This window comes from Peromyscus maniculatus, chromosome 5 (assembly GCF_049852395.1).
Source record: "Peromyscus maniculatus bairdii isolate BWxNUB_F1_BW_parent chromosome 5, HU_Pman_BW_mat_3.1, whole genome shotgun sequence".
In the NCBI taxonomy this organism is placed as follows: domain Eukaryota; kingdom Metazoa; phylum Chordata; class Mammalia; order Rodentia; family Cricetidae; genus Peromyscus; species Peromyscus maniculatus.
In genome coordinates this window covers 134,719,361-134,863,539 of record NC_134856.1, presented here as the reverse complement: position 1 = coordinate 134,863,539, position 144,179 = coordinate 134,719,361, and the positions used below count along the sequence as shown (strand labels likewise).

At 43.2% G+C, this 144,179-nt stretch overlaps 1 protein-coding gene across 1 annotated transcript; it reads left to right on the top strand.

The window, feature by feature from the left end:
- The first annotated feature begins 1,671 nt into the window (after positions 1-1,671).
- On the top strand, positions 1,672-6,348 carry Drd1 (dopamine receptor D1). Its single transcript, XM_015995756.3, has 2 exons — positions 1,672-1,846; positions 2,769-6,348. Exon 2 carries the CDS (start codon positions 3,178-3,180, stop codon positions 4,513-4,515), a length of 1,338 nt encoding a protein of 445 aa, XP_015851242.1. The 5' UTR covers positions 1,672-1,846; positions 2,769-3,177; the 3' UTR covers positions 4,516-6,348.
- The last annotated feature ends 137,831 nt before the right edge of the window (positions 6,349-144,179 follow it).

The window sequence follows — 144,179 nt, the reverse complement described above, 5'->3', positions numbered from 1 at the left end:
TGTTGCTACACTCCTGAGTGTTACTGTAGACCCCCTCCCCGCCAAATGTTACTATGCTGTCACCTGGTCCTCAAGTGCTAGCTAGAGGAGCACTTTCCCTCCCTAAGGGAGTCCTTCCTCTTCCACGGTGCCCAATCCTGCCCCAGAGGAGCCCAAGGCTTCCCGTGCTTTCAAAGGTTCCGATCGTCCTCATCTTGCTTATTTCAGATGCTTGAGGAGTCACACAATTCCAGACTCACACGGCCATCTTGGACTAGAAACAATCCTTAGTTTGTGTGTACTGGTAAGAAGGGGAGAAAGCATGGTGAAATAAAGTTCCAGTTGCTGAAAGAATGACTGCCATAGGGATAAAACTTGGGGGTGCTGCCCTGGGCTGGCTTAAGGCTCGAAAGCAAGTGGTTCTCAATCTTCCTAACACTGTGGTCTTTTAATACAGTTCCTCATGTAGTGGTGACCCCCAACTATAAAACTACTTCATTGCTACATCATAACTAATTTTGCTACTGTTATAAATTGAAATGTAAATATCTGATATGCAACACCTGTGGGGGTCACGACCTGTAGGCTGAAAACTGCTGCTCTGAAGGCATGCGGTTCTCGGGGCATGTGTCTGATTGCTAGTCGTACTAGGTTGTCGGTGGGAGGGTAGAACTGTGAGCCCAAGTGGAGGAGCATCTGTGTCAATCATATGAGTACTGCACCTAAATCCAAAATCAGATTTCTGCTGGCTAATTAAGATTGCTATTTAGGTTATTTAGAGAAAACGTTGGCATTCACTGTGGTGTGTGGTTCTCATGGAGACAAGACTACTCTTTAAAAAAAAAATCATCTCTGAAGAATTTCTGCCCATGAAGGGCTGACTGAGTCCGTATCTGGTGTCCCGAGCCTAATGAAATAAGCATCTCATTTAATCCTTACAGCAGTCCTCATCAGTAAGCATGAGAGTCCAGGCAGAGTGATTTCCGGGTTTCATGGTTAATCTCTTTTCACAGAGATAGGAAGGCACTCTAATGGTGCATCTATGTACTGTCACATTTCCCGGGGCCAGCCGTTCCCGTTTCCACTTTACCCCTGTGGTAATTGTTCAGGTCATGGACTACATACTAGACGTGGTCATGCTGAAGAACATGCAAGCAGCAGCCAGGCAGACAGGTCACCATCCTCATTAGCTGATATGTCGACTTCGAGCAAGCCGCACACTTTTCTGAGCATCATTTTCCACACAGTTGAGCTAGAGCTGTGCAAGCCTGTGAGGAAGGAGTTTTGCAAGATGTTGAACATCATAAGGTGTGTGTGTATGTTTGATGGGGGTGGGGGGCGCAGAAGCTTTTGAGTTCGTGCCCGGTCTCTGCTCACTTACAAAGTAAGCTGGCACATTGTTCTCATTGCTGTTCCAGCCCTGGCATACAGTGGGCACTAAGGGGGAAATTCTGGCTCAGTGAATAATGTTAGCCAAAGGGACTTCCTACTCTTGTAAGTTTTAGGGGTATTTAAAGTGAGGGAGCTCAGAGAGTGGAAGACCGTGCCTCTAATCTTCCAGATTCTGGCAGTCGGGGACAGGGAAAAGCAGGGTCTAGGCCCTGAATTTTGGGGATACATAGCTGATGTTTCTGTGATCTGCTCCTGTTAGGGCGCAGGAGGGGGTGCAGGAAACCATAGGCGCCGGCAGGGGGCGCCAGGTGCCCGCTGAGCATGTGGCACGGTGTCTGGGGTGCTTGCGGGGCGCAGGTCACGGGCTGCACTCGTGAGTTGACCGCAGAAGCGCTTTGGCGGGCGGAAAGCGGAGCGAGCGACCCGGGAGCTGGTGCAGGCTTGGCAGAGTCGCGGAGCGTGGCCTCCCGGAGCGGTGAGCACCCCTGTCCCGGGGCTCCTCGGACCCCAGTTACGGAGCACTCAGAGAAAAGGCAGTGACGCGCAGCGGGCAGCTATCCAGGGCTTGTGGGGGCGTGGGTGTGGGCAGGGTCGGCTCTGACACCGAGCTTTGGGTGGAACTTGGGGTTGACCCGAAGAGGTGCTGAGTGCAGAACCCAAGTTTGGTTTACTTAAGATTTGAACGCCAGAATTTGTCTCTTGGGCGCTGTCTTGTGTCAGGGTCCCCCGGCGGACGAGGTAGCCAGAGGGGGCAAGGCGATCACGTAGGCGTCCCACAACCCTGATCCCGCTGCGCCATCGGGGAACCACGTGTGGCTGTCGCCCGCCACTCTGCCTGTCAAGCTCAGCCCATCCCCAGGGCCGGGAGGGGACGCGGAGGCGGGGTGGGCTGTGCCCCGCTGGAACCCAGCCGGCCGGTGTCCTCGCTGGAGCGGCTGTGCCTGCCTGCTGCTCCTGCTGCTGCTGACAGGAGCGGGTGGCGCAAGGGGTCCTGCCCTAAGATCGAGGAGCCAAAGGGGAGCCTTGCGCTGGGTTCCGGCAGACAGGTCAGAAAGCTGCCCCAGTGACTGGTCCTGGTGGTGCCTCTCCCAAGGACACTCCGAGAGTCCCGGGGTCAGCAATCTGTAGGTGGCCAAGATAGCAGAGGACCACCGCTTCCCTGGGTACCTGGTCTGGAATTCCTTTCCCAAATCTGGCCCAGAGATTTTTGTGCATCAGTTGGGGAACACTTGCTAGGGCGGCCCGAGTCACTGTGAGAGCTCCAGGGGTTTGGGGAGAGGCGACCCCAAAGCAAGGTAGGTGGTCTTGAGAGACTTGCCCAGGAGATGATGAGCTGGGATTGAACGTTGGTAAACATAGTCTTGGCGAACGACTTCGTGTTTTCCTTTGCTTTTTAGGGCTTCTGGAGAGATGTGGCGCCAGGGACTTGGAGGAGAAATACATGTATTTTAGGCTGTGTCTCAGAGGAAGAGGCAGCAGCCCTGAAAAGTGACTGTAATTGCCCAGGACTTAGAATGTGCTGAAAAGCCGGTGCTATCCTTGGGGAATCTAGGGACCAGCTGGTGCCCAGGAGAGTGACCTGGAGCACGGAACCCAGAAGACAGATGGGAAACAGAAGGGTCCTTTAACCGGCATGGCTTGGATGGCTACAGAGAAGCTCCTCATGGAACACCTCTGTCCTTTATTCCGGGCAGCAACCGGGGCTGGGCAAGGCGCTGCTGGCTGGTGACTGACCAGGGGAAGTCTGGCTAAGCCTGCGGGAGAACAGGAGGGCCAAGCCACCTGGAAGTGCTTTCTGTCTGGAAGATGGCTCCAAACACTTCTACCATGGATGGGGCCGGGCTGGCAGTGGAGAGGGATTTCTCCTTTCGCATCCTCACGGCCTGTTTCCTGTCGCTGCTCATCCTGTCCACTCTCCTGGGGAACACCCTGGTCTGCGCCGCTGTCATCAGGTTCCGACACCTGCGGTCCAAGGTGACCAACTTCTTTGTCATCTCCTTAGCTGTGTCGGATCTCTTGGTGGCTGTCTTGGTCATGCCCTGGAAAGCTGTGGCTGAGATTGCCGGCTTTTGGCCCTTCGGGTCTTTTTGCAACATTTGGGTAGCCTTTGACATCATGTGCTCCACTGCATCCATCCTTAACCTCTGTGTGATCAGCGTGGACAGGTACTGGGCTATTTCCAGCCCTTTCCAATATGAGAGGAAGATGACCCCCAAGGCAGCCTTCATCCTGATTAGTGTAGCATGGACTTTATCTGTTCTTATCTCCTTTATCCCAGTGCAGCTAAGCTGGCACAAGGCAAAGCCCACGTGGCCCTTGGATGACAATTCCACTTTCCTGGAAGACATTGAGGACGAAAATTGTGACACCAGGTTGAGCAGGACGTATGCCATTTCATCCTCCCTCATAAGCTTTTACATCCCCGTAGCCATTATGATTGTTACCTACACCAGTATCTACAGGATTGCCCAGAAACAAATTCGGCGCATCTCAGCCTTGGAGAGGGCAGCAGTCCATGCCAAGAATTGCCAGACCACGGGTAATGGAAACCCTGTTGAATGTTCTCAATCAGAAAGTTCCTTTAAGATGTCCTTCAAGAGAGAGACTAAAGTACTGAAGACCCTGTCTGTGATCATGGGGGTGTTCGTGTGCTGCTGGCTCCCTTTCTTCATCTCAAACTGCATGGTACCCTTCTGTGGGTCTGAGGAGACCCAGCCATTTTGCATTGATTCCATCACCTTTGATGTATTTGTGTGGTTTGGGTGGGCAAATTCCTCCTTGAACCCCATTATTTATGCCTTTAACGCTGATTTCCAAAAGGCATTCTCAACCCTCTTAGGATGCTATAGACTTTGTCCTACAACGAATAATGCCATAGAGACAGTGAGCATCAACAACAATGGGGCTGTGGCGTTTTCCAGCCACCACGAGCCTCGTGGTTCCATCTCCAAGGACTGCAATCTGGTTTACCTGATCCCCCATGCTGTGGGCTCCTCCGAGGACCTGAAAAAGGAGGAGGCAGGTGGAATAGCTAAACCACTGGAGAAGCTGTCCCCGGCCTTATCGGTCATATTGGACTATGACACTGATGTCTCTCTAGAGAAGATCCAACCTGTCACACACAGTGGACAGCACCCAACCTGAGTCTTGGGTCCTCATCTCCGAAGCTAGGACATCCCTAGAGCTGGCTGTTAAGGAATTAAGGTCTGGTGGAACTGTGATCCACCATGAGATCCCTCTGCCGCTTCTGAACAATTACAAAGCTTTTCAAATGCATTAATTACAGTGTGTTTTCTAGGGATACGTGAAGAGCCACAGGGGAAACGACCTTGGCTCTGAAATCATTTTTGAAACCTATTATCTTAGGACGTGATAAAAAAAACAGGGCAAAGAGTCAACAGTAAACAGCTTCACTTAGAAATGGAAACTTTCTAGGAAGGAAGTGAGAGAGTTGAGTTTGCTGTGTCCAAACAGGTGCTAAAACTGTCCAAGCAGTTTTCAGATTGTAAAGGTAGGTGCATGCCTTCATTAATTACTTCTACAATAATAATTGAGCCTTACAGCAAGAGTGGAATTTCTCTTTTCAGAATTGACAGATGTTCTGTTGATAATGGTTATTTATTTATTTATTTATTGTATTATATGGATATTTTAATTTATCATAGTGAATCTATATTTATCATATTTAATAGAACAAACCAGTGTTTTCTGAGACTGCACAGTCCATTGTACTAGCACTTTATGAGCCTGTGAAACAAACACAGACTCCGGGATTCTGAATTGTGAATTATTTCCCGAAACACAGCAAAGACTGATGTGGTGGCTCCTTAGCTCAACACGGACACAAATAAACACAAGACGAGAAGTGACTAATGCCACCAATGCTTCCCACCTGAAAAATAACTTGAACAGAATTTTTTAAAGACACTATTATTGTGTTCTGAATGTTTAAAAGGTAAAGGCTTTCCCGGGGTGAATTTGCACTTCTGTAAATATCTATGTAAAATCCAGCTCAAGAAGAATACAACTTAAATTTCTGTTTTTGGATGGTGAGGAAGAGCATATGCCACTTTGTATTTATGTAAAATAACTGGCCCACCCTGTCATTTCTCATTTCATGCTTGAATAGCTTTCTGAAACAAACAAATGGCTGTCCAGGGTTAAGATCTGCAGCAGGAATGAGCTGTAAATTCATGGGTCACAGCCACCCCTCCGATGGGCAGAGTTCGGCACTGGTTCCTCAGCTGCCCACATCCAACCAAACCGGCTGCTCAAGAGGCTCCTTTTGTAGAGCTTTAATCTGAATTTAGCACCCCCTTTTCAAAAAAAGCTCTTTAACGTTAGTGGTACACTAGCTAAGGAATGGTGCCTCATGGTCACATAAGATACTTCTGTTGGTGGGAGGACCGGAACGGGCCCTTTCCCTGTGTGTCTTGAGCACCTCAAAGCCATTGGTATCACTAGTCACAAACGCTATTTTTTTTCCTCTGTGGTTTTGAAACTAGTTTCCACGTCATTCATAGCCTGGAATGCAAAAAGTCCCATCAAGTCCCCTCATGAGGGGATGCTGACTCACATGGGGAACTGCAACTGTTTTTTTTTTTTTGTTTTTTTTTTTTTTTAAATGTTTACAAGGTGTTCTTGGTAAGCAGTTAGTAACATGTGGAATGAACTGATGAAAAGGGAACAGCCTGCCGACAGTAGCTCCTGCATTGGGTCTGTGTTATTATGAACTTTGAATGTTTTCTCAGCTCGACTGCTTGTGTGCTTTCTTACATACAATAAAATTATTTTGTGAAATCAAGTCAACCCCGATGGAGCTGTGTTGCATTGGTTAAACACATTTTAAAAAGCTAGACTGTTGCAGGTTGACAGCTAGGAAAGCAAGGACATCTCACACATGCCTTCCTTGCTTAAGACGGGGATTTCTCTTGCATATGCCCTAAGCCGCTTCTGATTATTTTAGTGGAAAATGTTGCTTCATACTTTCTTTGTATTTTAACTGTGTTCTGAAAAAAAAAAAAAAAAACAATGCCTTTGTTCACTTGAAGAATTATTCTGCTTCTCATTTTTGGCTCTTTCTTTTTAAGAGATTGTTTGTAAATGGGGTGAAAATTTTAGAAAAGGCTGGCTTGCTCTGGGTGGCTGTGGCCTCGTGGCTGACAGCAACCACGATGCATGCAGGCGGTGCTTACTTCAAAACGTAACTAGAAATGACCTGTTCTAAAGAATACATGGGTTGTGATGCTGGGGTCGCCACAATGCTTAACAGGCACACCCTTGGATTCTGCCAATGCTCTTCCCCCACAGCCCACAGAAGGAAAAGGGCCCAGCAGCTGGGACGTAGACGTTAAGGGTTAAGTTTATCATCTGGAATACCACACAGCAGATGGCATCTCTCTAGAGTGCCCGCTTACCTCTCCCAGGCCCTGGCATGCAGTGAACACATCTGGCAGGAGCACCAGGAAAGCCCCGTGCCTTTTCTTCATACCTCATGACTTCTGGATATCTTTGCTCCTGGAGGCTCATCTGCATGTTCAAGGCAGGAGCTCTTCCACAGCTACAGTGCTTCAGCAAGGCTGTCACTGTGGAGCCATCGAAACCTGACATAAGAGCCTCCTTTTAATAGTGTATTTAGAAGTGATTTTAAATCATTATAAAATTCACACCTTGCTCACCTTCAAGAAGATGTACTTTGTGTTTCTCAGATACTGGGATTGATCAAGACCACCTAAAGAGTGTTAGTTCTGAAAAACCTATAAAAGCAAAACTGTAGTAAGACTCATATTTAATTTTTACCTCTAGTGACGGGTTATGATAATGTTCAATATATGTGAAATGCTTAACTGTGACGGAGACAATTTCAGAGTTTCTCCTTTTTCTTCATGGAAAGAGCTGCCTTCATTAAATGCACACATGGCAACAAACAAGAGAAGAAGAAGGCCCGAGCTTAGGCTGTGACCAGACCAGAAGATCACTCAGGCCAGCTACTGGCTTCTTCTGGATCTAAGCAAGTGGTACCGTGAGTCCCACTTGAGCATGCCCATCATCGGGAAGGGAGGAGCTTCTGCTTAGGTTTCCACAGTGAAGGCTCAGCCTAGCCCCAGTTCTTCATTCTCTCTGGGGACCCTTGTGTGACCTTGGCCCAGGCATGCACTGGCATTTCCCCCCATTTCCACTTTCTATCCTAACCCCTCCCTCCGCCTTGAGCCAGCCCACAGTTAGAGTCTGGGAATGCAGAAAGTTCAGGGTCTCCTTTCAGTAAGGGTGAGCGTGAACGGGCATATTTGCCTCTCTAAGCCCTCATGCCCTTTCGTGAGATGAGAATAAGTGTGTAAGCCAGACTGACTGAGGGTTCAAATGAAGCAGTGTGTGGAAGCCTGGGGTACTGTAGGTCAGTTTTGTAACATTGCCCTTTAGTATTAATGGTTCTGTATGTATCTGAACTGTTTTATGGAATAGAATTAATTCTCAGCATACACATGGCCTGGGATTCTCCCAGACACTACTGCTTTTTGCTGTAGCTATTTGCCCTTTCAGAAACAAGTGACATTTTATGTCTTCCTGGTAAAGAAAATTGACTTACACTGTCACTACATGATGATCAAATCTGCCCGCAACATTTTAATCCACCAAAGCTCCTTATCTTAGAGAATTTATTTCAGGAATCATAAGCCAATGGCTTGCTTGGTCTGGGCTAGGGAACGTACAGCTTGCCTGTCTGTATGGCTGGCTTACAGAGGTCATATGAAGGAATTAGCATGGTGGGTCACAGGATTGTGATGCTCTGTAGATGTGATGTAGCTCTACAGATTTGTTTGATGTTGCTGAATAGGAAACATGACCTGTTTATTTGCCAGAGGATTGAGAGCACCAAGTGTTACCGTACAAACACACAGCCAAGGTTTCTGCCTGCCCTCCTGTCACATTAATGTTCACGGGATGCATAGATTTAAAGCAGTAGCATTTGGACTGTAGGCTGTTCAAGATTTGCGAGTTGTAATTTAAATAGTATTAGACACTCAGGATTAATCTCTGATTTCAAAAAGGTTTAAGCTTCTGTTCGCTATGAGAAAATATATGGGACCGGTTAGAATGTTCCTTGTGACTGCAGAGCAGACTCTATTAGCTCTTGAAATTTGCAGATGTCTTCAGCCATTGAGAAGGATCTGCTCTGAGACTACCTTGCACATCCTGGGGAACAGAGATACTAGTCCAGTGGCAGATGACAGTGAGACCCAGGAAGACTGGGTCGCAGGGCAGGATGTTTCATTTCATTTAAACAAGTGGATCCATTATGACATTCTCTCTAAATGGTTTTCATCTCTACAACAAGGAAGTGGATGGAGCAACGAGAGGGAGTGACTTCTCAGATACACTCTGGCTGGAAATGATGAGGGGTCAGCTCCACTATGGGCAAACTTGGACTGTGACAGGTTCCCTGAGGTGGATTCTCTTTGCTATTAGGAAACTCGACAGAAGCACATTTTCAATAGCTTTCGTAAACATAGTCATGGATTTCATTATGGCATCCTACACGTTTTTTTTCTTTTTGGCTGATTCTTGGCTCCCAGTCCTCTCCCTTCCCCTCTTCTCCGGCTTTCCCCTTCCTTTCCTCTATCAGGCCCCTTCTGCTTTCCTGGCACACATGTTCTGTGTATTCCCCAGACTTCTTTCCCCCTTCTCTCGGTCCTCTTTGTAGTTTCATGTCCTATACCCCTGTTCCCACCAAAATACACTCACATATATAAAAATTCAAATCTCGGATTTGTATATGAGAGAATATGGGGTGCTTGTCTTCTGGGTCTGGATTTCTTAGCTTAACACGATAGTTTGCAGTTACATCTATTTTCCTGCAAATGTCATGATTTCATTTTTTCTTTAAGACTGAGTCAGATTTCATTGTGTATGTACAGCACATTTTCTTTACCCATTTGTCTGTTGACAGATGTCTAGGCTGGGTCCGTTTTCTACCTATTACAAGCAGTGCAGCAGCAAACATGGATGTGTAAATATCTCTGTTGTTCTTTGGGCATATGCCCAGGAGTGGTGTGATTGGGTTACACAGTAGCCCCACTTTTAGTTTTCTGAGGAACCTCCATGCTGGTTTCCATAGTGCTATACCAGTATACACTCTGACCTGTGGTGAATAAGGGTACACGGTTCCCTGGCCTCACCCCCCCCCCCCAGCATCACCAGGATAGTCAACAGACTGGGGTGAGACTGAATCTCAAAGCAGTTTTAATTTGCATTTCAGAAAGATCGATTTTTAAAGTGCAAGTAGAGCTGTTTTGTACCTACACACAGCATTCTTTAATGGCTCCTAATTATTTTTTAGAAAAAAAAAATCAAGCTCATTCAAGGACCTTAATGATCTAGCCTAAGGTGGCCTGGTGGCCTCGGCCACCTCATCTCTTGTCCTTACCCCACTAGCACCGACCCACAGGCACTTCCAACTGTGTGCAATGGAGTCCTGGAGTCCTTTCTTGCTTTTCTACCTCTGCACACCCTGTTCATTCTGCTGGAACACCGTTCCCTGCTGCCTGTGTTTGTCCACCACTATGTGCCCTTTAAGATTATGTTAGGTGAACTTACCAGAGGCTTCCCTTAACCTTCTCTTCCATTCCTCTATCACACTGCTGTGGAACAGTGTCTTTCATTACTATCACACTGCCTGGGACAATCTCCTTCATACTGTCACACTGCTGTGGGACAGTCTTCTTCATTATTGTTCTGAGGTCATGGGCCTTGGACAACAGAAGCTGTTTTCTTCCATGCTTCTTCTATATTCTTTTTAAAAACCTTGAAATTGAAATTTATTTTGTATACATATGGGTATTTTGTCTGCCTCTAGGTCTGTGTACCACTTTTGTGCCTGGCTTGTCACAGAGAGGGCACTGGACTCCCTGGAACTGGACTTAACAGATGGTCGTGAGCTGCCATGTGGGTGCTGGGAATGGAATCTGGATCCTCTGGAAGAGCAGCCAATGCTCCCAACCACCGAGCTATTCTCCAGCCTTCTGTGTATATTCAGGATGTGTGGCTTACAGAAGTTGCTCATCAGATATCTACTGAATGAATGCATGAGTTGTAACAGTTGGAGCCACAAATATATTTATTTGTGTGCACGCAGGCATGTGCATGCAGTGTATATGTGTCTACATATGCACGTGCATGGAGGCCATAGGCTGATGTCAGGTTTCTCCCTCAGTTCTCTCCCCTGAACTGTCTAGACTGGCTTCTCCATGCCAACTGTTCTAGGGTTATAGGTGTGCAACTTCACTTGAAGTTTTTAACGGAGGTTCTGGAGATCTGGTCTCAGTTAATTACACTTATGGAGCAGTCACTCACTAACTGAACCATCTTCACAGCCCCTACAGTTTTATTATTCAAATGAATGTATTTATTTGTATGTGTTTATTTGCATGCATGTGGGTATATGTATGTGTGTATATGAGGGGTGTATATGCACATAGATGCTCATGCGTGCAGAGGCCAGAGGTCAACCTTGGGCTTGTTTCTCGGGAGATGTCTACACTTTTTTTTTTTTTAATTTTTAGATAAAGGCTTTCTGTGGTGTCTAGGCTAGCCGGCTAGTGAGCCCCAAGGATTGTTCTGACTCTGCCTCCCCAGTAATGAATTACAAACCATGTGCCTGGCTTTTTATGTGGTTAGTTGGGTTGAAACTCAGGCTCCTTTATTTTCATGGCAAATGCCTTACTGACTGAGTTTTCTCTCTCTGTCCCAGAGATGTCTTTGATATATCTGCCTAAGTCTTCTAGGCTCTATTGTGTTTGAGTGCATTCTTCACTCAGTGCCCTGAAGTTTTTCATGGCTGTACAGAGGTAATAATACACATATATTACAGGAAAAATTTCTGTATATGTCCACACATATACATCCATTTAGCTAGACTTCATATACATATGGATGTTTATGTAATATGCATTTTTAGTAAACATGCAATTTTTTTTTAAAGATTTATTTGTTTATTTTGTATACAGTGTTCTGCTTGCAGGTATGCCTGCATGCCATAAGAGGGTACCAGATCTCTTTATAGATGGTTGTGAGCCACCATGTGGGTGCTGGGAATTGAACTCAGGACCCCTGGAAGAACAGCCAGTGCTCTTAACCTCTGAGCCATCTCTACAGCCCCCGTAAACATGCAATTTAATATAGTTTCAGTGAGTACCTTTTTAAGAACATAGTGTATGAGCAGATCCCGTGTGGGATGCCAGGGGCTTGGAAATGAGTCAGATTTATCCCAGCCTCTGAGGAGCTTTACGATGGGCAAAAGGGAGACGATGGGCAAGTAAGCCAGTGTTGAACGTGATGGCGGCAGAAAGATGTTTTCTTCCAGGTAAAGTCAGTAGCGCCACCGTGTTGAGCCTCAGTAACGGTGACTCCAGCCCCACATCTGTCCTTTAGGGTCTCATCCATTCTCACATCCATCCTACAGAGGGCGCTGTTATCTCCATCTCCATCTCATAATCAGTACTCAGAGAGAGGGTGTATGATGAATTCAACGTCACATGGTTGGAAAATGGTTCTTTTTAACCATCAACCTGTTCTCTTTACCAGAAAATAGTCCTAATTGATTAAGTAACTTCTTAAAAAGGGTTCTGAATCACTTCAAGTGGGTGTATTTAAAAGGCTTTTTATTCTGGACACTTCCCCAGCTATATACAGAATGAAATAATGCCATTACTAAAAACTAGATGGAATAGCGACTTCACCCAACTCCAGGCTAGTAGAGCTCAGGGGATGGATGAAAGGGTTGGGTGAATAATGAATGACAACAGGAAGTGTGTGTCTTTGAGTTTAAGACAAGCAGATCTTTAAGTCATTGAAATTTCAAAATCATGACCTGGTGCATTTCAAGGAAATTCAGAGATGACTTATTCACAACTAAGATCTGCCTTTGTTCGCACACCAGCTCAATGAGACATATTTACTCAACCTCAGTAAGCCTTTATTTACTCCCCGCTCATGCTCAGGGCTGCTTTATAATGGGGATAGGAGAATGGGGAGGAGAGGAGAGGGGGACGTGGGATGGAGGGGGCAGTGCTAACAGAGAGCATGAGGTCTGGGTCTAGGGCTGGGAAGTGAACAGCACTGGAAGTGGGTCACAGAATGGCAGGAATTTGACAGGTAGAAATGGACAGGGAGAGGGAAGGCACAGAATGGCATCTAGGGGCTGGGGAAAGGGTGCTGAGCCAGTGCTCTAGATACAGGACATGATGCAGAGATGGAGATTTGGTCCACAGACTGTCAAGCGTATCACTTTGACATGGTCTCACCTTCTACAAAGCTCCATGTTAGTGCACCAGGAGGATGAGCCAGAGGGTCACGTGCATGGTGGCTGTGTGTAGGACCCTTCCTCACTCCTGCCATATCCACCTGGATGTTGCTCTCAGGTGACAGCCCTTTGCTTTTCTTCATTATTGCCATTCTCATCCACACAAGACTCGCCATGGTCTGAGCCTCCCTGTGCTTCCCCTCAGGGCTCTGAAGCCTGCAGCTCCTTGTAGGTCAGACTTTGTGCTGTCTGCTTTCTGTTTCTTCTCTGAACTTGGGAGTCCCTGGAGGGCGCCATGTATCCTTAAAACAAAATACTCTTAGTGACCAGCACGGCTGGTCACACAGTAGGTGACAAATGAATTTTGGATGCATCAATGGGTTAATAGCTTTGTAAAAAGTGTAGGTGCTCATATCTGCAACTTGGTTTTCACTGTGGGGTTGTCTCTGCTGAGATGATATGGGTTGTTCTCAGCAAAGGTTTCTCTATTGCTGACACAATTGAAGGAAGCATTTGAATCGGTATTGAAGTGGTAAATGATAACTCTCATACTTGAGTGCCTGGATAACAGTTTAGGCTTTTACCCAGGAGAGGGAGGAAATGTCAACCAAACACCACACGAGCATTCCTGGATGGTCTACCCACACGCATGTAGTGTGGAGTCTGAGTTTTTAGGTCAAATGTATTTAGTATTATAAACAGGTTGACTGTAATTAAGATAATGGTCAGTCCTATTTCTAAGATGATTTTTCAGTGCATACTGCTGTTAGCTATTAAACCAGGGATATGGGGGTACTCACCCATAATTGTGTGAAACATCTGTGGATTTTACTGACCTCATGTAAACTATCTATAAACAGACTGTTTCTGACTGACATAAGAAGATTAAAGAGGACCTACTTTTAGAGTGGACCAGGGGCAGTAAAGTGATGGCTTTGGATTGTTTAAAAAGCTTGGTTTCAATACTGTCAAGGCAAAAGCAAAATGCCAATTTTAGAAAGCATCCATTGCCATCAATATTGAAGCAAAAGCCCATTTGCTCGCCCTTGGTACCATGCAATTTATAACATCTCATTTGGATGAAGCTCCGTCCAGTAGTGGAATCTCCAGCTGGGGACACAGACATTTTCCTTCCCTGGTCATAGCAATGTAAACTGATATGGCTGATAAAGGGAGGGGCTTGGCAGGATTAACCAAACTCTAAAATACACACAGGGTTTGACTCAGTGATTTCACTCCCCGAGTCTGTTGTAACCAAGCTCTCCCCTGTGTGCAGACACATCCTGCGGGCTTTCTCATGAGTCAGTGAGAGAAAATGAGGCCCCGTGATACAGGAATGAATGAATGAACTGCAGGATGCTGTAGAAGTCTAAGGAAATGTCTCCTCTGCTCTGTAAAGGTTCACTGGAATAAACACAGACAGACAGATTCACCAAAGGAAAATGCACACAAATTTATTAATATCAATCCGTAGGAATGTAGTCACACTGTGTGACTACCCTGTAGCTCATCATTTTTTTCAGAAACATATATACCACCTTTTGTGTGGAAGAGAGGCAAGTAGGGATATTATTAATCACTGTGACAAAATATCTCACAAGAAGCCAGAAGAAAAGGGTTTAATTTAGCTTACAGTTTGTGGGGTACACTCCACCATGACAGGGGAGTCTGATCCCATGGTAGCCATACTCAGGAAGCAGAGAGTGAACAGGAGGCAGGGCTGAGCTGTAAACCTCAAGCCAGACCTTGGTGACCCACTTCTTCCAGAAAGTTCTACCTTTTAAAGAAATTTTAGTTTCTGAGATTATGTTATAATTACATCAATTTACCTTTTGTCTCTTCAAACTCTCACATACACCCCTCCTTGCTCTCTTACAAATCCATGACCTCTTTCCTCATTGATTGTTGTTACATACACATACATTTGTGTGTGTATAGTCTGCTGGGGACCACGTGTTCACACAGGAGCCTAGGAGGGACATTATACATTTAAATCACAACTGAAAAGGATTTTTAGGCGGACAGCAAATGTTTTGGAGACTGCAACCCAGTGGGTTTGGAGAACACATCTGCCCCACAGAACAGACAGTGGTCTGCCGATGGTCCTCTGTGATGTGGAAATGAAGGATAATGGTGTGTGTGGGAAAGCTGGATGTGCTAACACAACGACATCTTCCTGTGAGAGGAGTTTAACGGATGAAAGCCGGGGATCCAGGCTCCAGGCAGAAAGGGTAAGTCTGTAGAAGAGTCACCCTGCTCTAGGAGATGGAGTGGAGAAGGAATATTGGAAGGTCAGAGTAACCTTGACCGTGGAGTAGTTTCTAAGGCCTCTGAGCCATTAGAGCCCAGGAGCACTGTCTTCTGATTCTCCACACATGGTGTGTGGCAGCAATGAAGGAAGGTGGGGCCAGGTGCACTGTTGAAGAGGTTCTCATGACTGAAATGGAGTGAAAAGGCATATTCCAAGATGATAGAGATGTATTATTTTACTTAGAAAGTATAAGAAGCATATCTTTTTTTTTGTTTTTTGTTTTTTGTTTTGTTTTTCGAGACAGGGTTTCTCTGTGTAGCTTTGCGCCTTTCCTGGAACTCACTTGGTAATCCAGGCTGGCCTTGAACTCACAGAGATCCGCCTGGCTCTGCCTCCCGAGTGCTGGGATTAAAGGCGTGCGCCACCACCGCCCCGCAAAGCATATCTTTTTAAAAACAAACAAACATTTATTTGTGCATATGTATCTGTTAGCTGCACAATGTTCATGCAGTACCCAAGAAGGCCAGAAGAGGGCAATGGATACACTGAAACTGAAGCTACAGATGCTTGTGAGCTGCCTTTGGGTTCTGGGAACTGAATGCAGGTCCTCTGGAAGAGCAGTCAGTGCTCTTAACCACAGTGGGAGTCTTGGTAGCCTTTGCTAGGGGGACATCAGTGACTGCTGATCTGAAGCCCCTGGCTCTCCATGTTCCTTTAAAATTTATGTATATATGCATGCACATATATATCTGCAAAAAAGACTTTTAAGTATTGCTTGTAGAAGGGTTCTTTATTTCAAATTTGTAGTTCTTTTGTCTTATTTTGGTGTTCTTACATCTCCCCCATCAGGGCTGAAGCATTTGTGTACTTTTTAAAGCTTGAGTCCCTGGGGATTTCCAGGACCTTGGCCTTGAATAAGTTACAGCAAAAGTTCTCTCCCAGTTTGAGAGCTCCAATGTTATTGTGCACTACAGGGTCACCCCACTGCTTCCCCTGGTGGCTCTCTCTGGGGTTCTCATTAGGCTGCAGTCCTTCAAATGTTCTGTTCTAAAACTCAGGGTGCAATGGTGACTCTCTTTGTTTCTTTTCTTGTCACTGGAACAAACTCTCAGACCAGAGTATTTTATGGGAGAAAGGTCTATTCTGGCTTGTGGTTCCACTATGACGGGGAAGGAGTGGTATCAGGCACACAAGGCTGGCTGGTCACACTGGACCTCGATCAGGAAACGGCTATGTCACATCCATAGGTAAGAGCACGGGGACAACGGATGCATGCGAGCACATACTCAGCGTGTTCTCTCCATTGTTAAGGTCAGGGCCCAGCCCGTGATATGGTGCTGCCATCACTCAGGATGGGACTTCCCACTTCCATTAACCCAATTAGGAAAATCCCCCATAGACATATACACCCACAGGCCGACTAGATCTAGACAATTTCTCAGTGATACTTGTCTTCCCAGGTGGTTCCAGATTCTATCAAGTGGACAGTGAAGCTGGCCACCACAGGACACAAACAGATTCCAATTAATCTGAAACCAGTAAACTCCCCAGTGTTAGCGTCTAGATTTAACATCTGGGGATACTTCCAGATTTAATTTTTCTTATCACTGATACAAATAGCAAATGTTTCAGCAATGTGTTTCTGTTAAGTGTTCCCATAGGCTCATTTTAGATATATCTAGAGAACAATAAGGAAAGCTTTCAAATAAAACGTCCCAGGATGGGAGATAAAAAACAGTTAAGGTAACAGGAAAGAAATGTCAGGTACATCCTTGGCTTTGGTCTTTTGTTTGAAGAGGAAAAGATTTAAGGGTGAAGAACCCGATTTCATAGCCTAGAAGACCCTAGACGGAGACAAATGTAGCGACTCACCAGGTCAGAAATGAACTGGGGAGAAAATGGGTTAGATATGATTTGAATGAAATGGTCCTCAGTGTAGCAGTTGAGAGATGGTGAACCCCTAAGGAAGGGCTGGTGGGAAGTGCTTGACCTTGAGGGTGTGACCTTGAGGGTGTGCTCTCAGCAGGGATTAATGTGGTTCTGGTGTGACCTCAGTTAGTTCCCACCACAGTGCATTTTCAAAAAACAAGAGCTGTCAATCTGATCTCTGAATTTCTTTGACTTCCTGTGTGCCATGTGACTCTGCCTGCATGTGACACCCTCTGCCACAAAGTCCCCAACAGAGACCAAGCATCTGGTCTTGGATTTTCAAAATAGCGAAATAAACTTACTTTTTTTTTTTTCTTTTTTAAAGTACCCAACCTCAGATATTTTGTTGTAGCATCAGGAAACAGTCTAGTACAGTGGTTAACAGTCGGTTGTAGGGAGAGGTGGTTAATTATTTTAGGTACCTATTTGTACGAGAGAAGGTCTTTGGAGTCCTTTTCTCTCAGATCAGTTCATATGAAGTTACATGGTTCGGAGGGACTAAGGAAGCATGCTCCTCGTCTCGACCCAGACTTTCTCCAGCGCCACCCTCAAGGGGTACAAAGTGCGAGCAGTCAGCTTGACTTTTCTTGGCTTACTTTAGTGGTTATTAAACCACAGATGTTCAGTTGACAGAGGCTCTAATTCGGCAGAGAGCTCAGGGATGGAGAGAGGGAGAGGAGAATGGAAGAGAGGGCTGGAAGGCAGAGGACCTCAAAGTTTGCTAAGAATTAAGGACTGATCTCTTACTTTCTATGACAAAACCTTATTTTTGTCATAAATTGGCAGAAAAATGAAGATAATATAAAAACCCACATCCCATTTCCCCTACTGCCAATACTTGTCAGAAGTATTGAATATGAACAAAATGCATTACACGAAATTCTCAAAAATTAATAACAATATTATATTAAAAAAGCTAAGTATGGCTACAATTCATGAACAATATTAGCATGCTATTATTAACGAAAACCCACGATTTATTCAGGCTTCCTTCGTTTTCTCTTAGGTTCTGCTTATCACAGGATTCCACCCAGGATACTACATCAGATCTGGCCGTCTGCCGTCCTTAGGCGTGACAGCTTCTCACAACTTTCAGTGACCTGTCAGTTTTGACGAATAATGGTCAGATGCGGCATATTTCCTCTTAGCTGGGATTTGTCAGGTTTGAATAATCAGACTGTGGCTGGGTTTTGAGGAGAAAGGTTGCAGAGGTCAAGGGCCACTTTTATCTGTCACACCCCGAGTAAACACTGCCATCATTACTTATCACCTGGGTCACACAGCTGAGACAGTGTTTGTCGGGTTTCCCACTGAGCAATTACTGGCTCTTTGCTTGAGTTCTTTGTGGGAGACGTGTGTATGCTCCCACGTCTGTTTATCCAGTTACTTACAGCATGGATACTCTGAACTAGAGTCCTGCTGACTTTTCTTGTTCAGTGTCAGCGTCGGCCCTTGGGAGTTCTGTCATCTGCTCCAGTGCCCTTTCACGCGCTGCTGTCATTGAGGGTCCCCTGCATGTCCATCCCTGCTTCCAGGCACTGTAAGGTGCTTTTAGGCTGGACTTAAGTATTTCCTGACCTAGCGCTAGAATCAGGTCTTTCCCCAGGGAACACTAGGAACTGAGCTCTGCCCACTGAGGGAGCTGATTGTTGAGCGGGACTGGCGGCCCTCTTGGCTGAAGCCAAGGGGATCCACGTGTATATTAACCTGTAAATCCACATATTGTTACATATTTTACATGCCACCATTGTTGGGTATTTTCAGTTAATGTACATCCATCTCCAGCTGGAACCCAACACCACACAGGCCACTCTACTCCTCCCTTTGCCTTTCTGTTCCTACCCTTTCCACAGGGAAGAGCCTGGTCCCTACCACCTCCCATCCATTCACAGAATGTTCACTGCCCAATCTCAGCACTGAGTCAGTTGTTAGCTGATACCGTGGTGGGAACCCACTTTTTCAAGTGTTATGTCCTGCACTTATGGAAAGGTCCATTTGCTTTTAGTTTTACAGATTGCATCGTTTACAGAGTTAAGTTAGATTTCCTCTTCATAAAGTTGTTTCAGATGTTTGTAGTGCACCTAAATTCCACACTGGGCTCCTGACATTTAAAAGGACAACTTATTAAGGAACTCCATGCATTAAGGCACACTCTGCTCAGTGACATTCAGAAGAACTGCATCGCGTTGTGTGTCTAGCACATCATGCAGAAGGCTTCACAGTCCTAACATCCAGACTGTGGGCCTGGGGAGATGGCTGTGTGGTTAGGCACACTCTTTCATCTTCCAGAGGACCCAGGTAGGATTCCCGTTACCCACATGGCACTCCCAAACATCTGTAACCCCAGTTCCAGGGGATCCAATGTCCAGCAAGCAACTGATGCATAGACATACATGCAAGAAAAACATCTGTACTTTGCCTATTCAACCTTTCCCTCTGTCCAGCCCCTAGAACTGAGGCCAGAGGAGGGCGTCTGATCCCTTAGAACGAGAGTTACGGAGGGTTGTAAGCCACCATGTGGGTGCTGGGAACTAAAACTAGGTTCCTCTGCAAGATCAAGAAGGCTTGTAACTGCTGGACTATCTCTCCTGCCCCCATTTGCCTTTAACAAGGTGGATTATTTTCTTCTTTCCAAGTTCTGTGTGTTCCTTGTGTAGTTTGGACACAGCATTAGGTGACTGTTGCACATACATCCTCTCAGGCTGCAGCTCATCTTATCCTCTTGCCAGTGTCTTGCACTGAGATGAATTTTCAAAACTTTGGTAAAATCCAATTCATCATTTCTTCTCTCTGTGTGTCCACATTTGTGTGTTGTGTGTGGGCACACGTGCATGTGTGCTCACATGGAGGCCAGAGGTGGATGCCAGGTGTCTTTTTCAGGCATTTGGCACCTTGCTTTTTGGATACAGTATCTCTCATTGATCAGGAATTTGCCGATTTGGCTAAAGTGGCTGGCCAGCAAACCCCAAGATTCTCCTGTCTGCACCTCACGAGTACTGGGATGACAGACATGAGCTGCCATGCCCAGATTTCTGTGTAAGTGCTGGAGATTTGAACTCAGGTTCTTATACGTGCATGGCAAGCACTTTAGTGACTAAATTAGCTGTACAGCAAGCTCACTGATGTTTGCCTTCATGGGTTTTTATTTGGCACTACATTTAAAACTCACCACCAAAGCCGGTGGTGTATACACACCCTCCATACTTTGTTCTACATGTTTTATAGCTTTATGGTCCACACATAGGTATACATATGTTGATATATATATATCAACAAATAGTTGGAAAAAATGGCTCAGTGGTCAAGAGCCCTGGCTGCTTTTCCAGAGGACCAGGGTCCAATTCCCAGCACCCTCAAGGTGGTTCATCAGCATCAGTAACTCCAGTCCTAAGGATCAAATGTGTCTTCTGGCTTCTGTGGGCACTGCAGGTACATTGTGCACAGATTTAGGCAAACCATTCATATACATAAAATACAAATAAAATTTCAAAAATTAAACTAAAACAAAACAAACACAAACCAAACTGAAGCAAATTGCCTTTGCGCCCATGTCACAGATCACCTGACTACTGTGATGGTTGATGGGGGTCTGTCTGTGCCTTTCCTCCTGTCCCCTGACTGTGGGGGTCTCTGTGTTCTTCCTCCTCTTCCGATTTGTGTTTATTTCTCATGGGTGCCATGCTGTCCTGTCACACGGTCTTTAGAGTGAGTCTGGAAATTGGGTCAGTGGGTCCTTCAGCTTTGCTTTTTCAAATTGTTTTTGTTCTTCTAGGTTTCTTTTGTTCCCATGTAGACAACAGAATATCTTCATTGGCGTCTACATTTTTTTTTTTTGCTGTGTCTTTGATTTTGATTACATTAAATGCACAGATCAAGTTCAGAAAATTGGCATCTTAAAAAATTTGAGTGTTTAAATTATTTTTTTACTTCCCTTTGAATGTATATGTATTTATGTTTATTTATTTGTGTACAAGTGGTGTGTGTGCACATGTATATGTTGATACATGCTTATATGTAGAGGCCAGAGGAGGACAAGAGGTATCCTGCCCTATCTCTGTTTATCTTAGTTCCTTGAGGTTCAGTCTTTCTCTGAACCTGGAGCTGGGATTGTGCCCTGGCCATTCTCCTGTCTCTGTCTTCCACAGCCCTGGGGTTACAGATGCAAGGGATCAGAACCACACCCAGATTTATGTGGATGTTGGGAATCTGAGCTCAGGTTCTGAGCCACCTGCCGAGCTGTCCCTTCAGCCCACGTGTTTAAATTCTTGAACATAGACTATGACGTCATGTGTGAAAAAAGACAATTTCACTTTTTGCTTTCCAATTGTGTGCCTTGCATTTGTTGCTCTGGACTTACTGAATTAGATAGTATTTCTAAGATAATGTTGAACCTGAGTGCTGAAAAGAATTCCTATCTGTGGGGAAACCATCTGCTCAGGAACCGTCAAGGTGGTGATCCGACAATTCTTGTTCAGAGTCTTTCTTTTACCAAGTTAAGAAGTTCTCAAACTATTCCTAGCTCACTAAGAGTTCTTCACATCAAAAATACTTGGTAGATTTTATATAAAATGCCTCTAGCACATCACTTGCTATTATTGTCAATTCTTCTTTTGCTGTTGGTGTGGTGTCTTACAGTTGGGTGATTTTTGAATGAGGAATCCTGTGCAGCTGTCATATAAAATTTTTCTGTCATATTGGATTTGATTTGTTAATAGTCTGAGGATTTTTGTGCCTATGTTCATGAGGGGTTGGCATCTGAGTTTCCTTTCTTGGAGATATTCTTTCAGTCCCTTTATCTTTAGGATGTCCTTTTCTGGTTTTGACATTAGAATCAGGCTAGCTTTATTGTAATAAATACCCCTCCTCAGCTTCTGTTTTCTGAACTGGCACTATTTCTTCCGAAATGTTTGCTAATCCATCCATGGAACATTTTGGACCCAGTACTTTCTTTTTCAGAAGACTTTTGTTTGTTTATTTGCAAACAAATTTAATGGGGATTTATTGCAGGGCCTCCCACACAGTAGGCTTGCACCTACACGGAGCTACCTCCCCAGCCCATCAATTAGTCATTTATATTTTAAAACAGATGCAACAATATGCAGGTTTTGTCCTTGAGTTCATGTGACCTTGGTAGTTCATGTCTTTCTTTATACATACATACATACATACATACATACATACATACATATAATTTTTTATTTAAAAAAAGATTTTCTTTCCTTTTACATACCAACCCCTGTTCCCCCTCCCTCCTCTTCTCCCACTCCCCCCACCTACCCCCATCCCACCCCCATCCCTTCCTCATAGAGAGTAAGGCCTCCCTTAGGTAGTCAACACAGGCTATAATACCATGTTGGGGCCAGACCTAGCCCCTCCCTCCTGCATCAAGGCTGAGTAAAGGAATGGGGTCTAAAATGGCAGTTTGTGTATCTGGGCTAAGTCCTGGTCCCATTGCCAGGGGACCCACAAACACATCGAGTCATGCAACTTTCACCCCATTCAGAGGGCCTAGTTCGGTCCCATGCAGGCTCCTCAGCTGTCAGTTGAGATCCATGAGCTCCCATTAGCTTGGCTCAGCTATTTCTGTGTTTTTTCCCATCATGATTCTGACCCCCCCCCCTTGCTCTTATAATCCTTCCTCCCTCTCTTCAGCTAAACTCCAGGATCTTGGCCAAATGCTTGGCTGTGGGTCTCTGTATCTGCTTCCATCAGCCACTGGATATAGGTTCTATGATGACAATTAGGGTAGACACCAATCTGAGTGCAGGGGAGGGCTAGTTCTAGAACTCTCTCCACCATTGCCATGAGTCTTAGCTGAGGACAATCTTGTGGAGTTCCTGGGGTTTTCCCTAGCTGCAGATTTCTCCCCATCGCCTTAATGGTACATTCTGTCAAGATATCTCTTTCAATTGACTTTGTTTTTATATAGGCCAACTTTTTGGACACTGAGCTGTCAAAGCATGTGCTATCCTTTTAATTTTCATGAAGCCAGTTATAAAATCATATTTACACTTCAGATATTATAATTTGGGTCTTCTTCCCTTTTCCCTTGATTTATCAGTTTTGTTGATTCTTTCAAAGAACGGGCTGCTGATTTTTTTTTGCTTTCAATTTCACTGATTTATGATTCAATGCTTTCTTCTTGCTTTATTTCCCAAGGTGGAAGCCTAAGTTATTGATTTTAGGTCCTTTTTCAATTACATTTACAAATTTCTCCTGAACTACTGTGTTTTCTGTAACCTAAATTTTTTCTTTTATTGAAAATGGATTTTTTTCATACAATATATTCTGCTTATGGTTTCCCCCTCTCCTCCCAGATCTTCCCCACCTCCCCTCCCATACAAATTCCCACCCTCTATTTCTCTCCATTATTGCAAAACAGACATTTAAAAAATAATAGAATAAGATAACACTAAACAAAGTGGAATAGGACAGAAGTAACAAATAGAAGAAAAAGAATAAAAACAACAACATGAGAAACACATGCAGATGCAGAGACATCTTCGCACACAGAAATCCTGTGAAAACACAGAACTGGAAACCATGACATAGGCACAAAAGATCTGTAGGAAAAAAAATCCCTGACAAAACATTACGTGACAAAGAACCTCCAAAAATACCATTGAGTTTGCTTTGTCCTGGCTGAACACTGCAAGTCATGGGGCCTGCTGTAAGAGCGGGTTGGATGCCCAGTGAGACTCCGTTGGAGAAAGCTAACTGGAGATCACTGCTGGGTTAGGAATGGGAGTTTGTGTCTGCTTGTCCTCTCAGTGCTGGGACCCCATCTGCATAGAGCCATGCAGGCCCTGTGCATGCTGCCTTCGTCTCTGTGAGTTCGTATGTGCTAATGTCCGGCTGTGGGTCTCTGTGTGTGTTCCCATCTGCTGCAGGAGGAAGCTTCTCTGATGGTGCCTGAGTAAGGCACTGATCTATGAGCATAACAGAAAGCCACTAGCAGTCATTTGATTGCTACATTCCTTTCCAGAATAGTTCAGCGGAATAGAGTAGTGGAACAGTAGTATTTATGTGACCTACATACTTTAATAATCACGTTTTCCCTTTAGCTTAAAGAGTGTTTAATTTTGATTGAGACTTACTCTTTGTAATATTTAGGAATGTGCTCTTTAAAAATATTTGGGGGATTATATTTGTTTTTTAAATTTCAATTTAATTTCATCATGATCTTAGATCATTTTCTTTTCTAATATAACAGCAACTTATCCAAGACACCAAATATGATGTGTTGATTTTCTCTTGAAACAAGTGAGCTGCCACATCCAAGCTGATTCTTTTCTCTTTTCTTTCAAGAACATGAGGGATGAGTGGGAATGGGAGACTGAGGACAGAAGGGGGGTTGATGGTGCTTGACAGAATCACATTTGTCTGTATGTCTGACGCAGACAATAAAACCACACAAGCCAGGATTGAAAACTTCAGTGAGTTGAGGGAGAGACGTTTCTGCATCTGACAAGAAACAGAATAAAAAGCTAGAAGGAAGGGTTTGAAGAGGGAAAAGTAACTAGGAACAAATCTGTTCCTTACATGTAACGAAGTGCACTCTACCTGGTTCCCTGATCTGCATTTTAGTCAGACGGAACAAAAATCCAAGTTCTACAGTGTTGAAGGGGGTCAGAGAGTTGGATCCTGCAATGTCCATCTGGCTTTTCGGTTCCCTCTAGGCAACATTCTGGATGTTCTGGGAATGGTGTGTGTTTGTCAAACTCAAGGGAAAAAATCAGGAAAGGTTGCTTGTGACCACACTGCTCTCAAGGCTGAATTTGGTCCCAAGACTCAAGGATTCCTCACAGTGTTTTAGGAATTGTGAACAATGCTATAACGTGACATTACACATGAGCCATACTTTGACCAACAAGACGATGGACCTGCCGTGTGACAGTGATGCTGTGCAAATGCTGCCAGCTCCAGAAACGCTGCAGATTGAGCTGTTTAATGGGGATGGACTTCAGGACTGTGGTCTACAATCTTCTGCTTGGGCCCCTCGTGGCCAGCACTGAATTCCTCCCATGGCTGCCTGGAAGGCCAGGGAAGCGAATGGCTTTGTCATTCTTTGTATGTGTCTGTTTACATTTGTTATGATGTGCACTGTGTTGACTAAGTGTGTATTATTTTCTTGTTTTACTATTGTTGTGCGTATTTGGAGTCTATATGCTAGCTGGTGTGAACAGACCTGGAACCTGGCCTGTATGTACAGGCGCCCTTAATTTATATCAGTATTCCCCTGGGCATCAGGCTTTGCCCTGGGGACATCCCCGGGGCGATTTCCGTTCTCATCAGCCTTAAGAACTGTGGTACAATGAATGAGCAAACTGAGGCAAGAAGAGGTAAAATTACTTTCCTTAGGCCTTTCTGTTCTTAATGTCACATCCTAGAGCTGACGCCACGGAGCTACTCTTCCCACTAAATACCATCACACCAAATTGCTCTATCTTGGATGATTGATTAATTGGGGCTTTATGGAGGAAGAGCCCTCTTTTTCAGTCTAGCTGAATTCATCAGTGTAGGAGGCAGCAAGACTTGAGCAGGGGAAGAAAAGTCATCTTTGGTGCGTTTAACAAAAGGAATGTAGGAGGAACCAGGCGGGGAGGGGCGAGTAATGGGTTATGGGCTAGAGCCTGTGACATTGGAAGCCAAGGGCAATTAGAAGAGAAGTTTTAGTTTCAAAGAAAATGAAGTCATGAGAAGTACAGGGAAGAGAGCTGGCACTCAATGGCGCTTTTATTTTAGCTAGGCATGGTGTTGGCCTCTTAGGAAATCATTTTCTTACACAGTGCCCAGAATAAGTCTTTGAAATGTCCTAACATCTCATGGATCCCCTCTCATAACCTCTGTCTCACATCATAATGATTCAGAGTCCCAGAAAATAACGTTGTATAAAATTAGGACATGATGATACACCACGGTGTGTCCCATAGAGCAGGAAATTAGCCGTCATCAGTCTCTAGGTAGATACAGACCAAGAGTGTGGGCACTGTGACTATAAATAATCCAGGGATCAGGAAGTAGGTGCAACTGAGGCCTGGGGAAGGGCAGAATTTCCTGTGGACCAGCTAAAGATGAGGAAAGAGGGCAAACGGTGGTTCTCTAGGTGGGATGATCCTACTGGTCTGTGAGGCGCCATTGGACCTGATGCTATGACCCACCCCCTCCTTTGTAAGACCTATCTAGGTAGGATCTGTGGACTGTTAGTTGAATCCTTCCTAACACAGATTCAGATCAAAGCTGACTAATGGATGTGTGGTGGTGGATGTTGAAAGAATTGAGTCCCCAGGGAGCTTCATGACAGAAGGCAGAGGCTTGATGCAGCTTTCTCAACTGAGAAAAACACACAAGAAGAGTTTTCCCCTGTTCTTGTCTTTATCCTGCACACAGAGAAACTATTACAGGTCCAGCAATGGAGATGCATGTATCACGTAGATACAGTCTTAATACAATGACCCTTGGAGACACAGCAGTGTGGCCTCATTTGCCAAGAAAGATAGACACCTGGTCACCTATGCTGATTAGTTGGGTTAACCAGAACTATTTGTGTTTTGAATCTTTTGATGGTGCTTACCTCATTTGCCTCCTTCGACCGGACAGACATCCTACGGGTACTTAGATTACTCTAGGATGGAAGAAAGACATTCTCTTGATAGGTAATATGTCAGTCCATTTGGGCTACTATAATAAAATATCTATGAGATGACTTATGAACGACAGGAATGTATTTCTCACAACCTGGAGTCGGGGAAGTCTGAGAAAGGGTCAGGAGAGGTGGGGTTTGATGGGGGCTTATTTTCTGGTTCACAGTACTTTCTTGTTGTGTGCTCATGGGGCAGAAGAGGGGAAGGGACTTCTTTTACAAGGACATTAATTTCATGAGCCCTAATCATGCAATCACCTTCCAGTTAGGAGTCTTGGGGAAGAATACCAACACTTAGACCATAGGAAATTGGACTGGAGGGAACTGTTGCATTTAAATTCCAAGAAAAATATATGAATGTTGAACTAGTGAAGTTGGATACATCAGCTACACATACAGAAAGTCCTTTGCTTTAGAAATTAAGAAATAATTCATGATTAATTATTTTCCTTTGGGGAGGGCTGGGCACAGGAAGTAAATGGTAAATGTGTTCTTTTGCAAAGCTAAAGGATGCACATCTGTGGGAAGCCCTGCCATCCAGTCATCTATGGCCTTCTGCAACCAAGGTGTCATCATTATAAAGACTGTGACATTTTATTTCAAAAGGTAAATATTTGTTAGTGAGTGAGTGGATAAGAGAATAAGCGGACAGACAAATAGACAGGTGGGTAGCTGGACGGGCAGATGGAACTCTGTCAAAAGCAAAACTGGACCGGACTAGGTGGTTCTGTGTTTCTGGTTGTCAGTCACCTGACTTTCTTGGCCTATGATGATGGAACTTTTGATTTTCTTCTTGTATTATTCACCTGAATATGGATCTTGAAAGTAGGCACCACACCTGTGTGTTGGAGGTGAGGGAGGAGAGTAGAGAGAACACTAGCCTGCTGTCAGCCAGACTGACTTTGTCCAGCTCTCCCAGCCACTTCCCCGGTAGGAGTCATCTTACTGCTCTGAGTCCTAGTGCCCGACCCCCCAACCCAACCAGAAGATGTGAATTCTTATTTCACATGGGTCATGAGGGGATTTTTAAAAAAGATAACAACTGTAATTAAGTCTTAAAGGGAAAGAAAACCCAGTATGCTAGGAGTTGTATTAAGCTATTTACCCACACTACCTTACAACACTCCGGTGAGGGAGATGCTGTTAAAGTCAGTTACAGAAGAGAAACAGACACCGAGAGTCCAAGTGCCTTGATGAAGACCTCCAACAAGGACGGCAGGCTTGCGGTTCACGTTCAGTTGGCTGATTCCAGAGCACATGGTCTTATTAGTTATGCATCCTTTCAAATATACAAAACCCACAGCACAGCCCTGATAGATATGTGGTGGACTTTCAGGAAAGGGACATTTCCTGTCCTGTTGACTCAGTAGATACTTTGCAATGACAATGGTGGCCTTTCCCCTGTGCCAGAGATGATAGGATGCTGGAGGCACAGCTGGTGAGGTCAGCCTTGGCTAGCGGGGCAAAGGTGCTGGACGTCCTGCAGTCTTGCCTCACCTCTGTGTTCACTCACTAGCCCATAGGCAGCTCAGGAGCGGCTGCTGTCTGAGTCCCCTGAGCCTCTCGGGACCGGCACGTAGATGATGCTCAGCAAATGTATTTTCAAGACAGTTCTGCCTAGTGTTTAGTATTCCACTTTGGAGTCAGGGGAATATAGGTTTGACTTTTGGATTCACCACGCTGTTCATCCACAACTAAATAGCTCAAATGGCTGTTTCAGTTTCACTCTATGTTTAAAGAGGCAATGGTGCTTACTTCATATGGGTACTCAGAGGATTAGGTGAAGGTGTGGAGCAAGGGGCTGGGCAGATGTTGCAGTGCGCGCACGCGCGCGCGCGCGTGTGTGTGTGTGTGTGTGTGTGTGTGTGTGTGTGTGTGTGTGTGTGTGTGTGTGTTTACATGAGTGAACATGTGTGGAGGCCAGAGGATGACGCTGGGTGCTGTTCTTCCATGCCATCTACTTTCACTGGTGGTAGGGAACAAAGTCTCTCACAGGCCTGGACCTAGCCACGTAGGCTAGACTGGCTGGTCAGGGGCCCTGGGGTGTGCCTGTTTTCACCCTTCGGTGCTGGGTTACAGCTGTGCATCACCACACTGGACCTTTACCTGGATGCTGGGGATCCAAACTCAGGTCCTCAGGGCTGTGCAGCAAACGCTCCACCCCTTGAGCCATTTCCCCAGCCTCGGAATGAGCATCTTTTATTTGTAAAAGCATCCGGTTTCAGGGAGTTTACTAAGTAACAATAAGGAATGGTCTAATATAAAAGCTTTGACATTAGGTAATGTGGCGGGATCCATTGAGTTGCAGGTAACAACAACAAGAATGGGCTGAAGCGACTTAAACAACAGGTTAACTGGCTTACATAACTGCACATAACCAGGCTGGAGGACCTCAGTGCTGGTGGGACAGAGCTGCTCAGTGGTCATCAAGCATCCAGGGTAGTTTTCTCTCTGCGTTTCTTCTCTGCTCTGCCAGCTCCATCCTAGGACCATTTCCATTTCTTGTTAGCTGTGAGATAACTGCAGGAACCTTCTGTGGGGGGTGATGTGGATGGCTGCTCTTATACATCCCAGAAGATGCAGTTCTTGCTTTCCTGAAGCTGCCTGTGAGCATCTACACTCACTGGTGCTAAGTGGGCCATGTCCTCGTCAGGGAACCAGGGGACAGTGGTCAGATAAGGGAGGGCTGGCTTGACTTGGACCACCTGCTCCATCCCTAGAATCAAGGCTGTGAAGCAAGAAAATCCAAACATGGAGAAGAGGGACAGAGTGTTAGAAATGAAGCCGCCTTCTGGGATTTGGAAAGAATCAGTGACTCACTGCTCTGTGCAGACTTCAGACTGAGAGACACACTCCGTGTTTCTCTCCCTCCTCACCCTCATGCTTCAACCTCCCTTCCTAGACATTTTGTTCCCTGACCATCACCAATAGCACAATGAAACACTATTACATGACATTTTTTTCATTATTTACACTGTTGGAAGCCGTCCACATTTTCACACCAATTTTCTTAAGATGCCCTTCCTATAATTCTTTGAGACAAATGTTGCTAGATCTTTACAAATTGAGAGAACACACTGAAGCCCAGAGAGATCAAAGCAAGTCTTTCAAATTCACACAACCTGGTGCTAGACCAGGATTTGTTCCAAGTCTGTCTGATTTCAAAGCCCATGCTGTTCTGAGTCTCTCTACTACCTTTTTATTCTAGAAGGAAGATGAATATCCATTTGGAAATAGATGATTTTCAGCCCTTCTGTTTGAAAGCCACTTAGAGCAATAAAGAGAGCAGGAAGTAAAAATTCAAACTTCTTCAGTGAAGCTAGGAGACATATGGAAGGGTGTTTTGTAAAGACCTCCAAAGCATACAGGAGCTGTGTGAAAGGAAGTAACCAGAAGCAGAGAGAACTCAGTAAGAAATAGGGTATGCAGAAAGGTAGGTAAAGTCTCCCACCCTAGACTTGGTTGGCTTGAGAAGTGAAGGCTCTGAATGCATCTGTCAGCTCTTGTTACATAACAAACATCAGCAAACTCAACCAACTCAATACAGTTTCTTGCTTCTGTACCTTCCGGGTGGCTGGAGTTGACCTGTCTGGGCTGTTCTAAGTTTAATTAGACTCCAGATTGAGGGGTTGGGTGCTGGTTAGCTCCATGTGGATCCAAACTTCCTTAAAGCAATGGCTGTTCAAGACATGTTCTTCTTATGGTGATGATTACCAAGAACCAAGAGGGTAAGCTGAACAACCCAAGGGCAGCTCATGCCCGAGTCGTGGTGTGGCCACAGAGAGCTCATTGGCTGAAGTAAGCTGCATGGTTGAATCCAACATCAAGGAGTAGGGCGCTACAAACATGTCACCCATTCTATCACAGTAAAGGTATGGATGTGTGACACTGTAGCAGAAGAATGGTACAGATAGAAACTGCCACTCACGCCAGGTCCCATGTGGAAGCATGCCAAGACTATCTGCCAACAGAAGCAGTGGTCTAATTTTGTAGCAAATGAAGAGACAGCCTCAGAGTCAAATTAATTATAACCTGACCCTGGCCTCTCGACCTACAGTGGTTTTATAAAACACTTGACTCAGAGAACTACTGCGTATGGGCTATGACAAAAATGGAAGGTATTACGTAATAGACAGTGGGGGGGGGGAACCTAGTACTAGAGTTTTGCAAAGGAACCACAGGGATAAAAAAGGGGAAAGAAGCAGCGGATTTTATAATAAGGAACACAATATTAAAATAGATGTGGAGAAAATTAAAATGACAAACTTTCTATCACAAACTAAAAGCCAAGGAAGCAGCAACATCTCTGAAGAACCAGTGTGAAGCCACTCAGAAGTGCAGTACAAGGTAGAGGACAGAGTGGGGTGTGCTAAAGCCAGAGGGGGAAATTAAAGTACCCTACATATGAAAGTTAAAAGAGAATAAATGTTAGTAAATACCACAAAACATCCTGAGAAGTACATGGAGTACATGCTGGGATGGGAAGACTGAAAGAATAAAATGTAAATACAGGGAGTGTCAGATCAAACATAAGACAGTGATTGATCTAGAAACAGGCCAAATATACATATGCTGGGATAGAGAGTGGTTCAGTGGTAAAGCAGTGTCCTGGCATGTATAAGGCCATGGGTTAGATAACACACATAATTGGAGGCCCCAAAGAATACATCAAACAAACAAATAAAAAGAAGCAAAAAGCAAGTGCCAAGTCAAGAACACCTTCTTGAAGTAACATGCTGCTCCACATACTGCTCCAAACACATCGTATGTGTAAGAAAGGGAACCCCGAAGGCCACTGCTGACAAGCCACCAGGGAAACCACATATGTCACATGGAAGGACTCCTGCTACTTTCTTACATGCAGGAACTTGTTTCATTTGTCTTTTGGATTTCTCAAGGACATTTAATTTCAGGTGACAAGAAGATAGCACTTAAACAATATTAAAAGAAAGTGAACATGAGCCAATGATTTTTATAACTAGTAAAATAAAGACAAAATCAAAAACCAAAAACCAAAACCAACCAACTAACCAACCAACCAACCAGCCAGCCAGCCAGCCAGCCAGCCAACCAACCAACCAACCAACCAACCAACCATCCAACCAACCAACCAACCAACCAACCAACCAACCAACCAACCAACCAACCAACCAACCAACCAGCCAGCAAACCAAAAACCCTCCTTATGTAGAAAAGCTACAGGAAGATAATTTCACAAACACAAGAACTCAAGAGTCTGCTTATTGGTTCCTCTTGTAGGAAAACAAAAAACAGTAAACTTTGTCCAACCAAAACACTAAAGAAACTGTCTGTCAGGTATCCCAGTGAGCATTAGACACCCCTATTTGATTGTGGGGTGAAGACTAATAATAATGTGATTATTTAGTTGGCAGAAGTGGCTGTAAATGTGACATGATGTAAAACTATAAAAATGATGAAACTTGCCTAGAACAGGAGAGGAAAATGTAAAGAAAATAGGAGAAAAATGTTTCTTTCATGTCAGAGCTGGGTGTAAAAATATATTTAGAATTGGCTCAAAGTAGGACCACAAAAATAGCAGCTGGCTTTGCTGTGTAATAGCCAAACTCAGAGCATTCCTTCTTATACTGACCCATCTGTCATCGGATTGGACTCATCCAAAGTAGAGATGTTGGGTCCCTGTGCCCCAGGCGCAGACCATCTGGATTTGGTTGTCAACTGTGGGCTGAGCTGGGATATTCACATTCATTGGTTCTGGACCCAGGCCCAAGGGCAGCAGCCACCCAGAAGAAGGCCCTCTGACAGCACAAGACACAGACGTAGGCCATCAAGCCAAGCAAAAGGGGCATCCTTCCGGCTTCTCACATCCCATTTGTCAAGATTTATTAATTCACACTTCCAAGACCATCATCAAGGAGGTAAGGAAAGCGTATCTCCCTGGAGTGAGGAATTCAAGGTGATACTACGATACACACAGTTAAATACATGAAAATATAAACGTGAACACGAGATAATAATAACTAAAATTTGACACGACTAGTAGAACAACAACAAAAGACCAAATACCACTTTAAACTGTTTTGAGTTAACCACCAGAATAAAACCCTACTAAACATAAAATTATTATGAGAAACAAAACACAAACCAATTCTGAAGTGAAGACAATACAATCATGTGTCAGAACTGAGATCAGTTACTGTGAGGTAGCTGTGGTAGGAAAGCAGCGTATACTCACCCTCCCTCTTGAAGCTGACTGTATTCTAGTTCAGGTTGGATGTTATATTTCATGATAAGGATTGCAGGCGAAATTGAGGTTAAGATTATTTTTTCCGTTTCTGTGAAGAATTGCATTGGAAGTTTGGTGGAGACTGTGCTGAATCTCCTGATTGCTTTTGGTAAGATTGCTGTTTGCCCAGCATTAATGCTACCAGTTCTTGTGTTTGGAAGTTTTGTCCACCTTCTGGAATCTTCTTCAGTTCCTTAATGTTTTTGTTGTATACATTTTCACCTCTTTGATTAAATTTATTACACTTTTTTTGAGGAGGCTATTGTGAATGAAATTATTTCCCTGATTTCTTTCTCAGTATATTTGTTATTGGTATGTAAGAAGGTTATTGATTTTTATGTGTTAATTTCATATCCTGCTACATTGCTGAATGTGTTGATTGCTGTAGAGTTTTCTGGTGGAGTCTTCAGGGTCTGTTATGTATACAATATGCATAAGGATGCTTTGACTTCTTCCTTTCCTGTTTGTATACCTTTTATCTTCTCTTGACTTAGTGCTGGCTATGAACTTGTGTATTGCCTTTATTATGTTGAAGCATGCCCTCTGTGGTTCTAGATTCTCTAAGACTTAGATAAAGAAGGGGTGTTGAATTTTGTAAACGGTCTTTTCTGTATCTAACGAGACTACTATGTTGTTTCTGTTCTTGAGTCTATTTATGTTGTGGATTACTTTTATTGATTTACATATGTTGGACTAAACCTAAATCTTTGAGATGAAGCTAACTTAATTATTATGGATGATATTTTTGATAAGCTCTTGAATTTCATTTGCAAGTGTTTTATTGAGAATTTTTGTGTCTACACTCATCATATAAATTTTTGTATAATTTTTATTTGGTCTTTGAGAATTTCATACAGTGTATTTTGATCATATCCATCCCCAAATTTTCCTCCTATCTTCCTCCTGACCCAACCCCATCTCTCTTCCTTACCTCAACTTTACATCTTTCCCCCTATTGTTTTCTAATTTAATTTTTTTTGGAGAATTTCATACTTGAGTACTGTATTTGCATGATTTCCACCTTCTCTCTCCCATGTGGTGGTTTGAATGTAATTGGCCTCCATAATCTCATAGGGAATGGCATTGTTAGGAGGTGTGACTTTGTTGGAGTGGGTATGGCCTTGTTGGAGGAAGTATGTCACTGTGGGGGTGGGCTTTTGTAACTAGAATTTTCTCGCCTTGTCCACAGTCAGGACAAATCTCTGTCACCCGCCAGTCCTATAGCCGCTCAGACCCAACCAAATAAACACAGAGACTTATATTGCTTACAAACTATATGGCCGTGGCAGGCTTCTTGCTAACTGTTCTTATAGCTTAAATTAATCCATTTCCATAAATCTATACTTTGCCATGTGGCTCGTGGCTTATTGGCATCTTCACATGCTGCTTGTCATGTCTCCACCTTCCTGTTCTCTCAATTCTCCTCTCTGTTAGTCCCGCCTATACTTCCTGCCTGGCCACTGGCCAATCAGTGTTTTATTTATTGACCAATCAGAGCAATTTGACGTACAGACCATCCCACAGCAGGCTTTGAAGTTTCCTGTGTTCAGGATGCTGCCCGGTGTCTCAGTAGACTTCTTGTTGCCTGCAAGATGCAGCACTCTCAGCTCCAGCACCATGTCTGCCTGCAGGCTGCCATGTTCCCCATCATGATGATAATGGATGGAACCTCTGAAAGTGTAAGTAAGCCACATCAATTAAATGTTTTCTTTATAAGAGTTACTGTGGTCATGGTGTCTCTTCACAGTGGCAAAAACCCACAACACCCTCTAACTCCTCCCGTGTATCCCCCAACTTTTAAAAAATTTGACTTCTTTTTTAATTACACACACACACACACACACACACACACACACACACAGCCTGCTGAGTCCACTGGTGTGGCTCTTATGTGCATGTGTTTATGGTTGGCCACTTGGGACTGGGTAACTTGGTAGGGGTTTTCCCTAGAGAGGACTCATTCTCACTCTTAGTAGTCCTCAATTGACGGTAGCTTTTCATCTAGAGGTAAGGCCTTGTGGGATTTCTCCAGTCCACACTGGCATGTCAATTAGCATTGTCATCGTGAGGTCTTATTTAGGCAACCATATATTTCTCTCATAATTTTTTTTTTTTTTTTTTTTTTTTTTGGTTTTTCGAGACAGGGTTTCTCTGTGTAGCTTTGCGCCTTTCCTGGAACTCACTTGGTAGCCCAGGCTGGCCTCGAACTCACAGAGATCCACCTGCCTCTGCCTCCCGAGTGCTGGGATTAAAGGCGTGCGCCACCTCCGCCCGGCTTCTCTCATAATTTTTTAAAATGGAAAAATAGGTGTTTTTCTATACAGTGTATTCTGATTATGGTTTTCCCTCATCCAACTCCTCCTAGATCCTCCCCACTTCCTCCCCTACTCAAATCCATACCTTTTCTTTCTCTTTCTCTCATTCAAATACAAACAGGCACCTAAATAATAATAAAATAAAATAAGATAAAATAAAAACAAACAAGCCAGAGTAAGACAAAACAAACAAATGGGGGGGGGGGGGAAGAGCTGAAGAAAAAGCACAAGAAACACAAGGCAACCAAACTTTTGAGATGTCATGGATGTGGCTCCCCTGTCACATATAGAGAACACTATCTCACAGCAGGTATTCCGGTCCTTTGGCTATTAACACCTTCCTTCCCTGTCTTCCACAACGTTCCCCAGGTCTTAAGTATGGAGCTTGCATTGTAGATGTGTCAGTTATGGTTGGGTACCACTGTCCTTTGTTTCCTGCATTTTGACTAGCAGTGGTTTGCTGTAACAGTTTTCATGTGCTGCAAAAAGAAGCTTTTTTGATGGAGGGTTATAGCTACACTTAACTGTGGTAATTTGCATAAGTAATGCAGGTAGAAATTATACTGGTTAGGAAAATGGTAGTAGTAGTTTCCACTCTAAGGTCCATGACCTCACCAGCCACAGGTAATGGGCTAAGTACAGCATCACGTATGAGTTCCCTCTTACTGAGGGGCCTTAAGTCCAAATAGAAAATTGTTGGCCACCACCAAGATACAAATGCCACTATTGCACCCTTAGGGACACCTGGCCATGTTGCTCATTGTGACCTGGAGGCTCGACAGCTGGGTGGCGATACTGGTTGATGTTCTCCTTGGCACCTTGCACAGCATGGTTGGGTAGTGTACCCCAGGGAGGAACCTTCCAGGCCAGTAAGTTCCATCTCACTTCCCCCGAGTCCTGTGTCAGAAGTGTGTGGTGTCTTGAGCAACAGGGTCTTTTATCTTCAAGTTCTGGGCGGCACTGAAGGGCAACGGCAATGAAGGGCAATGGCAAGAGCCGACTTATTTTGAGAGTCTCTTTGACTCCTCTGACCAAGAACAGGGCGGGCTGTGTCCCATGTCTGGAGCTGAGTATTTTGTTAAACAGTTCATGGCTTTCGGTGTGGAACTAATTCTCTTCTCTTTTACATCTTTGTCTGGTTTGGTATCATATTGATACTAGCTTTGGAGAAAGAATTTGGAGGCATCCCTTCCTCTTCTATTTTCAGAATAATTTGATGAGTATTAGTGTTCTCTGACAGTCTGGTAGAATTCTGCACTGAATCCATCTGACCTTTAAAAGTTGGGACATTTTAAGTTATTGTTTTTATATAGTTTGCTGCAATGGGTCTGTTTAAATGATTTACTTCATCTTGAATTAACTTTTAACTGTGGTAGGTCATACACATCTAGAAATTCATCTATTTCTTTTAGATTTTTCCAGTTTAGTCAATATAGATTTTTAAAAACTTTTTATTGATTCTTTGTGGGTTTCACATCGTACACTCTGACCCCACTCATCTCCCTGACTCCTTGCTTCACTTCTGCCCTCTGCCCTTGCAACCTTCCTCTCAGAACAAAACAAAACTTAAAAGTAAAACCAAAATCCAAAACCAAAACCAAAAGCAAACAAACCAAAACCAAAACCATACAAACAACAAAAATCTCAGTGTAGAAGCTGTAGTGTAGCCTAGTGAGTCATACAGTATACCCTTTAGTCCATACATCTTTACTTGTAAGTGTTCACTGCAGTGAATCATCGGCCTGGTCAGAGGCCCCTGGCCTCTGCCACACCACTGTTATTGGGCCCTCAATGGGACTCTCCTGTGACATGGAGATTCTGCAGCTTTGGATCTGCAGGTCTGGCCTCTTCACATGCTCCAGCAGTTCATAAATGGGGTGGATGTTGGAGAAGAGTCCGTGGGGTGCTGAGAAGAATGTGTATCCTTTAATTTTTGAGGGGAATGTTCTGTAGATGTCTGTTAGGTCAATTTAATTCAAGATGTTATTTAACTTCAATACTTCTCTGTTTAGTTTCTGTCTGGATGACCTGTCCTTTGGTGAGAGCTGGGTATCCAAGTCACATACTATCACTATGTTGGGGTTAATCTGTGGCTTTAAATCTAATAGTATTACTTTTATGAAATTGGGTACATCTGAGTTTGGTGCATAAATAAATACTTGGAATTGTAATATTTTCTTGGTGGGTTTTTCCCTGAATGAGTGTGAAATGAACTTCCTTATCTCATTTGGCTAGTTTGATTGAAGTTTATTTTGCCAGATGTTAGAATAGCTATACCTGACTGTATCTTAGTTCAATTTTCATGGAATATATTCTTTCGTCCTTTTATCCTAAGGTTACATCTATTGTTGATGGTAAGATGTGTTTCTCGGAGGCAGCAAAAAGATGGAACCTATTTTTCAATTCAATCTGCTAGTCTGTGTCTTTTAACTGGGGAATAGAGACCATTAATTTTTAAGAGTATATTTTTAAGAGTAATAACAATTTTGTATCAGTTCCTGTCTTGTCCTGATTTTGTGCTGTTTTCTTAAACAGTTCCAGAACAGTTAATCAAAAGAGGTCTACTTGTTGCCTGTGACTTCCTGGCTGTGCCTGACCTTTTCACACCAAAATATTCCTTTCAGCATCCCTTGTAGAACTCACTTAGGTGTCATGAGTTCCTTTAATCTGTTTTTATTGTGGAATGTTTTCTTTCTCTTTCAATTATGACTAATAGTTTTGCTGTGTATAATAGTGACCTGAAATCTGTGGTCTTTCATAACTTAAAGAACACCAGTCCAAACCCTTCTGGCTTTTAAAGGCTCCACTGAAAATCAGTGGTTATTCTGTGGGCTTGCCTTCGTGAGCGACTTGACCTCCCTTCTTGTAGCTTTCACTGTCCTTTCTTCTATGCATTTAGTGTTTTGACTGTAATATGTGGTGGGGTGGTTTTCTTTTCACGCTCATGTCTAGTTTGTGTTCTATATGCCTCCTAAACCTTGAGTGGCATCTCTTTCCTTAGATTTTGGAAATTTCCTTCTAGGATCTTGTTGAAAATATTGTCTGTGCCTTTGACCTGGGTTTCTTCTCCTTGCTTTGTACCTATTGTTTATAAATTTGGCCTTTTAATAATTTCCTAGTATTCTTGCATGTTCCATTGACATTTTGTTTTCATTTTGAAGGTTTAACATTTTCTTTGGCTGAATGACCCAGTTCTACTGCCTTGTCCTTAAGCCCTGACATTTTCCACTCAACTTGCTCCATCCTATTGATGAGACTTTCCATTGAGCTTTTTATTTGATTTACTGAAATTTTCATTTTACATTTTATTTCAGTTTGACTCTTCCTCAGAAATTCTACCCCCTTGGTAAATTCTATCTGCATATATTGATGGTTTTCATTTTCTGCAGTCCTCATTCTGGCATTTGTTACATCCTCTGACTTTCTTGAACATTTTTATAATAGCTATTTTGAAATCAATGTCTTGTATGTTGTCTAAGTTGCTTTTCTCAGGGAATATTTCTATGGGAGAACCCGTTTTAGGAAAGGATATATTGTGTTGGTTATGTGTGTTCTCAGTACTTTTTGTGATGGGATCTAGGCATCTGGGATTAAGTCACTGGCAGTGCTTCCTGAATCTCTGCCCTATTTTTGTTGTGTGAGCATTTGAGTATCTGTTTTCTATTGTCACAGCTTGTCCTGTTATCATCTGCATCTTAGGGTTTCTATTGCTGTGAAGAGACACCATGACCACAGCAACTCTTATAAAGGAAAAAAAAAACATTTAATTGGGCTGTCTTACAGTTTCAGAGGTTCAGTCTATTATCATTATGGTGGAACATGGTGGCATGCAGGCAGACATAGTGCTGGCTGAATTTGATCAGAAGGTAACAGGAAGTGGTCTGTCTCACTGGGAGTGGCTTGAGCATATAGGAGACATCAAAGCCTGCTTTCACAGTGACACACTTCCTCCAACAAGACCACACCCACTCTAACAAGACCACGCCTCTTAATAGTGCCACTCCCTGTGGGAGCCATTTCCTCTCAAACCACCACAGTCCACTCCCTGCCCCCCAAAGCTTGTAGCCATATCATAATACAAGAAATGCATTCAGTCAACTTCAAAAGTCCCCATGGTCGATAACAGTCTCAAACAGTCTTTGGACTTATTTCAAAGTCCAAAGTCTCTTCTGAGACTAATGGCAATCTCTTAACTGTAACCCCCTGTAAAATAAAAAAGCAGGTCACATACTTCCAAAATATAATGGCACAGGATATACATTACTGGTCTAAAACATAGGGAAGGGAGCAGAGTGAGGAAATACTAGATCAAAGTAAGACTGAAAACCAGCTGGGTAAATTCCAAACTCTGCATCTCCATGTCTGATGTCAAAGTGTTCTTCAGATCTCCAACTCTGTTCAGCTTTGTTGACTGCAACACACTTCTTTCTCTTGGGCTGGTTCCTCTCCCTGTTAGCAGCTCTCCTCGCCAGATATCCCACAGTTCTGGCATCTCCAGCATCTTGGGGTCTCCAAGGCAGTCCAGGTTTTACCTTCATAGCTTCACACAATGGCCTCCCTAGGCCTCCATTCAGGGACACCCCTGCCACATACCTGGCTTCTGTGGCTTTCCTTAGTCACAGAGGGAGATTCCATAATGATTTTCTTCTATCCTCGACTCTAAAGCCAGAACCATGTGGTCAAAGCTGCCAAGTTCTATAGCTTGTTGGGGCTGGAACATGGCCCCCTCGTTCAATTACATCTTCACCAACTTTCTGTTTTCAATGGTTTTCTTCACTGCCTAAGGCTGGCTGTTCTGGAATTTTCTCTGTAGACCAGGCTAGCCTTGTAGCTGGAGGGCTTCTCTCCAGGTTCCCCAAGCCCTGCAGTCCCACAATCCACTTATAAGATAATCACTCAGACGCTTATATCACTTATAAACTGTATGGCCATGGCAGGCTTCTTGCTAACTGTTCTTATATCTTAAATTAACCCATTTTTATAAATCTATACCTTGCCACGTGGCTGGTGGCCTACCAGCGTCTTCACATGCTGCCTGTCCTGGCGGTGGCTGCAGTGTCTCTCCCCTCAGCCTTCCGCTTCCCAGAATTCTCCTCTCTCCTTGTCCCACCTACTTCCTGCCTGGCAACTGGCCATCAGTGTTTTATTTATATAGAGTGATATCCACAGCACTTCCCCTTTCTTCTTTTTTTTAAAAAGGAAGGTTTTAACTTTAACATGGTAAAATTACATATAACAAAACCATTACCGAGCAAGAATTATAGTTACAATATTAAAGAAGATGTCCTATCTATCTTATATTTGTGAGTTTAAGGTTTTATAGCTATCTTATCTTTTATCATAACTGAGGAAATTACGACTATCTAGTCTTCAACCACATCAAAGACCTGAGAAGGAACATAATGGTACCTGAGAAATGGTAGATGGATGCAAGCAACTTTTGGGAATCTTGCAAGAGTAGACCAAGACAGCTGGCAGCCTGGACAGTCACCTAATGTTTCTCAACATTGTTGGTGCATTCAAATTGGCTACAGGCCTAGAGTATCTGACAGACCATTTTCAGAAGCAGGATTTCTGAAAGACCATCTTACCCTGTCTTGGCAGAGTACAGTGGTCGCTTTCCTTGTGTCCCGCTTGTCCAGAAAGGAGAGCATTGCATTTGTACTGTTAGCCGTCAAGGCAAGGGCAGTTCTTTGCCCAGTAGGCCATTTTGTGCCAAAAAGACAAACTTCCAAATGGAAATGTCTTAGAAGCCCAACATTTTCTCGGGATCAATTGGTGCAGCCAGGAGCAATTGTGTCTCACGTCAACAGAATTCTAAGTTATTTAAATGCCATATTCTCTAGGTCTATGAAGTGTTTGAAGATTACCTATCTATCTGAAATATATCTATGTATACCTAGAAGACTTAACTAACATGGCTACAAATATGATTATCATAGATGACTAATTATTAATCTATTTTTAATTATCCATTACAATTTTAAATGAGTTACACAAACACAATACCTCAAACAAGAATAGAAACATATATATATATATATACAGTACAACAAAATTAACTTCAAGCCTGTATCAACAAACCAAAATCCATACCAATGCAAAACATTTTAAACATAAAATAAAATCTATACCAATGTAAAACATTTTAAACAAGTTCTTTAAAAGTAGGTTCATTAATCTACCCTTTTATCTTATCATCTCTATATACTATATATCTATATCATATCCCCTTTTCTTTTTTAGAAAGAGATCACATTTATAATCAACCTGTTTTAAATAAAAATATTGGTTTTTCTCTGTCCCATACCAGAGGGCTCTTCTGATCTGGGACACAAGAATCTCTTAACCATTTTTTTTTAAAGCAATATGTCTGGGTTTAGAGGGGGAGTGAGCCAATTCCACCTCTAAAGCCAGCTTGGTATATTTGGGAATTTGGGCGTAGCATCTCTTACTACTTCCTGCTGGAGGGGGGCGCTGTATCTTATGGGGACGCAAAGGAAATTTTAAGCCTATGGGGTAGTCCTTGAGGCTGTATTGTGTGAACCAGTTGCCTTGAAACCGCTCTGGATGTTGGATCATCTGGGCCATGGTGTCACCGGAGGCCTTTCAGGGGGTCTTGGCTGGTGAAACCTGATGTATCTTAATCTGGAACAAATCCACAGCCTCTGGCTTTCTGTGGAAACAAAAGCAGAACCTCTTTTCCAAAGTAACATATCCTTATATCCAAATTTTGAAGTCAAGTTACCTTTAAAATATACATATTGGTTTAATTCAACATCTTTTTTGATCAAATGTTTTTTTGCAGTTAAAAATCCCAAAGACAACACAATCCAGATTGTCTGTGTAATATTCATCTTTACGTGGCTTTTTACATTAATTTTGTTGTCTCTTTCAAGTCTACGTATATTTTCCACACATTGTAAACGATTTTATGTGAATCAGTCTTTTTGTGAGCCTATTGCTTTAAACTGCATCCTTCTAAGCCTGAAACAGCGCTGTGGCTGCTGGCTCCGCCCACTTCAGCCTCCCAACATGGCAGTGGTACGTTTTCTGCCAGCTCTGGGAGTCATCAAGTCTCAGAAATAGTGGGTCTAAGCTTCCATCAAAGCAGCGTGTAGCCCAGAAACCCTTTTTCCTTTAAAAAAAAAAATACTAGTAAAGACTAAATCTACTACACAGCATAATGTGCCTCTGGCAGATCCCTCATTCCTGCCATACTACCGGTCAAACGCACACGCCAGGAACCCGCCAGTGTTCAAACCCGCGTTTTGCGGCGTCTAGCTGCTCATATGAGACAAGAAGCAGGAATCTGGTTTTGGCTCTGTTTAGAATTGGTTATTAAATATTCTCAGGTTTAAGGTGGAAACTCGAGCCGTTGGGCGCCATTTGTAGCTGGAGGGCTTCTCTCCAGGTTCCCCAAGCCCTGCAGTCCCACAATCCACTTATAAGATAATCACTCAGACGCTTATATCACTTATAAACTGTATGGCCATGGCAGGCTTCTTGCTAACTGTTCTTATATCTTAAATTAACCCATTTTTATAAATCTATACCTTGCCACGTGGCTGGTGGCCTACCAGCGTCTTCACATGCTGCCTGTCCTGGCGGTGGCTGCAGTGTCTCTCCCCTCAGCCTTCCGCTTCCCAGAATTCTCCTCTCTCCTTGTCCCACCTACTTCCTGCCTGGCAACTGGCCATCAGTGTTTTATTTATATAGAGTGATATCCACAGCATAGCCTCATACTCGGAGATCTGCCAGCCTCTGCCTTCTGAGTGCTGGGATTAAGGCGTGCATCACCACACCTGGCTCTAAACTTTTCTTTAATTCCTTTCACAAGTTGGAAACTTGGCTGAATGGGATCTTGCCCTGCGATCACCACTCCTTTTATTCCATTTCTTAATCTGCTTATCTCCTTGAACACAGGACTTAGTTCCATTCCATTTCTTCCTCAAGTTTTACATTTTGTAATTTACCCCCCTCAGTTTGCTCCTTTTCATTATAAATATTCATTAGAGTTACCACTAATAACCACAAGATAGTCTATACCAGATTGTTTTGAGATTTCCTCTGCCAATGGAATGAATCCAAAACTCTTCACTCTTCAGACACGGGCAAAAGGCAGCCACCTTCTTCACCAAAACATCTGAAGAACAATCTCTAGGCCACCCATTAATATTCTTCTCTTCTGAAACCTCTTGCACTAGCCCCTCACAGTTCCTCAGATCACACTCAGCACCACTGTCTTCTGTGCCCCTGCTAGGACGACCCATTAAGCAGCACTTCAACATTCAACTGCCCGTCTAATCCCTAGTCTCAAAGTCCACCTTCCTTCAAACAGAAGCCTGGTCAGGCCTATCACAGCAGTACCCCAGTCCCTGGTACCAACTTCTGTCTTAGTTAGGGTTTCTATTGCTGTGAAGAGACACCATGACCATGGCAACTCTTATAAAGGAAAAAACACTTAATTGGACTGGCTTACATTTTCAGAGGGTTAGTCTATTATCATCATGGTGGGACATGGTGGTGTGCAAGCAGACATGGTGTTAGCTACATTTGATCAGAAGGCAATAGGAAGTGGTCTATCTCATTGAGAGTGGTTGAGCATATATAAAATCTCAAAGCCTGCCTCCACAGCAATATACTTCCTCCAACAAGACCACACCATCCTTCAATGAGGCCACACCTCCTAATAGTGCTACTCCTGTTTGGATCCATTTCTTTCAGACTACCACAGTCCATCTAAATAGTGCTTGGAGTTCAGTCTTGGGGCCACTCAGTGTTGATGTGCCTGCCAATAGGGTGCCAGAAATGGTTCTGACTCAGTGTGGCCTTTAAGCATAGGAGTAGAGCTTCTGTAGAGTTAGGAGGTTCTTAACATTCATCCTCAGAAGTCTGAGGGTGGTTCCCTGGGAGTGCAGATCACAGGCAGTGGGGGTGAGGGTGTCTATTGGGGGTGGTCCTCAGGAGGAAGGGTGGGATGGATTTCTGAAGGAGGTGCTCAAGACACACCAAATACACTTTTATAAGCATAAGCAGAAGTGCTAGTGCAGTCATATGAGTGTAAAGAAATGAGCAAAAACATCCCAGTCATTGTGGTCCGTAGTTGTATGTACTAGTTTATAGCTGTGATCATCACAAACACCATGTGAAATAGCCTGTTCTTTGATGAAACTGACAAAAATCTGAAAGTAACCGCTCCTGTATATGTAGTTGCCCAAAGAGCTGAAATGTAGAGAAACTCACCCTTCACAAATGCAGACATACAGAGAGGACATGTATTTATCAGGGAAGCTTGGAAGTGTTTGCACACAAAGAAAATTGTTGTGAAAACGTACTGTCACAGAGTCACATCTACAAACACACATAAAACCAATTAGAAGTCTTCTCATAGTTTATACCTTTAGTTTTGAAAATGATGTGAAGATGGAATACACAGCATAGAAAATTGTACAAAATAATTTTGGCAGTTTAAAAAGCTAAGCAAAATTGCCAAAAAAGGAACAGAAACAAAGGAACATTAAAAAAAAAAAAAGCGCTTGACATCTGAAAGTCTACCCAGCACTAGGCCTGCAGTGTGGAGGAGCCTGTGGGAGTGCACGTCATTAACTGCAGTTTGGAGCTTCCCATATGGGAGAACACTTACTGTGCTTTTTTTCTGGCCATGGCTTTCCTTACAGAACATGTGCACATGGTGCTGTACGTTTTGAAATTCCATGATCTGACATCCACTCTTAAGAATGTTCCCTGTTACAGCTGCTTCTCTCCTGTGCCATGCTTCTGTGTTGATTTGGGTACATGAAAGTCCACCCCTCAGATGTTAGTACACGGACCACCAATTTGGCAGAAATGATCCTGCTACTAGAACAGCAGCACCAAATGCCCTCTTATTCTACTGTGGACATGATGATTTTGAACTAGTCAGTGACTTCACTGGCTTCATGCACACACTTTGGACTGAGGAATTGAAGGGATCCAGCTGGCATTGAGCTGAAAACCTCCTTATAGCTCTAGCTCATAGAACTGGAAGAGGCTATTCATGCCTCCAGGGAGAAAAACCATCAATAATCTTACCCAGATGTAATGATCAGAAATGCAAGATAGCCCTAAAGGTGCAATAGAGGCACCTATATTCTGGGGGTGGGAGGTGTTAACCAACAGCCATTCAGTTGGACATAAGGCCCTCTATATAGGAGAAAATTCATGTCTATTACTGTAAACATATCCTATTACAATGGCTGGTGAGCCCATGGTCCTTGTAGAAGAAACGACTACTGCCATATTCCTAAAACAGAGTGATTTCTAACTGCATTTTAAAGTCCCCAGCTTTTCATCATCTAGAAGGCATGCCAATACAGAGAAAAGATGCTTTTTTGTTTGTTGTTGAGAGTTGGACCCAAGGTCTTGCACATGTAGAAACACATGCTCTACCACTCACATACAGCCCTTGCCTAACTTAAAATTTGTCACTGTCTTATCAAAACCCAATGCCTTCCCCAGAAGGAAGTTGAATCGATCTTGTGTACTCTCTCCTCTGACTGGGATTCTGGTCTCAGGGGTTTTGTTTTTCAGGATTTCAGCATGTGAGATTTGTACTCTTTTTAAATGGTGATAGTCAGGATTTTAGACTTCAGGGCCTTTTACCTTACATTCAGGGCTAAGGCCTCAGAGATTGTGCATTTGGGGATTATGACTGTCATCGATACCCCAGAGCCACCACAAGGATCCAGACAGACCAGAACCCTGGTTTTGGTCTCAAAAGAGCCATATTCAGGTGTCTAGCCTTCAGAAGCAAAAGACAAATCCAAGTTGTTTTAGGCTTTGAACTTGTTGCAGCAGCCACAAGAAGCTGACATTACTCACTTATTAGTGGACAAGTGAACATAGATAAGTCACAAATGAAGACTCACACCACAATGTTCATGATCCCCATATAAAACTGGAGACTACGCTAAGCTGGAAGTGGAAAATAGGCCCACAGATGTTCTCAGTTACAAACTGGACAGGACTGTCAGCACTGATTAGCAGAGAAGTGCAGGAATCACCTGAAGAGGGAAACAGACACAGAACAGGAACACAGGGGTAGTAGGGACTTCAATTCAGTTCACTCTGCCAATGACAGGTCAAATATACACACGATTAATTCACAGGGCAGACATAATTAGCATACAGAATACTTTCTTCTTTATGAACCATGTGTAGAGTTTCTTTCTATGTACCCCAGGGAAAAGGATAAAATATGATTACAGATTAGTTCACAAAGAAAATATTAGTATATATCCAAAAGCAGTATTGGCTATATCCCCATTTTTTAACATCATAAGAATAATGTTTGAAACAGGAAAACAAAATTCATAGCGTGAAAGCATGAGCAATGAATCAAAAGTGAAAACAAAACAAAATGAAACAAGAGAAAACTTCCTTAAGTCAGGAAAAGGAAAAGGGATCAATAAAAATTAATAATATACCATGAATGAGTGGGGTCATCACTGTGATGAGAGGCTCCTTCAATAACCCATTCAATGTATCCACTGTATTAGAAACATAAAGGAAAAGCACATGGCCTTGTCAACAGATGCAAAGAAAACACTGGAATAAATTAATGATCCATTTGTGATTTAAAAATGTAGCACTGAATACAAGGAAATACTTTCATTTATGAATTTAGGAATATATATGTATATACATGTACATATATGTACATAACAGCAATTGATAAAAAAGAGGCAGTTGCAGAATATTCTGTTACACTGTGTGAAGATATGTCACTGTGATTGGTTTAGTAAAAAGCTAAATGACCAGTAGCTAGGCAGGATTTTCAAGGCAGAGAGAATGCTGGGAAGAAGGCAAAGTCATCAGTCAGACAGAGAGCAAGCAGGATGGGTTCTGCAGATATGAGGTAATTAAAATCACAGGAAGAAAGTAAATTAATAGAAGTGGGTTAATTTAAGTTGTAAGAACTAGTTAGAAACAAGCCTAAGCTATCAGAGGAACTTTTATAATTAATAATAAGTCTCCATATCATTGGGGAGCCAGTGGTCCAAAAGAAAAGTCAGTCTACAAGAGGCCATGACTATTAAAGGGAGCAAAGAGGGGTATATGGGAGGGCTTGGAGGTAGGAAAGGAAAGAGGGAATAGATATAGTTATAATCTTAAAACAAAGAGAAGTAATTTTAAAAAATAAAACACACACAGACACAAGTCATTCTACAAACAGTCCTGCATAAATGTATTTAACATCTGCTTTCATATATTAACTCAGTTACATATGTATTTATATTTTAAAGTATCATAGCTTTATTCATGTGAAATTTATATTTATACACCAAAGTCAAGTAGTGACCTTGTATCTACAGTATACTTTTTCATGGTTTCAGTTATTTCAAATGAACACCAGCCTGAAAATACAAAATGGAAAATAAAGAATTTGTAAGTTTCAAATTGTGTGCTTATCTTAGTTAGGACTTGTATTGCTGTGAAGAGACACCAAAACCACAGCAACTCTTATAAAGGCAAACATTTAATTGGGGTGACTCACTTAGAGTTCAGAGGTTCAGTCCATTATCATCATGGAAGCACATGGTGGTATGGAGGCAGACATGGTGCTGGAGAAGTAGCTGAAAGTCCTATATCTTGCAAGCAACAGGAAATAGATGGTCTTTATGTATGGCTTGAGCATATATGAAACCTCAAAGCCTGCCTCCACAGTGACACACTTCCTCCAACAAACCACACCTACTCCAACAAGGCCACACTTCCTAATAGTGTCACTCCCTTTGGGGGTCATTTTCTTTTAAACCACCACAGTGTTGATGGGAATGATGCAATAAAATGCCTTACTGTCATATCAGATCTTGCCCAGGAAACAAATTCCCCAGTTGTCCAGAGTATCTACAATATCCTGCTTTGCAGTCACCTGGATTATCAGGTCAACTGACCTGGTATTGCAGGGCTGTGTTCAAGCAGCCCTATGCAGTGGCCCAACACTATGTTGATGCCAATGTTGTTTCTCTCATCTTATCTCTTCATACAGGCGTTGAAACACCAAAGGTCATCACAGGAAGAAGAGCAGTGATCAGGGAGCAGGAACTTATTTTCAGAGACATCACATTAACTTCACTTACATCATCTTTATAGTTGTTCAATTTCATTATGTTATTATATATGAATTCATAAATTAAACTTCGTTATAGGTATGCATATACAGCAAGAAACATATGTACTTCAGTACTATGTGTTTTTTCAGGCATCCCCTGAGAGCCATAGGGTATATCTCCCATGGATAAAGAGGAAGCACAGTTCAATTTCCTTCCAGTGTGGTCCCCAATTGTCTGCTCCTCTTGCTTTTCCACTGCATGTCCTGTGTCTGCCAAGTAGTACTAGGTAGGCCCGGAGTTAGTTGATAAGTAGCCTGCTTTTCATCTCAAGGAGTCCTTCATCCAGTGTGGAAACACAAGCCAGAAACTGCCTTCCAGTTCACTATGATGTGAGTGTTGGGTGTGTGAACCAAACGGAAGTGATGGCAAAGGAAGATGCCTGGGAACATCATGTGCTGATGGGCAGCGTGGCTGAAAGCAGAAAAGTCTACAGTGTTTCTGCACACAGCTCTGCTGTAGCTGATTCCACATGGTCCACAACAACACTATCCTTGGGCCTACAAGGATTCTGTTCGAGCTATAATGAGTGCCTTGCTTTTGCTGTAGGTAAAACAACGCTCCAGAGATTTTCCAAGTATCTACCCCAGCAGTGCAAAGTCACCCAAAGCAAAGTCTAAGAATTTATAGATGACATATATATGCTCCACAAATATTTGGCTAATGAGGAAGGCTAAGACCACATTTAATATTATTCTAAAATAAACATTAGTTAAAATTCCTATTTAGTTGGTAATAGCTCTGTCACTGTTATCTTACTTTTCTTTTTTCCTTTTCATGTAAAATGTGCATGTCCATGAGCTCTTAAAGGGACCATAGACAGTTATTTAGGTTTTAGAACTGACTTTTGAGTGTGCTACCTTTACATCATATTAAGAACACCCCACCCCGGGGTACACTCTGCTCTCACCACACCTTGAATACCATGACTGGTGATCCAGAGGATGTTGTGACTCATCCAGCCCTTGATATACACTGTTGCCACCTCATGTGTATCTTGGCTTTGAAGGCCAGAGGTTATATGACTCTCTGCCTGCAGGACACATACTACACCTTGAATTCCTTGCTGGACTGGTCAGATCACAGAAGGTACCACCCCACCTAGTCCTCTTACACATTCCCTCTGAACTTAGCATACTCCAGCTGCTGAGGTTAGAGGATTGCGAGGGACCCGCCCTCAGCAGGTCAGAGAAACTGAAGAGGAGGTGTGGAGTTGGCCCGACTGAGTACACATCATCTGAGGAGTCAAAACTCAATTCATTTATTTTTCTCCTTTTGTTGTTTGTTCTTACTCTATTCCTTTTCTGTTCTGTTCTTTTACCTTGATATTCTCCCCCCATCTTCCCTGATGTCCTCCTCCTCCATCCTCCCTGATGTCCTCCTCCTCCATCCTCCCTGATGTCCTCCTCCATCTTCCCTGATGTTCTCCTCCTCCATCTTCCCTGATGTCCTCCTCCATCCTCCCTGATGTCCTCCTCCATCCTCCCTGATGTCCTCCTCCTCCATCTTCCCTCATGTCCTCCTCCTCCATCTTCCCTGATGTTCCCCCCATCTTCCCTGATGTCCTCTTCCTCCATCCTCCCTGATGTCCTTCTCCCCATCCTCCCTGATGTCCTCCTCCTCATCCTCCCTGATGTCCTCCATCCTCCCTGATGTCCTCCTCCTCCATCCTCCCTGATGTCCTCCTCCTCCATCTTCCCTGATGTCCTCCTCCTCCATCTTCCCTGATGTCCTCCTCCTCCATCCTCCCTGATGTCCTCCTCCATCTTCCCTGATGTCCTCCTCCTCCATCTTCTCTGATGTTCTCCCCCTCCATCTTCTCTGATGTTTTCCTTCTACATATTTTCTTCTATCTCCTCTGTTCTTTTTGCCTTACAGTTTGTATACCCAGCAAAATCTTTCAAAACAATATAAAAATTACAATGTGGTTATATTCTATTTTTTCAAGTGAATGATTACAATGAATACAAGTAAGAAAATAGCATATTCCCCATTACCCTTACATGATTAAGCATTTTACCTATTACAGGCAAAAAACAAATTATTCCCAAAGACCGACATAATCCATGTCTAAGCAACTTGTTATAGATTAACAAAGTGGAAACAAGCAAACTATTTTTCTCAGCCAGTTCTTTTCCTGGCAGGCTGCTGTTTTCATTTCCAAAGATAAATTTTATCACTTATCTCAAAAGGTAATCTTGCAAAAAAATCTTAAAAGAATAATAAATCTAAACTTTTATATATAAAAAACAACTAGTCATTTGTACTTTAAATCCTGAGAGTGCACATCCACTCATCAACAATTTTTTTTTATTAAATCATAACAGGAAGCTGAGAGCAAAAATAGGTACAAGAAATTAATCATCGCCTTTGGTCACCAACCCATCCTGGCAAGAAAGGCACATCAGTTAGTAATAACTAGGCTGCCTTTGTTCTTGTTCCTTGACCTCAATGTGCCCCTCACTCAACTATTAAAAGTGTGCGGTTCTAAACTTTAAATTGTTCCCCAAGATTTTCTACATCAAAGCCATTAACAAAAAACATCTTAACCTAACTTTACCGACAATCTATGTCTCTAAATTCTTTCTAAGATTGAATCATTAACCTGCTCTAGCAGGGATGCTTGGAAAATATCAGTCACTATTATTCTAAGTACCAGTGACCCTGCCCAGTGAGGAACTAGAAAGCCCCTCAGAGTTTTCTTATAGCTCATAGATTATGAGGGACGTGGTGACTGCAAGGGTGATAAATAGAGCTGTGCTCAGTAACAGCTTGAGGTCCTCAGGACTCATAGTCCTCCTAGTCCTCAGGGCTCTGTCTCTCTGAGACATACCTTGTGGTGGTATTGTGTTCCCCAAAATATTGTGCACCCTAATAAACTTATCTGGGGTCAGAGAACAGAACAGCCACTAGATACAGAGGCCAGAAAATTAAAGGCAATCCTTTAATCCTGTCACTTGGGAGGCAGAGATCCATCTGGATCTCTGTGAGTTTAAAGCCACACTGGAAACAGCCAGGCATAGTGACTCATGCCTTTAATCCCAGGAAGTGAGCCTTTAATCCCAGGAAGTGATGGTAGAAAGCAGAAAGGCATATAAGGCGTGAGGACCAGGAACTACGGCCTGGTTAAGCTTTCAGGCTTTTGAGAAGCAGTTCAGCTGAGATCCATTTGGATAAGGACTCAGAGCCTTCCAGTCTGAGAAAACAGGATCAGCTGAGGAACTGGCAAGGTGAGGTGGCTGTGGTTTGTTCTGCTCCTCTGATCTTCGAGCGTTGACCCCAATACCTGGCTCAGGTTTGATCTTATTAATAAGATCATACAAGATTCATGCTACAATATCCATCATGTCAATGTTGACTGGTGGGTTGTTTTCCATGAGTTCCAAAGCTGCTTGCTGTTCCTCTTGTATGTCCTCCAAAAGAGGATGCAGAAACTGGCCCCCAACTCCCAACACACACTCCCTCTATAGTATATGCACCCTTGTTTGTAAAACCAGAGGGTGTGCGACCATGGTGCATTCTCTCTTGGCACCATGTACATTCAGGTGGCCATGTTGGGGGACATACAGCTCTGTCAGTACACACTTCTGCTGTACTCTATGGATCCTAGCTGATGAGGTCAGAGGCAATAATCTAGTAGCTGAGCCAGGATCGTGTCAGCTACCTCATCCATGAATTGGCACTATGTGTCCTCAGGATTGAAGTTCAGAAAGAACTGAGCAGAGATAAGACTTGCCAAGGCAAGGTAACACCAAACGCCAATCTAAGCGATCAATCAACATATGTGACCAGAAAGAATTAAACAACAGAGTAACTCCAGATGTGTAAGTTCCACTGAAAAACAAGTAACATGAAAAGTCAGTTGAATATATCTCTTCCCCAAATCACCAATCCAATAGCAATGGCACCAGTGAGAGCAGTTTAGACAGAATTTCAGACAATTAAGAATGATCATAAATGTGCTCAAAAAACTGAGAGGACATGAATAAAGTTGTGAATTCTAAGACAACAAGAATAATCTCTAGAATGGATTCTAAGGCCACACAAACAGAAAATGAAATAAGGAAGTCTTTTAGGATATGAAAAAAGAGAGAGAAATACTAAAGAAAAACAAATTAAATGATGTTGAAAATAAAAAATTCAATATTCAAATAAACTCAGTGGAAAGTCTCTAATAGAATAGATCATGTGGAGGACAGAATGTATAGGGCTGAAGATGAGGTGGAGGAACCGGATCATTTGGTCAAAGTATGAATGGAACATATGAAATATTTGGAATAACATGACAAGACCAAATGTACAAATTACAGGTGAATAATAATAATTATGATGATAATAATATAACACAAACATAAAAGTTAACTTCTCCATTTAAAAACAGAATTTAGTTAATTAGCAAAACATTTAAAATCTCAAAAGCCAAAAGTTATATAGTCTCAACACAATGGCTATTATTATTATTCCATGCCAAAAACATTGAAAATATTTCTAATAAACTCATAGAAAAACACTTCTGAAACCTAGGGAAAGAGATGCCCATGATCTAGATGTATGAGGCACACAGAACACCAAGCAGATAAGAACAGGAAAAATTCACCATGTCCTATTATAGTTAAAACACTACATATACAGAAAAAAGAAAAGAGTTTTGAAAGCTGTAGGAAGAATCGAGTTACATGTAAAGGTAAGACTATCAGAAAAATAGCTGATTTATTGAAGGAAACTTTCAAAGTCAGGAGGGCTTAGAAGGGTCTATTTCAAGTTCCGAAGATCACAGCAGCTAACCCAGGCCACTATATTCAGCAAAACTATCTGTCATAATTGAAGGAGAGAGGAAAGCCTTTCCACAATGAAGTCAGGCTACAGGTATTTCTAACCACTATGTCAGCTCTGTGGAGGAATCCGGAAGAAGTACTTTGGTCTGAAGAAAGCTGAGAGATGACAGGGACAAAAAAGATACCAGGACAATTGTTGAGCAAGAAGAACCAAGATAACACCACAAAATCAACAAAATGAAAAGAATTCATGCACACTTGTCAATACTAACTGTGTATGGATGGACTAAATTTCATAGTCCGAAGACATACTCAAAGATTGGATCAGCAGATTGTGCTGTGGACTGTAGCATGAATCTAAAAGGTTCTTATTAATCAAAACAAACCTGGAGCCAGGTATTGGGTTAAAGCTGGAAGATCAGAGAAGCAGAACAAGCCACAGCTTCCTCACCTCGCCAATTCCTCAGCTGATCTCGTTTCCTTAGACTGGAAGCTTCTCTGTTCTTGTCCAAATCGATCTCAGCTGAACTGCTGCTAAAAGCTTACAAGCTTAGCCAGGCTATAGTTTCTCGTCCTCATGCCTTAAATACCTTTCTGCCTCCTGCCATTACTTCCTGGGATTAAAGGCGTGAGTCACCATGCTTGGCTGTTTCCAGTGTGGCCTTGAACTCACAGAGATTCAAGCAGATCTCTGCCTCTGGAATGCTAGGATTAAAGGCGTGTGTTACCACTGCCTAACCTCTATGTTTAATATTGAGGCTGTTCTGTTCTCTGACCCCAGATAAGTTTATTAGAGTGCACATATTTCGGGGAACACAATACAACCACAGTGGACCATACAGTATACACCATATCAGTTGAGCCTGCTTCTGTGTCTACTCACTATTCTCTTCACAGGTTCTGCATAGTGCAAGGCTGCTACTCTAACTCTGATCTTCAGTTTGTTTCCTTGACATCTGGAAGCCCTGTTGTCAATCTCAAAGACTGTCTCAATGCCAATTCCCTGAATTGTGTTTAGCGTAGTCCATACATGCAAGAATTGGAGCTGTGGCTCTTCACCATGTGTCAATGGACAGAAAAGCCTGTGCCGCTGGGGGGACTCCCACTGGGAGGACTCCCACTGGGAGGACTCCCACTGGGGGGACTCCATGCCCCATCATAAAGACAGACTGAAGGCAAGAGAAACAGGGCCAAAGCATTCGTGCCCAGCTTCTTTGTCTCATTTAGAAAGCTCCACAAACACAAAAGTTAACTTCTCCATTTAAAAACAGAATTTAGTTATTAGCAAAACATTGGAAATCTCAAAAGCCAAAAGCTATGTAGTCACAACACAATGGCTATGGTTTTGAAGTTCATCTGTGCATATTTTACACAGTTGTAACCAGGCTGTGAATAAAATCTTGTAGCCTGCCTTATTTTTATAAATATTATTGACACTTCTATTTCATCATATGTCCTAATAACTGTAATTTTTAACAACAACATAATATTTCTTTGAGTGGATAAACTGTAATTTACTTGGCTGTTTTCCAGTTCTTTCACAGTTATGTGGTTGCTATATTTTGCTACTTTTGCAAACTGAGTCAGGTAGGGCGAGCTAACGGAAACCAGTGCTGTGTAGTTAGACAGCATGAAGGCTAGAGATGTGCTCACAGTTTGTGAGGGGTTCAAGAACTACAGAGTTTGGGCAGTTGTAGTGGTCTGAAAGGCAGGACCAACCTGACAGTCTGCTCTCATGGGTGCTGCTGGCGTGAATCAACATCAGCTGTGGTTTCCTGTCCTTGTACAGTTATTTCACAAAACACAAAGTCTCAAGAGAGAAGACATGTGCCAGACAGAAGAGAAATAGAAGCCATGTGCTTAGATTCACAGTAGGGTCAAAATTATACACAGTTGGGCAGAGGTAGAAACCTTTCAAAGAAAATAAAGACACTGGGATTGGTAAACATAAGTCACATTTCCATTGTATGAATACTTCATTTTCACACACATTGCTTTTTATAGGTTTTGGAACAATTTTCTTAGTTGAAATTTCTGAAAGTAGAATAATTGGGTAAAAAGGTAGAACTCTTGGGGTGGCTTGTACTGTGAATTTTCAGTTATGTGAGTGTGTGTGTGTGTGTGTGTGTGTGTGTGTGTGTGTGTGTGTGTGTACATGTCTGTGGAAGCACAGAGAAACCCTTGTCAGAGGTAATCACTCCCCACAGACACAGGTTCTGCATCCACACATCCAAACAACTTGGGATCAAAACACAATGAGTATGTATGGATATTTTTCTTCCCACTATTCCCTGATAATACAGTAAAACAAAAATTTATACAGCTTTCGCATCAGTCATCAGAAGCAATCTAGAGACAATTTAAAACATTTGGGTGAGCGAAGGTGATATTCAAACATTACACCATTGTATATGAGGAACTTGATTATAGTTGAAGTTTTCTCTGGTCCTGCGTGGCCCTGTGGTTGGGACAGATCTCTCCCAACCACATCTCTGCAGTCCCAAGTAAACACACAGAGGCTTATATTATTTACAAACTGTATGGTCTATGGTAGGCATCTTGCTAGCTATCCCTTATAACTTAACCCATTTCTATTAATCTATAAGTTGCCTTGTGGCTGTGGCTTTATTGGTCTGCTGGCATCTTGCTGGTCCTTTGGTGGCAGGGGCTGGCGTCTGTCCTTTCTCTCCTTTCTTCTCTCCATATATCTGCTTGTATTTCCTGCCTGCCTCTAAGCTGCCTTGCCATAGGCCAATGCATTTTTATTTATCAATCCATCAGAGCAACATGTATTCATAGCACACAGAAAGACATCCCACAGGACTTTTGCAGGCAGGAGCAGGGAGAAGGAGCATGTGACCCTTCTCCAACTCCTTGTAAAGAGGTCACGTACAACTAATTGCAGGAAGCACCACCTCCTTTGGGTCCTATAGTCCAAGGTCATGAGCAGAGCAAATACCACTACACATTATCATCTGTGTGTTTTGGTATCCATGGGGGTCCTGGAACCAATCCCCTGTGGGCATTAGGGAGTGGCTGTAGTTGGGAGTGGTGGTTAGTTGAAATGCGGAATTGGGAACTATGTAGCCATGGTAAACATTTTATTCTAACAGTGTCTGTGTCTAAACATTATGCTGGTGATCTTTTGGTTGAGGGCCAAGACTGCTGTGAGTACCATGCTGCTTCCTGCACAAGAACTGACGTGTGCCATGCTAAATTCCCAGTGTGGAATTCTGTGAAAGGGATAGTTCTAGAAGAATTAGCTTTGTAAAGCAACTGGATTTATATATATATATTTCTACCCAGCTCTGAGGCTCTCACTGTTGGCTCACCCACACCCAATTCAACATCTATAATCTTATATAAGCAATTTGCTTTTTTTTTTGAGCCCTTCCAAAGCCCTCAATTTAGTTTTCATTGAAACAACAACTCTCTTATTTATCCCACTTCTATTTAATTGGTTTTCATAACGTTTATTTTAATTACATAATTAGAAAGACAGTTCAAGGAGCCTTAGTGGGCTTGGGAACTAATAAAATTCATTCTTGGTAAACAGACAGCTCTGCTGGTGGGAGCATGAGAACACAGAGTGCCAGAGAGTATGCCAGGGTGGTGAGTGGCATTGATCCAGAGGGCATCAGCTTGCCTGCCTTAGAGTGACTGGCAAATAGGCTAAGTGGAGAGGTTTAGGAGAAATCTTCCATACTGGTTTAAATGAAATTCCCTCATGTCATGATAACAGCACACCCACGTCTCTCTGTCAGATGGCTATATACAGATTCAATCAACTGGACATCAAACATAAACATGTAAATAAATTGCATCTGTACTGAACATGTAAACTTGTTTTTGTTGCTATTCCATAAAACAGTGCAGTACAGTAGTGATTTACACAGCATTTATAATGCTGGATATAAATAATCTAGGGATGATTAAGGTACCCAGGACTGCCCAGTTTTCATTGCAAACACTATGCTATCTAATTTCAGGGACTGATTTGGGTATCCTCAGGGGGTTTGGGAACCAACAGGCCAAGAGATGCCAAGGAACAATTGCACAGTGCAAAAGCCACAACTCCAGGGCTGGCCGAACACGCATGTACAGTTGATGTCACGGTTGAATGTGACTTTGGATACAGAGAAGATACAAGGCTGTTTCTGTACAGCATCTCTTTACATTTTTGCCCATCTTCTTACTGAGTAGTAGCTTGTTCCATTGTCAAAATCAGTTATTTACGCATGAGCATGCATGAAGCTATTTCTTGGCCCTTTATTCTGACATATTTATATATTTCATTCTACCAATAGTACAGTCTTAATTTCTATAGCTACATAAGATAATAAATTTGAAACCCAGGTAGAACAAAATGGCCTACTTTATTCTTTCATAGAATTATTTTATATATTCTAGCTTTTTACTTTAATATAGGTTTTACAAGAATCCTCCTCTCTATTTTCTTGCCTTTTCACATGTTCTTTAGACTAAAGTTGTCATTCGCTACATAATCTTGAAACATTAAATCTGGATATCAATTTAAGGAGAATCAATATCTCTATTTCTTGAGTTTTCCAACTCATGAACATTATATCTTTATTTCTGAGTTTTAGTTATCTGAAAATGCCTCGAGTTTCCTTAATTCCCAAAGAATATGTTCATTGACTATCTAACTCTGCTTTGACAGTTATAGGAAGTATTTTCAGGTTTTTGATGAGATCCCACTGCTGCTCCATTTGTCTCCAGCAGATAAGTGCCTTCACAGCTTGCTCTTCAGTTTCCAGAAGGTGGAATCCGATGGGTCTTGTTATGAACTACTGGCAGACTCTGTAGGCCTAGGTACAGCCCACACCAGACAGAAGAACAGCACCTATCCCCTGGGCTCTATATTTTGGTCTACAACTTTAGAAGAAGACTTTAGCTTTACTTGAGGCCAGGCTGGATCTAGGCCTCCAAAACCCCAGTGGAGACACCCTATTGGATCTGAAGACTCACCAATCACTGGAACCTTTGGCCACTTAGGCTAGAAGACCAGAGAGGAAACAGAAAACAAAGGAGTGAAACACCCATCTAACAAGGACAAATGCAGGAATTAACACTTAGACCTACAATCATCCCAGATGCCCAAATGCCACTGTAAGAACACAATTAATAACCAAAAGGGCAATGTGGCTCCTCCAAAACCCAGTGATCCTACAACAGCAAGACCTGGAATGCGAGAAAACAAACTTAAAAATAACCTTATGAAGATGATAGAAGTCCTTAAAGAGGAAATGAATAATTACTTTAAAGAAATCAAGGCAAAGGCAAACAAAAGTTTGGAGGAAATCAATAAATCCTGTTGAGAATGCCAAGAAAGCCAAGAAAGAAGAAAAACAGGTAAAGAGAATGATTCAAGACATGAAAATGGAAATAGAAGCAACAAATAAAACACAAACAGAGGGAATTCTGGAAATGGAAAATCTGGGTAAGTGAACAGGAACTACGGATTCAAGCATCACCAACAGAATATAAGAGATGAAAGAGAGAATCTCAGGTGTTGAATAAACAATAGAGGAAATACATTAATTGGTCAAAGAAAATGTTAAATCCAAAAAAATTCCTAATACAAAAAATCCAGGAAATCTGGGACATCATAAAATGACCAAACCTAAGAATAACAGGAATAAAAGATGGAGAAGAATCCCAGCTCAAAGGCATAGAAAATATATTCAACAAAATCATAGAAGAAAAATTTCCCAACCTAAAGCAGAACATGCTATGAAGAATCAAGAAGCTTATAGAACACTAAATAGGCTGGACCAGAAAAAAAGTCTCCTCACCACATGATAATTGAAACACTAAATATATAGAATAAGAAAGAATATTAAAAGGTGCAAAGGAAAAAGTAAAAGTAGCATATAAAGGCAGACCTATCAGAATTTCATCCAACTTCTTAACGGAGCCTCACTCTAAAAGCAAAAAGGGCCTGGACAGATGTCTTGCAGATGCTAAGAGACCACAGATGCCAACCCAAGCTACTATACCAAGCAAAACTTTTGGTTACTATAGACAGAGAAAACAAGATATTTCATGACAAAGCCAAATTTAAACAATACTTATCCACAAATCCAGCCCTACAAAGGTACTAGAAGAAAAACTCCAGCCCAAGGAAGTTAGCTACATCTATGAAAACACAGACAATAGATAATCTCACATGAGCAAAACCCCAAGAAGGGAAACACACACACACACACACACACACACACACACACACACACACACACACACAGTGGGATTTTGTTCTGTTCAGCCGATGGCTTTGGGTTACAAGCCCTAGGGCATGGCTTTGTCTGTGTATGTGACCCCTTAAGAGCTGAGGGAGAGTTGTCTTTTGCTCTCTTGGGTGGCCAGGACCAGGTCAAGTTGCATGGAGTAGCTTGCACTTGGTTCCTATGCCACCTGGGACAGAAGGACAGGACAGTGGCAGTTCTGTATTAGTGAGTCTGTATTCTCATTGCACCCCCTTAATAAATTAATAATAGATCTCTATGAATCGTGACATTAAACACACACACACACACACACACACACACACACACACACACACACACTACCACCACTACCACCAAAAAAATAACAGGAATTAACAATCACTGGTCACTAATATCTCTTAATATTAATGGACTCTATTCACCAATAAAAAGAATGGATATGAAAACAGGATTCATCCTTCTGTTGCACACAAGAAACACACCTCAACATCAAATACAGACATTATCTCAGAATAAAGGGTTAGAAAAAGATTTTTCAATCAAATGGACCTAAGAAGCAAGTTGGTATAGCTATCCTAATAGCTAACAAAATAGACAAAAATATCCTAACATCTAACAAAATTAATCAAAAGAGATAGAGGACATTTCATATTTATCAAAAGAAAAATCCATCACAATGATGCCTCAGTTTTGAACATCTTTGTCACAAATACAAGGGAACCCACATTTGTAAAAGAAACATTACTGAAGCTTAAATCATACATCAAACCCCACACATTAATAGTGTGAGACTTCAGTACCCGACTCTCACCAAGGAACAGGTCTTCCAGACAGAAACTAAACAGAGAAATAATGTAACTAACAGATGTTATGACTCAAATGGACCTAACAGATATCTACAGAATATTTCACCCAAACACAAAACAATATACCTTCTTCTAAGCACCTCATGGAACCTTCTCCAAAATGATCACATACTTGGTCACAAAGAAAGTTTTAATAGATACAAAAAAATTGGAATAACCTTCTGTAGCTTATCAGATCACCAGAAAATAAAGTTGGCATTCAACAGTAACACAAACTACAGAAAGCCTACAAACTCAGGGACACTGAACAGCTCTCAACTGAATTACCAATAGGTCAAGGAAGAAATAAAGAGAGAAATTAAAGACTTCCTAGAATTCAATGAAAATGAATGCAAAAACCTACTCAAACTTATGGGACACAATGAAAGCCGTGCTAAAAGGAAATTTCATATCACTAAGTGCCTGCATAAAGCATTTGGAAAAAATCTCATACTAGCAACTTAGTACACCTGAATGCTTTAGAACAAAAAGAAGCAAATACAGTCAAGAGAAGTAGATGACAGGAAATAATCAAAGTGAGGGCTGAAATCAATAAAATGGAAACAAGGAGAACAATACAAAGGATCAATAAAACAAAGAGTTGGTTCTTTGACAAAATAACAAGACAGATAAACCCTTATCCAAACTAACTAAAAGGCAGAGAATATCCAAATTAACAAAATCAGAAATGAAAAAGGGGCCATAACAACAGACACTAAGGAAATTCAGAGAACCATTAGGTCATACTTCAAAAACTTGTACTCCATGAAATCGGAAAACCTAAAATAAATGGACAAATTTCTTGATAGATAGCACATATCAAAATTAAATCAATACTAGATAAACAATTTAAATAAACTTATAACCTCCAAAAGAATAAAAGCAGTCATTAAAATCTCCCAACCAAAAACAGCCAGTGCCAGATAGTTTCAGTACAGAATTCTACCAGAATTTCAAAGAAGAGCTAATACCAATACCTCTCAATTTTTTTCACAAAACATAAATAGAAGAACATTGCTAAATTCTTTTTTATGAGGCCACAGTCACTGATACCCAAATCACACAAAGACTCAACAAAGAAAGAGAATTACAGACCAATTTCCCTCATGAACATTGATGCAAATATACTTAAAAAAATCCTCACAAACCAAATCTAAGAACATAACAAGAAGATCATCCACCATGATCAGGTAAGCTTCATCCCAGAGATGCAGGGATGGTTCAACATACAAAAATCTGTCAATATAATTCACCATATAAACAAATTGAAAGAAAAAAAAACATATGATCATCTCATTAGATGCTGAAAAAGCCTTTAACAAAAACCAACACCCCTTCATGATAAAAATGTTAGAGAGATCACGGATACAAGGTACATACCTAAACATAATAAAAATAATATACAGCAAGCCATTAGCCAACATCAAATTAATGGAGAGAAACTCAAAGTAATTTCACTAAAATCAGGAATAAGACAAGGCTGTCCACTCTCCCCATATTTATTTAATATAGTACTTGAAGTTCTAGCTAGAGCAATAAGACAAAAAAAAGGAGATCAAGGGGATACAAACTGGAAAGGAAGAAGCCAAACTTTCACTATTTGCAGATGATACAATTATATACAGAAGTGACCCCAAAAATTCTACCAGAGAACTCCTATGGATGATAAACAGTTTTAATGATGTGGCTGGATACAAGACTAACTTAAAAAAAATCAGTAGTCCTTTTATATACAAATAATAAACAGGCTGAGAAAGAAATTAGGGAAACAACAACCTTCACAATAGTCACAAATAATGTAGAATATCTTGGGGTAACTCTAACCAAGCAAATGAAAGACCTGTATGATAAGAACCCCAAGACTTTGAAAAAAGAAACTGAAGAACATAGCAGAAGATGGAAAGATCTCCCATGCTCATGGATAGGTAGGATTAACGTAGTAAAAATGGCAATCTTACCAAAAGCAATCCACAGATGCAATGTGATCCCCATCAAAATTCTAACACAATTCTTTCTAGACCTTGAAAGAACAATACTCAACTTCATATGGAAAAAAATTCTAGGATAGCTAAAACAATCCTGTACAATAAAAGAACTTCTGGAGGTGTCACCATCTCTGATTTCAAGTGCTACTACAGAGCTATAGTAATAAAAACATCATGGTACTGGCATAAAAACAGACAGATGGATCAAGGGAATTGAATTGAAGACCCAGACATAAATCCACACATCTATGGACACCTGATTTTTGACAAAGAAGCCAAAATTACACAATGGAAAAAAGAAAGCATCTTCAACAAATGGTGCTGGCATAACTGGACATCAGCACATAGAAGAATGCAAATCAATCCATATCTACCACCCTACACAAAACTCAAGTCCAAGTGGATCAGAGACCTCAACATAAATCCAGTTACACCAAACCTGATAGAAGAGAAAGTGGGAACTAGCCTTAAACATGTTGGCACAGGAGACAACTTCCTGAAGAGAACACCAGTAGCACAGACACTAAGAGTGACAATTCATAAATGGGACCTCATGAAACAGAAAAGCCTCTGTAAGGCAAAGGACACTGTCAACAGGACAAAATGACAGCCTACAGAATGGGAAAAGATCTTTACAAATCCCACATCCAGTAGAGGGCTGATCTCCAAAATATATAAAGATCTAAAGAATGTAGATATCAAAAACCCAAATATTCCAGTTTAAAAATTGGGTATAGATCTGAACAGAGAATTCTCAACAGAAGACTCTCAAATGGCCAAGATACACTTAAAGAATTGTTCGATATCCTTAGGCATCAATGAAATGAGAATTAAAAGGACTCTGAGATTTCCATCTTACACCTCTCAGAATGGCTAAGATCAAAAACACAAATGACAGCTTAGGCTGGAGAAGATTTGGAGCAAGGGAAACACTCCTCCATTGTTGGTGAGAGTGCAAACTCATACAGCCACTTTGGAAATCATTACGGTGGTTTCTTAGAAAATTGGGAATGGATCTACCTCAAGACCCAGCCATGTCACTTTTGGACATACAACCAAGGGATGCTCAATCATACCACAAGGACACTTGCCCAACTATATTCATAGCAGCTTTCTTTGTAATAGCCAGAACCTGGAAACAACCTAGATGCCTCTCAACTGAAGAATGGTTAAAGAAAATGTGGTACGTTACACAATGGAGAATTACTCAGCTGTAAAAAATAATGACATAATGAAAATAGAAGGCAAATGGATGGAACTAAGAAAAATCACCCTGAGTGAGGTAACCCAGACTCAGAAAGACAAAAATAGATGTACTCACTTAGAAGTGGACATTATATGTAAAGGAAAGGATAGCCATACTACAACCCACAGACCCAGAGAGGCTTGATTGGTGACTACCCCGATTGCCATTAGAGAGCTTTCCTCCAATAACTGATGGAAACAGATGGAGAGACCCATAGTCAAGCACTGGGCCTTGCTCAGGGAATCTTGCTGAGGAGAGGGAAGGAGTGTATGAGCTGGGGTGGGGATGTGTGTGTGGGGTCAAGGACATCATAAGGAAACCATAGAAACAGCTAACCTGGGCTTACTGGAGCTCACAGAGTCTGGACTGACAGCTAGGGAATATTCACGGAACTAACCTAGGCCCCCTACTTATGTGTGACAGTTGTGTAGCTTGGTCTACTTGTGGGACTCCTAACAGGGGAGCAGGGCTGTCCCTAATGCTTTGACTGACCTTTGGGCTTTTTCCTTATACTGGGTTGCCTTGCCCAGCCTTAATACAAGGGGAGGAGCTTAGTCCTACTTCAACTTAATATGCCATGCTTTGTTGACACCCATGGAAAGCCCACCCCTTTCTGAACAGAAATAGAGGAGGAGTAGATGGAGGGGAAGAAGGGAGGTGGGAGGAGGGAATGGGAGGGAACAGAGGGAGGGAAAACAGTATTTGGGGTGTAAAATAAATGAATAAATGTAACTAATATAAAAAAGAAGGCAATAAAAAACTTTAAAATTGAGTGAATATATTTTCTACTTTTTAATATTGAAATTCAGGTTCATTTACAAGTTGTAAAATACATAGTAATTCATAAAATAAAAACTTAAAATTACCCTTTGAAAAAAATAAATGCTTCCTTTTATAAGTTTCCTTGGTCATGACGTTTCATCACAACAATAGAACAGTAACTCAGACACCCAGACCCTGACAGAATCCTTGCTACCCTCTGAAACTTCATAAGCTGGCCCTCACTGGCCCTAGTTCTCTCAGCGTTACTGATTGCTAAGCGTCACAAGAATGGCCCATTAAGCTCTGTCCACAACCCTCAATGACTTTTCTAGCCCAAAGTTTCAAATCTTTCACAAAATGATCAAAAGGCTTAAAAGCCACATGGTCAGGTTTGTCAGAGTCAACCCTGCTTGTGTTATTACTTCTGTTATTCTTGGTTGCCCACCAAAACTAGATTATAAGACCTTACTGCTGTAACAAGAAATCTTGGTACTGATTTCTGTGTTAGCTACTGTTCATTTGCTGTGGTAAAACATTCTGACAGAAAGAAAATGATGAAAGAAAGGGTTCGTTTGTGATTACAGCTCCAGAGGGACAGAGTCCATCATGGCAAAGTTGTCATGGCAACAAGCAGGGGAAGCATAGTTGGAGTTAACAGGAAGCAGGGTGGTTACATTTCATCCACACACGGGAGGCTTGGAGGTTTACGTTATTTATTTACTTTTAATTTTTGTGAAGTTAGGGAATTTTCAGTCTTGAAAAAACCCAATCTCTTTATTGTCAGCACCCCCTCCCTGTGCCAATTCCTTTTCAAAAACTAGGAGTGTCCTGTGGAAGAGAGGCAGAATGTGGGGCAAGTCCAGGGTTCTGCACCAGGCACTTCACAGCCCTTTCCTTGTTTTCTGACTTGTATTTTTCCTGTCTCATCTTCTGCAGTGGTCCCTGAGCCTTAGGACATATGATATAAATGCTTTGTTAGGAGCTGAGCCATCAATTGTCACCTATTTTCAGCACCCAGTGTAGCCATGGCGTCTCTGCATTTACCAACATTCACTGGAAAGAGAGGCTTCTCTAAGATTGGGAACAGTGATTATTAATGAGTATAAGCACATATTAAAAGTTAAAAGGCAATCTACGCTATGCACATTTAGCTAAATAACGGACTTAGGCCTCTACCCATGACCTTTGTCCTCCCCCATCATGAAATTTTGAATAGTTTTATAGTTTTATAGGGCGTGGATTTCCTCCTATGGCGTGAGCCTGGAGTCCAGCCAGAGAGCCACAGGTTCCCCCCAGGAGCTCTGCCATCATTGCTCAAGTGGACACTCTTCCCTGCAAGGTTGATATCATAGTTCATAGAGTTCTCAGCTGGCTAAGTCCACTGACGGCTTTCCCCACCCAGAAGCCTGCATCGAGCACCTTTGAGCACTATGAAAGTTAGCTAGTCGGGAAGAAGGTTCCCACCTTGGTTCCAGCTTGATTTTTCTATTATGCAACCACCATGTGTGGTGTCTTCAGCAGTAAGGTCTTATGATCTAGTTTTGGTGGGCAACCAAGAATAATGACGAAAGTTTGTATTGTTTCGGGGACTCTGAAATCTTCTAGAGTAACAACTCCTAAGATGGTATTGTGTGCCTGGCACTGGGGTTTGCCTTAATAACCCATGGATTCTAAAAGGAGCTTTTGCTGGCTGTGTAGAGTATTTCCCTTTCGACCCCCACCTGTCAACCATACATTTGTTTTAAAGGCAAGAAATAAAAATATCCTTATAAACATGCTGACCCTTTATGAATTCACCAGTCTAATATTAAGTGGTAATTTTAGGTATGCTCCTGATGAACAGAAGTTTAGAAATGCAGATAGTTTAACAAACTGGTCAAAATTATACTAAAAGAGTCTCCTAATCCTAAACAGTTAACAGCAATGTTTACCACCTGGGTGGTTGAATAAGTACTCAATTTTCTGTTTGCCTAATTTTTCTATGGGTCTGTATTAGGTCATTTAAATAAGACTCATCTCAATTCCAGTTGATGCATAAAGATAATCTAGTTTTGTTCGAGATATTGACTCCCACACAGAAATTTCAAACTAGATGCACTAAGAGTGTTGGACAACTTTACAATCTTTAGCTTATATCATGGCTATTAAGAAGTTTAGCTTAGGACAGATTTGGGGGAAATGCATCTGAAAGTTTTGAACGAAATTAGAAAACAACTTTCAACAGTCGTTTGAAGGGCTGAGTTTGCAAAGAAACTGCGTTCGTGGTGTTTAATTGTCAGAGAAAGCATGAGCACTGCCCATGACTGGACGTGGCCTGGCAAATGGGCGAGGAGAGATGCAGGGTGTGTGTGTGTGTGTGTGTGTGTGTGTGTGTGTGTGTGTGTGTGTGTGTGTGTGTAAGAGAGAGAGAGAGAGAGAGAGAGAGAGAGAGAGAGAGAGAGAGAGAGAGAGAGAGAGTTTCGTCAGGAAGGACCATCTAGGGACAGACTCAGCATTTGCAACCTAACACTCCCTAAGTCCGAGTCTCAGGCACCAGTGTCCAGGAGGGTGACAGGTGTCAGGGAGCCTTGGCAGGAATGTCTACAGACTCAAATTGGGGTTTCTTTTTCTGTTCTTCATTTCATTAATAAAAAGAAATTAGAAACAGACCCGAGAGAAAGCTCAAGGACAATTATATCAGAGTTTGAGAGAAAACAATAGGGCAGGCCAGCTGTAAATTTCAGCAGCTGCCAGGAGGAGGGGGAAGAGAGGCCTTTTGAATTAGCATTCAGGAAAGCAAAGGTAGGGTGTTCAGCAATGGGGATCATCAAGCAGGTTTGTGGAGGGAGGGGAGGGGCCTTCAGATAGAGGGTAAGAATGCCAGAATATCAGGGCCAGTGTGCCCATGCAAGGGATATGGATATTACATGAAAGCAATCTCTTAAGAGCAAGCAGGGCCCAGCGGTCCTGATGCTGAAGAGCCATTGGCTTGGGCGCCACCGTCTCCACTTTGCAGGAAGTTGAAGAACATTCAGGCCAGCTGCTTACTCAAGATCTCACAGGCAGAAAATAGCAAATTCAACCCACATCTGGGCACAGCCTTGGCCCTCCTCCCCTTCTCCTTGCCTCCCTGAACATTACCGTTAGTGAAGAGGTGATTATGGACTGTGACTTGTGGGTGGGACTCGTTCTCTCAGGGGGGTTTATGAGTTGAAAATGTAAACTGCTTCAAGACGTGCTTTGACAAACTCAAGGGTGAAAGATTTGCAACAGCTTATGAGCACCAGGGGAATTTCCAGTAATGTTTGTGAGCTCCAGTAATGGCTTTGTGTCAAGTCGGTTTCCTCTGTAGCTCGCAGCATGCTCTCCTGGGTGTGGGAAGTACGTTCTCTTTTTGACACAACCCACTCTATGGCTGAGTATGGGTGGGATCTAGGAGTGAGAGTGCCTGCTAATGCCTTCTGTGTGCCAGATGATTTATACACATTACCAGAGTCTTCGCTGCAGTTCTGGGAGATAAATATTATTACATAAATTTATTGTGCAAGGAAACAGAGCTCTGAGAACTTGCCAAGGCTACCCAGCTTGGATGTGGCAGAGGCAGGTTTTCAGTTTGGTTCCAATGCTTATCTCTTTGCAAGGATGGAGAGTGCTTAGATTTTGGGTCATGTTATGCAGGTGGAGACACTATCTTTTTCTCCTCTTACTTCTTATGATTTCTGTGAAAAGATGAAGAGTGAGGGCTAAGGGAAGGGAATTGCAGAGATACGATTTCCCTTCTCCTCTGAGGTTATACATTTTGGGAATTTGTTTATTTGCGGAAGAGGATGTGTGAACACGAGGTTCCAGAATTATAACTAAGGAAGAGGATGGATCTAAGTCTGTGGGTCAGGGAGAAAGGAAGGCACCCAGTAGTACCCAGATGCAGGAAATGGTATCAGTGTCAAATCTCAGGGCAGAAAGGCCTGGCTGACTCCAGTCAGCCTTGTGATCATCCAGCTTGGAGAGCCTGAGAGGGAAGGGAGCAGCTGCCGGGCTTCAGCAGTCACAGGAGAGGAGAGTGCCAGGCTGTAGTCATAGGAGGGTGCCGGGCTGTAGTCATAGGAGAGTGCCGGGCTGTAGTCATAGGAGAGTGCCGGGCTGTAGTCATAGGAGAGTGCCGGGCTGTATAGGAGAGTGCCGGGCTGTAGTCATAGGAGGGTGCCGGGCTGTAGTCATAGGAGAGTGCCGGGCTGTAGTCATAGGAGAGTGCCAGGCTGTAGTCATAGGAGGGTGCCGGGCTGTAGTCATAGGAGAGTGCCGGGCTGTAGTCATAGGAGAGTGCCAGGCTGTAGTCATAGGAGGGTGCCGGGCTGTAGTCATAGGAGAGTACGGGGCTGTAGTCATAGGAGAGTGCCGGGCTGTATAGGAGAGTGCCGGGCTGTAGTCATAGGAGAGTGCCAGGCTGTAGTCATAGGAGAGTGCCGGGCTGTAGTCATAGGAGAGTGCCGGGCTGTAGTCATAGGAGAGTGCCGGGCTGTAGTCATAGGAGAGTGCCGGGCTGTATAGGAGAGTGCCGGGCTGTAGTCATAGGAGAGTGCCGGGCTGTATAGGAGAGTGCCGGGCTGTAGTCATAGGAGAGTGCCAGGCTGTAGTCATAGGAGAGTGCCAGGCTGTAGTCATAGGAGAGTGCCAGGCTGTATAGGAGAGTGCCGGGCTGTAGTCATAGGAGAGTGCCGGGCTGTATAGGAGAGTGCCGGGCTGTAGTCATAGGAGAGTGCCAGGCTGTAGTCATAGGAGAGTGCCAGGCTGTAGTCATAGGAGAGTGCCAGGCTGTAGTCATAGGAGAGTGCCAGGCTGTAGTCATAGGAGAGTGCCAGGCTGTAGTCATAGGAGAGTGCCAGGCTGTAGTCATAGGAGAGTGCCGGGCTGTAGTCATAGGAGAGTGCCGGGCTGTAGTCATAGGAGGGTGCGGGGCTGTAGTCATAGGAGAGTGCCGGGCTGTAGTCATAGGAGAGTGCCGGGCTGTAGTCATAGGAGAGTGCCAGGCTGTAGTCATAGGAGAGTGCCGGGCTGTAGTCATAGGAGAGTGCCGGGCTGTAGTCATAGGAGAGTGCCGGGCTGTAGTCATAGGAGAGTGCCGGGCTGTAGTCATAGGAGAGTGCCGGGCTGTAGTCATAGGAGAGTGCCGGGCTGTAGTCATAGGAGAGTGCCGGGCTGTAGTCATAGGAGAGTGCCGGGCTGTAGTCATAGGAGAGTGCCGGGCTGTAGTCATAGGAGAGTGCCGGGCTGTAGTCATAGGAGAGTGCCAGCACAGCTCCCAGCATCAGAGGGATACCTTGGCTGGTGTGAACCTAGTGCTTCTGAAGCACAGAGTGGGAACTGTTGTCAGCACATGGAGGACTCAAGGAAGGGCTCACCATAAGCAAGTGAAGTGACGTTTTTCTCTAAATTAAAAATAAAATCTGTGTCTGGGTGTTTGGCTGTAACTATGTCTGTGCCCCACAGGAGTGCTTGGTGCCTGTGGAGGCAGAAGAAGGTGTCAGGTCCCATGAAACTGGAGTTACAGACGGCTGTGTGCGGTCAGGTGGGTGCTGGGAATTCAACCTGGGTCTTCTGAAGGAGCAGCCAGTGCTCTTAACCACTAAGCTATCTCTCCAGGCCCATTAATTTTTCTTGTGTTTACTAAGGTAAGGTCTACCCTAACCCATTATAGATTCTAGTTACAAACTGATAACCTTGGCTTTGAGTTTATTGAAACTACAAGTAAGAGGTAAAGTTATCTAGATCTGAGACTCAGTAGAATTTACTAAAAATAAATTTATTAAAAATGAATTAAAAAACCTACTGGGTTCTTTTCATTCGCTTTTCTGATATTATGTACTGAAATAAGTATATCCAAAGTTTAGCTCAAATAATTCATTTTCACTATTTATGTACATGTATCACAGTCTTCCCATTATAAAATCTCTACCAAAAGACTGAGTTTTATTGTGTCACCAGAAGGGGCCACATCATAAGTTAAGGAACTGAGAGCAAAAGTGAGTCATAGGAAAGGCAGGAAACTCACAATTAAGGCGAATTGAAACAGGCTTCCAGTTCCGGTTTATAAGAATGGAGAATTTTTGCAAGAGTCCGACTTCTTTTGATGTCCTGGACCAAGGAGCATCGTCACAGTTCTCTATCACCAGAGATGAGATGAAAAGCAAACCACATAAACCTTCTATGCCAACTAGAGGAGGTGGTAAGGCGAGGTCTAGGACAGAAACACTATGATGTAAATAGATCTGGAGGCTGTAATTAAATGAAAAGGAAACGCAGGGGAGAGGCCCCTGACTTGGCCAAAGGTGGTTCTGTTTCAGGGTCTCCATGCATGGGTGCTGATATTTTCCTCTGATGATCATGAGTGATTCAAAGGTTCGTTGCCGCATTTTTCACAATAGATTACGAGAGCAACTCAAGCATTCCTTAATGAGTGAAGAAATTGTCTTCTTTATGACAGAACATAATTAAGCCACAGGATAAATTCCTGCCATTTGTGATGATGGAGATGAACCTGGCTAACAGCCAATGTGAACTCACCCATATACAGAGAGACACCTTCTCTCTTACATATGGACTCCCCCTCCCCCCCCAAAAACCAAACAAACAAAACTCACAGAAGCAGAGCTGTTTTCCTGCTGGATCACACAAGGGAAACGGGGCGGGGGGGGGGGGGGTTGTTAGAAGGTACAGACTTTCAGGATGAGCCAGTTCTGGGGATATGAGGTACAGTGTGGCAGTGATGGACATGCAGGAGGGGTGGTGCTGACCATTACACACACACACACACACACACACACACACACACACACACACACACACACACACACGTCATATAATCATCTCACCCACTTCCTTTGGTGACTGGATACTTAAGAAACTAAAAAAGGACCTAATTCGAGGGAATAGGAGATATTCTTGGAAAAAGGATCTATCTAGTCATAGGAAATAGAGAGAAAGCTTGAAAAAGAGACCTTAGACTGTGTCTTTGTCAGTTTGGAATGCTAGAGCAAAGCACCACGGATGGAGTGGTTCACAACAGAAGTTTCTTGTTGACAGGAGATGGAGTTCTAAGACCAAGACACCAGATGGTTCTGGTGATGAGTTCTCCTGATTCCTCCTTGTATCTTGACATGACAACAAGAGGACAAGGGAGGCTGGGGGCCCTTGTATGAGAACATGAATCTCACTCATGAGGACTCCAGCCTCAAGACCAAAGTGACTCCCTGAAGGCCCCACTGTCACACTAGTGCATTAGCATGTAGTGCACTAGTCAGGATTTCAGCACAGGAATGTAAGGAGCTGGGGAGAAGGGGGTGCACACAAAGGTTCAGTACCTTGCACACGGTATTTTTAAATTTGTGCCAAACTCGTTCCGAGCTTCCTGATAACCTGGGTAAAGGGGGAAAATAGTAGGACTAAAGGCTGGATTTGTCAACTTGACCCAACCTGGAATCACCGGGGAAGGGAGCCTCAATGAGGGACTATCTAGATAAAGTTGTCCCAGGGCAAATCTGTAGGGGATTGTCTTGATTTGTAGGGGAGAATGCCCACTGAGGAGCGCACCATTCCCTGGGCAGGGCATCTTGGATTGTAAGACTGGAGAAGCTGAGCTGAGCTCCAGTATGCATTCATTTATTTCTTTTTTTGCTGTTTCATTATGTGCATAGTGTGCCCAGATGGCCAGAGGCCCTGCTGCTGTGCCTTGTCAGCACTGATGGGCAGTAACCTGGAGCATCGAGCTAAAGTAAGTCCCCTTCCCCCAAAGTTATCTTTGTCAGGGTCTTTTATCACAGGAATGAAGCCAAGACAGAGACTACCAGAGCTCTTACAATCTGGTGGAGGGAAGGCTGCTAACCCAGAATTGTAGCTCTCAGCTGAGTGGGAGTTTGTCCCATGATTCTCCACTTTGTAACATCAAATGCCATATAATTTTGTGAAAAGATTTCTATGCCAAGATAGTCAATGCAGCTAGATATCTCATTTTTTTTATAAATGAAAGTTTGCTACTGCCATTTTTGTATTTATTTCATGTAATACCATGTCTTGTCATTTTATTGATTTGATGAATTATTAATTAGAAGTAAGTATCAATTTAATGACTGGAATTTTATAAATAAGTAAAAATGAATTAGCAAAATAAATTCATGTACAACATTCTGATGGGAAATGTATTCACAGTTTAAAATATGAAGCCCAAAGTTATTTTTAAGTAGTTGTCCACTGGGGACTGTTTGGTATCCCCTCACGGATACCCAAGTCCACAGCTGAGGTTCCTCATATACAGCAGTGCTATATTTGCATGTAACTTATAATCATCCTCCAATACTTGCAATCAGGATGTCCAACCTTTTGGCTTTTCTGGGCTATACCTGATCAAGAGTTGTCTTGAGCCACACATAAAACACAAACACCAGCTGCTGTGGATGTGTTTCTGTATACTGTGAATATGTGTTGCTCTGATTGGTTGATAAATAAAGCTGTTTGGCCTATGGCAAGGCAGGTAGAGGCAGGTGGGAAATCCAAACAGACAGGAAGAGAAAGGAGAGGCAAGGCAGACGGGTTAGCCGCCGCCAGGAGAAGTAAGATGTAAAGGTATTGGTAAGCCACAAGTCACGTGGCAAAGTATAGATTTATAGAAATGTGTTAATTTAAGATATAAGAGCTAGCTAACAAGAGGCCTGCCATAGATCATACAGTTTGTAAGTAATATAAGCCTCTGTGTTTTTAACTGGGCTCCAGTAGCTTCAGGACCCAGTGGGACACAGGAAAACTCCAGCTACAACCAACAGAAAATGATGCCTTGATATCTGATCCAGTGGAAGCAGGTACAGTTCTCAATATGTTAATTAGACATTTTGTTTCGAGCTTTACTCTTAGTGTGTGCATTCTTAGAAACAGTTGCTTACTGGGTGAAGGCTCTTGCCGCCAAGCTTGATGATCTGTGTTTCATTCCTGGATCCCACATGTGGAAGAAGAGACTTGACTCCAGCAAGTTGCCCCTCAACATCCACACCTGTGCTGGGGCAGGTGTGTGTCCACATGCATGCACACAGACACATAAATATATTATTAAGAGGTTAGAAAAATAGCTGCTCAGAGATACTGGTGGCAGGAACAGATGCGATTATAAATCTAGAGATATTTTTCCTGGGAAGACATATCAGTGAAGATGCGATCGTGGGCTTTGGATGACAGACAAGCAGCAACTTTCACAGCTCTGTTTTCTTCTTCACGTAGGAGCAACCACAATAACTGGGAACTCGATAAGGATAGTGTATTAGTGTTCTTTGGCTGGAAATTTGCAGGAACTGTAAACTCTAGAATGTAGTCCAAAGGGGAGATGACAGGAAGGTGCAGTTTCCAGATCTGATTCCATTTGTCTCTCTAGGGCCCCGTGCACACCTGTGTGGATAAAGAAGCCCACAAGACTAGTCTGTTTCCACTTCAGCCCCTCCTTAGATGTAGCTTGTGTCAAGTGCATGGCTCAGGGGCACACCACCTTGTGAAGAACCAGGCAAGAAATTCAGGCGGTCCTGGACATGGACTTGGGCTGTTCAGTCAGGAATCCCAGGTCATAGGACCCAGACCATGGTACAGGCGGACGTAGAAAAGAAGTGTGAACCAGGTTATCATGCTGACTCCTGACCATGGGGAGGGCTCTGAGTAGGCCTCTAAAGCGTGAGGCCTCTGACCAGAGGACAGCTGAGTAGGCCCTCTAAAGCGTGTGGCCCCGCATAAAGGTCTCTCTTGTGTGGGTCTAAGGATGTTCTCTCAGGAAGTGCAGGCATGAAAAATGCCACCCATTTGTTACATCAGATAAACACAAGAGTCAGATCATGGATGCATACGCCCCGTGTCAAGAGCTCCACAGCACATGTGACTCATAGTGTCTACATGGAGAGCTCAGGTGCAGGGCACTTTCATTTTCACAATCCTTCTACCAGGACAACTCTAGTCCTGGAGACTCTGAGAAGAGTGATTTGCCTACAGTCATGAAACAGAGGCCCTGGAGCTGAAATTTAAATCCAAATCTGTCTGATTCTGAATTCTATGTTTGTGTTACTTCCCTAACTTTGGAAAAATAAGAGAGAACTTACTTTTCTCAACCTGCTTTTAAAACTGTAAGGCGAAAATAAACCCCTGTAAGAACTGTGATGAGGATTAATGAGGTCTGTGAAGCCAATCCCACAACAGAGTAAATTGTTGTTTTCAGTAACTTTGGTTTCCTTCCCCAGCCTCTGTGGGGTTGGGAGGGATGGGCAGGATGAATACATGCTTTCTTCTTCAAATACCGTAAATCAGAGAAACAGCTTGAAAGCAGATGAAAGGCTCTCCCTGGTTAACATCAACCCTTTGTCATGGAGAGACAATTCTGAGGTGGATACCAAGGGTTAACTAATTCAACTCCAAATCCAATATTTTTGCTTCAAAGATAAAAGTGATTTCAGATGTAACGGGGGCTTTCCCCCTAAAAGACAGAGGGATTGTATTGATTGGTCAGTATCCATTGCTCACTTATAAACAAGAGAGGAGCAAGAACCCACCAGACATAAAACCCCACACACCAGCTGTTTTCTTAGGGTTGCTTTTGAGATGGAGAATGACAAATGTCTGAATTGCATTAAGTTAGGGTGCACAGGGAAGTGTCCTGGGTGACAGGGCAGGGCGGGTGGGTGTGGGGTGGGGTGTGGGGAGGTGTGGGTGTGGGATGGGTGTGGGTGGGTGTGGGATGGGGTGTGGGGAGGTGTGGGTGTGGGATGGGGTGTGGGGAGGTGTGGGTGTGGGATGGGGTGTGGGGAGGTGTGGGTGTGGGGTGGGGTGTGGGGAGGTGTGGGTGTGGGATGGGGTGTGGGGAGGTGTGGGTGTGGGATGGGGTATGGGGAGGTGTGGGATGGGTGGGTGTGGAGTGTGGGTGGGGATTGGTTGAGGTAGTGGTGCTGGTCAGTGCTTTCCCCTGCCCTGCGACCTTCAAGACTTTTTCCTCTCTAAGGTTACTCCCTTCTGGGGAGAGAAGGCTGGATCAGAAGGTGGTATTGAATTGAAGGTGGTATTGACTTTTTGCTTTTGAATATACAAGAGTCTGTGAAAACCTGGAACCATCTTTTGAAAAAAAAAATGGCAATAGCTTGCTTTGCCATTGTAACCCAGGACCTCAGTGAGTCTGTGGGGGGTTGGGGGTTGTGCCATTTGTCAGCTAAGGTACAAGAGGAATCCTCTCTTTCCTTTTTCTCTCCCTTCCCTTCTCTTTCTTTTCGTTTTAAAATAATTTTTAAAATTTAAAACTCTTTTTCATACAATATATTTTGATTATGTTTTCCCTGGCTCCTTCCAGATGCTCCTGCTCCCTACCCAGCACCCTCCTCCCAAACAAAAACACTAAGAAGGAGGAGGAGGAGGAGGAGGAGGAGGAGGAGGAGGAGGAGAGAAAATCAAAACAAACAAAATTCAATAAGACACAAAAATGCCAAAACAGAACAAAATGAAATAAAAATCTTGCTCCTTCCCCCAAAAAATACCCATGGAGTTTGTTTTGTTTTAGCCAACTATTCCTGGGCATCCAGTCTGCCCTGGAGTGTGGTTGATATACCCAGGGACTCTCCATTGGAGAAGACTGGTTTCCCTTTCCCAGCAGGTATCAATTGCAAATAGCTCCGTGATTAGGAGTGGGGCTTAGCATCTATATCACTCAGCTACTTATCATGCTATCTTTCTCTTTCTTTATCTATTTTCAGACTATCACAGATGGAAAGTCAGACTGACCATGAAATAATTTTTTTTTCTCTAGATTAAAAGAGATGAGAATTGCTCATGGTTGGAATCATGTTAGAGTCATTTATTCATCCATTCATTGGCTGACTCAACAGATATTCCCTGAGCCTCAGTGATGTCTCTCAGGCAATGGTCCAGGCTCAGGAGATACAGCTGTGAGTATGCAGACAGAGCCCTTGCTCAGAGTGCACATACTAAGCAGGGAAGGTGGTCTTCAACGTAACACATTCCAAATGAAGTGTGCCAGATGGGTACAAATGCACTTCAGAAATAATGAATCAAAGGAGAATGATATAGGACATGGGTGTGTGTGTCTTAGATCAGGCGATCTGGGGGTTCCTTTGGGAGATGGCACCCAAGCAGATATCTTCATGTAAGTAGGATGTGAGCCAGGTGAGGATTTGATACAACAATGTTTGGCAGAAGACTCATAATAGAAAGATTTCATGATGGGAATGTTACATCTAGCCCATTATGCACCACAAGGAAAGGGAGAGACAATACTTACAGTTTCCAAATAATTGAATAAATCACCACATAAGCGGGTCACTGATGGAGCAGGGCTGAAGGACAAGGACTCAGGAGCCTTGTTTCTCCTGGCAGCCCTGAGCAGGGGCAGAGGCGGGGTTTATAAACATAAAATTCACAAATATTTGTTGCCAAGTTACAGTACAATTTTCACCAATCAGGATTTAGAGATCAGGGGCTTCCTTGAGTGTCCATCATTGTCAACCAACATACAATACAAGCCTTTCAGTCCAACCAATCAGATTCATTTGTCCTTCTGTTCTTAGGAGCAGCCATGATGTTTCTGAAGAACTAAAGATGCATAACGACTATTTCTATAGTTTAGGGAGGGGGTTGGTCAGCCATTGGAGAGTTCTCAGCCCCCATAGGGCTTGGGAACCTGAACTTTATTTCACCCTACAGGTAAAATGGAGTCTGAAGTCAAAATGGCAGTGTTCAGGCCTGTGGTTGATATATTGTGCCCCCCAATAAACTTATCTGGGGGTCAGAGAACAGAACAGCCACTATATTAAACATAGGTTTAGGCAGTGGTAGCACATGCCTTTAATCCTAGCATTCTGGAGGCAGAGATCCATCTGGATCTCTGTGAGTTCAAAGCCAAACTGAAAACAGCCAGGCGTGACACACGCCTTTAATCCCAGGAAGTGATGGCAGGAAGCAGAAAGGTATATAAGGCATGAGGACCAGGAACTAGAGCCTTTTTTAAGCTTTTTGGTTTTAGCAGCAGTTCAGCTGAGATCCATTCAGATGAGGATTCGGAGGCTTTCAGTCTGAGGAAACAAGATCAGCTGAGGAATTGTTGAGGTGAGGTTAGCTGTGGCTTGTTCTGCTTCTCTGATCTTTCAGCATTCACCCCAATACCTGGCTCCGGGTTTGTTTTTATTACTAAGACCTTTTAAGAGTCCTATTACATCTGGTGCCCAACATGGGGCTTGAACCCACAACCCTGAGATTAAGAGTCTCATATGTTGCCTGCTCCCTTCAGGAAAGGCTTTACATGGTTGAAAAATCAGGAAAAAAAAAAGTGTCAGCCCAGGTCAGGAGCTGAGCCGGCAGAGGAGGACAGAGGCAGAGGCAAGGCCAAGGGGAAGTAAGGGACTGCTAGAGCCAGACATTGAACCAGGCCCTGTGGGCTGGATGAAGGGGTTTTAAGTAGCTTTACTGGAATGCAGCCATACCCATCCATTTACTAGTGTCTCTAACTACTTCACACCATAGCAGGAGGCGCGAGTAGCTGGAACAGTTTACAGCTGGCAAAGCCTGGATATTTATATCAGGCCTTTACCAGGCAAATTTTCTCTCTCTAGCTTTCATTATTATTTGGAGTGTCTTGTCCTAAAACCTTCTATTTTTGGCCTTGCAGTGGCATTATGTTATCTTATAAAACAGAATACATTTTTTTCTCTCATGCAATATAGTCTTCTTTGTATTTTAAACGACAGGGTTAATTCTTCTGATCCAGCTAAGGAGGCACACACACAAAATATCTGCATTCTTGCAATTAAGACAAATGGTTGCGAGTTTGAGGCCAACCTGGGCTGTATAGCGACATCCTATCCCTCCACCCGAGTTTAACCTTTCTAGACAGTGTGGCTATTTTTATTTTTGCACACAGGTACCATGTTGTATCTTGCTTCCTGTTTAACCTAACCCTCCCTCTCTCCTCCCCTCCTTTCTTCCTCTCTCCTCCCCTCTCCCCCTCCTCTGTCCTCCCCTCTTCCCCTCCTCTGTCCTCCCCTCTTCCCCTCCTCTGTCCTCCCCTCTTCCCCTCCTCTCTCCTCCCCTCTTCCCCTCCTCTGTCCTCCCCTCTTCCCCTCCTCTCTCCTCCCCTCTTCCCCTCCTCTGTCCTCCCCTCTTCCCCTCCTCTCTCTTCCCCTCTTCCCCTCCTCTCTCTTCCCCTCCTCTCTCTTCCCCTCTTCCCCTCCTTTCTCCTCCCCTCTCCCCCTCCTCTGTCCTCCCCTCTCCCCCTCCTCTCTCCTCCCCTCTCCCCCTCCTCTCTCCTCCCTTCTTCCCCTCCTCTCCCACCTCCTTCATTTCTTGAGACAAGATAATGCTATGTAGCTGAAGCTGGTGTGAACTTACCATTTAACCTACACTGGCTTTTATTTTATTTACTTATTGACAAGATCTCCTTAGGTAGCCTTGGCTGACCTGGAAGTCATTACATTCACCAGGCTGGCCTCAGACTCACAGAGGTCTGCCTACCTCTGGAGTGCTGGGTTCAAAGGAGTAAGCCACCATGCCTGGCTCACCTACATTGGCCTTGAAGTCACGGCTTCCTCACCTCAGCCTCTTCAGTTTTGAAATAATGGGTATTTATATATATACTCTTTTCACTTATCATTGTTTTCTGGATGTATGTCACTCATTTTCAGTGAATACATTTCTGTATTCCTCTTTTCTCTTTTAAATAACATCAATAAAATATACATATTGTAATGGTCTGACTTGGCAATTTTTTTTCTGGCCCAATGATGTAATATCTAGCAAAAAATTTCTCCCTTAGAGGTAATTGTTTCTCTATTTACTTCCTTTTCAGTATAGCTAACTGTACCTTAAGCTTAAACTTTTTTTTTTTCAGCTTAGGAAGTTTTTCAAAATAGTTGTTCTCATCAAATAGTGCTCAGGTTTCATGAATCAATCTCCCTGGAATGTGGGCTTTTCTACTGTGGTTCAGCATCACACAGGGGTGCCTGGTACCCACTCTCTCCATTTTCAATCAACATCCTGAGGATTTGCTTCAGGCTGCTTCCATTTTCTGGTCCCCGTCTTCCTGTTTCTTAGCTTGTCATGCCCTTTTAGCACAGCACACTGCAAAGCAGTCTCCTCAGAAAGGGGCACGGTGGTGCTGAAAATATCCGGAATCTGTATTCCTGCCTCATTAGCAGCTTGGCTGGCTCTAGGCCTACACAGGATTTTTTTCCCCTTCAGGATGCTAAGGCGTTTACCATTGCTTCTTAGCTTGCACATAAAATAAAAAAAAAAAAAAATCCAAAGCAATTCTTACACCTGATATCTTAGATGTGACAATTTTTTCCTAGATGTGATTTCCCCCCACCCCCTGCCAGTGCTCTGATGTCTCACAATTATTTGTCTTGGTGTGAGACTATTTTTATCCACTGTGCTTGCTTTAGGATGGGTTCTTTCAATCTGTACTCTCCTGTCCATCTGGGAATTTTCTCAAGTACGTTTTAAGGACAATTTCTCTCTCTTCTACTTTCTCTCTAGTTCTTTCTCTTATTTGAATATTGCATTTTTGGACCTCTTATTTATTTACTTTTTTTTTATGATGGGCAGGCTTTCCTTAATGTTATCTGGCAGCCCTACTGAGCTGCTCACTTCTGCTTTTCCCCCAAAGCTTTAAAAAATTAACTGATCCATTGACTTTTTTCATACATGTCTATAACACATTCTGGGGACACCACAGCACCCTCTCCTATCTCCCTTTACTGAGTCCTCCCTATCCCAGCAAATCTTTCTCCCACTTTATGTCTTTTTTTGGTTTGTGATCCATGGAGTTTACCCAGGGGAGCCTACCTGGGCTTGGGTGTGGAGCTATCCACCGGAGCATGGGTAACTCACAGAGGCTAGATCACTGAAGACAATGGTTCACAATGGCGGTCCAGGGAGAGGATGGGACCCATGAGTCCTTTCCCCATCCATGACTGAATGATGGTACATTCTATCCTAGGTAGGTCTGGTGTAGATAACCATGAATGTTGTTAGTTCGTGAGTAGACAACACATGATGCCTGGACGTCAGCATTTCCTGGCCACCTCTCCTTGGCTCAAGTCTTACATTCATTTTATGCTCTCTTCTTTCATGTTCCTTGAGTCTTAGAATGGGTGATATGGATATTGATTGAGATCTGAGCACTCAGTAGTCACTTTTTCTCAGCGTCTTGACCAGTCATGAGTCTTTGCATTAACCTCTGACAAGGCTGAGGGCAGCTCTAATCAAAGGGTATAAACATAAACATGTAGGAGATGGTTTAACACCATGCCCATGTCTCAAAAGAGAAACAGTATGATCCTGGACAGGATTTATGCTTTCTGCAGCTATGGACCTTCGACCAGATCACTAGTACCAGGCATGAACTTCTTCCTCCTGAACAGGCCTCAGATCCAATCAGCATGCAGTTAGTTATTCTTATAACAGCCACGACACTGTATCATGTGCGGCACCTCTTGCTTGGCAGGATGGTTTTGTAGCATGAAGCCCGTAGCTAGGTTAAGATCCTTGGTGACTCTTGTCCCCAGTGACCTTCATAACAACTTCTACCACCATGGAAGCCAGCCAGTAAGAGAAAGCATCCAGCTCAGTTTTAGCATGATATCTCTGTATCTTTTATCCAAAGTGTATGGTGTCTTCAACAACAGCATCTTATGTCTGGTTCCAGTGGACCACCAAGAGCAATGGCAATCATCCATATTGCTTTGGTTGCCTCTGGGGATTTCCCAGATAACAACTTGTAGGTTAGTATCCCAATCTGGCATTGGGATTTTTGTTTAACAACCTATGACTTTGTGGTTCTGATTTATCCATTCTATCTATGCAAGGTAGATAAATCAAAAGAGGAATATCTGAATAAGTGACATTGTAGCTCAAATGGATCTGATAGGCATCTACAAAACATTCCATCCAAACACGGCAGAAGACATTTTCCCCCCACAGCAGTCCATGTAACTTTCTCTAAAATAAATCATATATTAGGGCTCAAAGCAAGTCTTAGAAAATATAGGAAAATATAGGAAAACTGAAAGAATTCTTTGTACTCCATCTCATCCCAAAGGAATAAGACTATAAATGAACAAGAGAAGCTCCAGAACACAAACTCATGGAGGTTAAACAGCATACTAATAATCAACGAGAAGGTCCTTGATGAAAGCCAGCAGAAAGTGAAAGCATTTCTGGAACTGAATGGACATGAAAAGGCAGCAGACCAAAGCCTATGGAACACAACGAAAGCAGTCCTGTGGGAAGTTTACAGTCTAAATTTCTACATTAAGAAACCAGAGAGAGCGCAGATAAAGCATGCGCCTAGTGCTCTGGAAGAGGAACAGTTCAGACCCCAAGTCAGCAGAAGTAAAGATGTCATTAGGACCAGAGCAAAAATTAATAAAATAGAAATGAAAAGAATACAAAGAACTGATGAAACAAGGAGTTGGTTCTTTAAGGATAAACAAGATTGATAACCCTTTAGCCAAAACAACCAAAATAAAGAGAAGAGACAAATTAATAAAACTGTATATATCCAACAATCAGCAGTAACCAAATTACTACCTGGAAAGTGTGAGACGAAATTAATTCCCCCCCCCCCCCCCCACCGCCCCAAAGTTGCTTTTGCCCAGTGTTTTTGTTAGAGTAACAGAAAGCAAACTGGTACAAATGCTGTTCAGTGGAAGAAAGAAGTTCATTACCAACATGCCCTTCCCTCATGATACTGTGTGTTCCCAAGTGACAACTTAATAAGGACTATGTCTCTGCAGGACACAGGGTGGAAGGTATCTGTATGTATAAATTGTCCTTTCATGTTGGGCGAGATATAAAGGGTAGTGTTTTGTCTTCTGATTTTCCTTATGCTTTTTGATGTGATGGATGTGTTAGCCCTAGGAAAAGAAATGTGCTTGAAAAACCTAATCTCTCTCTAGAGCCAGCGTTTCTTTGGCATATCAGCCAGATGTGAAATCTCCAGCATTTATAAACAAAAACAGGACAGACTGGCGCAGCAGCCCTTGATGCCTGGAGTGAGTGAAAAGCCGCCCAGACTTGGGATCTGCGATGAGATTATTTCTGGTATTAGCAGGCCTCTGATGTGTGTTATCTCAGTTGGCCAGAGCCATGGAGGCCAGCCTTCCCACTTCTGCAGCAGGCTACACTGGGATGGGAGGCGGCTTCTTCACTTTTGTCTCAACTGTTCTAATACCCAAGCCTCAAGTATAGGGTTTTAGAGAAACAAGACTTCCATTTAAAGCCTATTTTATCTCATTTAAAAACTTTCTCTAGAGGGTGTTGTAGGTCTCTCTGACAGGGTCATATTCCAAACAGGAAAAGGTTGCACGTGACTTGAGAAAGAATTTCTGCTCAGTGAGTGAAGTACATCCATACCCTATTGTCCTTTTTGGGGGTCAGACAAAAAAAAGTACTCTAGAGTTTTAATACACTTTTTAAAAAAATAGACAGGGTCTCAGGCTAGCCCTGACCCCACGAACCTCTCACCTTGGCCCTCTGAGTGCTGGAGCTACTGTCTACCGGCCCTGGGCCTGGTCTAGGCTGAGCACTTTGAGAAAGAAAATCTGCATGTCTTAGAAGCTACTGTGGAAATAAGTCTTGAATCTCCCCTGTTTTCTCCCTTCACCCCAAGCTCCTGTGGGGACTTTCTATGAAGATGCCTTTACTGATTGAAGGAAATTCTTCTAGAAGAAATGGATTAATCTCTACCTCCCTCTAGACTCCCATTGGCCAGAGAAGATTAATGAGAAGATTACTGAGGGCAGAAGAGACCTGAGTTGGCACCGCACGCACAGACTTTGCATCTGCTTTAGAGGATGCTGACCTGCCCGGCCTTACTCCTAGAGCACCCCCACTTTGCCCAGAGCTCAGAAGATCTTTGTCCCAGGCTCTCTTCTGTTACTCAGCTCTGTTACTGTCCTCTAACAAACACTTCCTTCCTCTCCACATTGCTTATTTTAAGCTGTAATAAACTTCAAGAACAGGCGTGAGGGCTTTCAGTAGGCTCTGAGTTCTTCCAGCACTTCTTAAGAAGAAGAATCCTTTGGTCAACACAGTCTGGGAACAGCAGCCGGCCCCTCCTACCAGCACGGAAACCCACTGACAGGGCTGCCTTCAGGACAGAACAAAGAGCTTTCAGGAAAAATAATTAATTTTTAAACCAAAACATTTTACCAGTAAATAAGAACATTTAAAAGGTAGCATCCCCATCTGACAATCTTGGGCATAACACATACACCAATTTTGAAAGTAAAATTTTTCTCACAATAGTAGTAGCAGGTGATAGATAATACAGCAAGCCATGTTGACCAAAGCAAATGTGAAATCAGCTGACGTCCTGTTGATAGCTACTTCATCAAACCATATTTGGGCCTTTGTTTTTGTATATAATGAAAATAATATACTTGTCTTGTTCTTAAAAAAAAAGAAGAGGAAGGAGAAGAAGAAGGAGGAGGAGGAGGAGGAGGAGGAGGAGGAGGAGGAGGAGGAGGAGGAGAAGAAGAAGAAGAAGAAGAAGAAGAAGAAGAAGAAGAAGAAGAAGAAGAAGAAGAAGAAGAAGAAGAATCATCCTACGGACTGTGGATCCCAGCCAAAGGCTCATCCTTGTTTAAGATGCCTCGAGGCAGATGAACTGATTACGAGTACAGAGAGTTAGAATGTTACAGACGCACGGGCAACTTACCCCAGGCTATCTTTAGGTTCTTTCAGAGGCATTGTTGTTAGCTTCCGTCTGATCCACACCCCTTGGCAGTGCAGTAAGATGCCACTAGCATGCAACAGACCGTGTCTGAGAGCTGCAGCAGGGAGTGCCTTCCCTTCCTGTAACCTGCATACCTGACGTTCTCACCAATGCATTTGTAACTACGACTTCCAGTGTGTTTAGGACCTCCTTTTGTTTTACAGTTATAAAATATTATATGAAATCATCTAAATGTTGGGACATACTATTTGGGGGACTCTGAATTCACATTTGCTGGCTGTGGCAGCTCAACTTTGTCTCAAGAACAAATTATCTCTTATCTCCTTGAGGTCAGACCTGTGTGCGTTGGCAATCAGATTTTAATTGTCTCCCCATAATGTGTGCCATGAAACAAAAACATCTGGCTGGCTGTCCGTGGAAGCCCGTTTGGGCTGGCTGACATTGCAGGACAGTGTTGGTGCTGAGGGGGCAATCTCTCAGCTCTGATTCTTTGACGCCTGTCCTTCCTCTCACCTGTAGTGGAGGGAAGCAGACCCATCCAGCTCAGGTGTTATTAAAAAAACAGGTGCTGCTTTTCTGGCACACAGGTGCTGGATGCTAACATGTTCCCAGCCTGTGTCCCCCCTCTACCTCTAGCCCAAATGCCTGCCACCATAGGCAGCTGATGGGGATGGCTGGAGACTGTTTTCCCTCTACCTCCTATGTGTCCCCATGAGGGACAGGAGCCCTGACCACCCTACCCATGAGGTCTCACTGTCTTTCATAAGAGCCAGTTGGGATACCTGAGACTGTGGTGCTGGAAGGCGAGAGAGACCTTTGGCACAGGCCTACAGCCTAGAGAACATTAGGAAGACCTCCCTACAGCGGTGGGAGATAGTGGGAGAGGGTTGGGGCATCACAGAGTCTCGATCCACAGCTGGAGCCCACAGGAAGAGTCCTCCCCCAGCTTAGCAAGGCAAAGCATCCTCCTCACAGGGCACCAGACCATGAATTCCTGTGCTTCCAGCCCTTAGAGCAGAAGGATGCTTGTGACCCCACAAGCACTCCAGTGACCCTGGGAGAGTGTGGGTGTGTGGGGTGCTAGAGAGGCGCACCTCGGCAGTTTGCCGAGCTTGTCAGAAGTCTTTAAACCTTTGTGGAGTGGAGGACATCACTTGTCAATGCTGGAGAAACCGCATGTTCCTGTGTGGTCAGACCTTGTCTAATGGGCCCTCTGAACACCACACCGTGAAGACTTGTGTGGGAGCTGCAAGGACAAACGCCTGTCATGTGACAGCACTTTCAGCTTCAAATACACCATCCAGTGACTGTCAAAAAGGCTTTGCTGGACACGGCTCACAGAGCAGACAGGAGTTCTCAGGCTCTTTCTTTCCCTTGCCCCCCTTTCAGAATATTGGTGGAAGGTAGTGTGTTTGAAAAAGCCTGCAAAGAGACACTGCAGCAACAAAGTATGTATTTACCGTTTCCTCCCAGAGTTCTGGAAATTAGACATCCACCCCCACTCCCTCACTTCAGACTAGGATAACCTCTGACCCCTGCCTCCTGAGTGCTGGGTTACAGGGTTTTATGCGTGCTAGGCAAGTGTTCTACCGACTGAGCTGTATCATCATACACTTGTCTGCTAGATTTGCTTTTGTTCTTTCACTTCTAGGGTCTTCTCCACCTGTGAAGGTGTCAGATGTGGAGAAGGAATTTCCAAGTGTGGATCTCTGTGATGCAAATTTATCCCCAGCATCCAGACACACAGGTTCAAGATGGTCCATCTCCACCCTTGTGGACACTGTGTGTTCCTTGAGCCAAGTGTCAGCAGAAACTGTGGGAACTGGAGGAACGAGAAGGCTTAAGGATGTCCTAAAAAATGTCCTCTTCACAAGAGAAAAGTGGTCCTTACATCCTTGGGGAAATAGTGCAACTTCAAAAGAGCTGTTCCGTCAGGAGCCCTGCACATCTCCCCACCTTCCCTCCCCCACCTGCCCTGCCCACGGTCCTGGCATCTGAGGACAACAACGGGCAGGAAGTAAATGAAGAGAGAAGCAGCTTCCTCCAGGTGCAGCTCACCTGATTTACACACCAGGCTGGATGTCAGCTCACCTTGGGACTCCGCCCCTCAGGCTGGTACTGTGGATGCACTAAACACCAACAGTTCTGAGAAGACCAAGAGTGCTATCTCATTTAGTGACAAATCTGAGGACCTCTTGTCCTACCTGGAGGACACCACTTCTGCTTCTCACTGAGCTCCATGGGATGATGGAGGCTGAGACTGAAGGGACTGGCAGCCCCACCACATTCAGTCACACACCCCTTGATGTATTGTGGTTCCTGGGGGACATCAACTGCAGTGGGATCCCCAGACCACGGGATGATGCTGAGGTTACCAAGAGCATCAATACCACCAGAGACATGAATGGAATTGACCTACAGTTCAGTGAGAGAACATGTAATATTATATACTTAGTGGAATCTCCTCAGGATGGGAACATTGGATAGGAAAATGGCAAGAACATAACCCTGAGGAGCTACCACCTACATCTAGCAAGGACCAGGAGGCACCCATATCCTCTAACAAGAACAGAAGAAGGGGCTGGAGCAAAGGGGTGAGGAGGGAGATTAGTCACCTGACTCACAGTTTATGCTGTTGCCTCTCCACCCTGCCAAAAAGGGAGACACAATTTGTAGTCAGTCTTTCTTTGGACCACCAGCCCCCAAATAATGACATGGAAACTGCTTATTAATTATGAAAGCTTGGCCTTATTTTAGGCTTCTTCCCAACTAGCTTTAATAACTTAAATTAACCTGTTTATATCCATCTACATTTTGCCACATGGCTCGTTACCATTCCTCCATACTGTAAGTCTGACTTCCTTTGCATCCTGCTGGAGAATCTCTGCCTCTCAGATTCTTCCCAGAGTTCCTATCTCTGCCTGGAAGTCCCGCCTATCCTCTCCTGCCTACCTATTGGCCATTCAGTTCTTTATTAAACCAATCAGAAGGTGCCTTTCACATAGTGTGATCAAATATCCTGCAACAACAATCTCCTCCATATTATCTGGGGGTTTCAGGGAGGACCCCTTAGGATAGCATTACACTGGGTTCCGACTGTTGAAATATTCCCCTTTGTGTTCTGCTTGCCTTTTCATAGAGCAGAAATATTACCCATGTCTCTCTTCCCATGCAGAAAACCTCCCTGAAGAGTTATGGAATTGTTCCTCCATGAACCTCTAAGATATGAGAAGAGCTCCTTGTGCTTCATTTTCTTCCTGCAAGAAGCTGTGTGTGTGTGTGTGTGTGTGTGTGTGTGTGTGTGTGTGTGTGTGTGTGTGTGTAGCTGCTCCAGTAGAGAACCCATGTTTGGCTTCCTACATCAACATTGGATGGCTCATAACTATCTCACAAGGTCAGAACTGGCCAGATTATGAGACTATAAGGACAAATAACAAGCACACCCCACAATTCTCATTGAGAGTCAGAAAGCAATGGTCTGCCATATGTGAAAATGGAAGTCTGACCACAGTGGGAGCCAGTCAACCATCTCATGCCATGGCCCCAGTGACAGCTGGCTCAAAAGGGTAGGACATTCAGTGTCAGTGTCTCCCAGCCCCTATTTATCCAAGACACAGTATGTCCATGTGAGCATAAGTCAGGGCCCCTGCAGGGCACCACAGTGTTTGGGGGAATGTTCTGTCAATGAATGCCTTGGGTTGGCAAAGTCTTCTAAGCAATCAATGGAAGCTTCTCACAGCCTCGCTCCCAAGGACTTGGGACATGGAAGTAGAAGAAATGATAAACTCAGGATGACTATTAAATTATTATTTTCTGCCATGGAGGGTAGCAAATGTGACCAGAGTACTCAATCTGAGTACCATGGAAGTAGAGAAACTGAGTCATATGTCTTCCCATCTCTACTCAAGACAAAGGCGACCTAACCTTAGGCAATATGGGAAAAATTAACCTCTGACACACTGACGTCACAAGAGCTATTATGGACACCATCCATTTAGCCACACTGCTTCCCTTCAGCACTTCCCAGGCACAAAGCACAGTGTGCTCTGGAGCCTTTGCTCAGCCTTGGAAATACTCACTTCTGGTCCTTCCAGTCAGAATATCCACACTTTGGATCTTAACAAGTGAGGATACAACTTCTTTAGCTGGTCCCTGGTTCCCCAGTCTACTTATAATGACCGGAAGTTGATAATAACTGTGGTCTTTTTTAGTTTCCAGGCCCTCATGAGTCATACACTCTCAACAACGTGGAGACTGTACTCTCCTCCAGCTACTTTTGTATTTGTACAGAGCTACAACAGGGGATTGACCACCACAGAGGGTCTACGAATCATGTATTCTATAGATTAAGTTAGGCTCATGGGAGAAAGGATGCATTGAGAATCTTGTCTGCAAAACGTCCCTTCTTGTGTCAGGGATGATAGCTCACTAGACAAAATACTTGTGCAAACACAAGGACATGAGCCCAGATCTAACAATCACATAGGAGCCTCACATGGCAGTGGAGCCTATGCTCTTCACTCTATGGAGAAGGAAGGAGACAGACCCCTTGGGATTCCTGTGCAGTTTCTCTAGCCTAATTTACAACCTCCAACTTCAAGGAGAAGGTCTCAGTAAACAATGACACTTGAGACCTCTGTCCTACTCACATGTGAGTAAACACATGCAGGTGCTCTAGAACACACACATGAACTCATACTCTTGTGTGCGCGCGCGCGCACACACACACACACACACACACAGCAGGAGGTATGAAGAAGAGGAAACAGAGAAAACCATCAATTAACATTTCATCTTTCAGAAATGATTGTTTTTATGTGTGAAATTTATTTCTCAATCTGATTTTGTCCAGCAGCATTCAAATGAAAGGATCCTGCAAAACTGTGGTTCAACTTGATTTTTGTCTTATCAGCTGTGTCTACTGAAGAGCAAGAGCTTGGCTTGAGTCTGTGAAGAACATCTTATCCCATGCCACACATCCTCATCCAGAACCTGGAAATAATTTCAAAGCCTCCTTAAAGAGTTATCATTTGTAGAGGGCACCAGGCGCTTGTGCTTACAGAAAAGCACTAGGGAAACCAGGAATGTTAAACACACAGGGTTGTAGCTTTGGTGGAAGAGATACATACCTTTTTTTCTCTGCAAAGAACAGGAGTGGATGTAGTAAATACTGACCTGTGCATCTGTAGGACCAGGCCACACCTGACTCTCCCCACCTATTATGTTTATCCCAGACTCTTTCTCCCTAGACCTTTATCTTGAGCTTTGTTTCTCAGTCAATGAAACCCATCCTTATGGGAAATGTCACAAGTACTTTGTAATAGGCTAGGTGACACTCCATGCTATTGTAGGGCCAGGTCAAATCTGACTCCCACAGACTTTTATGTTTCTCTCAGTCATTCTCCCCAGATACTTACCTTGAGCTTTGTTTCTCAGCCAATATAATCTATCTTTATGGAAGAGGTCATATATACTTTGTAAAGAGTTTTGATGTAAATGTTTCTTAAGATTTATTGTGCACATGGTACTGAGTTAATTATCAGCAGGAAACTTTTTTCCCAAAATCATACTGTGCTTAAATATTTCTAAAATAAACTCCCTGGTATCAGACTCTAGAAGTCTGAAACACTGACTATTGAGTCGTGTTGAACCGAATTTCCATCTTGCCTCACTCAGACCACTCTGCTGGCCATGGTGGTCACAGAGACCCCCCACTATTATAACTTTACCCTGATCTTGATGGACAGATGGATGCTAGAATTCAGAACAAAATGCACAAAGGGGAAAGTTCAGTCTTTGGTGGAAGAGCCTGGCAGCAGAGTCATTATGGAGAAGGTTGTACCCATTTCTTCACGTCAGTCACAGGAACCTTCTGGCATTTAACACAGAAGGAAGAAGATGGCCCTGCCTCAGAGACCATGCTGGCCAAGATGAGTAATGTCCTTTCTCCACCTAAAATGCCCATCAGACCCTCAGTGGGTTGGGTGGTGGACCCTTCATGGACTGTTAGTTTACAGTTCTGAGTCCAGTGTTTCTGGCATTCTGGTCAGAGAAACACCCAGGAAAAGGGTTTATTCTATGCATCCCAGAATCCATGCAAGCCAAACACAAACCTATCACAATAATATCCTATTTTTCTGGTAATTTTTGTTTGTTTTCAGTATGTTTAGGAAATATGCTTTTCTTGATTTGTGTGCCTTAGAAATAATCAATATTTTAAGGCTAAAATAGGAAACTAGCTCATGTATTTTTTTCCACTGTTGTTTTTATTTCATGTAAGTATTAGGATTCTCACACATAACTTGGAACACCACAATGAATAATAAATCTTAATGCATATCCTGTTTGCTCCAACACTTGGGTGTATCTGACATTTATAGTTACTGAACTATTGAGTAACTTTTGAATTACAGAAAGCTAACGGGAAGACCAGACACTCATCTCTACAGGGAAATGACTGGTCACTACCACACACTGATGCCCTCTGTTTTCCTTAAACAATGTGTGTGTGTGTGTGTGTGTGTGTGTGTGTGTGTGTGTGTGTGTGTGTGTGTGTGTAAGAGAGAGTGGCATGATTTCAGTTGTATATGTGTGTGTGTGTGTGTGTGTGTGTGTGTGTATGTATGTATGAGTGAGGGTACATATGTGTCTATATGTATGTGTATGAGTAGGTCTCATGCATGCCAAATTGTGCATTCCCATCACCATCACAGGATTGTGCAATGAGCCCCTTTGTTCTATTTTCTTTCCTAACAACCTTTCTTGGGGCTTCTGGTGAGACGTCAAGTTGGAGAGGAAAGGGTTTATTTCACTTACACTTCTACAGCACTGTTCATCATTAAAGGAAGTCAGGACAGGAACTCAAGCAAGGCAGGAACCTAGAGGTAGGAGCTGATACAGAGGCCATGGAGGAGTGCTATATATATAGGAAGGGGATTTATTATAATGACTCACAGACTGTGGTCCAGATAATCCAACAATGGCAGCCTATGAATGGAAAGTTCAAGAATCCAGTAGTTGCTCAGTCCACAAGGCTGGGCGTTTCAGCTGGTCTTCAGTGAGTGTACCTGGAATCCTGAAGAAGTGGGCTCTAATGCCAGTGAAGGAATGGACTTGCTAGCAAAGTAGGAACAAGCAGGCAAAGAGCAAAAGCTTCCTTCTTCTAAGTCCTTGTAGAGGCTTTCAGGGAAGGTGTGGCCAGATTAGATCTGGATTAAAGGTGTGTCTTCCCTCCTCAGGATATGGATTAGAAGTGAATCTTCCCACTTTAAATTAATCAGAAATTCCTCACAGGTGTGCCCTCCATTTTGGGGTTTTAGTTAATTCCAGATGTAGTCAAGTTGACAACCAAGAACAGCTATCACAATCATATAAACAGTGGACTCCTTCATGAATGTAGCCAGTCTGCCAGTTCTCTAGGGATGCTGTATAAAGAACCACACACTGAGTAGCTAAACAAGAGAAATTGGTTTTCTAACAGTTCGGAAGGCTGGAAAGCTGAGCTCCAGGGGCCAGAAACATCCATCCTTCTGAGACGCTATAAGAGAGGGTATCTGTTGTAGCCTCCCTCTTGCTTTCTGTGGTTTTCTGGAAACCACTGGGATTTCTTGACTCATAAATGAACCATTTTGACCTCTGTCTCCATCTTCACATGATGCTTTTTCTATGTTTACATCAATGTCCAAATTCCTCCACAGCAGAACATAGTCATGCTGGACTAGAGCTCACTGTCATCCTGTGAGGTCTTAGCCTAACTATTTCTACAGTGACCCTGCTTTCAAATAAGTTCACATTTTAAGCTTCTGGAAGTTAGGGCTTGAGAATGTCTTGAAGCAGACATAATTAAATCCATAACAAGTGTATTAACCAATGTTGTGGGGCATTTAGCTCAAATCTCATCCAGAATGAATTCCTTAGAAGTCTACAGATTCCTAAAATGGGATGGCAATTTAGACCCTAGAATAAAAGTATAACTGTAAAACCCTGAGGATTAAAAAAATAATAATAAGATTAAGAGTTTTCTTTCTTACCTCACTGAGCAGCAGAACTTAGCCCCCCACCTTTTTTTGCAATTCACCTCCTTTGGGTCTCTTCAGAGTACTTCATTTAAGTCTCATAATATTTAGATATTTCTTTCTTTTTCTATCCACACACCATTGGTTTATAAGAAATTCAACTGAATAATATACTTATAAAAGCAGATTCACCTGCTACCAGAAACAAACATGTCTTTTAGGGAGCACAGAGACCCCAGTGACAGTACAAGTCCACAGGCTGATGTGAGCAATTTTGCCCATGGGCTGCAGCTATCAGTCTGCTTCACACATCATGGAGAGGTTAAGTCAAGACTGAGTGATGGTGTTATTGTCTAAGGGTTGGTGGGAACCTATAGTGGAAATGGGAGCAAGCTGCCACCTCTTTAAAGACTGCTCTTACACCTTCTGAGTCATTCTTGTTGTTTCAGCTAAAATTCTCTTAAGAAATTCAGACGTTGCCACTGTGAGACTTTGACTCACTCTTAGACGATCCTGAACAAACAGAGCTCTTAACAGTGAGTTGAGCATACCCAGAAACATGCTTGTCCACTGTCTTAGTTAGGGTTTCTATCACTGTGAAGAGACTCCATGACCATGGCAACTCATAAAGAACACATTTAATTGGGGTAGCTTGCTTACAGTTTCCGAGGTTTAGTTCATTATCATCATGTTGGGGAGCATGGTAGCACACAGGCAGATGTGGTGCTGGAGCAGCTGAGAGTTCTACATTTTGCAGGCAACTGGAAGTCAACAAAAGAGACCTCAAAGCTTGACCCCACAGTGACATGCTTCCTCCAAAAAGGCCACACCTCCTAATAAGTTTCACTCCCTTTGGGGGCCATTTTCTTTCAAACCAACACACCCACTGTCCTTCCTATGATTTTGAACTGAACATACACAGAAGTGCTTATGCCCATCACATTTCCTGTTTGGATATATGAAACTGAATGTGCTCAGCGATATATTCTCACCTATGTGCTTTCTTGCATGGATGTGCAACAGGCTTCCTACTGAAATCACATCTTCTTCACTCAAGGAGGACATTGCTTTGCAGACAGCCCCACTGCTGTGCATACTTGCTTTGAGTCGTAGATCTTTCTCCACTTTCAACTTCTGATGGTGCCCATTGGTTTCCCATACATCAAGAAGGGAGTCCATTGCATTCAGTCACATGAGAGTCACATTGAAAACCGTGCAGTGAATGTCCTGAGTCATCTTACTGGCAGATGGACACATACATGCCTTACTCTGACAAACACCGTCATTCAGTCATCACTTTATTTTGAAAAACCAAGTGCCCACAATTGGCTAGGTCTATGGTAAGCATTGGAGGTAGAAACAAATGAACAAGGCTCAGACTTTGGACACGCTGGGAGAGAAAGCAGTGATTTCATTTCATGTGTTTTTCAGAGCTACAGAAATTTTCTGAAATAGATTTTGAAAGAACATCACTCTATTAGTTAGATTTCTCCAGAGAAACAGACTCAGCAGTGTTGAGGACTCTGGAGTGGAGATGATTTCAGAGAAGTTTCTTTTCAGAAACTGGCATATATAATTTTAGAGTTCAGAGACCCCCAAATCTGCATAGTGCCCCAGTGTGTTGTAGACCTAGAGAACAGTACCCTTGTAGTTCAAGTCCAATTCTTTGTTGCTCAGGAAAGGTCAATGATTGGTTCTATTAAGCCAACTCTTCAGATGAGCCCTGCCCACTTTGCAGAGGATGCTTTGTTGAGTTCACTGATTTACATGTCACTTTCACCCATCCCTCCAACTCCCAACCATTCAAAAGTATCCAGAATGATGGGTTACCAGCTTCTGCATATCTATACATGATGACCCAGCTAAGTTGGTATAACATTAAACTGTAGTGAAATGAGAAGGTTACCTGATACTTATTATTTGGGCTGGACCCCTGTCATGAACTATACACCCAGCTCCACCTGATGCTCTAGCTGCTTCCAGTTCCTTCTCTTTGCTTCTCTTACCTTCTAACCACGTCTCAGAGAGACTTTTCTGTGAGACCTTCTGCTCTTTGCAAGCCACCTATGACCCATTATCTTCGATGAAACCCAAACATGTTTGTACGGCCTTGGCTTCACCTCACTGTAGCTTTCTGCTAGGATTTCATGCTCATCTTGTTGCTGTTGCCCATGTTCCTGCAGAGCAGCCTTCCAGAGTTCTGAGCTTGTCTGGAGCTACCACACCCTCTGACCTGGCCTGTGCAGGGCTCTGGCTACAGAGCCTTTCTCCTTCTACTTCATGAATCATCTTCAAGCTGAAGTACAGTATCCCCTCCCGTGGGAAGCCTGTTTACCCTCACAAGCAGACAGAATTCCTCCTTCTGTAGGGACTTGTATTTATTTGTATTTCCTTTCTGTTGTTATAATAAAATACCTGAGACTAGATAATATACAAAGAATAAAAGTTAGCTTGGTTTATAGTTCTGGGCTGGAAAGTTCATCTTCTGAGGGCTCAGTGCTGCCCTGTTGTGTAGTAGAAGGCATCACATGGCAAGGTAGAGCAAGCTTTGTAGGAGGCTCTAGCTGCCAACACAGAGATCCTAACCTCCAGACATCACCTAGCCCTAACAACTCTCCCAAAGACCCCTTTCCAAATACTACAAGCATTAAGGGAATCTTAAGATTAAGTTTCCACTACATGAACTTTTGAGAGACACATTTAATCACAAGATTCCACAGTTTTGTGCTTGCCACTGTACTTCATGATGGCTATTCCTGGTGTCAACTTGCCTACATCTAGGATTAAATAAAACCTAAGTGGCTGGGTACACCTGTGAAGGATTTTTTTTAACTTAAGTAATTTTAAATAGGAAGAACCACCTTTAATCAGGATCTTTATCATGGGAATACCCACCTGTAATCTGGACTATACCTTCTGGTGTCAGCCTATACAAAGGACATGGAAGACGAAAGCTCTTGCTCTTTGCCTGCCTAATCTCACTCTTGCTAGCAAGTCTATCTTTCACTGGTATTAGGACCTACTTTTGGGGGGATTCTAGCTTATACTGAAAATCAGATGAGTCCTCCAGCCTGGTGGACTGAACAACTACTAGATTCTTGAACCTTTTGTTGGTAGACAGCCATTGTTGGACTAACGAACAAAAGCCTATATATATATATGGAACATACTCATGACTGAGCAAATAATAATGTGAAAAATTATGGTTTTAAAGAGCTGGAATGCTTCATTAGATGCATAGGAAATTCAGGGTGGGATGGAGAAGGAGAAGAATTCTCAATATTCTAGTGTTTAAGTTCCCAAGGCAAAGTTAGACAGATTCCTGTTTTTGAAGTGTGTGCAGCAAAATCTATCTGGACAGGTGACAAAGCCTTAGTGGTAGAAGGACCCAAGACATGTCAACGGTGCTTGGAATTGCAGTACTTGAGGAACCAGGAACTCGAGGGCAGCTCCTTTCTGCATCAGCTTCTCTGTGTCCAGCAGGAGGGTCATCTTCCTTCCTTCCTTCCTTCCTTCCTTCCTTCCTTCCTTCCTTCCTTCCTTCCTTCCTTCCTTCCTTCCTCCCTCCCTCCCTCCCTCCCTCCCTCCCTCCCTCCCTCCCTCCCTCTCTCTCTCTCTCTCTCTCTTTCTTTCTTTCTTTCTTTCTTTCTTTCTTTCTTTCTTTCTTTCTTTCTCTCTTTCTCTTTTTCTTTTTTTTTTTTTTTACAAACTCCAGTCAATGAGCCTGGACAGCAGAGGGGTAGAAGGGCTGGAGGCGAATGTATGTCCAGTGACAAATGCCATCTTCCTAAAGAAGGTTTTCCATCAGCCGTGTGGACATGGACGTCTGAGTCTTGTCACATCACTTCCCAAGGGGCCTTGGAGTCAGGCAAAAATGTTCTTTTTTATTCAAAGGAATGGGCCCTCATTTGTCACAAAGATGAATAATCCATGGGAAGCCCCAGGCACTGTTAGGATTTCTATTCTAAGCATGTGTGCGCATGCGCGCACACACACACACCCTACAATGTAGTCTGCCTTTTATTTTTTAATCAGATTGTAATGCACTCCCCACATGCAGTCCTCTATGAGAACTGGTAGAGTGGAAAAGACTCAGCTGTGGTGGTGGAGGGTTTCCTTGTGAGTAGAGTAGAGGAGAACAGAGAGCAAAATCAGGTTACCCAGGTATCAGTCATCACTCCCTTAGTGCATTCTCAGTGCCTTCTCAAGGGCCAAGGAGATTTCTTCCCACTTTGGAGATGAGGAAACAGGCTCAGAGGCATGAAGGACATGCTCAGTTACCTACCTGTGTGGGTCTGACTTGAGTCCTCTTTTGTCTTCTTGCTCCCTGTATCTATCAGGATTGTGACAAGACTAGGCACAAACCCAGCCTTCCTAAACAGCACAAGTGTCTTGGCTTAAAGCTCTGAAGGCCAGGAGTCCAGGACCCAGGAACTGATTGAAGAAGTTCCTTCTGATGTCTATCTCTTTGGCTTGCAGATGGCCACCTTCTCTTGTGTTCTTGTAGTATTGCCTGTGAGTCCCTGAATGCCCCTGTGAGTCCCTGAATGCCCATGTGAGTCCCGGAATGCCCCTGGTGTTGCTGCGGATGTCTATCCACATTCCCTCTTCATTTTCCTAGATGGTCCTGGGGATTGATAAATTTCCTTTTGCTGTGATACCAGTCATATCAAGCCAGGCTGTATGTTTGTGGGCTTTCTTCTTAATTATCTTCCCATCTCCAAATTCAGGCACATTCTGGGTGGGGTATAGCAGTTGAAAGCTTCACGATATGAACTTGGCAGAAAAATTACTCCCCATAATATCCAGTGTGTATTTATTCCCTGAAAAGGTCTTTTCACTCTACCTTGTTCAGATTTTAAACATTTTGGATTCCAGACACTTAATGATGCCAACCTGCCCCAGGCAACTGAGACAGGCCAGTGCATCTGCAGCTAAGAAGACAGAACAGAGCAGAGATCCACTCTACCCATTTCTGCCTAGGCTCAATCAAGCTAGAACAAGGGGCCCCCACATCTTTGACTCTGAAGACTGTCTAGCCCTAGGCCTTGCTCACCACTTCCAGGCTCTTGTGGAAGCATGCACATAGGTTTCTGCATGCACATGCCTTTATTCTTTATCTTTTAGGGCAGTGGTTCTCAACCTTCCTAAGGCTGCGACCCTTTAATACAGTACCTCATGTTGTGGTAACTCCCCCAGCCATAAAATTATTTTGTTGCTACTTCATAACTGTGATTTTGCTACTATTATGTGTTGTAATATAAATATCTGGTATGCAGGATATCTGATATGAGACTTCCAAAGGGATTATGACCCACAGGTTGAGAATTGTTATTCTAGGAGGTATCCCAGAAAGTCAGATGGTCTGAACCCGCCTTTTATTGGTGAAAATTCAAGGTAGCTGGAAAAAAGTTCATCAATGGATCTGGTTGAAGCTGCTTGTTCCTAGCCCCAAGATGTCTTGAGTAGGTGAACTGGTACCTACCTACCTCTCTGTGGTACTTTGAATGTAATTGGCCACCATAAGCTTATAAGGAGTGGTACTATTAGGAGACATGGTTTTGTTAAAGTAGGTGTGGCCTTGTTAGAAGAAGTGTGTTACTGTAAAGGTGGGCTTTGAGGTCTCATATATGCTCAAGCCATACCCAGTGTCCCATTTCACTTTCTGTTGCCTGCTGGACAAGATGTAGGAATCTCAGCAACTTCCCCAGCACCATGTCTGCCTGCACACTACTATGTCCTACCATGATGATAACGGACTAAACCTTTGAAACTGTAAGTCACTCAATTAGATGTTTTCCTTTATAAGTGTTGCCATGGTCATGGTGTCTCTTCACAGCAACATAAACCCTAGCTAAGATACTGAACCTCACCTCTCTACCCATTGCAAGTGAGCTTTCTTATTTCCATGCTGTAATATCCAACATATTTGGCACCCTCAAGTCTTTGTGGCCTTCAACAGGATGTTCCCTCTGTAAAGAGCACCTCTTCTGTTGACCTGCATTGTGGGGCAAGAGTTGGGGAAATCTTTAAGAAGCTGCCCAGATCACACCCAGAAGGTCAAGTGACTATTAATTAGAATGTAGGTTTACTTGCAGGCAACAGAGAGCCTAATTCTGATGTGATAACTCAATGCAGTCATCTCAGTAACTTCGGGGAATTAGTTTCTGTGGGTATTAGAGTTAATGGGTCCTGAAGTCCCTTTATAAAGTGGTGAAGTTTTTGTACCTAACTTAAGCACACCCTCCTGTACATTAGATCATTTCTATATTATATGTAATGCTCACTGTGATGTGAACACTGTAAAGAGTTGCTACACTTTCTTGAGAAAGAATGGCAAGCAAGAGCTACCCACATTTTCTTTTCAAATATTTTGGATGCCTAGCTGGTTGGGTGTGCAGATAAAGAATTCGTGGGTGTAGAGGGCTGGCTGTAGTTAGTTTCCTTCTCCAGGAAAAATCTCAGCTAGGAGGTGGCTCTGGTGGATGCTGTCCCTGGAGCCCCAGATGCTTCTTTATTGTTCTGTTATGCTTAGTACACTTCTCCTGCTCCTAGGTTCAGAACAGCCCACCAGTAATTCAGCCACTGGAAAGTGAGAGAAAGAAAAGTGAGGCAACATTTTACCCCCAAGGAAAGAACTCGACATGATACATATCCTTTTAATTTGTTTTTCAGGAGTCAGGGTTACTCACAGGCCACTACTAGTTGCAGGAGAAGGAAATTACAGGCACCAAGGGGAGATGGTTCATCAAAAAGATCACTCTTGATCACCAAGTTGGCCTCATTCCATAGATGCAGGGATGTTTAACATAAGTAATAAATGTTATTCAGCACATTGACTCAAAAACAGAAATCAGTGCTAATTACATTAGCTATGGAACAATTTCAGAATTGCTGAGATTTGGGGCCCCCCATTTCAAATGAACTAAATACACTTTGTGTTATGAGATGGGCATGAGACTTTGGGGATCATAGGTAGAATTTTATGTTAAAGGAGATGTGCTCAGGTGTCAAGTTGGCAAGGGGTAGACTTGTGATGACTAATCCTTGTCAGGTTGGCTGGATTTGAAATCACCTAGTAGACACATTTCTGAGCATGTCTGCTAGTGAGATTTAACTGAGATTGAAAGATTCATCCTGAATGTGTGCCACATTGTCCCAGGGACTGGAATCCCAGGCCGAATAAAGGGAGGAAAATGAAGAAGACAGCTGAGGAACAGTTTTCACCCCTCTCTCTCTTCTTCCTGATGGCAGATGTAGTGTGGTGATCTGCTTCACACTGCTGCCATGCAGTGTGAGCCAAAGGTGGAGCCAAGGCATGGCTCACTGCTGGCCAACTCTGTCATTCAAGTGGCCCCCATGTCCTCAATTCTCACAACAAGCACTTTCTCTGGAACCCCTCCCCAGCCTGCCAATGCAGACCAGCTTGGCTGCCTTGACACCTGCTCATACTCACTCAAGATTTTACTGCTGCTGCCATGGCTGCGAGCTGCTGAGGGGCCTGGCCATGCACTGCCATGCCCTCTGCCTAGAGGTGCCCAGCAGTGACAGCTAGCCACACCCTCCCCCAGCCAAGTGCCACAGACACAGCTGATTACCATTGCATAGCTCTGCCTTCTCTGTGGTCAGCAGCTGTCTGGTGAGACATGGGAATTCTTAAATGGGGAATTAGGTCTTTTTTAAAAAAAGGAAAAATCTTTCCTATTTTAAGAATTAGAAATATCACAATGCAGGGAGTTAGACCCTGTTTAGTGCTACTATGGATGACTTACAAATGGAAAAAATAAATGAGGGGATAGACAACTTAGTTGGGATTGCTATAATACCAATTATAATTACTATCAGTTTGGTAATTTGTATTTTATCCTTAAAAATCTTTGATAACTGTGCCAAATATGAAAATTTGACTGATAAGATACAAACTTTAGAAAGACTTACTATTGATAAAATGCAAGCCCTAGAAGACTTACTATTGATAAGTAAAAGCCTTAAAAAGGCTTACTACTGAAAATAAGAAAAGTATTCAGACACGGGCATAGGAATTTAGAGAATCTACCACATCATTACATTATGATATTGAAGAGGAGCAGTCCAAGGTTATTAGAAAGCCAACCTTAGTTTATCCAACTACCATATAAGAATCTGGAAAATGGAGAATGTTAACAGATTTAAGAGCCATAAATAAGGTGATTCAGCCAATGGGATTTTTACAGCCTAGAATTCCCTTGCCTTCTTTATTATCTAAAGGATGGTCTATTATAGTGACTTGTTTAAAAGACTGCTTTTTATTTTTTAACTATACCTTTACAAGAACTGGCTATAGAAAAATTTGCCTTCATAGTGCCTACTTATAATAATTCTCAGTGGAATAAATGCCAGTGGACAGTTCTTCCATGAGGGATGTTATACAGCCCCAACTTGTGTCAATATTTTCTACAACAGCCATTGGAAATAATTTATAAACAGTTTTCTCAATCCTTAATTTACCATTATATGCATGATATCTTGTTAGCTGTTTCAGATGCAGATACCCTAGAAAAAATGTTGGAAGAAGTAAAGAAAGTTTTGCCTTGCTGGGGATTACAAATTGCTCCTGAAAAAAATACAAAGAGGAGATTCTATTAATTACCTAGGATATAAGACAGATTTAAGTACCAATCAGGAGAGATCAATTACAAACTATTAATGATTTTCAAAAACTGCTGGGAGATATTAACTGGCTATGACCCACGGTAAGATTAACTACACAAGAACTAAGTAATTTATTTAAAACCTTACAAAGTATTAAGGACTTAAATAGTCCAAGAAAATTATCAGCTGAGGCTAAGAGAATTGTCTTTGGTAGAAGAGAAATGAACAGAATGCATATGTCGATTGTTTGGATCTAGAGCTTGATTGTATCATAGTCATACTACCTTCTATTCATTCTCCTACAGGAATTCTTATGCAGAGAGAAGATAATACATTAAAATGGATATTTTACCAAACAAACAGAGTAAAAAATTAAAGACCTATGTAGAAAAGATTTCTGAATTGATTCTGAAAGGAAAATTAAGACTTCATTTATTAGCAGGGATAGACTCAGTGGAAATTGAGGTACCTTTTACTAGTGCTGAAATTTTCCTCATTGTGGGTAGAAAATGAACATTGGAAAAGAGCTTGCAGTGTTTTCTTTTTGGAGAGATTAGCAACAAATATCCCCCAAACAAGAGACTTCAGTTTATAAAGAGAACTGATTGGATCCTTCTTCACATTGTAAGGGGAACACCATTTTTCTGGAGCCCCTACATTCTATACTAAATTTAAGCAAATTAGGAAAAAGAGATTATAAGTCAGGAAATTTAAGTAAAGTGATTCAAAGCCCTTATGATTCTGTTCAAAAGTCATAATTATATGCTATTCTCATGGTATTATTAGATTTTCCAGAACCTCTTAATATAGTTACTGACTCTTAATATGCAGAGAGAGTTGTTTATTACATATGGATATGTAATAAATATCTACAACAGCCATTGGAAATAATTTATAAACAATATTCTCAATCCTTAATTACCATTATATGCATGATATCCTATTAACTGTTTCAGATGCAGATACCCTAGAAAAAATGTTGGAAGAAGTAAAGAAAGTTGATTCAGATGATTCAGAATTAACATTGTTATTTATTCAATTACAAGAAATAATCAGAAATGGAAATCATCCCTTGTATATAACATATATTGGATCCCATATGCATCTACCAGGCCTTCTAGCACAATGTAATGATGAACTTGATCAGCTATTGCTAGAAAATGTGCTAGAAGCTTCAGAATTTGATAAGAAATACCATGCTAATAGCAAAGGTTTGAAGAAAAAATTTTCCATCACTTGCCAATAAGCCAAGGAAATAGCCTACTTGTTCCTTTTATGACCTAAACTCCATTACCTATAGGAAGTAACCCAAAGGGTATTCAAATAAATGAAATTTGGTAAATGGATGTGTTTCATTTTGCAGAGTTTGAAAAATCAAATTATGTACACCACACCATAGATACATATTCAGGATTTCAATGGGCAACTGCTGATTGGCTGATCAGCAATGGGCTGATTCTGTAGTTACATTTATTAGAAACCATGGCCATTATGGGGATACATATACAAATGAAGACTGACAATGCTCCAGCATATGTCTCTAGTAAAATAAAGCACTTTTTTGCATATTATAACATAAATCATATTACAGGTATACCACACAATATTACAGGACAAGCAATTATAGAAAGATCCAATCACACTTTAAAAGATACCTACTAAACAGAAAGAAATGATAAATACCCCCAAAGATATATTACACAGTGTTTTATTAACTTTAAATTTTTTTAAATGCTAATAAAAAAGGAACAACAGCTGTGGAAAGACATTAGATAATAGAAAAAACTGCTAAATTAAATTAGCCCATATATTTCAATGATATGCTGACCTCAGAATGGAAACCAGGATATGTGTTATGTTGGAGAAGAGGTTTTGCTTTTCTTTCCACAGAAAAAGAAAAGCTATGGCTACCATCGAGATTGATAAAGATTAGATTTGAGCAAAATAGATGTCTTGATTAGGAGAGGTGATAGTTCCTCAAACAGCTTGTACATTCAACCCAAACTAACTTATAAGACTAACTAATGCCTTTCATTTGACCAGGTCAAAATAACTAATTTTTATTGTTGAAAATAGCAGTTTTTCTGTTCCCCAAAAAAACATTTTGTCTTAACAAAGATCTAACCTGCCGTAAAAAGAAATCCCCCAAATTAGGGCTGGGGCAGGGTTTTGTTTTTGTTTTTCCAGGAGAATAAAAGCATCCAACTAAGGAATCTGGAGACCACTGGACAGATGAGACATCTGAAGAAGAAGAAGAAGAAGAAGAAGAAGAAGAAGAAGAAGAAGAAGAAGAAGAAGAAGAAGAAGAAGAAGAAGAAGAAGAATGAATCATCAAGAGAAAATGTTCCAAGGAAAGGAGTAAATTGGCCTAATGGTACAGCACATATCCAACAGGGTAGAATTTCACAAATCTTTTCAAATATTTCTTTCTTCAGTTTTCTACAAACATAATAGGCAAATGGTGTTTTGTAGTTCCAATTTAATTAAAAACCAAAGCTGGCTTTGAAGTTGGGGTAGGGCTCTCTTTTTCTCTAAACCCAAGCATGCCATAGAAGTTGTGGAGAACCCAGGGCATATAAAGAGACAGAGGAAGTATCAGGGAGGGGGTTAGAAAGATTTGTGGGCCTTTTGAATCAAGGAAGGAGAGAGGAAGGTCACTGTTTGCTTCACTGTGCTTCTCTGATCAATCGGATTTTTACCCTAATATCTGAGTCCTGAGTTTTATTTAATAATAGAACAATGTAAGCAATTGCTTTAGCACCATGACCAAGACAACTCATGAGAGAAAGCATTTAATTGGGGGCTTATTTACAGTTTCAGAGGCTTAGTCTGTTATCATCATGGCAGAGAGTATGGTAGCAAGAAGGCTTGGTGCAGGAGTAGTAGCTGAGAGGTACATCCTGATTCAAAAGAAGGGAAAAAGAGTCTTTGGGTCTGACATGGGCTTTTGAAGGCTCAAATCCCACCCCCAGTGATACACGTCCTCCACCTAAACCACACTTCCTAATCCTTTTCAAAGGATTCTGCTCTCTGGTGACCAGGCATTCAAATTGATGAGCCTATGCCATCCTTATTCAAACCGCCACAACATAGGTGTGTTCATACCAACAACAGACATCCTCTCAGGCCTCCATCTGCTCCCCACTGTCAGGGAAAGCTACCTCCATGGAAATGCCACTTGAGTGGAAACCTGAAGGCTGAATTTTCCAGTTAAAGAGTGAGCATAGGTCAGAGAAGGTGGAAGCAATGCTCCTGGCATTTGTTATGTAAGGGTCAGATGGTGGAGCAGGAGAAAGGCCACCCTCCCAAGGAGGACAGCCAGATAGAGGCCTGGGGAGTGGGAATGGCTGCCAGCATGGAAGGGTGGGCAGAGGTGTTTGGTTCGGGGTGGGGGTGATGGTGCTGGAAGATCAAAGCCGAGAGGAGGGGCTCAGTACATGCTCAGCTGACTCCCTAACAGCCCAGCCAGGCTCTGTCTTGTCCTGGGACTGCACAGGGCAGTCACTGTTGATTTTAATGGAAATAGACATAAATTATTCACAAGTTACAGCTCACACCGTTCAGAGCTACATGAGGACTAAGGAAAAATCCCGTTTTCTGAGTACTGGCCACAACCTCAGAGGGGAACAAAGATCCCAGCCACACAGCTGACTCTGGATGCCCAGATGCCGCCTGTCACAGAGTCTAGGCTCTTGCCATCCCCTTATCCAGGAACTCTGGTGATGCCAGTTCCTTAATGTTTGCTCACTCTACAGGCCTGGGCTGAACGGTCCAGCGAGGCTCCCCTGATTACACTCTCTCTCATGGTGTCCTATGCTGTTGTTTTGATATTTGCTTTACACAGCTTATAGTTAGTGGTGAAATTTTCATTTGTGTGCTTCGCATCCCTTACTTCAGCATTCTGCAAGGCTCATAAAGTCAGGGTGCATTTGGTTCTCATTCGTCTTTGAACCCCATGCCTGACTGAGCATCTGGCACATTGTGTGTACTGACTAGATATCTGTTGAAATGAAATTCAACAAAAGAAGCTAACTGTGCTAAGAACTGGCCTTTTATTCCCCCATCCTCTTTTATTTTTTCTGAGACAGGGTCTCCCTGTGTAGCTTTGGTTCACTTGGAACTTCCTGTGCAAGCCAGACTGGCCTCAAATTCACAGAAATCCATCTGTCTCTGCCTCCTGAGTGCTGAGATCAAAGCCATGTGCCTTAATTCTGGGCCTAGAACTGGTCTTTAAGCCTCACAGGAAGCTAATGTATTTTCCTTTTGTGGTTGTAAGTCTAGCCTTTAATGGCTGAGCCATCTCTCCAGTCCAGTATTTTCCCATTGAATAATTGTGGAGACTGAGGCTTAAGATTGAAGTGTACACAGGCAGAGCTGAGTTCATTTTTATCTAACCCTCTCACTCCAACAGGACTTTCCCTTTAATTGGCAGGCTCTGCAGGTAGCACCATGCATATTTCCTGTGAAAGCGTGTGTCCCAAAGGGTGTGCATAATCTATCTTCACTTGTCTCTTTTTATTTTAAAAATTGGCTTATTTCTTTCAATGGCTGAATCCAGTCTTGACCCTTTGGTCCTGTTGAAAACACTGGTTTCCTAATGGGAGTAGTGTTTACCCTCAGTGAATCTCATGAGCTTTGTGGACATCACTTCTCTATTGTCCCTGGCCATAAGATAGAGTTTTATCAAGGGGGATATGCTGAGAAAATCCAGAGCACTGTGAATGTAACTACTGACAATGATGCTGTACATATAAATGTGCTACCGATGATCTTTCCCTGGGGTGGCAGGGCAATGCTGATGTGCCTGCCGATTAATTTTATGTAAAATAAAAACCAGCTGGATCTTCAGATGCTGCATGTGCAACCCTAGCTATTCCCAAGACCTTGAAGACAGGGTAGAGAGCACATATTTCCTTGTCAAACTGCCTCCCAGGATATCAAGCAAATATGGCATAACAAGATGGAATAAGCCTAGGCATATACCCTTATATCAAGGCTGCATGAGGCAACCCAGTAGGAGGATATTAGTCCCATGAACAGACCAAAGAGTCAGAGACACCCCACTCCATTGTTAGGAGTCCCACAAAAACCCCAAGCTAAAGGACCACAGCAGGTATGCAGAGGGCCTGGTGCAGACCAATGCAGGCTTCATGGGTGCTGCTTCAGTCCCTGTGAGCCCTTAACATTTAAAAAAGAAATAAGTGATCTCTACTGAGTGGTGGTGACAGAAGTGATACCTTAATCATTCAGTCCTAGTCCTCTGAAAATACTACCAACGTGTTTTTAGGACTAAATTATCTCGACCCACAGATGGTGTGTTGGCAGTCTAGTTTTTATTCTTCACGGAAAATTGTCATTATCTTATTTGATCTAACCAACAGTGATAGGTAAGAAGAATAATGGAGACATAAATCTTATGCAGAAGTCACAAGGAAAATGTTTAAGGCAGAAACTAGCTGCCAGAGACACAGAGCACTAAGCATGGGTGAGGAATCCAGTCCAGAAAACCCAGCCAAACACAGCGGATGGGCACAGGGACAAGTTATATTGTTAAGATAGTCTGAATCGTGGTTACTCAGACTCAAGTAATCTTTGAAGTCTTTTGGGGGAAAAGGCAATGAAGTATTGAGACCCAAGAATAAGGAAATAATTCTTATGTGGGAGAATCTTCATACTTCAGTTAAATAAATTTAAAGAGAAACAATGAGCACATTACTTTAGAGATTTTAAATAAGTAAAACGAAAAAAATGTGAGCTCCATTGCTGATGAAGTTTTGATAAGAATTGGCACACCTATGTCCTGAGGCTGATGGTGTGAGTGGACACAGCACTTGTTGAAAGGTTGCAAGAGGACATACATGAAAAAAACACATAAATTAAAGCTACCACTTAAAAAAATTAAAACATGGTTTTGTAATATGTTTATATTTATATTTACAAAATAAAATCCAATTCCTATGAAAACAATGAGTTGGAATTACAAGTAGGTCTGTCTGTTCAGAAACTACAGTCTGATCTACCTTCCAACTTCTGGAAGAGTGAAGAAGGGGTGGGTAAGATGGCTCAGTGGGTAGAGGAGCTTGCCACCAAGCCTGATGACCTGAGTTCTATCCCCAGAACCCACAGACTGAAAGGTGAGAACCTGCTCTCACGAGTTTTCCTCCGGCCTGTACACACACATCATGGTGCATGCCTCTTCTCTTTCCACACACACGCATGCACACACAAATAAATGTATAAAAATATATTTTAAAAGATATTGAAGGAGGACTTTGCGTGTCCAGTCTCGGCAGTGGAGTGGCCCTAAGACATCACTGTCAGGAAGTCTTTGAGACCCTGGAGTCAAGCCCAGATGAACCCAGGACATTCAAGCCTGGTGCTTGTGGCTCACAGTGCTCACTGACTTATGCTCATGCTCAACCAGGACCCCAGACAGACCAACTGGGGACTCGCCCTTGGCTTCTCTCTTCCCAGGTCCTGTGCAGGCAGCAGCCAATCACTACAGAAAAGCAATTCTGTCGCTTTCAAAATAAAAACAAAAGCGAAGTGCCTGGGACTGACAGTGTTGGATTCTGAGCAGAGGAAACAGAAGTTTTGGAAGCTGTAGCTCGCTTGACAACACCCACACGTCTGGCAGGTTGGAGTCCCGTGAGTGAGCGAAGTGGCTGCAGCGATATTTATGCCTCTGGCAGGCAAGCAGACTGGCTGATGTAGATGCCCAGGAGAGGCGGCCCTGGCTCTGGAGGCGGGCAGCCATGCTAGTAGTGTCTCCCATCCCTGGCATCACTCAGTGTGAGGGCAGGTAAGATGACTGATGCCAGCATGGAGGCGGACTTTAATCGTGTTTGATCCAAAGGTGGTCTAGCGTGGGGTTGGAAGTGCATCAGATCTGCATTTGAACTTCAGCTGTCGACCTTGGGCAGTTAAATCACCATTCTGAGCTTTGCCCCCTTTCTCTGCAAGTGGAAGGAATGCTGGTTTCTACCTGGTTAAATTAGTGTGTGTGTAGGGCCATGGATCCATACATGGCACTATTTTGCTGTTAAAACTTGGCAATTTAGCTTGCCTGGGCCGTCTCGGAGGCTTTTGGTGTTTGGAATCTCCAGAAAGGTAGAAGAAGAGGCAAATGCTGATTGGACATCTCTGTCCAGGACCTCATCTCAGCACTGGACCGTCTTGGTCATTATTACAAGAGTTCAGTTTAGGGGGCATTACAGGAAAAGCCATTTCTAAGTAGGACAGCATTGGACTCTACAGTGTTGTCCATGTGTAGTTTCAACAGGATTGAAGCTTTTTATACTCAAGAGCTTTCACTTCCATTGCAGATAATGGTGAACAGGCCCCTCCTTTGTACAGGACTAGGATGGGTTTCTGTCCAGCCCCATGTCTCCACTGTCTCACACCATCTCAGGACAGTATAGTGAGCAGAAGGAACAGAAACCCCCACCAAGAGAGTTCCGGGTTCCCTCAAGTGTGGGGCCAAGAGATAAGGAATCCTTTTGAACCTGGGGGCTCTCCACTGCTTTTCATTTTTAGCATTTATTTCCTTTATTTATGAGTCCAGAATCTCTGGGAGCCTGTGAAAAGGAACATGCTCATTCCAAAACAAATTCCACACATTCTCAATGCTAAAGGAATGGCCTGCCTCAGTTTCTCCATTTATAAAGTGAGCCAGTTGACCTAGATTCAACTCTCAGTTGCTCTCAGCCTCTGATTTTCTAGAATTGCACAATTCTTTTCTGTTTCCTCAGCATGTGACAGCCCTTGAAAATTAAACAGGAGAGAGTTCACCCACGGCCACTGGAATTATGGCCAGAGCTCAGGAACCACGGACCTGATAATGAGCCTTCAAGAGATGGATACGTACATGTGGCCTGTAGAAGAGGTTGTTAGAGGCTTGATTACATGATTAAATGGTACTTCTGGGTCTGGAGGCTGAGAGAAAGAGGAAGAGACTTAAAATTTTGCCAGGTTTTTTTTTTTTTTTTTTTTTTTTTTTGCTGTTTTTATTGTTAACACCAAAAGAAAACTATACTTAATACATTTAAAAAGTAAATTTCTGTACTGAGAACTATATAATATATGTATATAAATATGCACACACTCACATCCTCCCCACATCCACACATCTTCCCACCCACATTCTTTCTCTCTCTCTCTCTCTCTCTCTCTCTCTCCACACACACACACACACACACACACTCCCTATATAGTAGTTTCCTTTACAAGACAAATGACAAACTAAAGCTCAACGAGATTAAGTGAGCTGCCCAAGGTCACACAGGTAGTTCTTGGAAGAAACACTGAGGTCTGCTTTACCCTGCCTCCAGCATTACCCCCTGTGAAGTGTGGACAGTATAATATCAAGTGCATAAAGATGTAAGATTGAGTCAGTAAACACCATCGGAGCACTATGGGGGGCCTGTCTGTCATGTAGGAAGCAGTAGCAGATGTGTGTTTCCTTCCTTGCTCCTGGCTGAGAGTGACTTCCTGTCAGTGAAGTCTGCTGCAAGGATGTTCTATGTGGTTCAGGTAGATTTGCCTGCAGGGAGCTCTGTTGTTGCCTAGGGGACACTGAGCTGTCGCTCACATAAGGACAGAGGGGAAAGTGGTGTGATGGCAGAGTACACTGTGGGCCCTGGAAGCTTGCGGACCTTCTCCTCTCATGGTGATGGAGTCTGGTTATCACGTGACTTCACCTTTGTGACTATAGCTGCCCACACAGAGGAATGTGTTCATGCACAGAAAAGAGTTTGCAAGCTCCCCTCTAAAATAGATCTTATATATGTAGCTATTGTCCTCTAAATGCCACTTGCTCTTAAGAAGCCCACACTCACTCTTCTTGAGTAAACTCTTGTCCATGTTTAAGTCTATACTAAAATCTTTTCTCTTTCCTTTCTTCCTTCCTTCCTTCCTTCCTTCCTTCCTTCCTTCCTTCCTTCCTTCCTTCCTTCCTTCCTTCCTCTCTCTCCCTCTCTCTCTTTCTTTCTCTCTTTCTCTCTCTCTTTCTTTCTTTTTTTCTTTCTCTCTGTCTCTCTCTTCCTCCCTCCCTCCTTCTTTCCTTTCTTTCTTTTCTTTTTTTTTTTTTTTTTTGCTTTTTGAGACAGGGTTTCTCTGTGAGACAGTCCTGGCTGTCCTGGAACTCACTCTGTAGACCAGGCTGGCCTTGAACTCACAGAGATCCACCTGCCTCTGCCTCCTGAGTGCTGGGATTAAGGGTGTGCATGCACCACCACCACCACCACCACCACCACCATGGCCACCCGGCACTAAAATCTTTTTTTAAATAACCTTGATGGTAATTTAGCATGGTGTTCATGGTGTTGAGTTTTCTTTGTTGATGAATTTGTATTGTCTAAATGAATAAAAATGAGGACATGACCACTCCCAGATAAGGTTGAGAAGGTTTTCATTGTGGATATGAGGGAGGAAACAACCAGAGGCATCTGGAGGAGTCCAGACTGAATGTGGCTGGCAGAACAGATCAGCCATGAGAGGAGAGAGAGGGAGACGGGAGAGGGAGACAAGAGAGGGGACCAGAAGAGGAAGGAGAAGCCATGGCCAAAATGGCTGTGTTATACAGGAAAAAGAGAAGCTGGGGGAAGGGAGACAATGCTCAGGGGCTGGAGAGGCTCCGGGGAGCAAGAGCAGGAAGAAGTGCTGAGAGGAGCCAGGGCTTTGTGATGGATACTTGCTGAGAGAGCCTGGCTTTGATATGTTAACAGGCACCCCAGTTAACCCTTTGTCCTGGGTTTCCTCTGGACTTGACACTAATTTTTCTTGAGTGAGTATATATTGTTGAATAAAATTGGGCCAAGTGTAGGGATATACACATCTCTTAGATTCCAAGTGGAGGGATATACACATCTCTTAGATTCCAAGTGGAGGGATATAAACATCTCTTAGATTTCAAGTGGAGGGATATACACATCTCATATTTTTCATTACAGACACAATGACATCTCTCTAGCCCTTCCTCTTTTTTGTTAAGCATCCCTACAAAGCATCTCTTTCCCCTCACCCTCAGTCCCATGAGGAGGCTTCTGTCATTCTTGGGCTTGACTCTAAATGATTGTGCTGAGCTTGCTGGACCTCTTGTTACTTGGCTGTAGTTGTCTTAGTGAAAGGAATCTGGCCTCAGGCCTGTTAGCGAAGAGCCCACACTTTCCCAGGGGCTCCTGGGGCTGGGCGGAGGGAATGCCAAGCTGAGACAAGCCAGGCCTGGTTTCCCACTGACTCTGAGACTCTGCCTCCTCAAACAAAAGTTGGCAAATCCTAAGATCTGGCACATTTGTTTGCTCCGTGGGCTTGGTATCAGGCAGTTTTTAAAAGGCTGTACGAAGTGATCATGAGCCTTGACCTGGCCCAAGGGGAAGGGGGAGCATTTGGGGTTGTTTGGTGCATTGTCCAAATCAACCCCTGCCGACTGCTGTTGTAAATGGGAACACCAGGTCATGTGACCCTAGGCTCCTGTGAGGGTGAGAGGAGCCAGCGGGTGTCAAGGGTGTGACTTGGTGTCTGTGGAATAGCAGAGGCGCTAATCCTCTGCCGTGTGCTCACTGCCTGGCAGAGGTAGATAGGTTCATAAATATCCAGAAATTTCCAATGTCAAATAAGCCCTGAAAAAGGTCTGCAGAGGCCACTGGAGCTCAGAAGTGGGAGTCTAGGGGTAAAGGATGGAGGTGCAGTTTGACCCCAGCACAAGCTATGCATGTAAATAAGCATAGGTTAAAATCATCTTTAAAGAAACAAGGCTATTCCTTGTGTTTCACCCATCCAAAAGAATACACACACACACACACACACACACACACACACACACACACACACACACACACACACACACAGATGTTTACTTTAACACCCAAACCCCCTTCCAAGAAAACACTGCCTAGGACATTAACTGGTTTTGAAAATTGAAAAAAAAAAATTTACCGTTCATTAGAGTTGAAATTCAAGTTTTCATGTCTTTCTGGTGAGAAACTCCTGACAACCTGCCTCCAGCTACCAGCAGCCTCAGAGAGATCCCGGCGTTACTGAGAATCTTACAGCTCCTTCTGAGCTGGCAGAAATGCTTGGGACTCAGTTAGGCATGCCTGGGAGCTGTCCTTAGTGCTGAGACAGACTTGCGAGAAGGTGACGGAAGATGGTGGTTAGGAACAGCCTTAGCCTGCAGGTTCCAAAGCCAGGGCTGCCCCCTGCAGCTCTGGGAGGTTTTGACATTTGGCCAAGGGTGGAGCAGAGGTGTCTGGCAGCAAGATTTACTCCAGAGAGACTTTTCTGTCTGTCTGAACCACCCCCTCCTCAACTCTGAGATCCTCCTGAGGGTCTCATGTTTTATTTTCAGGGTGTTTATTTAAAAATTCCACATGGTCCATGAAAAGGAGATAGCATATTTATTTCAAGGTCTTGATATTTGTTGTACCCTCAACATTCAATTCTGATGCCTCTGATTTTTCTCCATCGAGGCAATAAAATAAGCACACCTGCTTGGGAGCATCTTAAACTCTTATGTGGTTTTAATGTCATGAGAAAAGGAAGAAACAAAGAGCTAAAGAGGCCCACAGAAATCCACAAAGATACCCCCACAAAAGACTGCTGGCAATGGTCGAGAGACAGCCGGGACTGACCTACTCTGGTGATGGGATGGCCAAACACCCTAATAGTTGTGCCAGAAACCCCATCCAAGGACTGAGGAATCTGGCTGCAGACATCCACGGCTAGGCCCCGGGTGGAGCGCTGGGAGTCTCGTTGGTGAGAGGGAGGAGAGTTTATGTGAGCGAGAATTTTTGAGGCCAAGGTTGGATAAAGCACAGGGACAAATAGCCAGATGAATGGAAACACATGAACTATGAACCAAAGGCTGAGGGGCCCCCAACTGGATCAGGCCCTCTGAATGGGTGAGGCAGTCGATTGGCTTGGTCTGTTTGAGAGGCATCTAGGCGGGGGTGCCTGGTCCTGGGCTCGTTGCATAGGTTGGCTGTTTGAAGCCTGGGACTTATTCAGGGACGCTTGGCTCAATCTGGGAGGAGGGGACTGGACCTGCCTGGACTGAGTCTATCAGGTCGATCCCAGTCCTCGGGGGAGACCTTGATCTGGAGGGGGTGGGAATGGGAGGTGGGCTGGGGGGAAGGGGAGGGGGGCAGGAAGGGAGAGAACAAGGGAATCTGTGGCTATTATGTAGAACTGAATAGTATTGTAAAATAAATAAAATAAAATAAAATAAAAGATTGAAAAATAAAACTCCTGGGGGGGGGAGAATGATAAAAAAAACTCTTATGTGGTTTTAATGTTTATGAATTTACTCAGTGCACATTTTTTGAGCACTCTACCTGTGTCCAGTTCTGCATAGGATGTTCCTTCCACAGATACAATTGTTCTGAATCTTGGGGCTCCTCAACTCTGACACTTACCTCACAGTCCAATGAGGTATCTATGTTCCTGTTAAATTGAGTGTCCTTGAAGGTGGGGTCTTGTGGGAAGATTACAGAGGATATAAATGAACCTGAGCTGTTGGGGAGAATTTCAAAACCCTAATTTTGAATGAAAAGCCATATTATAAAGGAATATGTACAGAACAGCTAATGACTGTAGTAAAGTTTTAAACATTCAAGAATATTGCATATATTACTATGCCTAGGAAAAAAATCAACATAAAATTTATAGTAATGGTTTCCCAGGGAAGGACAATGGGATATACAGGGACAGAGAGTTAAGGAGAATGCAGCATCTAGACTTAGAAACTTTATCATGTTTTTTGTTGTTGTTGCTTGTTTTTTTGAGACAGGGCTTCTCTGTGTAGCCCTGACTGTCCTGGAACTCTCTCTGTAGACCAGGCTGGCCTTGAATTTACAGGGGTCTGCCTGCCTCTGCTTCCTGAGTGCTAGGATTAAAGGTATGCACCACCACTGCCCAGCTTGTCATGTTGTTGTTATTTTTTTCTTTTCTTTTTTAAGTTTTGAGGTCTTTAAATGTATCCTAGGCAAGATTACAGGTGTGTGCTATCACTGTTATGCCCAGATCGTGGGGATCCCCAAAAGACTACCATGGTGACCAAATCCCCTATGTAAAAGCAAAGAGCCTTTATTTCAAGCTCTGAGCTTGGTCCCTCCTCTGTATATCCAATGCAGCAGGGACGGAGAGAGCAGAGAGCCCTGAGCTCAGGTGGGGTGGGTTTTTTTTTTTTTTTTTTTTTTTATCATAGCAAAGGTTGGGGTGAGGGGATTTCCAGGGTTCAGGACCCTGAGTGGCTGATATTTGTCTAGGGGCATAGGGAATGTTTGTAATGTCAGGTACTTCCCCTTCCCTGGGTGGTATCAGCTTATGGCTTTTCCTGGATCTGGGTGTTGCCTGCCAGTAAGCCTGTCACAGAAGCTGTGCCTTGGCCTATAGGCCTGTCATGGCATCTGTGTGATCAAGTTGTTTTGGGGTCCCTCCACAACCACTCCAGGCTATGAAACATTCATCTTCATTCGTAACATTGAACTTCATAAAGCCCAATGACTGTTTATTACTTATGCTTTTAAATATATACTAAACAATTTAAAGCATAATTTACAAACAAAAAAATCAAAGATACTTTTGAAGTTGAAAGCATCTTGTTTCCCTAACTGTCAGTGAGATCCCAGACAGGTTACCTTTGCAGCCTCTGTTTGCATATCCTTAAAATGAGGTCAGTTAGTTGTTCCCACTGGAGAGATTGGTGGTTGGGTGCCAATTACAACTCAATAGGAAGTTTAAGTTCAGATGCTATGCTGTACAGTAGAGACACCAGGCAGCTAGGACTGTGGTGGTATGTATTTCACAATAGCTGCAAAAGAGAATGTTGAATGCTTTCATTTGATTTTGTTTTCTACTTCAGTTATAAGTTAGTGGTCCTGTCCCCATTAGTGATCTAAACCACAGTGATGTTCCTTCCACAGAATCAACCCCTTTCACAGTCAAACTGTTTTCAGAGAATATAAATAGTTTTTCTTTAGATATTTTGTGTTTTCTTTGTTTTCCCCAAACCAAAATTTGAGAATACTGTCAGGCATGCCACAGTAACAAACAATCCAAGAAGCAATCATGTGCTTTATAACAGAATTTTATCACTATCTGTCCCGAGCCAGACATATCCTCCTCTTCAATATTCACCCTGAGACTCAGTTGCTCCTAAAAAAGATCTCTTTCTGGAACATAGTCAGATGTGTACAGAAAGAGTAGGCATGCAGTGACTCCTGAGCTAATTCTGGAAGATTCTGCCAGAAATGAATCATTACTTCCTTCCTGCCACCACAAGGAAGTCACGTGGTTCACTCTTCATTCCAGTAGTGCAGGAAAGGAAGGGAGCAGGAAGAGGAGTCTAGTCTTTGCATCAGGCAGAACTGCTCAACTTCTTTCCCTGAGGAAACAGCTCAAGGGCTCTACTTCCCACCTACCTAGTCTCTGCTTCTGGAACAAAGCCCAGGATCTTGCAGCTCTTTGAATGATATTCAGAAACATCTAGATCCAGAGAACAAGGATCATAGTCTCCCTGGGAAGATTATTTGGGTTGCAAAGGAAACAGCATCTGAGAAGTAGAACTGGTAACGGAAAATCAGGCAGCCAGTAAGAGATGTGTGTAGTTGGAGCCAACCCCTACTGGAGAAGCTATGGGAGTCAGCAAAGACCTGCAGGTCAGCATGTCTGGTGGAGGTACAGAGCATTTGGCTGATTCTAATCAGTCAGTAGTTGAACTAACCCTCGTTAGTTTCCTAGCACTTCTGAAAGTCCTCAGGGAAAGACATTCATAAACTACATTTGAAGTTTTTAGGTGGGTAAGAGGTATCAGGGCAAGGAGATAGAAATGGAATACAAGCGTCACCGTGTCATCAATGAGCCCCTAGTACAGGTTTTCTGTTGCTTTCAACTTGTGGGCTAACATTAACAAATATTCCCCTCTGAGGGGAATGGAACATACACCAGTCTCAGGCCCATAACATTTCTATAGTCACATGTGGCAGAGTGTGGGATTTCCAGCTAAACATCTCTCCTTCGCCCCTTCGCTCCACCTTTCAACTATTGCTCTTAGCTGCAAAGAAGAGGACTAGGAAGAACATGGCCCCCGGGAGCTGGCTGATGCTTACACCCCTCTGCCCTTCCCTGCCATGCGCACCCCACCACCGCACATAGAAGGCTGACCATTTTGCAGGTCTTCAACTGTCATGATCTTTTCTTTTTTAATCTAGTATAGTATTTCTTCTGACATAAAATTCTCTCAAAAACCCAACTTGAATCTTCCAATCAGCAACACATGGCAGTGGCTACACCCATAATTCCTTCTGAGGCAGGACTTCTTAGAATTTGGTTGTGAGTATCTTGAGGGGTTTGGTTTTCTGGGTGAGCTGTCTACTTCCTCGGTGTCCTTTAGACTAACAAAATATTTATTGGAGTCTATCTTAGTTTTCTATCAAGAGCATGTAAGTTCTCATGATCTTATTGGCTAAAACAGTGCACATTACTCCCCCTCCCCTGGTCACCCCTTTGCCCTGTGGATCAGTGGGACTGGGTACCCCATAAGGTTCATGATTCCCTTTAAATGTTATGTGGCTCTCAGAAGAATCCAATTCCATGTAGCATTGAACTGAGGACTTCAGTGTCCTAACAGTTGTCATCTGAAGATCATGTCACCTCCTAGATCCTGTCCTTAGGGTCTCATGTGACCATTTGCTTCCCCAAAGTTGGCAATAGAATTTCTCCTTTGAATCTCTCAAATCCCTTTAAAGGTACATCTGGGAATAAGACATTATCCAAGAAATCTCTTTTTTAAAAAAGAAATAAACTTAAAAATCTTCTGATTTAATTAATTAATTCTGACCTTAATTAATTTTGTAAAGCTTCTTATTTAAGGAAGTGATAGCTTTTCACCTTTACAATTTCCTCTTTCACTCTGGGAAGGGATTGTAAAAGCTGTGTGGAAACATACCAAACCTATCCAAAGACCCACATGCCAGCTGAACCCGGAGAGCTTGAAAGTGATGGCTGAACTGTGATGGCTAAACTCTTGAGCTGACTCTTCCTCCTAGACTAAGTCTAAACCATTAACTTTAATGTTTGGGTTTGAAAAGAAATAGCCCTATAAAATACTTAAGGTCTGGCCTTTCTAGGCTCCTCCTCATGCTTTTATGTGGTTAAAGGAGGGCCAGCCTCATCTGTTCTCATTTCTTTCATGTAATACTCTATGCTAAAAGATTCTACGCCAGAATGCAAAAATTCCATCAAGGAACACTGCTGTGGGATGTTCTGTATGTCCTGTGGGAGCCCTTCTTGGGTTCCTTGTGGTGTTACCCAGCAGGTCTGCATAGAGGATGATTAGGACCATGGGCCTGAGTGCAGGTGTCTGAGATGGTCTGCACTTGGCTGTGCTGGGGGATGGTCTGTATGTCAAGTTGCTCTGATTGGTCAATAAATAAAACCCGATTGGCCGTGGCTAGGCAGGGGGTATAGGTGGGACTAACAGAGAAGAGAAATAAAAGAACAGGAAGGCAGAAGGACTCACTGATTACCAGCCACCACCCTGACAAGCAGCATGAAAAGATGCCGGTAAGCCATGAGCCACGTGGCAAGGTATAGATTTGTGGAAATGGAATAATTTAAGATATAAGAAGAGTTAGCAAGAAGCCTGCCACGGCCATACAGTTTGTAAGCAAAATAAGTCTATGTGTTTACTTGGTTGGGTCTGAGCAGCTGTGGGACCGGCGGGTGACAAAGACTTGTCTTGACTGTGGGCAAGGCAGGAAAATTCTAGCTACAGAACACTGTAGACATTCTGCCTGACTCTTACAGCTAAGAGGTGCACACTGATCAGGACTATTATGGCTTTACTAAATGTGTTGCCACTGATTTACAGGGACTTCCATTGTTCAGGTCTCCAGGGCAGCTTTCCTTTTTCCTTCCTTCCTTCCTTCCTTCCTTCCTTCCTTCCTTCCTTCCTTCCTTCCTTCCTTCCTTCCTTCCTTCCTTCCTTCCTTCCTTCCTTCCCTCCCTCCCTCCCTCCCTCCCTCCCTCCTTCCTTTCCTCCCTCCCTCCCTCCTTTCTCCTCTCTCTCTCTCTCTCTCTCTCTCTCTCTCTCTCTCTCTCTCTCTCTCTCTCGTGTGTGTGTGTGTGTGTGTGTGTGTGTGTGTGTGTGTGTGTGTGTATAGAATATTTTGGGAACCAATTTCTTTAGGCAGAATAGGCTGAGTGTGCTCTAGAACAGCAGGTAACTTCAAATTCTCAGTGGCCACCACCGACAAAGTTGTATTACCTGCCTTTGCTCCATGTCTCAGGGCTGTTGCAAATTCAGCCTCATGTCCATGATAATGGAGTGCATAGTGCCAGATCTGCTGCAGGGAGGGGAAGAGGCATAGCTAATCTCAAGGGACAGGTTACTTTTGATCACACTCTAGTGCCAAAACAAGCTAAGTGGGCCTCCCTATGCTCACCAGGTAGAAAGGTGTAGTCTTGCTGCAAGGATGAGTGACTATAGGGAGAAAAAAAATCAGAGTACTAAGTGAACAGTGATGCCTTGGATGTCCCTACTGATAATCAAAAGGCATTTTCACCGCCATGGGACCAGGCTTCTAACCTGCTATCTGGATTCCCTCTACCTAGTCTCTCAGTGAGCCATTCACTTTTGGAACCTGGGAGGAGAATCAGAAAAGGAGAAAATGCTGTTTGGACTGGCGTTTCTCATCTCCGCCCCCACCCCTCCCCATCCTAGGCGTCATTAACCCTTCTAATGTATACTGTCACTTAAAAATAAGTTTTAGCAATATCTTATATTCTTTATCTTTCCATTTGATATGCATATAAGATTTAGGTAATTTAGAGATTGCAAGAACCAATGACCACACTAGAAAGAATCTGATCCTACCACTTTGCTCAGGAAGGAGAGGGCTGAGAACTAGCAGGCTTTCCTAGGGATGGCCAATCCAAGAGGCTGCAAGTGCATGGTCTCTTCCTCTTCCCAAAGTTCAATTCAGCCACAAACCAGCCTGATTGTTCTGGGCCACGGCTTTGATTTATCTCACTATGAAGAACTGGAGCATAAATGACATGTTCCGTTTGGGAGGCACAGAAAGATGACAGGTTGAATACAGATAAATTAGACACAAAGACAGTATTTGAAACCCAAAAAGTATTCTCAGTTGTCTGTATTAGTTTTCTATGCTGTGTAACAAACTGCCAGATATTTGGTGTCTTTGACTCACTGATAATTTCCACTGGGCAGGAATCTAACAATCACAAATTTGGACCCGGTGCTAAAATTGGGGTGTTGACTGGGCATCATTCTTGTCTGGAGTCATGAATGGGGAGATCAATTTACAGACTACTTGGGCTTCAGACAGAATTAATGTCCTTGTTCAGCTGGGACTTCCAGCTCGCTCCTGCGAAAGCCCCCCATTTCTCTTTCTCCCTCCAAACCCTGCCCTCAGAGAATCTCCAACAAAAAACAGCTGCCAAAAGCCCAGTTCCCCATGCTCGGCGGCGGCTCCTTTCTGAAGCTGCTGGCTGCTTAAGACCCAGCCTAAAAGCATACCATACTTGGGTACAAACCCAGGCCGTGGCAGACACATCACCATCCCTAGACTACAGAGCATTTAAGCCCCTTCCTTTAGGCCAGCCATGTGATTTTTCTCCTGCCCCCTTCCCCCATCTTGATCTGGGGGCTGGAGGGTCACCCAGGAGTGCTTTACCCAAATAAACCTGGTCTTTTGCTTTTTAATTCTGCTTGATCTGGCTTACTCCACACTGAGTCAGTTTAGAAACCTATTATCAGGGTACAGAAACCTATCAGTCCTTACAGTTATGAGATGGAAGTCTTTATTTAAAAAGATTGTTGTTGACTGTTTGCTGGTGGTTAGTCCCAGCTCCTTAAAGCTACCAAAGTTCCTAGAAGTCTCATACAGGCTGCCCTCACATTGCCCTTTCACAACACAGCAGTTCAATTAAAAGCTACCAGAGTCTCTCCAACCCCAGTGTATCAAGATGAAGTCTTACACAGTCAAGGAGGTGACATTCAGTGACCACTGTTACACTCGATTGGTCAAAATCTTCTGCTGTGCTTGAAAATTTGGTTGTTTGGTCATTTAAGGTTGTGGCTTGCTGAGAGTGTTCTCCTAGCATGCTTTACAGGCTCACAGAGAGGGAATAGAGCTGCTGCATGTGTGTTGGAGAACTGAATGAGAAAAAGTGGGTATGGTGGAATGAAATCTGGGAGAATGCCCACAGCAGGCTTTTTTCCCCATATACCTTCCATGCAGTGATCTACAGGGGCATGTGTGCTGCCTTAAAGGGGGGCGATAACAAGATGGAGTCTATTGTTTGAAACTCTAATTCTGCACCTCTCTCTGATACAGGATGATTGTGCATGAAATTGAGCAAACCGACCCTGGGGTGGGGAGCGGGTTGGTGAATGCAAACTGCCTTGCAAAATGGTGTTCCATGGGGGGTAAACCTCCTTAATGTTATGGTTTGTGGTCTGTAGAGTCAGTACTGTTACCATAATGAAGACGGTAATTGGACTGGATTTCCTTAATTATCCCATCAGCTCTGCCTGTTGAGATGTGAAAGGCCAAATGCTGAGGGCGACCCAGTTCCTTCTGTCAACTAATTTTTCTCCTCTATCCCAATGAATTTTCTCTTTTTAGGCTTTTCCTGGGAAAGTCAGTTATAATTTGAGATGCCATCTGTCTTCCTGGCCCTAAGCCAAATGATTTCATTAATTTTTTTTTTTGGCTTGCGTCCTTCTGAACTCGTGTCATGGCAGGCGGTGAGGAGTTGGCAGGGAGGAAAGTTCTGGAAGAGAAGCAGAGCGAGGATTTGAGTGCTTGTAGTTTGGGGAAGATGACTCTGGGATGAACCAGTAGGGAGTAGAAAAGTGTTAGGGAAGAGAGAGTGTGCTAGGGAAGAGAAGCATGTGCTGTGAACAGGGAGTAGGGTATCTTTGGCCACCACTGAGGCAATCCACTGGTGACCCCGGGAGCTCACAAAGCATGCCACATCATCATAGCAATCAAATAGCGAGAGAGCAGGGTGTTCACCTCCAATTTTCCTCCGTGAAAGGAGTCCCAATGCGGTTATTTTCCACAGGACCAGCGCTTGCTGCAGGCTGGCACGGGGCTATAGCTGTGGTTTGAGACTCACAGTCAGAGGCTTCCGTGAGTATTGGAAAGTGGGTGTCACCGGGATATGGTTGGCACTGATGTCCTCAGGCACTGGGCACTGCCTGAATTGTAAATCAGCCGATTTGTAAGCACCAGGCATACTGCACACCTCTCCACTCACACTGTATTGTTTTGCTAATGTTGGTAGTTTTTGTACTTTGATTGTGAAGGATATTGATGGCAGTTTTCCTCTCTCTTGTCTCCCTCTTGTTTGGATGTGAAGGCAAATGAACCTCAGGAGTAAACTGGCAAGTATCCATCTTGTCTGTTTCCAGAATGAGGCAGGGTAGTGTCTCCTTTTAACCAATGCACTAACACCACAGGCTGGGCTGGGGATAACTTATTTGCAAAAGTTTTAATTAGTAACTCAACTTCTGTCTATTTACAGTGTCTTTTTTCCCTAGAGCATGTGGCAGCTTCAATTTGTCTGGTAGTTCTTCCATTTCATCTAAATTGTCTAATTTGTGTGTATAAATTGCTTATAATAATTTCTGAAAACGTTTTAGTTTTTGTATGTTTGTGGGATGTTTCCTTATGCATTCCTAATTTTGGTAATTTTTGTCTTGATTTTTTTTTAGTTTGTTTGAAGATGAACTCATTAATAAAACTTCCCCATCCTCTTGAAAAGTAGATATCCTATGGATTCACAGTTCTGTGTGTTATATCACAGGCAATCTGTACTTCTTTTTAAAGTATTAATTAGATTTTTTTCATTTATTTTGTATCTTGATTATAGTTTTCCCTCCCTCCTCTTGCCTCCTCCCTGTCTCACACACACCCCACCCCCACCTCTGCCCACATCCACTCCTCCATCATTTCTGTTCAGAAAGGAACAGGCCTCCCATGGGTGTCAACAAAGCATGGCCTATCAAGTTGAGGTAGGGCTAAGCTCCTCCCCTTGGATTAATATTAAGTCTGGGCAAGGCAACCCAGTATGAGGAATAGGTTCCTAAAAGACAGCTCAAGCTTTAAGGACAGGCCCTGGTCCCACTGCTTGGAGTCCCACAAATAGACCAAGCTACACAACAGCCACACATAGGTAGAGGGCCTATGTCAGTCCCATGTAGGCTCCCTAACTGTCAGTTCAGAGTGTGTGAGCTCCTGTGAGCCCAGGTTAGTTGACTCTCTCTTCCCTATCACACTTTTCTACTCCCTACTGGTTCATCCCAGAGTCGTCTTCCCCAAACTACAAGCCTGTGGGTTCCCTTGTGATGACCTTGACTCATGTGGCTCCTACAATCCTTCCTCCCTCTCTTCCATAGGATTCCCGGAGCTCGACCCAGTGCTTGGCTGTGGATCTCTGCATCTGTTTCCACCAGTTACTGGAGGATGGCCCCCTGATGGCAATTATGTTAGTCACCAATTTGATTACAGGAGATGGTCAGTTCAGGCTACGACACATCCACCATTGCTAGAAGTCTTAGCTGAGGTCAACCTTGTGGATTCCTGGGAGTTTCCCTGGCACCAGGTTTCTCCTTGACCCCCAAATGCACCCCCCATCAAGATATCTCTTTCATTACTTCCCCCTCCATCTCACATTCCCACCTGGACCCCCAGTTTACCTAGGAGATCTCTTCTATTTCCCCTTCCCAGGAAAATCCACACATTCCTCTTTGGTCCCTCCTTATTATCTAGCTCCTCTGGGGCTGTAGATTGTAGACAGATTATCCTATACTTTACTCCTACTATCCACGTATGAGTGAGTACATACCATGCTTGTCTTTCTGAGTCTGGGTTACCTCACTCAGAATGATTTTTTTTCTAGTTCCATCCATTTGCCTGCAAATTTCATGATGCCATTGTTTTTTACAGCTGAATAGTACTCCACTGTACATATATGTACCACATTTATCCATTCTGTGGTGGAGGGGCATCTAGGTTTTTCCAAATCTGGCTATTACAAATAATGCTATGAACATAGCTGAGCAAGATTGAGGTAAGATTGAGCATTCCTTGGGTATATGCCCAAGAGTGGTATAGATGGGTCTTGAGGTAGATTGAGTTCCAATTTTCTGAGAGTAATCTATACTTCTTATGACAGTGTGTAGAGTATACAGCCTAGGAAATCAAGTGAATGCTGTTTATGAGTCTGGAATAGCCTTGATGTCAAAGTGACAGGCATAGTTAAAACAAATACAAGCCAAATCCTACCTTATATATCCAAATATGAATAATCTTAAAAATATTGCATTGATTTTATTTTTATAAGCAAAATACATGACATCTTAAAAAGCAGGCCCAGATAAACTATTTTAGTATTGTGACTGGTGTGGCCCTGGGAATTCTAATCTTCTAGAAGTTTAGATTGATTGATTTTACCTCATGTATACATATTTTCATTTATTTTGTTTTTAAAGAAATTATTAGCACATGTGTACATGTCCAAGGATGTGCACATGGAGCTCCGAGGACGACCTGTGAGAGTCACTTCTTTCCTTCCCCATGTGGGTCCCAGGGAACAAGCCCAACTTGGAGGCTTGGCAGCAAACACCTCCTTTCTTCAGAAGGGTGGACCAGCATCATGACTCACCAGGGAAGAGGTGCTTGGTGCTAAGCCTGGAGCCTGATTTTGATCCCTGGAACCATCATGGTAGCTGAAGAGAACCAACTGTCCCAGGAATGGCTTCTGACCACTCCGTGTGCACAATTGCACATGCCTCTCCTCAATCAATCAATCAATCAGTCAGTCAATCAATCAATGTAAACAACACTAGCAAAGGAAGAAGAGTTACTTTGACTCACGTTGCCAGGCAACTGGTCACATTGCTGCTGCAGTCAAGAAGCAGAGAGATGGATGATGGTGCTCAGCACACTTTCTCCTTCATATTCATTGGTGGACTTCACAATGGTCACACCCACAGATAGGATGTGTCTTCCCACTTCAATGAACCAAATCTAAAATCTCCCCCACAGACATGCCCAGAAGCTCATCTCCTTGGTTATTCTAGACCCTGTAAACTTGACAGTTGATTCTAACCATCACAAGTGGTATTGCTGGATTGTTTTCAGTTTTTCGATGCTTCTTAGTTATTTTCACAGACTCACTGATTTATATTCCCACCAACAGTGGATAAGGGGTCCCCTCCCCACTAGCACTTGCTGGTTTTTATATTCTTAGTGATAGCCATTCTGATTGGGGTTAAGGGTTGTCTCAATGTGGCCTGGGTGTGTGTTTCTCTGATGGCTACGTGTGGTGAATGCTCTTCACACTATCATTGCCCATTTGTGCTGCCTTTAAGACTGTGTTTCATTCACTGGCCCTTTTATTGACTGGCTTACCTGTTCTTTCAGTGTTTGGTTTTGTGTTGTTTACGTAGCGTGCATATTAAACTTATGCAAGGCCAGCAGCTGGAAAGGATTGCCTCCTGGCCTGCGGGCCGCCTCCCCACTCGCTGTGCAGTTTTCCACTTCTTTGTTGTGCAGACGGTTGCCAAGAAGATTGCCGATTGGTCCATCTCATTTGTCAGTTCTTGCCACTGTTCCCCTGGTTATCAGAGTCCCATTCAGAAAGTCCTCACAGTCTAGAGGTTTCAGGTCTTTTATTCAGGTCTTTGGTTTATTTTGAGTTGATTTTTTTATAGAGTGAGAGGCAGAAATCTATTTTCAATAGCTGGATGTATACACCCAGATTTCCTAGTGCTGTTTGCTGAAGAGGCTGTCTTTCTTCCAGCATGTATTTTTGGCACCTTTGTTGAAACCAGATGGCTGTAGTTGTGTGGATTTATTTCTGGGACTTTAGTCAAGTGTAATGGCCTATGAGCCTGTTCTACGCCCATACCATGCTGTTTTTGTTACTATGACTCTGTAGCATATTTTGAAATTGGTACTGAGGTATCTCCAGTGTTACTTTTTTGCTTAAGGTTGTTTGGCTATTTGGGGTCTCTGGTACTTCTGTATGAATTTTACAATTTTCTTTTCTGGTCTCAGGATTGGGACAAAGTAGAGCTTAGTGACAAAGTGCTTGCTTAGGGTGTTCAAGGTCCTGCGTTCAACAGCCAACACTGTAACAAGCGAAGTAAAGAGCTGGGGTATAAAGAACAACAATGTCTGGAAGCTCTGATGGATGATTAAGGGGAATGGACACACTGACTGCTCTGATTTGACCATTACACACTCTCTCTGTGTATTGAATTATCCCATTGTGCCCCATAAGCACATAATTAAGAACTAGAGGTTACCCAGCTCTTCACTGTGTTTTTGAGCGTAACACTGTTTCATTATGCCCAGGACTCTGGTCTCCTTGAAAGACCAGGAAGCAGGGCAGATTATGTATACAGAACAATCTCCAAACATGATTTTCTCCTCCACAATGCCGTCGGCGCTTCTCACCAACCCCAGGAAACAGGCATACTTACTCATCCTATAGCAGCAGGAGTCTAGGTGACTGGCCTGTGTCACCCAATAGGTTGATGGGGAAGTGGACCTCTCATTGCATTTAATTCTACTTTTTAGCATCTGAAAATCTGTTTAGATAGGTGTTCAAGGTGGAAGGGAAGCATCATGGGAGAGAGAGAAGAAAACAGCCTTTTCATTTAAAAGGGTTTATTAAAGACTGTGAGAGGAAGTATGACGAAAGGCTGAAAACTGCCTCAAATTTGTTTTTCAATGAAAAAAAAAACCCACATGCTTTCTATAGTGCATCAAACAAGCAGACAGTGTTAGCTGTCAAAAAAAATTAGAAAACTCTCAGTATGTGATTATTGAATTTTTTTCTTGCTTTTTAGGGGTAAAAATTGAACATAGAGGGAACTCAGAACCATTACGACTTGTTTGATGATGTCTGAGAAAATCAGACCTGAAGATTTAAGCATACATATTTAATACAACCTATTTACTTGTACACCATAGCTTATTGCTTCTGTAACCCATTCAGTATTCTCTACAGCCATGTAAAGTAGGGGTTTTAATCTCAGTTTAGAGTGAAGATGGTATATGGAAATGTGGAGTGAGTGTCTGAGGGTGCCTGATTAATACATGGCAGGACCAGCATTGACTGGGCTGCTTGTGGGTCAAAAGCTTCGTGGGCCAGGTGGAAGCGTCAGCCCTCAGCTGTAGTTCTTAGTGTGTGCTTTGTGATTGCGTTATTGGGATAAGATGGTGCAGAGGACAGCCACAGTCAGAGCCCTCAATCCCATAAACCTGTACAATAACGCACAGGGAGAGGCACACACGGGAAAGTTAGTATAAACATCATGGAAGGAGCAGGCTGCTTCAGGGCAGATGGCATGCATGCAAAGCCTCTGAGGACTAAAAGTATAAGCTAGTTTTCTCCTGTAGTTAATAAAATAGATGAGCTTCACACGGAGTGATTAGTCTGGATTGAAGGGCCTTGGGCTATGGGTCAGAGTAGAGTCCAGAAGTAGATCAAAGGAAGCCAGACTCAGCAAAGGAGAGAGGTCCAAGACCCCCTTCCCCTTTACCAGTGCCCCACTGGAAAAGGTTTGCTTGTGTCTAAGATTTGATGACATGATCAGTGTGTCCATGCATATAAGTGGATGCATGTGTACTCACACGTATGCATATACACATACACATGAAATGAACTGTTTAATTAACTGAAATCAACTTCTTTTCATGGGTATGTCTTAGCATATTCAGACTACTATGGGGGAAGTCCACAGACTGGAAAGTTTATAAAAAGCAGAATTTGTTTCTGAAGAAATTGGTGAATCCAGGAAACTCTGTGAGCTTTGGTGTCTTGGGACATTCTAAGGACTCTGTAAGTGCAGTGATTTCATTTCTGAGGGCCTCACACCACATCCAGTTGTCTCACCTCTGAACACAATCATGTAAGCATTTAGTGGGGCACAATTCAGTTTATAACAGTAGTTTCAATTTTTATGAGTTAATATGATTGGAAAGTCAGCCTGATTTTTTACATTTTCAGCACTCTGCAAAGAAAAAAGGAACTTCTACAGGAAAAAAAACCCTCTCATACATCAAATATACATGTAGGAATGACTTATTTCATGTTTGTTTCCAATATCATAGTATAATAATTTATGTCAAAATAAATCAAACTGGATAGCAAGGTGATCCCAATGAGTCACAGTTTGAACTAAGGGTCACAAAAAGCTGTCAAGGATTAGTCTTCACATGCCATTTGGTCCCCTATTTATTTTAAAGCTTAGTTCTGCATTGAGGATATTTTGGCTCATGCTTAGGGGAAACTAAAAATGAGGCAATTAAATCAAATTGTCATGTGCAGCTTAACATCAGGACGCATTTGGGAATGGGCATCCTGAGATGAGCTGTCATTGTTAATGCATTACAGCTCACTTAAGCAGACTGAGATTTAGTGTTATGGGGCTTCCGCTCTGCATGTCATTCATGGACCTCAGTGCAGGCACACAGCTTGTGACTGTGCTATGTCTTTCTTACTCTCTAAGACAGGTGACATGCATGTTTCCCAGTTATGATTGATTTACAAGCATTTCCTAAACCAAAGTTGAAAGATAAATCTGTTCACTCCTGACTCATTCGTATCAGGCCCGAGACCTTAGCACAACTGATCCCGTGTTAGAGGCACCATGATGGACTTCGAATCCAGCACACAGGCCCCAACACCTGCCAAAAGGAGAAAAAAGGAGACTTAATCCACTGAAGACTTTGTCCATAGTTCAAGGATCCTGGAAAGTCCCTGAATGTACTAATCCTGCGTATCACTTTGTATAGTTTTGCTTCTCTCTACTGTTCTTGTTGACTGAAGTGTGTCAATGAGAATGGTGCTTTTGTGCATAAAAGACAAAGAACAGTGGCGCTCCTGACTGCATGATTTGGGCAAGTTCCCTGTGCATCCATTGACCAGCAGTATAGACTTTTTATTTGGTTTTAAGAGTGTCCATGTGTCCTCTGGTGGAATTACCTTGTAACATTCTGAACTAGACTATTGCAGAACTGTCTTGGTCAGAAAGATCTGACAGAAACAAGGAATTGTAGACATGTTTCTAAAAACCAAATTTAAAACCCCCTTCTCCAAGAAAACTCTATAATTAGTTTATGTAGAAAGAACGTTAGACCTATATAAACACACCCAAGGGAAGGATACATATTAATCTGTTTCTGGCACAGAATATGACTTCACCAGTGTCTAGCAGACTAGGAAGCCCTAAGTAGCAAGACTTCTTGCCTTTCTCTCACTAAAAAGTAATAAACACCCCTCATACTGTGTAGCACTTCCTCAGCCTTGCCAATTCGGAACAACCAGATTCACCCAAGCGAGGGTCCAACTACTTTTTTAAAAAGACAAATACAAAACAACAAATTCTTGAATGTTCCAAAGGGCAAAGTTATAATTTGCTGAGTGCTAGCTAGATCAACACAGGTGAAGCAGTGAGTAGGTAGTGCAGTGGATAGTGCTGGCAGTCTGCAGGGGTTTAACATGTGTGAGAAGATGTGTATGGTTACATGTAACTCCTATATCATTATATAAGGGATTTGGGTGTTTCTGGGTTTTGGAATTTATGAAGGGGGGCAGTCACAGAATCAGTCCTCATAGAGGAAGAAAGGGAATTTCGAGATTGAATTCACTAGGTCAGTCTGAATACCCATCTACAGTGCTTTCAAAAATACCATTTTGCAAAGGCTTCTGGAAGCTGTGTCAGGACTGACAGGAGGTAAGAAAGGAGGGGTAAGTATGAAACCCTCAGAGTTGATTTTTATGGATAGCTTTTGGAAAAAAGACAGCTCTTTTCATTGATTCCCACAGCCAAGGTTATCATTACAACTTCATAAATCTGAAGATGGGGCAACGGCTTTGATTGACACCTTAGGACATTGCCACCAAGCAGCCCTTCACAGATGAGCTACTGGGACTGAGAGAGAAATTCTGACCCATGTCAAAGTGCCAAGACATAGAGATTTGAAATATGTATAAATCTTGCTGTGGTGTTTGGTACACTGGGGTCCATAAAGGTGGAGTCATCTATATTTTTGCCACATTGACAAAGCATCATAGAAAAATGGGATCCTACCTGCTTAATGTCAGTTTTCATAGACAAGTTTGACTAAGGGATGTCTCAAAGAAGTGTTAATTCTCGGGAGGTGCAGAGCTCCTGAGAGTTGGACCACTTTGTTTTGCTGAGCATGAATGAAGAGTCTCAAGCTAGTCAGTCTCTCCAGGAAGTATTCTGTCATCAGCTCCAACCTCTGCCAGTGCTCTGGACCAAGAGCACACAGCAACCCCAGTTTTTTACAGAGGGCACTAGTGGTCTAGGTTGTTCTGGGATATGAGCCTAGAAGATGATTTGCATGAATTAAGGTCACTCTCAGGTGGTCTGCTTGTGATTTTCTATCACTGGTAGATGTAAGTGGCATGTTGAGTGGGCACAGCTTCTTTATCTTGATGCTGCTCTGATGTTACTGTGAAGCCGCCATGTTGAGGTCAAGATCATTCTGGGAAGACGTGATGTTCGATATTCTCTTATAAAATGTGAATTTTACTAAAGTTGTTAAGACCCAAAGAAAAGTCATTTGTGTAAAGCTGTCATCTGCTTCCTGGGACAGAGAGAGAGAGAGGCTGTGCTCAGGAAGGGGAGAGGTCTTCTTGGGCTGCACATGAACCACATGGAGATTTTGGAAGACATGTTGAAGCCCCATGCCTCACATTTGGGAATTCTGATCTAACTAGTCCTGGGTGCTGCTCAGGCATCAGGAATCATTTAAGCTTTGCAGATAACTTCAATATACACTGAGGGCAGAGAATAGCATCCCATTCATCCTAGCATTCCACTGTGGAACCCACACAACACCCCAATCTCATTTTGTGTCTTCTCTTGTAGGGAGGCATGTTATTTGTTCTCAAATTATTCCCATGGCCAATCAGGTACCTCCACAGCTGGCAAGGAGCCACTGCCACCATATGTCACGCCATGTGGCCGTGTATTTTCTTTTTCCCCTGTTGCTATCTCTCCAGCTCCTTCCTTTACTCTCAAAACAAGATGGTTGGCACATGGCCTGAATGCCTTGAGGAAAAATATCAAGTCCCTCTTTTGGCCTAGAGCCAAGCCTGGCATTCCACAGTGTGTAGAGATCACAGAGAACATTCATCTGCTTGTGTTGCAGGAACAGCAGCATCTCCTGAAATGAAAAAGCATGGGCCATGATCCATATGCAGCTCCAAGCTCCTTAAAATAGTATCAGGTAGCAGATGAGTTACATCTGGCCATAATTCTCCTTACACCTAACCTTCACACCCTAGTCATTCAGTATCTGTGTTCTTAATTGAGCTCCAAGAGAAGGCATTTGCTTCAGCCCATGGGAAACAGGAAGGTGGAGAAGATGTGTTTTTGAAGGAGGTGGTACAGTAGTTGGAATGTTGGAGGATATGTGAGTGAAACAACTGGAGGGACCATCATGAGCAAAACACAGAGCTGAGAAGTCTCACTGTATCTTAGGAGCCCCACTGAGGAAAATGGAGAGCAAAACATAGAGCTGAGAAGTCTCACTGTATCTTAGGAGCCCCACTGAGGAAAATGGAGCTGGTGGCTGTTAGTGAGTAGGTCAGGATGGGCTGGGTCATGCTGCAGTAACAGTCTCCACGTTTCAGTGGTGACCATCTATTTCTCACTGTGTTACACCATGGGTCAAATGGGAATCTGCTCTGTGTTGGCCTGACATAGTGAGAGGCCTCCTACTGCCTGGATCATCCACATTTACTGTGGAGGGGAATCAGAAAAGGAGGAGGTGCTTGGCTTCTATTGGCTCCCACTTGGGAGAGACACCTCACTATGATTCACATGTTATTGGCTAGAGCTAGCTGCATGGCAGTGCCTTCCCTGAAGTACAACTCTCCCATAGACCCAGATGGAGAGAAACTGGAAACACTTGGGAAGGGATGCCTTAAATACACCCTAGGTACCTTGTATTAAAGCTTTAAGTGGCAAACACACTGTTGGGAATGGAGTTATAAGGAAGGTGAGAAGAATATTCCCTTGCCTGGAAGAGCATTCTCCTTCTCTCTGCTTTCCAGATATGTCTTTTACAAGGAAGGTGCAATCTTTATCTGCTCTCTGCTTTGAAATAAATTTATTATGGCTGCCTAAGCCCATCCCACCACCCACCATTTGCCCTTCAGTACTGAAGGTAAATACAAACCAGAGGGTCACTGCCCATCTCCTTGGCTCAGGTCTAAGCTTTGTGTTCTCACCCACTATTGTCAGGAAGAAACCTGTTGTGCTCATCCTCACATGAATTCTGAATCCGTTTCTCAATCAATTGGCTCTCAGTATAATGGGCAAAGAAATGAGATCTCTGTACAGAGTGTTTCCCATCCCCATGGAAGGAGACAGAGGTGTCAGGCTCATCAGGAAATGGACACAAATAGTGTAAAAGAAAAAGCAACTCTAAGAACCAGGAATAGGGCTGGTGATGCTTCAGTGGGTAAACCCACTTATGTCTAAATATGACAACCCAAGTTTGATCCCTGGGACACACATGATAGAAGGAGACAATGACTCCTTCCTAGTGTCCTCTGACTTGTGCACTACAGCAAGATACACTGAAAGAGAAAAGACACATAACTTTTACAGTGTATTGCTGACAAGATTCTTTTTTTTTTTTTTTTTTGGTTTTTCCGAGACAGGGTTTCTCTGTGTAGCTTTGCGCCTTTCCTGGGACTCACTTGGTAGTCCAGGCTGGCCTCGAACTCACAGAGATCCGCCTGGCTCTGCCTCCCAAGTGCTGGGATTAAAGGCGTGCGCCACCACCGCCCGGCTAAGATTCTTTTTTTAGCGTCACTTATTTTTGCTTATCTATTCTTGTGTTTATGAATTAATCTTTAAGCACACATATGCATAATATATGTAAGGTTTGGTACCATCTTTGGTCTCAGGCATCTGCTGGAGGTATTTGAACGTGTCTCTCAAGAACAAGTGGGCACTAGCATGTTGCTGCGAGAGTAGGATGTGGTAGTGAAGAGGAGGGTCCCCCTCTAGCACCCTCATTAACAGCAGGATCTAGGGTAGAGGCAAGACCTTAAAAGTTCACCTCTGTCTGCTTCGTCTCTCACCTCCAGGATCTGAGAACATCAGTAAATCAAAGTCCTGGAGCTCCCGGGACAGATAGATGAGTTCTCCATGGGAAATGCTGCTTGATCCTGGCCAAGTGAGTCCCGGGTGGTTTGACAATTCTAGCTTTGCTAACTACCAATCTGAGCTGTGTGTACAGACACCTGAACTTCTCAAAGTTTGAGAGCTAAATAGTGGCTTCTTTCTTAGTTTTTTTCCTTTTTTTATGTGTTCCTAATAACCAATTCTTTGTGATATAGATTTGGTGACTTCACTTTGGTGCACGGGGCTAATATATTCCTTCATATCTTTCTGTCCTTAGTCCCTTGTGCAACTCAAATTGTATTTGCCCTGGGATTTTTTAATAAACTTTCTTATTATTTTCATTCTCACCAGGCTGGCTTTTATTAGCATTATACATTCCAATTTCTCAACTTCCTCAGGGTTCTCTGGGTCATATCCTCTCCATTGGTTTACAGTTGATTATTATGACATTCATAAACTGTGGTGATTCAGACAAAGCACCATGGTTGACAGGATTGTGTCACACCTTAGGTTGGGACATGCATGCATTTTCTAAGAGTCTCTTAGTATTGATGGGACTAGTTTTGTTTTCAAATTAGAGTTGTAGAAATGTTCAGAGTTGCCATGATCATGGTGTCCTTTCACAGCAATAGGAACTCTAACTAAGACAACTATCACATGCTGTGTTTCATATGTGTATTCTATATTTCATGTAGCTGCATGCACACACACACACACACACACACACACACACACACACACACACACACAACATGCACCCTGCAGAGATGCCTTGAATTGACAAGGTATTTTTTGTTAATCTCTGTTAACACACAGCAGCAGCCAGGTAAGGGCAGCTTCCGAGATGAGGACAAGATGTTGGCCAAAGTAACTGTCTTCTGTGGTGCTCAGTTATCAAAGAGAGGCACTTAGGAGTCCTCAGCAAATGACACTCCCAAGTTGAGGAAGAGGGTAATTCCTGAAGAGGTGACTATGGTGATATTTTATTTGTACTGAAATGTGATTTTATTTGTATGTTAATAAATAAAGTTGTCTGGGGGTCAGAGCTGATAGCAAGCCATAGCAGAAGTCTGGCAGTGGTAGCACATGCCCTTAATCCCGATCACATGACAGACAGATCTCTGTGTGTTCAAGGATACCACCAGCATGGAGACACATGCCTTTAATCTCAATACCAACCACAGAAGATCTGGAGGTCTATATAGATGGGCAGTGATGAGGAGGTCATGTGGCTGGGTTTACAACCAATGAGAAGGCAGAACAGAAAGTCTATAAAAAGACAGATATACAGGAAGTAGTGCTCTTGCTGAGAGGAAGGACATGATGAGGAGGTCATGTGGCTGGGTTTACAACCAATGAGAAGGCAGAACAGAAAGTCTATAAAAAGACAGATACACAGGAAGTAGTGCTCTTGCTGAGAGGAAGGACAGCAGTGCCAGCAAAGGGTAAGCTCAGCTCTCAGCTACTGCTCTGACCTCTTGGGCTTTTAACTCTGCAATTGGCTCTGTGTTTCTTATTTAATAAGACTGTTCATCTACAAGTGACCTGTGCGTTACCCTCCAGTATTTCCCATATTGGCCATTTCTTATGTACCAAATAATTAGAACTGCTAGAAAATGTCTAGATTCTTTTCTAGAAAACGATCATAGAAAAATAGTCACATTTACTCTCTAGGGCTGCTGCAACAGCATATTATGGATTTATTACTTCTCTCATTGATGTGTCTAAATATCTGACTGAAATGAACTTAAGATAGGAGGGGCTTATTTTGGCTCACAGTACACTCCACCCTGGTGGGTGAAGCATGGTGGCAGGAATATGAGGCTGCTGCTTAAATTACATCCGCAGTCAGAAAGCAGAGAAAAACAAATAGCTGGCATTGAGCGCTCTCTCTCTCTCTCTCTGTGTGTGTGTGTGTGTGTGTGTGTGTGTGTGTGTGTGTGCGCACGCGCGCGCGTGAACAGGTATGTGCATGTATGTGAAGGTCAGAATGTGGCTATTCATACCAACTTGGACAGCAGGGTGGCTCTTCCTGCCCTGAGGAGCTCCAACCTCCAGGCCTGGGCCCCTGAGGAACTTCAGCAGCTAGGACTCTCACCCAGACTTCTCTAACAGCCATAATGGCTGTTCCTGGCCCCTTGAAGTGGGAGAGTATTCAGGTCTCACCATACAGAAAAAAAAAAAATACCACCAATCCCTGAGCTTGCCCCAAGATCAGGCCACATAATCCCAGGTCACCCTGGAAAGCTCCATCCATAAGAAACGCTATATAAACCATGTCTTCTGTTAAGTCTTCTGCTGCTTCTCGCCTGAACAGAGGCAGCCACCCTCTTGAGTTTTTCTCTCCCAATAAATCTCTCATGTGAGGTTTGTTGTGTAGTGTGACCTTGTGGTATTCCTTGGCGCCTGGCTGCCAGGATATCTTTCCCATCCCAGCTGTAACACATATACAGAGGACAGCCTAAAGTGTCTTGAGGTGTCTTCCACTTTGTTTGAGACAGGGTCTCTCAGTGGCATGTAACTTCTCCAAGGAGGCCAGGGTAGCTGGCCAGCAGGTTCCTCAGAGCTGAGATGACAAGCCAAGCCACCATTCTTAGCTTCTTACATGGATTTGGGGGATATGAAGTCAGGCCCTCATACTTGCAAGACAAGTGTTTTACCAACTGGGCCATCTTCCTGGCCCATTTCCTGGCCCTTTTTATTCATCTCAAGATGCCACCCAATCAATGATGCCACCTACATTCAGGGTGGGTCTTCCTTCTTCAGTAAAACCTTTCTGGAAATAGTCCTATAGATACACCCACAGGTGCATTTCCATGGTGATTCTAAATTCCATCTTGTTGACAATGAAAACTAATTAGTACATGCTACAAACTTGAATCAAAACAATAAAAATATATTCTCTCACAGTTTTAGAGGCTAGAATGAAAATCCAATGTACCAGCCTGCTTATCCTCTCTCTCTAGGCTTTTGTTTGCTCTAGCTTCTGGTGCCTGGCTGCCAGCAATTCATGGGGCTTCCTGACTTGTAACTGTATTACCCTACCTCTACCTGTAATCATGCATCTTCCTGTTTGTTCAAACTTCCCTCTCCCAATAAGGACACCAGCCACTGGATTCAGCTAGCTCTGCAATGTCCTCTTATTAATTTAATTGACATCCTGAGACTCTACTCCCAAAGCAAGTCACATTCATGGGTTCTGGAGGTCATGAGAGGAGCACATCTCTTTGGTTTAACTGGTACCAACCACCATTTGTGGACATGTAGTTACTCTTCTCCTGGAGGACCGTCCAGAACACATCTCCATCCATCTCATAGATACATCAATAAAAATGATCCGCTCACCTGCCCCAGCTCTCCTCTGGTTCTTTGTTGTAACAGTCTCCTGGCTGCTTGTCTTTCAGTCTCTCTTTGTTATTCCAGGTGAGCTTTTCTAGGGCTCAATTGGATCATGCGACTTTGCCACTCAGAATTCACCAACAGCTTTCTATTTCATACACACTAAATTCATACTCTGTTGTGAGAAATATACTTAATAAGTATCTGCTGTATGAAATTTGAGGTCCCATATGATATGATATAATATAATATTATAGTATGCTCCTACTGATCTGTGTAGCCTCATTTATGATTGTGTTTGCACCTAAATTTTTTCAATTATTTATGAATTGCCTACAACATATTGCATCACCAATAAATAGCAGCTCTCCCTGCCATAGTCTACAAAAGGAATGTTTTTCCTGTGCTCAACCAGAATTCTTAACAACTATCTGATGAGAAAGTCAGGAAAGAGAAGTAACTGGCTGGCACAACATGAGACCCACACTCAGATTTCTGCCATCACAGAGAATCCTCTTTGATGAATCAGGTCTGTGGTTTGTAATTACAAACTTGGCCTTTCATTTATTTAAACTCATCACAAATTTCTCATACCAATGATCAATACAAGCAACAATTACTGAGTGGAGGAAAAAGATGTCTCTTACGTTAAGAGGAAGCAGAGATAATTGTTGATGAGAAAACAGATTTCCCACATGAAACCCACTCACAGTGGAATAAAGCGCATTTTGGCCGTGACACTTTCTTACTAATTCTCCATCCATAAAGGGTGGATGTGCATCAGTAACTCATTGCATCAGACAGGCACTGCTGCACCTGGGAACTGGGAGCAGGTAAGAGCCAATGCCTGCTGCTTCAAGATACAGCTTTGTGAGTCAGAGGTGCTGTACCACCAGTTACAGGGGTTTCCATGGCAACCACATCCTTCCTGAACATCATTACTAAGTGGTGACCTTGAAACAACACCCATCCGAGAGAGATTCTCAGCCCAAAGATTCGGCTTCCTTTTAGGCTTTCTTTCTACATCTCCAAGTATAAAGGAGAAGTGAGTGATGTCGGAGAGAATGGAAAATACAGCCTTCTAGCTGATCTCCACGATCCACCTTTTCTCAATTACCTAAATAATCCTGCACTTACTTTATATCTTAATTTTATTTTTTGCTTGGAAAAAGTAGCTACAAACACTTTGCCCACAGCAAAGAAATGTTTCTGTAAATTATTTCTAGAAAAACCAGGTCAGTGTCATCAAACACAGGAACTAGAAAGCATGGCAGTTTTTAGACAACCAGGAGAGTACATATCTAGAAAACTAGAGTACAGATAGAAGTCCTTCAGAGTGTGGCATGCTTCGTATTTTGCAAGTTGCAGGAAGGGGACAGGATGGAGTCTATGTGAAACTAGTCCTAAGTCTTGTGAATTGCCCAATATTTGAGGAAATAATATAGGAGAAAAACTTGGCAGTAGGCTTTGCATTGATAAAGTGTTTCACAAAAATCTCTTTCCTTTCAGGGAAATGAGTGCTTTGTTTAGAAAATATACATTTTCTTCTAAGATGGATCCTGAAGCTGATAATATCTTAGAACTCATCTGTAGCCACCAGCCTCCAATTGGGACAAAATCAATAGACAGGGCCACCAGGCCACCTGCTTCCTTATCTATAGATGAGTGCCCAGGTCACCTGCTTCCTTATCTATAGATGAGTGCTCACATGAGGGGGCAGATGATCTTCTTTTCAGCAGAGCTCAGTCGCTCACGGAGACTTTGGATTTCTATCAACAGTAGACATACCCCTGGCTGGAATCCCTCTTGACCATGGCCACTGGAAGATTCCAAGTTGACTGAAAACTTGATCTGAGACTCTCAACTAAACCCAGTGTTAGTGACTTGCAAAAGCTATTAGTCAGATCAATCAAAAAGATATTTTCAAAGTGTAAGATTCCATAAAATTATGAACATTTGTCACTACTAGCCACTAGCAGGAAATTGGAAGGGATTCAACTTATATTACATTTAATTAATTTGCTTTGACTTGTCCATATGGTGTTCACACTAGCCGCTAGCGTGCTCCTGGCTGGGGAGCGATCGTTCCGTGGGTGGGATGCAGCTGCTTTCCAGGCTCGCAGCTCAGTGCTTTGCAATGTTTCTTTCATTTTCATTTTAGCTGCAGTTCAAGGTAAATGCTTTCATCACCTACTTGACCAATGGATAGACCGAGCTTGGACATGGTTGACCGTTTCTCAGGCTGCACAGAAAAGATAGGAGTTGATGTTTGCTTTCACCTGAGCCTAGGTTCAGAGTCCTTGGTGTTGTTTATTGATGTTTCCAGAAAGAACCTACACCTGAGGAGATGGCTTGTGGATAAAGTATACACCCATAAGCATGACTGCCTGAGTTAAGATTTCTAAACCCCATGCAAAAGCAGGACAGGAGTGGGAGCCACTTATAATCTCAGCACTAGAGGGGCAGAGGTATGAGGCATCCTGAGCAAGCTAGACAGGCCAGAATTGATGAGCTCTAGGTTCAATGAGAGACCCTGCCTCAATAAACCAATGGGGGAGGAATGAGAGAAGGCACCCAGTGTCAGCTTGGAACTTCCACATAAATGCATACATACACACACACAGAGAGAGGATTGTGGGAGGGGTGGAAAGAGGAAGGGGTGGGCAAACTATTAAAATGCAACAGATTATTAATTCTACAAGGACAACCAATTGGAGTTTAATGATTGTGAAAGATTTGGAATGCTGTACATCCAGAACTAGCTTGAGATATCTTAGCTCGCTGAACAGACATTTATTGACTAGCTCTGTGTGTGAACTGACATCTATATGCTTGAAACTGAACCTATAAAACTCTGGTTCAGCAAGCTAGACTTCAGTGGAGTCATCTCCTTGGCTGGTCACCTGGAGCCTAGCATGGGGATCATTGTGCTGGAGCTGTACTGGAAACATTCTCCAAAGACTTCACTGGTCTGTCATAGGCGCCTTATCTTGGGTGAATATGTATTTATTCATGATTTCTCAGCCAGAATAACACAACAAATTGGTACTGGCCTTGGGGCCCAACAGTTTTCCAAGGAGCTATGGGTATTCCTAATTTTGTATTCATTACTGTGGAGGAAGGAACTTCCCTAATGGGGTAGCCAAGGTTGCCTTTAGGTGCAGACAATGCACTGGAGGTCTTGTGTTTAGTTACAGATTTATTGGGCCTCTTCTAATGTGCAGAGTACCTGGGCCCGAGTAGATGCTAGGGCCAGGTAAGCCTTGGTTTCTGGAAGCCTCCAGGAGCATCCACTTGGGTAATCACATTTAGTATGTGGTGATGATGTGCCTTCTTACTGTGGCAGCAGATGCATGGGCCTTGATATGAGTAATTGAACATCTAACTAAGGCTGAGCCATCTGAAGGAAGAGTGTCCTAAGGTGTCAGATGGAGAGGAATGCTTGTCTGTGGATCACTCTCTGGAGCATGGCTGTTGGCAACTGTTGTTCAATGTCAAGACAAGGTAGTAGTGATGAAGGTTATAGTAGTAACCATAGCCAGACCCATCAGTTCTCCAGCTCTGTCTGTTCCTGGCTCCATCTGGCTTTGGGAAAGAGGAAAAGGAGCAGATATGGGAGGACTGATAAGTCTGAAAGTAGGCAGCTTATGGGGCCTAAGTAGATATACTGGCCTTCCAGCTTAAAGAGATACCTGGGGATTTGAACAATTAATTGGAACAGTCACAGAAATTGTGTCTGTTTTATCAGCAAGCCCATGACATGGTTATTATGCATAAGATTTCAGTGTTGCCTCATCAGACTTCAAAACCCTGGAGTGATGAATTGGGCATTTTAATGGGCACTTTTGGTATAGAGAGACATTCTACAACACCAATTGGAAGGACTACTTTGGTCAAACAATATCGCACATGTCAGATCTTTTCTGGCAATGCTGCTTGAAAACTGGCTACCAGATAACCTGGAGTCATTAGAATATGGGCAATTATTGCTTTACAAACATTTCCTGCATAGTAGAGGCACAAGAAAGAATGGAGGCATCTTAGTTACTGTTCTACTGTTGTGAAGAGACACTATGACCAAGGTAACCCTTTTAAAAACAGAGAATTTATGTGGTGATATATTGTGTATCAAATAAAGCTTGCCGAGGATCAGAGGACAGAGCCAGCTACTAGACTAAACATAGAGGCCAGGCAGTGGTGGCACACACCTTTAATCCTAGCACTTGGGAGGCAGAGATTGTCCAAATCTCTGTGAATTCAAAGCCACCCTGGACTACATGAGATTGATCCAGTCTAGGAGAGAAACAGAGCCAGGCAGTGGTGGCACACACCTTTCACCCCAGTACTTGGGAGCCACATCCCTTTATTCCCAGCACTTGAGATATGATGCCTCTGCTACTAGTATTTGGGAAGCACACATACTATTAATCCCAGCACTAGGAAGGCAGTGAAATGGTTAGGCAGAGAAAGGTATATAAGGCATGAGGAGATAGGAACTAGAGCCTTTAGGCTGAGGACTCAAGCCCTTTCAGCTAAGGACTAAAAGGCTTTCAGACAGAAGATTCCTGGAGATAGGATCTTTCCTTCCATTTGGCCTGAGGATTCCGTACTGGTGAGAAGTTTCTCTAGTGGCTTGTTCCTTTGTCTCTCTGATCTTTCAGCATTTACCCCAATATCTGGCTCCAGGTTTTTTTTTTTTTTTTTTTTTTTTTTTTTTTAAATAAGACCACTTAGGATTTGAACAACACTTTTAATTGGGGCTTGCTTACATTTTCAGAGGGTTACTCCATGATCATCATGGTGGGTAGCAGACAGGCATGGTCCTGGAGAAGTAGCCGAGAGCTTTATATCCTGATCCACAGGCAGCTGGCTGAAAGAAGAAAACCTTCAGTGACACACTTCCTCCAACAAGGCCATGCCTCCTGCCTCCTAACTCTTCCCAAACAGTTCCACTACCTGGGAACTAAGTATTCTCATTCAAATCACCACAGGAGGAATGAACATAGACAGTAATTAAATGGAAGAACTTCAAATCTGGTTAAATTTCTATTGACTGCTTTTTTAATGTTATGCAAAATATAACAGAAGGAACATGACCTACAATTTAATTTTAATTACTTCAGTTAAAACTGTTTGGCTATTTGAAATATGCTTTTGACATGCAAATTATTCCTGTCGAAGTTCACCAGCACTAAAACTCACTTACTCCAGATACCAAGAGAAAGATGTTTAGCTCCAATCTTTCTCCTTGAGAAAGAATTATGATTATTAAGACAAATATAACATGGCTCATGAAAAGTAAGATGGAAGAATTTTTCCGCTCTTACTTACTAACATAACTAATGTTTGTTGAGTGGCTGCTTCATGTGAACTCCTGATAAGTGGGTCACAGAGAGGGCTGGCACATGTGGACCCCCGACTTTAAGGGGTTCCCAGTCTGGAGGAGGAATTGAAGGCATACATGAGAGCCTGAAATATATATAACATATTTGAAAACACACTGTTGCCTGGGAATAGTCACGTAAAGCTTCATAAAATGAATCTTGAGGGGTCCATAGGCTGATTAGAGGAGCAGGAAAAGGGGTGATTAAAAAAACAGTTGTTTTTATTGCTATTGTTAATATGTTTATACAGGATGCTCTTTGCTTGCACACGACGGCAGATTTCAACCAAAGAAGTCTTGTTCTTGTAACTGCCAATTGATAAGTTCAGGGCTGACATGGTTTTAGTCTTGACATCATCACTGCCATCTTCAGATCTTAGGCCTGTGTCCTAATGGCACCTTGGAAAAGCTGTGCTGAATTGGGCAAATTGGCCCCCAGTGGTTCTAGGCTTAACAGAGAATAATTCTTTCCTGAAGTTTCTAAGAAAACCACAAGCTAGATTTTTGTCATTTTGACTTGACTACCTGCCTTCTCTCAAACCAGTCACCCTAGCCAGGGGACAAAGGATCATTTTGGTCAGAGTTGAGTCAAACAGACACTTACGGAGTCAGCAGTCAACCCAGCTTAAAGCAAACTGATTGACAGGGACTCAGATGTGGTTTTGCATGAGACACTGGACTTTGAAGAAACAATGTCCACTCCTCTCTTGATCTCTGGCTAAGAAACCCCAGCCTCCCGTGCCTCAGCCTTTCTCCCCGCGCCTCGGCCTCTCTCCCCGCGCCTCGGCCTTTATCCCGTGCCTCAGCCTTTCTCCTGCTCTCCCTCATGCAGCTGCTAGAGCTCTAGCTTGCTGTCCCTGTCGTTTTTCTCTTCTCAAACTCCAGTAAAGTTGTCCTTGGGCTTAAAAAAAAAAAGTCCATATCACAAAAATGTGGGACTTTTTAGATTTCAAATTGAGGCTCAAATAAATCTATAAATGCACAAAAAAGCCTTTTCTACTATGATTGCAGAGTAGAATTTCATGTTCTATAAAAGATCTAAAAATGAAAGCTGAGTTAGATTGCTAGATTTTATAACCTGCCATTTTCAGACAATGGGTAAGTGCTAATTATCTCTCCCACAGCCCTTTAAAAGGCAGAGTGTTATTTAAATAATTCTCCCAGAGATTCAAACACAGAGCGGGTGTGACAGCATCTACTCCAGAAAATAAGATTGCTCTTGATGGTTTTGTTAGGAGGTCTGGATCCTAAACCCTAGGTTGGAATCCTTATTGCATCTCTTTTGGGACATGTCATGGAGAATGATAATCGACCTGCAGAGTAATGATGGGTGTGTCTCACAGGGTCTCTAACAGGAGTTAAAAATGTATTCTGCAACTGTAAGCCTGGGTGGCAACAGTATTAATTTGTCCTGGGATAGATAATAGGAACAGAAGTCCTGTCTAGAGGAACAAGAGCCTAAAGTAGGTATAAAGGTTGCTATGAAGTGTGAGGTGATGGTAGAAGTCTGTTGTGGGTTCTCAGAGGGAGGAACTGGTTGCTTTACAGGAAGTGGTAGCTGGTTCACAAAGCTGCTGGCTGAGGCTTTGTCACAGGATGCTTACCATAGGAAAAAAGCAAGTGGGATCTTGGGATAGTGTTTGCTCAGCTCAAAGCCTCTCTTTTGTAAACTGACACTTGGTACCCTGTTTAATAGTGCATGGCTCTGTCCCTCTCTGGCCATGGCTGACCCAGGAGACATATTGTATTAGCTTAACATAGAGACTCAGATTCTCCTGGGGACACCTTGTCCCCTCAGCCCAGAGCAAATGCGGAGCACTCAAGGTCATGTCAGCTTGGGAATGACTGTAAGGGACCCTTTGGATTTGGTGCGTTGATGGCTGAGGAGAGACTGTATGTAGAGAAATTGGTGGAGGATAGAAAAACAACTTGAGACTTCTTGAGAGGTCCTGTGGCTGAGACAGAGACCCCCACAGTAGGAGAGTAGCTGAGGTGCCTTAATGGTTACCCTTTAATTTTGTTTTTCCTTAAGGAAACATTCCTGTACTTAGCAGCACTCCAGTCAGCAGGATAGTAGCCTAGAGTCCTAGAGACACAATGTCTTGGTTCAAGTGACTGGTCCTTCATCCCCATCACACTGACATTCAGTTCTCTCCACCTCTCCCCTCATCATGCTGTATTTTTTTTTTTAAATCTTCTTTGGGAGCTTTTACTGAAATGGAAAGAACACTTTCCCACCGCCTACCTCACCACCTCCTCCACCCTCCCATCCACCCCTTCTCCCTCCTCCTACTCCACAAAGCAAGGATTAAGAAGACATGCTTCTGTTTCCTCACTTTCCTTACTCCAGATTCAGTGTGATTTGGAACCTTCATCCATCTGGTAAGTGAGAACCAGCCCGAGTCTTTCCTGGGTCAAGGATCCATCCAGGCTGGCATTGCTCCGTGGGGAACTGCCAAGCGTTTGGGTCACTGTCAGGATCCTTCCGCCCTCTTCAGCTCCACACTGTCCTGAGAAGCAGTTTCCTTCTCTCCCTCCTGATGCTCCTGATGGGCTCTTGTCCTGGAAAACAAATACCCAGAAGGTGGAGACACATGCCACACCCTCATTTGAGATTTCCCCTTTCAGTTTTAGTTTCAACTGTGCTCTGCAAGGAATGACCCTGGGTGTCTTTTTGTAAAAAGATATATTTATTTATTTTGTGTGTGACAGTATTTTGCCTGCATGTGCATGTGTGCACCATGTGTGCACCATGTGTGCCTAGTGCTTGAGGAGGCCAGAAGAGGGCATCAGATCCTCTGGAACTGGAGTTACAGATGGTTGCGAGCTGGCATGTGGGTGCTGGGAACCTAACCCTGGTCCTCTGCAAGAGCAGTCAGCGCTCTTAACCCTTAGCCATCAGCCCAGCCCTCTCCAGGTGTGTTTGAAGGCAGCAGAATCCTTCTGGGCTTTTGAGTGAGCTGAGCTCTGGGATGTTTTGTCTGAACAACTCAATGGCCACCAAAGCCACTCAGCCCAGTGGTTTCCAGATTCTTGTTTTGAGAACTCAAAGGATGAAATCATGGACCACAGAGGGTGAAGTTTATGGGGAAGTATTTTACCATAGTGAGCCTAAGAGAAAGAAAATAGAACAAGTTCCCATAGAGGTGAGGGGTCCCTGGGCTGCCACTGACTGTCACTGCCTTGGGGTTTATAGGGCTTCCCTGGTTGAAGGGCAAGCTGTTCAAAGACGTTCCCATGTGTCAAGGTGCCAGCAATTTTAGTCATGTCCTCAGTATGATTTCCAGGAAGGGGTGCTCTTTTAGGAAGAAGAGAGAAGGGAAAATCAGATTCCTGTCCCCTCCCTTTCTGGTAGTTCTGGCCTCTGGCCACAGAGGAACCAGAGATGTTTTGGCTTAAACAGGTCTGGCATCTCTGGCCTCTGGCAAGGATAGGCTGCTGTCTGGCACAAGGACATTTCAGGCTTTTAGCCAAGAAAGAAACTGGTCTCCTTTCTCGGCATCCTTTTACCCTTAGCTGCCTAGCCAGTTTCTGTCTCCTCTTCTCATTGGCATTAAATGAAAGCATCTTTAAATGGATTTCAAGAAAGAATATTTCTCAGATGTGTTTGCTGAGCCTACAACCACAGTAGCTGCTTCTGTTATTACAGAAGCGAAGGGACAGATGAGGGTCACAGACATCTGTCTTCTTCCATAGAGATTTATCAAATACTGATGACAAGACCAATGGTCACAGGGACCACAACATTCATTTTGCAGGTTCTTAGTCTGGC

Excerpts from the sequence above, each read along its gene's own strand:
- Drd1 (XM_015995756.3), top strand. The coding sequence starts at position 3,178 with ATGGCTCCAAACACTTCTACCATGGATGGGGCCGGGCTGGCAGTGGAG.